Source organism: Balaenoptera borealis, assembly GCF_965194805.1.
Source record: "Balaenoptera borealis genome assembly, chromosome: 12".
Lineage (NCBI taxonomy): Eukaryota > Metazoa > Chordata > Mammalia > Artiodactyla > Balaenopteridae > Balaenoptera > Balaenoptera borealis.
The window spans coordinates 22,295,625-22,437,997 of record NC_138869.1 but is presented as its reverse complement, the minus strand read 5'-3'; the positions used below and the strand labels follow the sequence as shown (position 1 = coordinate 22,437,997).

Sequence of the window (142,373 nt, the reverse complement as noted above, 5' to 3'; positions counted from 1 at the left end):
GCGGAGAGCGGAGCCCCGGGGAGTGGGAGCCAGAAAGGGGAGTCAGGAAGAAAGGGAGGCTGACAGTAAGGTTTCCCTGGGGAGGAAAGACCAGAATGAAATGTTGGGGGGCAGGGCATGGGGTGTGCATGGGTGTGGCTTTCAGCACAGGTGAAGGCACCGCCCTGGGCCTTAGGAGTCGGACAGTCCTGGCTCTGCCGCTCACCACTGTGGCTTTGGGCAAATTACTCCAGCTCATGGAAACTCAGTTTCTCCTTCTGTAAAATGGGCACAGCAAAAGCACGGCCTTCATGGGGTTACTTTGCGAGTAAAATGTTGCCAGCCCATCCAGCAGTGCTGGGCACACAGGAAGCCCTCAGCGACTGGAACTGATGACAGGGCCCGCTGTGTGGTGTGTGGAACCAGGTTGAGAAGGACCATGGGAAGAATCTTCTAGGAGCCCCTTTGGCCTGGGCCGTCAGTTTGCCTGCTTGGAAAACATTAGTCCCAAGTCAGCAGGGACCTAATCCCTTTCCATGTTTTCTTAATTTCATCCCCACCCAGACCCTAGGAGGTAGTATCTGAGTCTCTGAAAACCAACTACTGTGCCCCGTGTTGTCACAAGCCGGTAAGTGGGCGAGCCCAGGTGCGAGAAGGGGTCCAGAGCCGCCCTGCCAGGGGGCAGGCTCCACCACAGCAGGAAGCAGCCTCAGTGCCTCCGAGGGGAACACTCCTCCCCTCAGGCTGAGGAATGCTGGCTGACGCCCCAGCTGGGCTGGAGCCAGCGTTTGCCCGGTAATGAGCACCGCTGCCAGGCTTCAGGGAAAGCCTGGGGCCAGCACAGGAATTCAGGGAGCGGGACACCACCCTCCCGGGCTTTTCCTTGTCACCCCTCTCCTCCAGGAGAGCTGGGAGGAGGAGGCGCTGCAGCAGGAAAAGCTGCATCCTGGCCCCGATGCTCATGCCAGGAGGGGGTCCCATAAGGGCATCGCTGGGCAGCAGAATCCATGAGAGCAGAAAGGGAGGGACGGGGCGCAGAGGGGGCCTGAGTGTCCTCCACCCCGGGCTGCTTGGAGGCAAGCAAAGGAGAGAGGTGTGTGTGTGTGTGTGTGTGTGTGTGTGTGTGTGTGTGTGTGTGTGTGTGTGTGTGTGTGTGTGTGTGTGTAGGGGAGGTGAGCGGCACTACGTCAAGGACAGGATCTGAAATGGGAGAGGGGAGGGCGTTGACCTGGGCAGAGCAGCTGGGAGGTGAGGATGGAGGAGGGAGGCACGAATAAGAGGTGGGGAGGGGCACGAGGAAAAGGAGGGTGCCAGGGGTTTCAGGGGCATCTCCTGCTCCCATTGTTCCCCGCCTCCTTCCTCTGGGAAGAGCACTGGGGTGGTCCCTGCTCTGAGAAAATCCGCAAGAGCACAGAGGTGGTGTGGGTAGAAACATGTCCTAGGGTGTCCTGCCCTTTCCCGGTGGCCTTCAGTATCTCTGGCTGACAAGTGGGTTCCACTGGAGTCCAAAGTCAGCTTACTTGCCCCTCACCCCCCTTCTTCCTGACAAATCAGGAACAGAGGCTGATTTGGGACCATTATTTCCGGACACTGTTGAAGGGGGTTAAGCCATGTTTGGGGTTTGATTTAGGATTTCTGTCAGGGGTTTGCTAGTGATTCACTTGGTTCTGTAAGAAGCCGGCCTGCACCTTGGTGTGGACGAGGTTAAGTGACTGACTGATGGTGGCCGGCTGACTGTGATTGGGATGGACCTGGCCTCAGACTGTGGGAGCCTGCAACGAACTACAGCTGACAGGGCGGCCCGAAACTGGGCTGATGGATGGAGCCCGACTGGCCGAGGGACGGGCTGGTCGGCACATTGACTCAAGGGCCTCATGACTGACTGGTCCCCGACAATGGGCTTGCTGGTGGCTAGCCGACGACTAGGGACTCACCGGGACCTTCTTTTCTGACCGCCTGAGTCCCGTGGCTGACTACTTCAGCGTGGCTGCTGGCTGACTCAGACTCACTAGGTGACTGGGTGACTATGATCCCCCTGCCCAACAGCCTTGATTGGTGACCTTGCCTGAACGACTCTGGCTGGGGGAGAAGTCATCGCTTTCAGACTGACCAGACGACTGGGTGTCCACCTGCGACCCCAGGGCCTTGGCTGGCACTCCTACGGGCACCACTGACTCTCTGAGACTGACCGACCGGCTGGCTGGTGTTTCCCTGTGGCTGGAAGTGACCTGGCCACGGGCGATGGCTGCCGGAGACTCACTGTTCAATGGATAGAAACTGTGCCCCACTGACTGCTCTGGCTGAGTGGACCCACTACCTGCCTAGGTCACTGAAAACTGACCATCCAGCCGCCTTGACGGCCGTGGGCTGCCCAAGACGGACCGGACAGACGGATGCCCGCCTGCCTGGCCGACTGTGCAGCTGAGTCTGGCTGTGAGACAACATCCTACCAGCTGACTGAGGGCAACGTGCTCGCTGGCTGACCGGCTTCGATGGGCTGTTGGAAGACAGAGGATGGGGTGACGCAGGTGATCGGCGGGCTGTCGGAGGTGGGCTGACCGACCTGGCCTTGACTGGCTGACTGGTTGGCAGGAGGCCCGCTGACCGCGGCTGTGACCCCCAGTGGGAGTGGCCGTGTCTGCCCGGGCAGCCCTGACTGTACAACGAGCAGCGACTGACCGGCCACCTGAGATTGGCTGGGTGAACGGCGGCGGCTGGGTGTAGCCAAGCCCGTGTGTGAGTCACTGCCCGCCGGGGGGGAGGCCAGCCAGGCGAGCGGCTGAGCACAGCTGTGCCTGGAGTCGTGAGGGGCCCTGCCTCCCTGTGTGGCCCTGGCTGTGTGGGAGACAGTGACAGACAGACCGCCTGCACACACAGTCCCGACTTGTCCCAGAACCACCAGGGGCCCTACAGGGAGCCGGCCCAGCCCAGGGGACCCAGCGGCTTCTGCGGAACAGCAGGAGGCGGAGGCAGGAGCCGCCAGAGGGAGAAGAGAACAGGCCCTGCCCAGGGCTGGGCCCAGGTGGAGAGCTCTCCACGTTACCCTCCTTCCTCACAGGGGCTGGGCCACAGGCACACGTGCTCTGAGCTGTGTTTCTGGCTCAAGTCTTACAGCTCCTTTATTAGGGGCAGGGGAGCTGGGGGGAACCTGTAAAAACGCTGAGCCGATAACCCACACAGAGGATGCCAATTATAGGAGCTCAGTGCAGGGAGGGGAAGGAGGAAAGCCAGGTGGGCCCCCGGGCTGCCGGTTACAGGGCTTGGCCGGGGGCCAGACACGGCCCTAGAAGACGCAGGCCTCATAGCACAGGGCTGGGGAAAGCTTAGGAAAGAGCGCGAGTCTGCCAGACGCACCTCTGTTACTGCTGCCGTTTTACAGCCGAGGAAACAGAGGCCCACAGGGCCCGGGGCATTTCCCGGAGCACAGCCCTCCCGGGGCCACCGGAGCCCAGGGAAACGGCAAGCCCCAGGCCCCTCTCACCCTCCCGCACGGCACTGGACGGCAGGTTTTCAGGGGCAAAGTTCATGACCTTGGCCAAGGCACTCTACCTTCCTGAGCCTCAGCCTCCTCATCTGTTAAACAGGTATTTCTAGTCGGAGGCCGTTTGGTAGAACCGAGATCGGGCTCACAGAGCCCTCTGCTACTTACTGAATATGTGGCTTCCTCACCCACCAAGCGAATAATATCAATCATGGCTCTTACTCCATAAGCTTGTCATGAGAGAAAAAAAAAAAAAAAGAATCCAGATAAAGACTGCAGCTCAGGGCCTGGCACCCGGTAAACAAGCGAGAAATGTGAGCTGTCAGGATTATGCGCATTCCTATCACAGGAGAGGTACTGCGATCAGTGAAGATCTTTGGACGGAAGCCGGGAAGCTCAGCCCCAAAGCGCTGGGAGCAGCCCCTCAGCCTGGCGACAGACCCTTGACTGAGCCCAGCCAGGCCCTCGCTGGCGGCCCTGAGATGCCCCCTGGGCCCCCAAAGGCTCCAACAGACTCTCTGGGGACACCGGATGCTGCTGACACCGCAGCCACTGGGCCTGGCCCCCGAGGGACAGGGAGGTAAAAACAGGAGGAAATTCTCAGGGGTTCCCCTGGGAAGAGCCAAGGGCCCGGGGGTTTTGAGTAGCCGTGGTAGGGCAGGGGGCTTCTTCCAGAAAGGCCCAGGGTCTCAGGCCCTCCAGGGCCAGGAGAAAAGGCCAGGCTCGCCTCGGAGCCAGGGCAGACCGAGGGGCGGGATTTCGCCAGGAGGCTGAGCACGGGGTGTGAACCCAGAAAGATCCACTCCCACCCCCATGCTGCTGCCCTGTTCTCAAAGTGCTGCCGAAGACGCGGCCCCACTGGATCTTCAGAGCCACCTGTAGCTGCGGATTCCAACACACCGGGATGAAACAGCCTCAAGGTCACAGCCAAGGAACTGAAGGTCCCCTCCTGACTCGTTCCTTCCTCATTCATTTCCTCCTGAGGCTTAAGACCTCAGACTCGGGAGCTGCGCAGACCTGCATGTGAATCTGGCAGCTCAGCCAGTTACTAGACCTGTGACCTTGGGCCAGCGACTTCTCCCCTGAGTCTCAATTTTCCCATCTTAAAATGGGGGTGACTATAGCATCCATCTCACTGAGTCATGGAGAGGACTGGACAAAATGCTCCATCAATATAATGCTCCGCTTTATAAATGTAAGGCTGAGGGAGCCGGGAGCCTGTCCCTTCTCCCCTCACCAGCTTCCTCGTCTGCACAAGGGGCTTAACCTCACCCTGCAGGTCACTGCGATGAGTAAGTGGTCGCTTAGCACAGTGGCCCCCACCTTGCACAGCTCCAGAAGGTGCTATTCACAGCCTACTCGACCAGCCACGGCCTCTGCAGCTCTTCGCAGCGACCCTGACTGCACGCAGTAAAGGCTGTTTGTCTTCCCCTTAGAGGGGAAAGCAAAGAAGGAAATAAGCCTTTAAATACCAAGGGCGTGCTAAGCGTTAAGTTAAGGAGGGTGAAAATGCCTCCATTTAACGGAGGAGGGAATGAGAAAGGACTAGAGGGTCACAGACATGTAGGGCTGACCCAAGGCACAGGCCTATGCCAGCTGGGGGGCTCCGGCAGAGGGGAAGCCCTGTGAAAGGCCTGGAGGCTGGAGAGAGCAGAACATCCGGGGCCACCCGGACCAGCCAGTGGAGCCGGAGCTGGAGTCCCAGGGGGACGGGGCAGGAAAAGAGGCCCTAGGTCTGTGGCTGGGGAGGGATACGGGCAGAAGGAAGGACCTCACTCCTGGCCCCCGGGAACACAAGGGGAGGGATCTTTTCGGCAGTGGCCAGGTCAACAGGCAATCTCTGAGCAGCTCTCCTGCCTGGGGCGGGGCTGCTGGGTTCCCCGCACCCCCTATTCTACGGCCCCTCAGGCAGGGGCTATCACTGTTCCATTTGACCAAAGAAGAAAGGAGCTACTTCTTAGATTCATTTCCTCTGGACGCTGTTAGAAATTGCCACAAACGTGACAGCTTAAAACAACACAAATGTATTCTCTTACAGTTCTGGAGGTCTGAGGTCGAAAGAAAATCAAGGTGTCCGCAGGACTGAGCTCCTTCTGAAGTCTTCAGTGGAGAAATTGGTTCTTTGTCTTTTCGCGTTTCTAGAGGCCAGCTACCTTCCCCAGTTTGTGGCCCTTCCTTTGATCACGTGAACCTCTTGCTTGCCTTTTCACGCTGCCTTCTATCCCTCCAATCTCCTGCCTCCCTCTTAATGACGACCCGCGTGATTACACTGGACTCACCTGGGGAATCTCCCATCTCAAAATCATTAAGTTAATCACATTTGAAAGACTCTCTTGACCTCAGGGCCTCTGCCCTTGCTTTTTTCATTGCGTGGCATGCTTTTCCCCCAGATAGCCATTTGGCTCATTCCTGCACCCGCTTCAAGTGCTCAAATGAAACGCCTCACCCACATCCTGGTACTCCTCATTCCTCTACCCTGCCTTGCTTTTCTCCATTCCACTCATCACCAACTGGTGTATTAGAAATTCACGTGTTTGTTTATCGTCTCCTCCAAGAAGAATGTAAACTGCACAAAGACTGGGATTTTGTCTGCCTTGTTCACTGCTATATCCTCAACACCTATAATAATAAACAAATGGGGCACCTGAAGTTCAGAGAGGTAAAGTGACTTGCCCAAAATCACACAGCTAACTAAGGGGCAAAGCTAGGGATCTGAACCTAGGTGGGTCTGGCTCCCATACCTTCACGGTTTGGCTCAAGGATGCCTGTCAGCCTCTTAAAATTCACTTACGTAGATACCAGGCCATCAGGCCCTGCCCTCTGCCTTCTCCTGGTTGATGATGGGGTAATTGTGGGCTGCTGGGTGATTCACCCTAGGAAATAACCAGAGGAATAAAAATAGTTTCTGTTGGCCCAGGGCATTAGATTTCACAACAGACTGAGGGTACTGTGAGAGCAGGGAGCATGCCTGTTTCACCCGGCACAGTGTAATCAGTGCCAGACAGTGCCCGGAACGTTGCTGGTGCTCGAGCCGTCTTTGTTGTTGAATGAATGGCTCTCACTTGATTGCATAGAGAAGTGCTCTATATCTAAGTACCTACGTGTCGATGTACCTATCTATCATCTAGCTACCTATCTTATCTATCTGTCTATTGCTCTATTCATCCATCTGTCGTCTCTCTCTCTCTCTCTCTGGGTTTGGGGACCACCCATTTTCCTGCCCTGACGTCCTGGCCACATTCCCTGCCTCTCTGTGCATTCTTCTCGCCTCTGCCTCTCTGAGTTTCACGACAGGGTCCCCCCCAGCAGTACCTCAGGAGGACCCCCGCCCTCCCCTGAAGTACCTGCTCTCCGATGTCAGTGCCCATGGTAATGACCCCCCAACAAGGGGAAACATGGTGGAAAAGGCCCCACATGAGCCTCCCTGTCTCTCCTGAACCGTTCCCCCGGATTGGCCAGAAGGAGAAGGTAAAGGGGCTCTCCCAGACTCTCCCAAACACTTTTCTGTCTTACCTCCCCCTTCCCCAGCCAGGATTTTCAAGAAAAACCGACCCTTACCTTTCTCCGTAGTTTCTTTCCAATCAAGCTGCCAGAAAGAGAAGTCTAGAAATCTCCCATGATGAGAGAGGGGAAAAAAAAGGCAAGGGAAGGTATAAACAAGGAGTATGTAATTAAACCCCATCTGCAGCCCAGAGGGGCAATGTAGTGGCAGCTGTGGCTACAAAGATATCTCCCCGAAGGGGGAAGAGAATGACAGGAGCTGGCCGTGGCAGGTGAGTGATGCCACACTGAGGAAAAGGGAGGAAAACATGCAAAAGGAATGTGGTCCCCACTGAAGAGGCTCTAATCTATGGCACTGCCAGGTTCATGCAATTCCATACGCAAGCATTCCAATCAGCCACTGAAGCACCACGAGGACCAGCAGGTGGTTAACGCTACTGACCCCATGCTTTCAAGCCTTTGCTTTACACATTCAACCACGCTGGTTCCATGCGGTAAGAGAGCAGCCGCTGGCGTGTGGCCACCGTGTGTCCAGCTCCAACCACGAGCCCGGGCTCTGCGCTCAGCCCTTTCTCTCCGTTAATACTCAGATATTTCACAAATGTTTCTTTAAGGTAAGGTGTGCCCATTCTACAGATGAGACAACTAAGGCTCGGGGAAGTTAAGTCACTTGCTCAGAGCCACAGTGCTCTTCTCATTTCCACGCTGGTCCCCCTGCAACAGGAATCAGCAAACCACTGCCTGCAGGCCAGTCCAGCTGTTGCCTGTTTTTTTTTTAATAAATTTATTATTTATTTATTTTTGGCTGCGTTGGGTCTTCATTGCTGCGCGCGGGCTTTCTCTAGTCGTGGCGAGCGGGGGCTACTCCTCGTTGTGGTGCACAGGCTCCTCATTGCGGTGGCTTTTCTTGTTGCGGAGCACGGGCTCTAGGCACATGGGCTTCAGTAGTTGTGGCTCGCAGGCTCAGTAGTTGTGGCTCACGGGCTCTAGAACGCAGGCTCAGTAGTTGTGGCTTATGGGCTTAGTTGCCCCGTAGCATGTGGGATCTTCCCGGACCAGGGCTCGAACCCGTGTCCCCCGCATTGGCAGGCGGATCCTTAACCACTGCACCACCAGGGAAGCCCTGCTGCCCGTTTCTATCAAGTTTTATTGGAACACAGCCACACCTGGTTGCTTACAAGTTGTTTCTGGCTGCTTTTGTGCTATACGACAGCAGAGCTGATAAGTCACGACAGAGGTTTGATGACCCCCAAAGTCCAAAATATTTACTCTCTGGACCTTTACAGAGAAAGGTTACCAACCCCTGCCCTGTTATCTATTCGCTGCCCGTTCCCCAGAGGGATCCTTCAGAAAGCTCACTCGTCACGACACAACCTGTTTAAAATCATTTGAATAAAATCCAAATTTCCTCCCACAGGCCACAGGCCACAGGCCCAGCAGGATTTGGCTCCTGCTAACCTCCTCCCCTCTCGCCCCCATAGGTTACATTGCAACCTACTGGACAGTTTTCCGTTTATCTAATGTGCCAGGCTCTTTCTAATCTCAGGACGTTTGCACATGCTGTCCCCTTGTCTGGAATGCTTTTTCCCAGCTTTAAGTCTTAGTTCAAATTCCATTTCCTCTGAAAGGCCTCCCCTCTAGTTATGCTCCATCCCCACACTCAGTCTGCTTCCTGGCTGGCAGGGATAAAAGTTTGTCATCGTTTTATCTGTAGGTTCACTTTTACTCTCTTTTTTGCCTGCTGCCAGCCCCGCGAGGGCTGCACTGTCTCTGTGTGGTTCAGTGTTCTCTCTCTCCACTGCCCGGCACCTAGTAGGTGACCTACAAATGTTTGCTGAGTGACAGCAGCACCGACGTGTTACGTCCAGGCCTGTGGGACTCCCGAGCCACATTCCTCACGCAGAGGATGCGCCCATCCTTTCTTCCTTCCCACAAGCATTCAGAAAGCCATATTCACAAACGTCTGCAGAGGGACTAGGCCACTCCAGAGAGGTGGATGGGCAGATCCCTGCCCTCAGTGAAGTCCCCGGGGACTAAATCCTCCCAGCCCAACTCCCTTCCTCCTCCTTCAAAACTGCCCGCCAGGGAAGAGGGGCCCCATGGTGGCCCCCCTCGGGTAGCCCCGCCCCAGGAAGGAGTCCGCTACTCCTCACTCAGACCCTACCAAATGTCCCCCAGATTGTCACCCGAGAGGCTCTGGGACGTAGCTGGGCTTCCCTGGAGAAGGTGACACTGCAGGACTGTGGTTGGTGCTCAACAGGGTCCAGACCCCAGGTGTCATAGGCTGAACAGTGGCCACCAAAACGATAGGTCCCAGTCCTCACCCCCGGAACCTCGGGGGAAACGGTGTTTGCAGACGTAATGAAGGAGCTCAAGATGGGATCACCCCAGATTACCAGGGTAGGTCCTAAATCCCACGGCAAGTATCCTTTTCAGAGACAGCAGAGAGGAAAACACGCACACACAGGAGAAGGCCCTGTGAGGACAGAGGCCGGGGTTGGAGCGCCGGGGCCACGCGCCCCAGAGCACCTGGAGCCACCAGAAGCGGAACGAGGTGAGGGAGGATCCTCCCCTGAACCTTCGAAGGGAGTGTGGCCCTGCCCACACCTTGATTTCAGATACCCAGCCCCCAGAACTGGGAGAAAATACATTTCGGTAGCTGTAAGCCAGCCAGGCTGTGGTTAATTGGTTAAGACAGCCACAGGAAACTAGTACATCTGGGAGAGGCAGGCTCACTTCTTGCTTCAGCCCACAGAGAATCACAGAGTATTTTGCTAGAAGGGACATGGGGTCTGAGTCACCCGGCATTGCTTCAATCCAGGCACCCGGTCTCCACCTGACCGCTGCTGCCACCTCCACACACACGCTGCTCACTCCGCATCCCTTAATATTTATCTTCAAACTGACCTAAGATTGTCCTACTCAAATGGATTTCCAGAGAGAACTTGAGCTCTGAGTGGGGAGAACCAGCACTGCTGGCCATGTATTCACTCCACCCTGTTATTCCCTGATTCAGTCAACAAAACATTTATGAAGCGCTGACTATGTCTTGGGCTGTATTCAAGGCTCTGGAAACACGGTAGGGATGAAGCAGACAGGAACCCCTCTCCTGTCGAACTGGCTTCCTCCTGTGGAAGGGGCAGGTGGGGATCATTACCCAACTAAATACAAAGCTGCTAAAATTAAACACCTTCACTGGCATGTGCCCTAAAACTGTCAGTGACCCCTGCGTGGGGAAGTGCTGACAAAGTCCCACACCTTCCCTCTCAGGGAAGGAGCTGAGGGTGGGGAGCAGGGTGGTGACGGAGAACAGGGTCCGGATTCTGGGTGTGCGCTTCCTGGCTCTAGAAGAGCCTTGAGAGCCTCCATCTTCCCTCCACCAAAGCAGGCCTTCCCAGGCCCCCTAGTTCCCCATCTCCAAGAGCCTGTGGTTCTGGAGAGGGAGAGGACTCCCCCCAGGCACAGAGCCAGGGCGGGTCTGTGGGGCTGGGACAGCAGCATTTCCACGATGCTAAGCCCTCTGGGCCAGGAGGACGGGCCGGGAGGACAGACTGGGAGGATGGGTCGGAAGGATGGGTTGGGAGGACAGACTGGGAGGATGGGTCGGAAGGATGGGTTGGGAGGACAGGCCAGGAGGACGGGCGAGAGGGAGGTTCTCGGAGAGAGGGTGCAGCTGCCAGAGCTCAGAGCCCATGCCAACCCCATCCTCCCACGGGCGACAGGAAGGGCTGTCGTGTGACTTGCGGGATCTGCGGACAAACAAACTGTGAGGCTGGACGCTGGCCCAGGGAGGACAGGAAGCCTACTTCTGAATCCTCTGGTTTTAATAACATTGACCATTCACTGAGTACCTACAACTTGCCAAACCCAGACAACCTGTTTTATATAGTTTAGCAGCACAACAATCATCAAACTGAGTATTACTATTCCCATTTTACAGATGAGGAGGCTGAGGCTCAACAAGGCCACGCAGCTCTCAGTGGCAAGGCTAGGATCTGAACCCAAGGCTGGTCTTAGCCATCTCACTCTACTACATTTAGCTCTAGTTCTGAACTAGTAAGGTGTTTTCAGTTGCAAGGGACAATGGTCCAATTCAAAATGGCTTAAGCCCACTTCCATTCCCCAAAAGAATTTATTGTGGAGTTTAGGGCTTTCAGGCACAGCTGTATCCAGATGCTCAAACAAGGTTCTCGCAATTCTGTCTCATCCTTTGGCCTTCTTTTCCTCGGTGTTAGCTTCACTTTACAGTACCAGAGGTACAAAGATGACTACTCAAGGCTTCAGTCTTCTACTCTACTTCACGGAATCTCTGGAAACATGACACTCTGTTCTAATTGTTCTGGCACAAGTCCTGAGTATTGGTTTCATTGACCCAGCTTGGGTCACATGACCAGCCCAGAACCAATCATTTGGTTAAGGGGATACAGTATTCCTACTGGCCAGAAATGGATCAGGTGTCCACCCCTGAAGTTAGCAGGTGAGGACAGTATCCCTACCCCCAAATCACAGAGACTGAGAATGAGGCAAGTGACTCACCAAAGGGAAATTGAGAACCACTTACTAGCAGAACGGATTCTTGACAAGTAGAACCAACAGACATCCACTATAGCCTCTCTGTTTCCTCCTTCAGTCTTTGGTAAATTTCCTTTGGGAAATCTCCAGCCTTATCCTCATAGAAAGAAGAGGCAAAGCCTTTGCCCACTGCAGCAAGGCAAGATGGCCTTGGTGTCAGTCGCCTTTGAATGGCAGATGGGATTGGTAGAAGAAGTGCATTGTACATCTCCCCACATTGATGGTGTGTGTGGCCATTTGACTGCCTTTGGTCAGCACAGTGTGAGTGTGTGCGAGTAGAGGTTTTAAATGTGTTTGCTTCATTTCACTTGGTCTTCTGTGCTTCTGCCATTTACCATGAGACATCCTCTGGGTAACAACTTATTCCAGAACAAAGAAACACCTGGAACATACCTGATCACAGACCCAAAGCCTAAAGCAGAGCTACCCCAGAAGGCCACAGACCCAAGAGCAAGACCCATGAGTGGCTATTGCTGTAAGCGCCTGAGATTTGAAGGGAGTTGTTTGTCATGCAGCATTATCATAGCAAAATCTGACCATCACACTTTGAAAGTTTAGGAGGCTTTATGTTGAGGGAGACCACTATTCTTTGAAGTAAACAGTGTTTCAGGGCCTTAGTACTCTGAGCTGTAGCCAGTCTGTATTCTGCCAAGATGCCCTGGGAACCCAGAAAGGCACAGCCACCAGATTTTAACACAACATCATATTTCAACTGGCACAAAGGCCAGAAAGAGTTTCAGCATCTTTTTTGGAGCCCTGCAGCTGCCCTACCCTCCCTCCAGGGTCTCTGCATGACCTTGGACAAGTCATTTGCCCTCTCTTAGCCTTAACTGTCTAATCTGTAAAAGGGAGTAAGACTAATCCTTAGCTTTGGAGGGGAGCTGATCAAGAGGATATATATAAAACACAGTTCCTGGTGCATTGAAATAGCTCAATAAATGTTAGCTTTCTATTTATTTTTAAATTACAACAGGAGTAAAGATGCGTTTGAAGGTTGAGTCTACTCCTCAGAGCCTTGGGAACATCATGCAATAAGCATGTCTGTGCCCCTAACAAGAAGCCCCCTGTGCCTGAACCTGGCAGAAGAAGAATCTAGAACATGACAAGGCAGGTTTTTCTCTTTTTGTTTTAGTTCCTTGAAATCACACAGTCTATTTATTTTGATCGTTCATCACACAAACAAAAATAAAACAGATACTTGGGAACAGCGATAGCATTTGCTGCAACTTTGATCCATGAGAAAGAGCCACGGCAGGAGGAGAAGTCACAATTCCTTTAAGTGGGAAAACATCGAACTCGCACGCTTCCTTTCCATTGGAAATTTCCCGTGAGGTGGGATTTTCATGCCAATTGACAGACCAGCCTTGGTCCAGCCCTCTTCAGGCTCTGCCTTTGGGGGCCTCCTGTCCCCGGCCCTGCAGTGTGAGCCTTGGATGAAGGTGGTGAAGCGGTGGTAGCTGAGCAGGAGCTAATTCAGGGCTTGCCGGGTGCCAGGCGCCATATTACATGCTCGGTGTGCAGGCTCACTTTGTTCTCACCACATCCTGCTGGGCTGCTGCACATTTTATCCCAGATGAGGAAACTGAGACTCAGAGATTTTAAGTCATGTGCCCACATCCCACAGAAAGCCAGGGGCAGTTCCAGGACTTGCACTCAGCCCTGATTCCGAAGCTTATGCCCCAAATCCCTATTTTAGGCTGCACTGCCTGGTCCTGGGTGTATGGTCCTGGTCCTCTCTGGGGAGGGATGTATCCAAAGCTGCAGCTCCTCCAAGCCCCTGGCTGGCCACATCCAGGAAGGGCATCCTCCAAGCTATAGTCTTGTGTCCTCAGAGCAAAATCCCCACCCTGGGCTTCTGTGGCAGTCGGCCTTCTCCACTGCAAAGAGCCCTGGAATAAGGGGCTGCATACCTGCTTCCCACTCTTGGAACGACCTCTTCCCAGCTGTGTCGCTCAGGCACTCACTAATCTCCCTGAGCCTCAGTTTCCCCATCTGTAAAAGTTTCCCCATCACACACTTGGCTCAGTGGTTTCCAAACTGTTTCAGGCAAGGACAGCACGAGTGAACGAGCACGCAGACCCCCACGTGAAAAACCGACGACAGGGCAGCTGTTGCAGATAATAGCGGCCTGGGTCTTGGCGCCCCTCAGTCTCCAGGGGAGCTGTCTGCACTCGACTATCCCAGCCCAGCTCTGCAGCCCCATCCAGCTCTGCCATTCTGTGTTTCTCAGATCCTGACACAGGCCCCCCCAGAAGGATTCTTCTTCCCAGATGTGTTCATCAAGACAGTTTGGCAAGTGACAAAAACAATTCAAACCAAGTTGGGCAAAACGAGAAACGTAGGGGCAGGGTCCCTAGAATTCCTCTTTGGCTTTCTTCAATTTGGCACTCTCTTGCTTCAAGGCTTCTTGGCTTTCCATAGCCCCAGGGAAATTATGAGTGCCTTCCTTTAGCCTGTAATTCCCTGAGCGACCTGGCCCCTGGTTTTCACTCCAACCTCATTTTGAGGCTTCCTCTCCCTCCTCCGGGCCTTTGCACATGCTGTGCCCACCAAGAACTTCCCCAGGTTCTTCCATAGCTGACTCATTCTCACCACGCAGGCTTCAGCTCAAATATCACCTCTTCAGAGAGGTCTTTCCTGTCCACTCCAACTTAGGTAGCCCCTAACCTCTCCCATCGCCTCGCCTGGCTGCATTTCCTTATCACAGTCTGGAAGGACCTTATCATCTACGTGCTCCCATGCTTGTTGTCTATCTCCCCATTAGAACGTCCACTGGATAAGGCTCTGCACTGTTTACTGCGGTATCCCTGACACCCAGCACTGTTCTTGCCGTGGACAAGCACTCCATAAATAGCTGTGGAATGAGCGAGCACACGGTCGACAATCACTTCATGCTTTATCGAGTCTAGACTCCTCTGCCTCAAATGCAACATCTCACCACCAACCAGACCCTCTTGCTTCTCTCAGAGGGAAGCCACCTCCGCCCCCCCAGCCGGCTCTGCAAGCCAGTCCATCCTTGGTTCCTCCCTCCCACGCCCACCCACCCATCCCCACGTCCTGCCCACTCTACCCCTCACCTCTCAGAGCCGACCGCCTCTCCCTGTCTCTACCACCACCCTCCAGGCCCAGCTCCCGTCTCTCCCCTCGGGGCGCCTGCTGCAGCTTGCCAGGACCTCTCCCGGAATCTCTGCTTGCCCCAGTCCTACCTGATCCCCTCAGCACAGCTTTGATTCTGTCAACCTCTGCTGAAAATCTACCAATAGCATCAGCCGGGACGCCAGGAGGAAGCTCGGCTGCCTCCCCGTGGGCCACAGGCTCTGCACGCCTGCCCTGGGAGCCCAGCTGTGCCTTCCTGCCCCTGTCTTTCTGCTCCAGCCCCAGGTTCCCTGGGACCCCCAGCTTAACAGAGCACTCACCAGCGTTGGTTCACACACTTCTCCTGGGGCCACTGGATCAAGTCTGCCCTCCTCTAAGCTCATCGGGGCAGGTACCTTACCTGGCTTTCCAGGCTCAGCCCAGCCCCATTTCTGGCCTTAGGGCTGCTTAATAAATATTGGTAAATGCATGGATGAATCAATGCGGTTGAGTACCTACTATGTGCCAGACATGAAGCTAAAAATGTAAATATGTTATTTCATTTTCTCAGGAATCTTTTTTTTTTTTTGGGTCACACCACATGGATTGTGGGATCTTAGCTCCCCGACCAGGGATCGAACCCAGGCCCTGGCTGTGAAATCGCCAAGTCCTAACCGGTGGACTGCCAGGGAATTCCCTCAGCAATCTTTCAAAGTAAGCACTGTTATGTTCGATTAAACACATGAATGAATGAATGAATGAATGAATGAACGAACTTCTAAATGAGGGCAGGGGCACAGTACCCGAAAGCGTACAGAAGCCAGGAGGGAATGTACTTAGTGAGCGGCAGCCAGTAAGAGGCACCAGTGGATAGACAGGATCACGGCAAATGAAGCACCATGGCATCCTTAGGAGTTGAATCGTGTCCGCTCAAAATTCATGTGTTGAATTGTACCCCCAGGACCTCAGAATGTGACCTTATTAGGAGACAGAGTCCTTGCAGATGATGAAGTTAAAATGAAGTTTGTTAGGGTGGTCCTAACCCAGTATGACTGGTGTCTTTAAAAAAAAATGGGAAATTTGGACACAGAGGGACTGACACACATTGAGGGAAGATGATACAAAGAGACACTGGGAGAAGACGGCCACCTGCAAGGCAAGGAGACAGGCCGGGAACAGGCCCTTCCCTCACAGACCTTGGAGGAAACGCTGTCAATACCTTGACATTGGTTTTGCAACCCCGAGGAACTGTGAGATTGCTGTTGTTAATCCACCCGGTCTGGGGTACTTTATTACGGCAGCCCTAGCAAGCTAATACGGCACAAATGGCATGCACGTGCAACAACACTTTCAACTCCTGGTGGCCAAATAAGACTTGTCCGGAGGCCACATTCTGCCCAGGAGGGCGCAGGTGGCAACTCCTACAGCCTGTCGGGTCCCCAGGGAATCGGCTCCGGGGGGTGGGGGGGGGCGGGAAACTGAGGTCAAACGGATCAAATGGGAGTTCAATTATGGCTTGGAGACAAGTCCACGAGGTCACAGATTAAATGAGGGCAGACACTGGAACCGGGGCCCCGGGCTCCAGAAGCTGTGCAGCCGTTCCCACACAGAGCCAGGCCAGGCCCAACCCGTTTGTCAAGTACAGGAGAAAACCCGAATTAAAGGAAAGAGATAGACTGGATCAGAGACATGCCTCTCGACCAGTACCCCCAGCATACGGTAATCAATACTCTATAAAGCACATTGGAACTGCTGTTTACAAGTACCTGTTAATTATTAAAATTGAATCTATTTTTTCTCCCCTCCATTTAGTTGAGAAATCTCACGTTACACAGAAAGGTTAATTACAAACCGACTTCCAAGAACCCTTTGTTGGAAGCTTCTGTTTCATTTTCTCCAAGATGAATCCTTGAACTCCACATTTGGGAATGCAGACGCAGGCCAGCTTAGTGAAATCGTTTCCTCATTCTAGCAGCCCCCAGCTGTAGCCAACCTCTCAGATGGCCTGATGCAGCTGGGATTAACCAGAAACCACTTCAAACCCCCCCCCCAAACCGTCTAAAATGTGGTTTTGTTGCTTTTTCCATTGAGACTGAAGACCACCATGTTTTCAACATGTTATCCTGGTTGCAAAAGGAAGAGGGTCTCCAGTCCTGGGACCACAGTGAGAGACATACAATATCCCAGTGGCTACATCAATTAGGTCTGTTTGCTCCTGGCCTTGGGGAAGGTAAATGGCCTGTTACTTGGCAGGTAATGCATACCACATGGCATTCCTCAGCCTCGAGGAAGCCGGAGAGGCCTCATTTTCCTAGCGAGAACTGGAACGGTGCAGTAGGGAGCAGGCCCCCAGCACCAAGGCTCAGCCCTTCCCCACCATTAGCTGTGCCAGTGAGCTTCCCTGCTCACCACGAGCCCTTTGCAGCCTTCCCAAATTCACTTCTCTCCAGCCATGCCTGGAAATCTCCTTGTAGCAGGTGGGGTAGTACCACCCACCGCCTAGACTCTCTGCCTGGCCAGTATTGAGTCTTATCAGGTTGAGGAAGTTGTCTTCCTTTCCTAGTTTGTTGAGTGTTTTCATCATGAAGGTAAAAGTTAGTTTTAAAAAGAGACCTTGAGGCTTTCGCATAAAGATGGAGCATTGTACACACATATCATTTTGTTCCCTCTTGGCGTACCATCTAAACTAGAGTCGAGGTTTTGGTTAGGGTTTGGGGGCGGGGGGTATTTTTTGTTTGGCCGGTTTTTTGTTTCAGCAAAAAAACAAAAACAAAAACCCGAAAAACAAAACAAACAAACACAAGTCTGGGAGAATGAAGAGGAGACAACAATAAGAAAAGATTTTAAGCTGGGAAATAGATGGGTAGATGGCCACTGCCTTAAGAAAGCCAAATCTTAAGCCAAGCTGTAAAAACCACCAATCAACCAAATCTTTCAGAAGGTCAGGAATTTGTTCCTCATGTAACTCTAGAAGTCGAGGTGAAGGGTAGGGCTGACTGAATAAGGAGAACTGGTTAAAGCTGTTAAAGAAGTGGGTGGTTTCCCAGATGGGCTCGCTGGGCCCACCTCTCACTCCTGGAGGCAGGGTGCCCGTTCCTCCCCGACTCCACCCTAGAATGAAGGTTTACTTCCCCAAGAAGGTGAAGCAGAAGATGCATGGCTTTACCTGATGGAGACTGAGGCCCCAGACTGTTGCCGGTCGGTCTTTACTTCCAGACAGGAGTTTGGAAGGGTCTGAGACTCCTGAGGTGGGCAGACCTAAAGACATTTACATTCAGCGTTTCCCAAAAAGCAGCCCCAGCACATCCCTCAACAGATAACAAGCTCTGCTCTCGGCTTGGTGTTTCAGCCTTTCAGCCCGCCCCTCTTCAACAGGAGACACCTGAGGAAAGCCTTTAACCCAGCATAAAACAAGGACCTTAACAATAGAGACTACTTCTGGGAAAAAAAACTTTAAATCGTCACTAATTTTCTCAGAGAGATGAGAGAATATACTACAGGCATGATATAAGAAGAGGAGGTGACAAAAAGAAAATATACAGAGAAAAACAACAACAACAAAAGGCTCTTGGAAATCAGAAACATGACAGAAGAAATGAGCTTAATAGAAGAAATGGAAGGCAAAGATGAGATGCACTAGTTTCTGGGAGCTGCTGTAATAAAGTACCACAAACTGGGTGGCTTAAAGCAACATAAACGTATTGTCTCACAGTTCTGGAGGCTGCAAGTCCAAAATGAAGACGTTGGCAAGGGTTGGGTGTTTCTGAGGACTGTCAAGGGAGAGTCTGTTTCTTGCCTTCCTCCTCGCTCCTGCTGGTTTGCTGGCAACCTTTGGCATTTCTTGGCTTGTAGAAGCATCACTCCAATCTCTGCCTTCATTTCCATGTGGCATTCTCCCTATGTGCATGTCTGTCTCTATGTCCAAATTTCCCCTTTTATAAAGACACCAGTCATATTGGATTATGGCCCATCCTACTGACCTCATTTTAACCCAATCCTCTGCAAAGACCTTATTTCCAGATAAGGCCACATTCACAGACACCGGGGTTATCCACATCTTTTGTGGGGACATAATTCAACCCATAGCATGAGGATGTTTCTTTCTAAGAAAAACAAGAACATAAAAAGATAGAACACAAAAGAGAAATCACAAGAAAATCACAGGAGGTGATTCTCTGAATATCTGAATAACAGGAGTTCCAGCAAGAAAACGGAGAGTAAATGAACGGAAGTCATAAGCAAAATATTTCAAGGAAATTTCTGAACACTGAATGACTTGAATTTGGGGATTGAGAGGGTCCACTGGGCATTTGGCAGAGTGGTGAAAAGAGACCCACACCAAAGAGCACAGCCATGAAATATCAGCGCACTGGGGACACAGAAAAGTTCTTTAAGTGTCTAGAGAGAAAAAATCGGTCCCACGCACAGGTCAGGAACCAGAGGGCTTTATTAGGCTTCTCATGAGCATCAGATCACCAGGCTGTGAGGAAGGAAAATGACTTCCAACCCAGCGATTGTGCCAGGCAGGTGTGAAGGAAGAATAAACATGTCATTGGTCTGGAAAGGACTCAAAGAATATGCCTCCTACACATACACTCTTTCTCAGGAGGCTACTGGAAGATGAGCTCTGCCAAAATGAGGGAGTAAAGCAAGAAAGAGGAGGACTGAGGTGATCTACACAATCAGCCCCCGAATTCTCAGGCCTTTAGACTCAGACTGAATCAAGTCACCAGTTTTTCTGTTTCTCCAGCTGGCAGATGGCAGATTGTGGGACTTCTTGGTCTCCATAACCACGTGAGCCAATTTCTATAAAAAATCGCTCTCTCTAGATAGGTAGATATATATAGATATACATATCCCTCATCTATCTATCTATCTATCTATCTATCTATCTATCTATCTATCTATCTATCTACAGTTGACCCTTGAACAACACGGTTTGAACTAGTCAGGTGCACTTATATGCGGATTTTTTTCAATAACTAGATACGACAACACTACACGATCTGCGATGGGTTGAATCTCTGGTCGGTTGAATCTGCAGATGCAGAACCACAGATACAGAGGACTGACTGTGAGTTATACTTGGATTTTTTACGGCATGGGGAGGAGGTCTGCATCCCTAATCCTCTCGTGTTGTTCAAGGGTCAACTGTACATCTCCTCTTGGTTCTTTTACTCTGGAGAACCCTAACTAATACAGAATGGCTTAAATAGAAGAGACGTTTATGTCTCACCTGTGAGAGGTCAGGAGCTGGGCAGGGCACCCAGGCTGCTATCCTTCAGCTCTTGTTATCCTTACTGTGTAGCTTCCATCCTTAAGGCGACCTCATAGGCCGAGATGACCGAGCTGCAGCCATCACGTTCAAGTTCCAAGCTGAAAGCTTGAGGAATCAGGCAAAGCATAAGGATGCTTGCCTCCCTTTCATCATTCAAGGACATTAAGGGTCTTTACTGCATAACTGGGAGATGTTATTGCTCTTATATTCACTTATGGCCCTTCTGATCAGACAGGCCTGGGCTCGGGCTGGCTGTGCCCTTTGTGACCCTGAGTGAGGGTTGTCAAGACGTAAGGACAGTTCTGTTTGTGTATGGTCCACAGCAGTGGTTTAGTGGGAGGCCAGATGAGACTGTCATTTCCAGGGTGGGCTGACATCTGACAAATAAAGAGAAAAGCAGCCAAGCCATCCAAACAAAACTCAGGAAATAAAATGTTAAGTCTTTCAACGTGACGGTGGGAGGCTGGCCACCATCCCGGCTCCTCCCACAGGGCCTGCTGCTTCTTGGGATGCAAGCTCCCGGCAGGACTGGTGGCCCTGGAGTGGGAGAGCCTGTTCTCCACGAGAATTGTAAGGCGAAGCCAGAACCTTCCTTGTGGGGAGGAGTGGGGAAGGGGGTGAGGATATCGGCTAGCCGCTGTCCTGGAACTATGTCCTTTACCACCAGACAGCAGCAGAGTCAGTGCTGGGCTTTGTGAGGGGGGATGGCTTCACAGCGGCAGAGACCGGCTAAGAACAGAGGGAAGTTACGGGCCGGCTTTCACGTGGTTGAGTGCCAGGCTTTTTAGAGGAACTCAGGCGGATGTGTGAGAGAAGGCCCTGGCTCTGTCTGCCGACTGCCAGAGACTAGAAAGCGCCCGTAGCAGGGCCTTGGAACCCACGCCTTGTCAAATATATATTTACCGCCTTCTCCATCCCCTCTTCAGACTAAGCTCTGTGCGGTTGGGAGCAGGAAAATAGCAGGCTTCCTCAAACTTTTCAACAGAAGCACCCGTCAAGGCAGCAGAGTATACGGAGAATGTGAAATTTCTTTGAGGTCCTGCGTTTTACTGTGAAAATTCACGCTGAAGTAGTATGTCACCACCCCCTAGGCTTCCGGAATCGATCTTGTCAATTTCGCTCCTCCTGCGTGCCAGGCGGCCTGCCCCCGCCCCCCACTCCCCTCCAGCAGCACCAGCCTTTCCCAGGCAGCGGTGCCCGGGAGCGGGGGGGGGGGGCCCGGCTCCGGCAGAGCGGGGCTCACGCTGGGCCCGCCAGCCCAGCACACCTCCCTCCAGTGGCAGCCGACTCTCTTAAGCAAAATCTTCAGATGTCTGGGTCGCCGGGCGGTGGGGATTTTCGCAGGCACTGAAGTGGATGGTCCCTGTCGAGAGGCTGCCAGCATCTCACCTGCTGTCAGGAAGAAAGGCTTCTGGTGTCCAGGGAGTCAAGAACGACTCACTTAAGCAGAAGTGTGACTAAGATGAGAGAGGATCCAAAAGCACGGCTGACAGCCGGAGCAGACTGTTAAATCCTCCCTGGTAAGTGACGGTGGACAACCCCACAGGGAGGGGAGCCGGCACCCCGCCAAGGCCACGGTGCTGGCACGCAGATGTTCCAGGAGGATTTCCCCATCTGCAATTACAGCGCCAGTACCTTCCCTCTTCTGTGGTGGCAGTTCCGGTTTACAGCTCTGAATGGTCCTATCTCTGCAACTAATTGGTACCTGAAGGTGACACGAGCAATCCCCTTGCAAAGCTACTGTGGTTCCAAATGTGGCCTCCATGGTGGGAAGTGGCAGATAGAGAGAAAGACAGACAGACAGACAGATAAAGGAAATATTCAAAAACAGGACAATCACAAAACAAAACAAACCCTTCTCATTCACTCCTGGTGTTAACATCAGTGAAGCATCAGAATGAACGTTCGAGAAAAGTTTTGCTCTCCATTATTAGAAACACAGCAAAATACAAGCAACGACGGGGCCACTGGCCCATGGCCCCTGGGAGCAGAGAACAGGGCAGGAGAAGTTTGCTTCAGAGGTGAGGAAAATGAGCCTGAGAAGGCTGACTTGCCCAAGGTCACCCAGTCAGGTGGAGGTGGGAGTCTCACCCAGTTCTGGCTCCAAAGGTGTATCCTGCTGTTTCCAGGAATCTGGCTCCAAAGGTGTATCCTGCTGTTTCCAGGAATCACACCCGTTTGGTGTTCTGCCCTGTCATCTGAGAGTCCCCGAGTTGGCAGAAGCGGTGTGACAGCCTGGGCAGGTCCTGGTCCAGCCTACATGGCGGGCTGCTGGTCTGGCACTCAAAGCTGCAGTGCTCAAGGTCTGCCTCCTCCTCTGGTCCCGTTGTGAACTGTGGTAAGAGCTGGTGTTGGGTATTTTGTTCTCTTCTTTCCTGACTCCTTCAAGCCTCTCAGCTGCCTACTGCTTGGAATCCCTATGGCTCCAGCAAGCGCTCCACAACCGAACGGTCGATTCAAAACTGCCTTGTAGGGTTCCCCGATTGCTTTGGGTGGGTTTGGTCCAGGGCAGGAAGGGCAAGTGAGTTTTGCCTCACAGGAACGTGGCGTAAGGATGGCTGGAGAGCTGTGTTGAGGTTTCAGAGGCTGAACTCAGCTGAAAAACAGTACTGCGATCGATCTGTGATGCCTGGCACAAGCTCGAGGTGGGGAGAACAGGGTCGGTGGTCCAGGTCAAAAGCACCTGCAGGAATGGGCCCATTGCAGCCCGTGCCCTTGTCTCCACACACTCTGCCCCATTCGCTGTTTTTCAGAACCACGGTGGATGTGTAACCGGGCACTGGATGCCTTACAGCTTGGCTTCCGCCCCAGCCTTGCGGTTTATGCCTGGAGAGAAGGCAGGTTGACCAGGCAGAACACAACAGATGGATGCCTACTTTCACTCTAGGGTCTACCCAGATCTGAGCCCCCTCCCTTCAATCTCTCCAGACATGGCCTACGATCTTTTCTAGAAAAATTAGGGCCTTCCCTGCAGTATTCAGTGGTTCATTTCCACTGAGCTTACAGAGCCCAGGCTGCCGGGATGAAGACTGTCCTTTCCTGACAAACGTCATTAAGGGCAGCCAGATTAGAACCTGGCTTCTCTTGATGATTAACAAACAAGACCTTGATCAAGAGTTTTTAAGCCTAACACGACAATGGCTCTGAAGCTTTCCTTGCTATGATGTTAAAATTTCAGAGGAGCTCTTCAGAACTGCTGGGAGGTCAAGGATGAAACAGATGCAGGGCCTCCCTGAGAGCCCTCTTCTTCTCCTCGCTGCCCTTGTTTCCATGTTACAGGACAAGGAAAGCAGAGCACGGCCTGGTTACTTCCCGGCTGAACACATCATCCTACCCTTGACCAAGATTAATTCAGCAAGAGCTTCTTACCTCGATGGTGTCACACCCCGGCCACGGTATTCCTCACTAGGGGTCTGGACATGTGGTATCAAGGCTGGGGTTTAGCTAAAGATATGAGGGAAGAAGCCTTCACCTCCCTTCTCATCTTCACAACCGCAAGGAATCCACTCTTCGTAAAAGACATCCTTGCACTTTCACTGTAGGGGCCAACATCTTGCTGTACACCTCCATCTGGTGTGGAAAGCAGCCTCCGTGCTCCTCAAAAGGTGGTGCCAGTGCCACTGGCAGCAGGGGCCCTCAAAAAGGACTCCTCAGGTATCAAGGAAAGCTGACGGGTCGGGGTACAGCCCATCACTTATCTGAGAGCCCTGGGAAACATCAGAGACACCACCTGCTCCCTGCTCTTCGATGCTTCCAGATCCTTTCCAAGACTCCCGAGGAGCCAGGAGCAAAGACAAAAAAGAATGAAGTTTGCTAAGTTTTCTTTTACCAGTACGAACCCATTTTCCAATTACAGTCCTGCACCATTTATACTCTCCTCCTCTCCGTGCTAGTTCAAGTGCAGACTCGGGCCAAAGAACAGTAATCACAGATGACTCTTACGAGTGCTGTTAAGTGACTTCCACATTCTTTGGAAGTGACTGTCTCGGCAGCAGTCTCCCTAGCACGGGGCAATAAGCCCGCTTTGTTTGTGGGGCTTTTAGGTTTGACACTGCATTTCCTTTACATCAGAGTCACAATTTACCTAACTGCAGTTGGCCAGAAAGGGGTTGTCTTCTGAGGGTTTTCAGTCATGCACTGAATTAATCATCGTTACCCATCATCTCCACTTCCTTCCTTAAATCACTGCAACCTACCTCAAAGGATGCATTTACAGACACTAGCTCGCTTTCTTCCAAAGTTCGGCCATTCTTTGGTTCCATTATATTTTCTGCTGCAGCTCTGAGCCGTGCACTGAGACACCCCAGTCAACTTCAGCATCTGATAAACTCAAGTTCTTGGCCTCCTGTTCTACTGGAAATATTACACAAGTGAAAAATCTGAGTACAAAAAGTTAACTGTTTTCCTACAGGCTAAAAGTCTACACAGACAAAAATAAAGATTTCAATGTAAATTTTACTATTTTATTTGTGAAAAAACTACAAGCAGAATTCATAAATAGACATTTCTATTTAAAGCAGGAAAACGATAAAGTGGCTTCTAATAACATAGTCGTGCACATGCCAGTAACAGGAATATATTAACATCTTTTATTTGCTAGACAAAGAGCAGTGTCCAATATAAATTTCCCCCAAACATTTAAGACCTGTGAATTTCTGACCAGTTCACAAAACCACCGACACTTTAGCATGAAGAAAAAAAACAAACCTAACAGACTGTCAGCTCTAAAGACATTACAGAGCAGGAACTTCCAAAAGCGTTATACAAGCTGTCTTTCTGGGCAAATGAAAAATAAAGCTCGTATAATACATTAACAAAAATTCACAAGGTAAGATTATGTTTTGACATACTTAACAAGCATTCTCTATTTGTCTCCAACAAACAAAGCTAAGGAAATAATGTAACCATCTTTACACAGTAAATTAAGGTTACAAGTCATACACAAGAACAGAACTGCTTGCGCATTAAAAACTGTTCAGCTCCATTGTCATACTCTAAATGTTGGCTCTTAAACCATTTTCGGTTACATACAAGCAAAGGTTATTATATATTCAGCAATTAATAAATTTTCAATAATTTAAGATACGGTAGCTTAAAAAAGTAGACTGAGAATGGTCTTGATAAGGCAGGTGAAACATCTTAGTGGAACTAAACTCACAGAAGCTTCTGCCAATGTTTTGAATATCCAGATTGAAACTGAAAGATTTTGATTAAAATTTTTTGTGGGTGTCAAGATGTCTTTACCTTATTATTACTACTATTATTTTTTGAACTGCATGACTCAAGCAGAGCAGGTCAGATAAGCTCTGCGCGCGCGCGCACGCACGAGTGTGAAGAATTGTGTGGTATTAAAACAAATGGAAACTTGCAAGCGTAACACTGTGCTTTTGTTTGTTTTGTTTTTATAACCTGCTTACTGTGCCGCTGAATACCAAGTATTTCTGGTCCTCTTTTAATATGTATCTTTATCATCTACACTAGTGTTTTCACACACTGCCTACTAATTGTAGGGCAGACTGCAAATGCAGAAAGTTACAGGAATTCCATTTCCAGAATACATGCCTGAGGGATGTCATCCATTTCGGAAATCAAAAGCCTGAAGTACCTACCACCGCACTACCGTAACAGAACACACAACAGCAGAAAGGATGGGCCCAAGAACATCTGATTGCTGAGACCAGTCCCACCGTGCGCTGCAGTTTCTACCAAAATGGCCATTTCATCCTCTCACCTGTTCTAAAGCAATCCTCCCTTCCTTCACCCCTCCCCATTCTTTAATTTATCACGGAGGCAAAACTGAAAAACCAAGACATTGGCAATGAATCAATTAGCAGCCTCTGAGTAGCTGGTGAACCAGCTTTTCCCACACATCTCGGGGTCCAATCACTTTACATGAAACTAATTTTGAAAAAGTACACAGTGTTTCTGAACAAAGTGCAAACCAACACTTACTGGTTCCAAAAGCAGTGCAACCCACATGAGTTTGGTGACGTTTAAATTTTTTTAAAAAGTTAATTAAAAAACTTAGCAATTCCTTACACCTCTGGAAAATAAATATGGCTGACTAATTCACCCTCCCTGAGACCCTTAATAAAAGGAATATTAAAACTTTAGAAGGAATGTCTTTGCAATACTCCACTAATATTAAAATGTGGATTTAAAATTCATAGTCAAATCACTATGTATTCTATATCCTGATGCTTATAGAAAGCATCTGATTTCCTTTGGTTCATTAATAAATACTTTAAAAATGTATTTAAAAAGGTAAGTATAGCTTGCATCCCAGATACAAGCAGTATTTTAAAAAGAGGGGGAACATTGTCCATGCATTTGAGAATAGGACCACAGCAACAAATGGCACTGCTTTATCATCTATACCTTTGAGAACAGAATTTAAATGATGGTACATTAGTGACTAAGGAATAGTTTTAATGTAAATGTGAAAGGAGCCTTCCTGTTGGCTACTCAAATCAAGCTGTTAATTTTTCTGTTTACTTGTTGCCTCCACAGACAGAAGTTACTTCTATTCTTAAGCAGACCAGGTTTTTCACACCAAAATGTGGTGTTTCATTACTAATCTGCTACCCTCCCGGAAGTACCATCAAATAAAGGAAGGTGACATCAAGTTCCCATGCTTGAAATGACTCTCAAGTCTATGAACTCTGCGGATATGAATGTAAGAGTCAAAGAGAAGACAGACCCTAAATCTAAACAAAGCAAAACAGAACATTTTTAAAATGAGGAGGGGTGGATTCATATTAGCGGTCTTTTTTTTTCCCCCTTTTTTTGTTTGTTTTTGCAAGACAGTTTTAAAAAAGAGAGAGTGAAAAGAATCTTTTTTAAAAGAGAGTTTACTCAAGCTATCTTTATCTTGAGGAAGAAAAAGATCACAGGCTCGCAGGAAGTAGGAGCTTTCCCTGCAACTCTGGCTGCCAGCACTTCAACCATTTATTCACCACTGAGTTCCTTCCCACAGCAGGGAATTGAGACACGTCTCCCAACAGTGAAAAGCTCCATGTGGGGACTGCATGTACTGGTTGATAACCTTTGTTCAGTAAAACAACAAGACTAGATTTCAGGAAAGAAAAAAGAATTCTCACAACTGAATGGGTAGGGTAAGGGAAACGAGGGGAAGTGAGGCAAACAAAGTTCGATTAAACAAAACACCACATGCAAAGTGGAGACAGGGATTTGCTTCTTGTATGGACCAAAAATACAGGTTAGACAGTTTGAATCCTAAAACTAAGAGACAATTTATCAATTTACCTCAGACATGAGTAGAGGTCTGGAAAATGGATGGAATTCGAGTTACAGAATACCACATTTTCATGAATGCTTATGTAAGAACAGCAATGTTAACATGTAACCGTAATTTACACGAATACTTGGCATTCTGGAGCTAGTTTCGTTACTTTTGACTGATCAAAGCCCTCCCAACTAAACCACTTGTGATTTGTCAGTTATTCCATCGCAAATGCAGGCTATCTGGAGCAGTCTTTAATTTGAGATCACATTGTTTAAAAAATATATATTTTTCTATCGTCCAGTACTCTTTAGACAGATGAGAGAGTCAAGTTCCCACGTGGGTTGGAACATACTTCACGTAAGACTGATTTTAACTTAATTTCAGCACTTTCATAGAAGGGACCGTCCCAGATCTGTAACTGTTCAATGTTGAATTCACTTCACAGTGTATCAAGCACCAGCGTTGCCATGGATTGGTTTCAAATAACCCTTTATATATAATTTTATATTTATATATATATAGTTATATCAAAACTGATAGTACATAGTATAACTGGAAGAAAGAACTAAACTTAAAAGGATATGCTGAAAGGATGGAGTCTGTGAACACAATAAATAAAAGCTCCCTCCCCCTCCCACCCCACTCCCCCCCAACAAAACAAAAACAAAAACCAGTTGTAATGTACATGGAAAATTGTGCACAGCAGATTTTTTTTTTTTATATAAAAAGTAGATTCAGGAGCACATCCAATTATAAATGATTGTTAGGAAAATCATATAAAACAATGGAATACATAAAAGTGTCAAGAGTAATCGTCAGGGTGCGAAATTCCTTGGGGGCCAGATGCCCATGGCAAGCAGAAATTATCCTGGCAGCATCACTAAGAGGTCGATGTCCACAGAAGATTCTCCAGGGGTGCGAGCGGCATGGGCAGGTGGAGGATGTGAATTTCATACCCTGATTCATAGTTTTCACAACTCCATGTGCAATTTCAGAAAGATTCATCATTCACTGCTGACATGTCGCCCTTTGGCGTGGAGGAGCGGGAGGAGCCCTTGTCTGTGCTCTCCGACCCCGAGCTGCTCTGGTTCTGCTGTTCTGACCCTGCACTGGAGGTCACTGTGGATGAGGAGGTCGAGGAGGAGCGAGTCTTTTCCTTAAAGTCTGTGATAATGACGGTGACGTTGCCCACAGTCACTGCCAGCTGCTGTGCGGTGCTCCTGTCCACGTTTTTCAGCCGGGGCCTGAAAGCAACACCACAGGGGGACAGCCCATGAAATCAGCTACGGATGCAAAGGACTTCGGGCCCAACGTCACCCCGCCACACACACAGACTGCATGTCGCTGTGGCAATGAATCTAAAACGCCAGCACAGATACCAGCGCTTACTACCAAATCTGCCGACTAAGCGTAGCAAGAAATGAAACCGCCATCAGTTAGCAAAGCTTCGGACCACTGCCAAATTATGATCAATTTATCTTTCTCCTGTTTTGGACTCAGTCATATAAAAGCAGCTCGTATCTATGTACATGTATTTTGAAAGTTAAAAGTCCCACCCCCCCAGATCTTCACCCCACCCCTTCTTAGCCTACAAACCCACAGGCACAAAAGCACCCCTGACTCTTGATTATGAGCAGGTGAATCAGGGCAGCGACGTGGTGTTTCACTCTAGTTTCAAATACCTTGAGGTGTGATTCGTTTCACTGGTCTTTGTTGTAGCATTTGCAGACTGTATGCTGTTCGCTTCGCTAGGAGGATCTTTCAGAATATCGGACTTTGGTCTAAATGGGGAGACAGAAAAAGAGGCATTTAAAAGACATCTTTCATTCACCTGCAAAATAATATAGTACTGTACTGAGTTACCCAAGAACTTACTTTGTTTTTTTGTTGGTATTTTTCTTGGTAACACTAGGGCTAATTTCTTTATCTTTCTCGGGTTTCTCTTTGTCTTGCTTTTCAACCTTCTCCTTCTTCTCCTTTTTAGGGGGTGGTGGAGTGGCATACTGTTGGGCCACTTGCTGTGCCACCAGCTGAGAATTGATCCGAGGTTTTCTAAAACATTCAAGAAAAGATGCCTCATCATTTGCTTTTTAACTGTTTCTTTAATTTTAAAATTTTGGTCTCATAATTTTTAGGTATTTTATTACTGGTATCTGGCAACTCAAAGTAAATTATATGGTGTTTATTATTTCCAGATAGTACGGTTAAGTCCATAAAACTTTTCCTCTTTCAAATCCACTCTCCGTACATCTACCTTTAATGACATAAACACACGTGCTCACACAAACATACACACCCCTGTGCAGTCAAGACTTTCAGCCAATACAACATGACGCTGCTTCTCAGAGTGCTGAGAACACTACTTCTTTTGAGCTGTCAAGATTATACTGACTGACAGCTTTCAAATACTCCTGCTGCAGAGGGTTAATCTCATTTTATTAAATGGACACTGGTAATCCTTTGAAAAGAGAATGAAATTAGAAGTGTGACATTCACTCCTCAATCTAATTACTCCGACTTGCTCTGCTCCCCTGCTGCTCTGCGACTGGCACAGACACACGTACAGAGCAATAGAAGGTAACCGTGGTTCATACGAGCTTCCAAGCGGGTGAAGACAAAGTCACTATAAAAAAATCTTAGACAAGTGATACATTCATTGTGCCATCAACCATTATGTCTGCACCAGTCTCCAACTGACAATGGCTGTTAACACTATTGTTTACAAGTTCTAAACGGTGCCAAACGCTTCTCACAATGCATAACCATTCGGACCCAAATGGTAAAGGGAGAAAGGAAAACCTAGGCACTATTTCTATACAATATTAATTTTCAAAGACATTAGCATCTAGATCGACGTTTACAATATAATAAATTCTCCAAGTACAAGGCAGAAAACACATATCTAAGTGGGTCATTAATGAGGTGAAGCAACCACCTGCCATGATGTAATGATCCCCTTCAGACCCTACATCCCCCTCTGTTCCCAACGATGGAGGCACTGGCCAGAGAAAAATAACTGGACAGACAAGGTCTGCCTCATCAATGAGGGAGCCAGTGGTGGAAGAACAGAAACGGAAAAAAAATAAAAAAAAAAGCCTACGAAAAACAAAACAAAAGTTTCTTTCTTAAATAATTCCACCATTTTTTTTTTTTTTCAAGAAAACAAACAAAAAGAGTTGCTAGATACAGGACACGCTGGCTCCTAAGTTAAGCACAGTTATTGAAGCACCTCTTGGGAGGAGGTGTGATGTGGCGAAGAAGAAATACAGGACAAGGAGGGGACAGACACCTACTCCTTGACTTCATCAAGGCCAGCCTGCTAGGGGAAGTCACTGGGTTTGTTCTGAGTGTCTCAGTGCTGGTTCCACAATAGTGTGGCTTTGCAGAAAGCACACCAACAAAGGAGCAATCCCAGAGCAAGTTTCCTAATGGTCTCCGGCAAACACAGGCCTTGGTTACGGCGGCATACGATGAAGCCCACAACAGGTACGGTCACCTCAGGCTGGACCACAAGCAGCCTCACATGCCACTTAGCAAGGGATTCAAAGATGTGAAGTGCCCCGAGACAAAGGGAGGAAGGTACTTAATACTCTAAACTGGGGCTTCCCTGGTGGCAGAGTGGTTGAGAATCTGCCTGCCAATGCAGGGGACACGGGTTCGAGCCCTGGTCTGGGAAGATCCCACATGCCGCGGAGCAACTGGGCCCGTGAGCCACAATTACTGAGCCTGCGCGTCTGGAGCCTGTGCTCCGCAACAAGAGAGGCCGCGATAGTGAGAGGCCCGCGCACCGCGATGAAGAGTGGCCCCTGCTTGCCGCAACTAGAGAAAGCCCTCGCACAGAAACGAAGACCCAACACAGCCAAAAATAAATTAAAACAAAACAAAACTCTAAACCCCCGCCCCTCAAGTGAAAGGTGAAAGGTAACATTCTTTCTTTACAGGTCTAACAAAGGCAGCAGCAGCCATTCTAACACATTCTACTCTTTCAAAGAGGATGTGTATCTGTTAATACTTACAGAGAAGATAATCACCACTACAAACTATTTCACAAGTACTCACAGGGGACACAAACAGACCAGCTGTCTACAGGGATTACCACGCAGTTTAAATCAGAGTTTAAACAAATTGTCATATACTAACCAATACTCAGGTGTCAAAATGAAATAACTCAGCCAAGTGAAAACTAACTAACTAACTGAATAAAACTTTATGAAAAACTACACCTTGAGGGAGACTTTCAATTAAGCCAGTATGTGTACTTCACTGCATGGAAGTCTGACAAGAGAGGACAACTGGACACCAGTCCAAGACTACCTTCAACAGCGAGAAGAACCAACGGCACGTGGCACACCAGACGCTTGCCCCAGAGAAACCACCCCCAGCCCCATCACCAAGCCCACCCAGTCTGAGTTAGGGGGGGCCTGTCTCACTCCAGCACATCCTACAGAGTTCTGTGATGTCAGTTAGCACGCCGCACTGTAACTGCCAATCAAATGTACACTCCGGAATGGAACGACCGTGTCTTAATCATCCTTCTCACTGTGGCATTCAGCACAGTACCAGGTACCCAATAAAATTACCTACTGGATGAATAAATAATAAACGAAAATTTCAGAGAAAGACAAAGTAGGATAAGGACTGAGACAAGGGCCCAAGCTTTGGTGATCAAGAAGTCAACTGCCGACTTTCAGGAGAGCAAGCCACACGCGATCAGGGCTGCAAAGATGAAGGGATTACAGGATGTCAGAGGAATAATCTAGAGGCGGCCAACAGGAACCCTTTTGAGAATTGTGGTGCTGAGGTCAAGGACAGCCCTGCCACTGCAGAAAGGGGTCAGCAGGGTTTGAGGAGATTTCCTTGGGAATGGGAAGCTTAAAAATCATGTTGTACACTGAAAAGGGAGAAAGACTGAAGGCAGGCAGAAGAGAGGGGTTAGCCATGGGGCAAAGGAGAGAAAGAATACAATCAAGAAAAGCGCTGGGGCTTCCCTGGTGGCGCAGTGGTTGAGAATCTGCCTGCCAATGCAGGGGACACGGGTTCGAGCCCTGGTCTGGGAAGATCCCACATGCCGCAGAGCAACTGGGCCCGTGAGCCACAATTACTGAGCCTGCGCGTCTGGAGCCTGTGCTCCGCAACAAGAGAGGCCGCGACAGTGAGAGGCCCGTGCACCGCGATGAAGAGTGGCCCCCGCTCGCCGCAACTAGAGAAAGCCCTCGCACAGAAATGAAGACCCAACACAGCCATAAATAAATTTAAAAATGGTCCACATCAAAAAAAAATCTTAAAAAAAAAAAAAAAGAAAAGCGCTGGGATTGGGATTGACATGTATACACTGATGTGTAAAAAACTGATGACTAATGAGAACCTGCTGTATAAAAAAATAAATAAAATTCAAAAATTTTAAAAAAAAGTGCTGGGAAAGGAACAGAGACACTTTCTTCTGAGACGGGAGGGATGCTAGGTACTGGGGGATTATTGGCAGAATATGGAAGTGAGAGATCGAAGGAGAGATCCTGAAACGATGGACATCAGAAGTGGCGCCTGGGTTGGTGAGCAGCTGGCACTACCAGCACAACAGAGAGCTAGGGAAGAGCAGAGAGTAGAGGAAGTCACCCTCGCCTCACAAACAGCCCCAACGGCAGGCGTGTGGTGCACCTGCAAGCAGCTCTCAACCACCCAGACGCCGTGCTGATCCAAGATGGATTATCCCCTCACGGGTGGCTCGCCGAGGCCATGGGCACAGCGTGGGCAACAGGCCAGGTGCCTGTCTCATACTCCTCCCGCGGACGACCACTCTGTAACATTTCAGCAAGGCAAGCAAACCCTCAGAATTCTTCAGTGCATGCACCACAATCCAGTATCTGTAGGACACACACACACACACACACACACACACACACACACACACACACACACACACGGTAACATAAGCGGCAACTCCTCAAATGCAGCACGTGTGCACAACCGCGCCGATGTCCTCACTTGTTCCTAAGAAAATGATGTCTGACTAGAATAGTGAAAGTGTTCCTCCTCTCTAATGGGCAACCGAACTGAAACTTCACAAATGAAAAGGACCCAAGGCTCACTGGGATCAGATTATTACCAAGAAATATGGGATGTCTGCTAAAAGCACCTGTGTTGTTTCACAAGTACCGCTGTGTTCTCAACGTTCTCAAATAACAACCTAGTAATTCTTCCATCATCACTTGCTCCTTCCCCACAAAAAACCCTCACCAACAGGTGGGAATTTATTATTTTAATTATTAGAGTGGTTTTTTCAAACTAGTTCCCCCAACAAATCCCACATTCCTTCTCAGACCAGGGAACGGGCTGAGATGGGGAAATGCACCTAATTCATTTTGAAATGGTGCAGTGCTGCTGAACAAAATGCATACTTTTTGGAGAAGGTGAAGAAATGAGAAGGGTCATCGGTGGGAGACCCTCCAAAGGTGCCACCCTGCCATAACTGCTGTGGCAGCTCCTGCCATCCGTCCCCTACTTACTTGCAGGCCGGCACTCTGACGGCATAAGGGTGGGAACGTGCCACCTCCACGGAGAGCCACGCGCACCCCACTCGACCCGGCCGCGCTCCCCAGGTTAGATGTTATGAACTGCCCGGAAGCAGCCGGGGCAGAGCCACCTCACAGCCAGCACAGGACAGGCACACTGCGAGGCCAGAGTCAGCACAACATCCTCTAGGGCAGAAGTGATTGTCTCTGTTTGACAAATTAAGGAGACTGAGAGCAGAAAGATCAAGAACCTTGTCTAAGGTTCACAGTAAGTGGCTAAACTGGGATTTTTTAACCCAGATCCACCTGAACTTTTCAAAGACTCCATTCATTCATTCATTTATTTATTTATGGCTGCGTTGGGTCTTTGTTGCTGCACGCAGGCTTTCCCTAGTTGCGGTGAGCGGGGGCTACTCTTTGTTGCGGTGCGCGGGCTTCTCATTGTGGTGGCTTCTCTTGTTGCGGAGCACGGGCTCTAGGCGCACGGTCTTCAGTAGTTGTGGCACGCGGGCTTAGTTGCTCCGTGGCATGTGAGGTCTTCCCGGACCAGGGATCGAACCTGTGACCCCTGCACTGGCAGGTGGATTCTTAACCACTGCGCCACCAGGGAAGTCCCCAAAGACTCCTCTTATGAAAGTAACTTCAAATGAGTCTCCCCACCGTGTGTGTGTGTCAGGGGGCGGGGAGGGGGCACAGGGTACTAGGGATGGAAGACCCAGGTCAACTCAGGCTACGGTTTCAACAGATACCTGCCCAAGAATTCCAGCACTCTCGTTAGCCCCACCATCCTCACTGGGGTAAGAAGAGGAGTACTTGGTTGTCCTTAAGGGGAGAGGAAGGGGCACGGGGAGAGGAGATGGCAAAGTATGTTTTCCAATGTCTTTTAACATTTCCTGTAAGGAATGAACCCGTATCACGACATTTAACACTGCTGATCAGTGAGAAATAGTTACTTCCCACAGATTTACATTGCTCAATGCAGTCTTTTAAGTGTCATACAACACACTGTATATAGCTCGCTTAATGGGCAGAATTTCCAGCATATTGCAGGACGTCAATTCTTCAATATGGAGCTGAGAGTCTGGGGTTCTCCAAAATTACCTAAGTTTCCCAACTAACAAATCTTAAATAAGCAATTAACAGCTTTCCCAATACAGGGGAAAACATCAGATCAAAGAACATGGCTTATTGCTTTTGGTGACTACACCTCAAAGCCCATTAACCACCAACAAAACAAACAAACAAACAAAAAGCCCTGTTTGACCAGAAATACTATATAGTATATAACATGGGGCCTGGTTTCCTTTATAAGTACGTTTGCCAACAAAAGTTTTTTCCAATCTTCTTCAAAACTGTATTTTTTTAATAAAAAATTTTTAGGCTTCTGAAAATTGTTTCATACCTTTATTGTTGCTTTTCCAATAGAGTTTACAAAGGAAAATCTGCTGTGACATTTCAGTAATAGACATCGTCAGGAAATCTTGTCTATTTATTTGCATTTGAACAGCTAATATTTCAGAGAAGAGCTGATTCCATAAAGTGAAGCAAATCTTTATCTAGGGACATCCTTAATTTTTGAAAAAGAAAAATTTCAGAGTTCGAGCACACATGAACACAAATGAGAGCAAAAAACAAGCTATCTTCCTGGATTGCTTTGGGGGAACATGGGCAAACCATGTTTCCCCCATACAACACTTTCCTTCTCCACTGTGTGCTCAGCGGAACCTGAGATCTGTGATCATTTCTCATGTGCTTTTCTGTATCTCAGCTCCCACAATGAGAAACAGGACAAAGCCATCTTCTCGTAGTTCAGGCAACAAAGAGCAATAACAAATCCTTTTTTTTTTTCCCTTGATTATATTCAGCTCTTCCTAAACTAACATTTATGTTTTGTCCACTTATAGAACTCCATTTTCAGTTAAAATACCCTAAGGGCTCTGAAATCAGACAATCAACTTATCCATTAAAAAAAAAAAGTACCCTGCAACTTACAAAACATCTTTGCCAAGTTAACTGACACTGCCCTTGAGTTCTCCTGCCATCGCCTTTACCTCCCCCACCAAGCCCTTCCTTGCCTTGGCAATCTGTCGGTTGAAAAATTAGCAATTTCCAGGACTGAACTACTCTGAAAATGCCTGTCCATTTAGCTCACTCTATCAGGAGCCCACGAGTCTTTATGAGAGATCACATCATGGCTCTGTAATTAAAAGGAGACTTCTCTACATGACCCATTTCCCTGTCCCTCCACTCAAAAGGTTATTCTACACGTGTGCACCAATGACTGAACTTCTGTATTACCGAGCCCACGATACACGCGCGCCCGCGCACGCACGCACGCACACACACACACACCAGCTGGGAACACAGCAGAGTACTCTGCACAGCCGTTACCGACTAAAATATTTTGAAAATGAAAGGGGAATAGTAAATACAACCTCAGGGAAGCGGGTGGGCCAAATGTGTAAAGTGCGTTATAAACTGCACACTTTTCTTTGCAGAAGTACCTGTTAAAGCCATAATGAGGGTAAATAAATCTGATCTTTGTCTGCATACAATATGTATTCCAAGTTAAAAGAAGCTGTGAACCCATTTTCATGCCGGCTAACGCCTGTATTTAGCTCCAAGGCCACGTAAGCATTAAGATTCAGGGTCTGTCCCAGCAACACTGCCGACCACACACTACTGGCTCCTGGCTTCGGTGAGCACAACAGAAAAGAGGCCCTACGAGAACAGCTCGCTTTCTGTTCGTTTTACCCACCCGCTGCGGACCCACTGTATGTTACAAACCAAAGATAAAGCAGAGGAGAAATGCTGTGAACAGAACACAGAAGTCAGGACTCTGGCTCCAACATCAATGACCATGAGATCTTAAAGGGTGATACAAGACTTCTTTTAAACTCTAGACATGCACAGGTAGAACAGATTTGAAGTAATTAGGCTACTTTAGGGCTCTTTCCCCTCCACCTATACTTATATTTTAACAACTACTGCCTCACTTTATCCTCAACAATTCTAAAAGGTATGTTACACAACCACTAGTATTCTCAGTTTAAAAAGAGAGAGAGGATTTACAACTACACCAGAGACAATTAGTCTGGTAGTCTTTCAGGTGTACCATGCTAGGCTGAGAGTTTTGTAACAAAGGGTTTTAATCTCATGAAAATTTCTGTACCTTTTCATATTTGATGCACGTTATAGTACAGTTATTACTAAGAATCACCCAGGTGAGTCAATCCAGCCCAATGAAGAATAATAGATGAGGAAATATGGCAGATAATCTAGTTTCGTAAATAAGTTCCCAGGGAGTTTCTAGGTAAGCACATTCTTTGCCACTATTTTAAAGGGCTGATTATCCTAAGAGACCAATGGACAAATATTCATCTGTTCAGTTATGGGATGAAACCACACAAGAGCTCCAGTCAAATTCTTCCCTGACGCAGGAAACATAAGACCTTGTACTAGCTGTCAGTCCCAGTGACTAGGGTGCTCTTTCAGCTTGCTGATTTAGGCTCAGTTCAACATTACGCAGACCTAGCTGGCTTTGCTTTGGAAAGGTGAATACTCATGGCCTTCCTTCCCCAGAGCTGCTGTTGCCACAGAGTCAGGCCACGCTACACCAGGGTAATACGAAACTTCTATGACCTTGTGACCTTCACTGCTACAATCATACACTGCGTGGCATTATTAAATTCTCTCTGCTCCCCAAATAGTATCTCTTCTTGCTGTTCTTTTCTCTCCTAAATAGTTCTTTCGCCTCTCATGTAAACACCTGTTTTCATGAAATTTCTCAAATCTTTTAGAATGAGCCACTGGGTGGCCCAAAGGGGTCTGAGTTCATCTTCTAGGTTACTCTTTCCCACCAATATACATCCTTGACTCAGGAGAACCACTCTGCCTTGTACCAGAAAACTAAAATTTCCCCCTTAATTCGGACTCCAGCTATCAAATTAAAAAAAAAAAAAAAGTCAAGCCATCCCCTTTATTCCACTTACCTCTCCATCCTCACCTTCACAGGTAATAGGGAGAGTACGGACTTTAGAGTTAGGACAGTCTTTGGACTTTATCCAGACTCCGCTATTGAGCTTGGGTAAATTACTCAAAATGGAAATGGGGCCACACCTAATATAACAGGGCTGAACTCAAGATTAAAGGAGGTAAAGTTCTCTTAGCTCGTCATAGTACACGTACACAGAACATGCAGATATTCCACAAAATAATCCCCCTTAAAAGTAATATCTACATTTCAAAGCACTAACTTTTCCAGCTGTAGATGCATCTACTACCCTTCCACAGACACTTGGAGGCCAATGGAAATATTTACAAATGAAAGAAGCTGGTAAGCTCTGCCCTACGGAAACGGTTCTAGAGACAGAAATCCGTCACGTAGCTTAGTGTCCTATGTTAATCATGCTGTCTGGTAGCAGAGGCAGCACTAAAGATCCTCACTGACTTAGCTGTCAGTTTTTCTGCGTTACTTCAGACAGAATTTTAGTTTTGCAGATATTCCTTTTAAAAGAGAATGCCTTTAGGGGAGGCTACCGGACTTCAATTTTACAATACTATACATGGTATTGCACAAACTCACCAGATGATACAACTTGGTTAGAAACAACTGGCTCCAAGAGAACTAACATAAGCATCCTTAACAGCAGAATCTGAAATGTTCTACTACAGATTCAAAATTATCATTGTATTCAAATGTCTTTTATGCTCCGAAAACACACTTACTTAAAAAGTACTTGAGCACCAGTCACCGTCGGCACTGTAACTTTTCTGCAACTCTGGAACAGATGTTCAGAAAGTAAACGGAGCTACAAGTGGTTGAGGCTCCTGAAAACAAAACCCTTATTTTATAAACGAAGCTGGCAGCAATGGAGAGATAGCCTAGTCCAGCTGGTTCTCAAAGCACTGTGGTCCAGCGACTCCTGGGGGCATTCAAGACCCTTTGAGGAGGGTCTACAAGGCGCAAACTATTTCTATAATAATTACCTCCACAGTAATACTTGCCTTTTCGTTTTCCAAAGACTAAATGACACGTGACATCGCTGCTCTGAGAGCTAATGAAATGTATGTTTGTATATTCCTGTGTTCTAAACATTGCTCAGTTTTAATTTCTGATGTGGAAAGTATCTACAGGTATAGCCAACATGAGCCAAAGCTACTTGGGGTCCATAATAATTTTAAACAGTGCAAGAGATCCTCTGACCAAAAAAGCTTGAGAGCTGCTACCCTAGGACCATGACAAATATTTTACTGTGCAAGTCTGCTGCTTCATCACAGGTAAAGAAAGAAGAGGTTTTCTTCAGAAGACAACTTCTAAAACAACTCAAGCTTAAATTCTTGCTCAGCAAAACTTCAAAAAAACAAACAAAAAACAACAAAAAACCCCCACCACCATGAAAAGCAGCATCACCTCCAAATGCAGGTTAAGAGAACATTTCAAAGATAAAGAAAAAATTTTAAACTTCCTAAACACAAGCACAACTTTCAAGAACAAGGCTTAAAGTATTTCAACCACAGACTATAAATCTGGCTTCCTTCCATTTCCTCTCCCCTGTGGTGCCTAAAATAACAGAATTTCATTGTGGTCATTCAAATATTTAAAGTAAATGTCCCATAATAAATATGCCCTTTAGATCTCTCACAGCATTTCTCCAGAAGTAAATCCACTGACAAAGAATGGACTAGTTGACATCATGTGAAGAAAAATGTTTCCTAAATTGTTTTCAAAATGGACCTTCTTTGAAGATGGCTAACTGCATTTCTTTTTGATACCTGCCATTCCAAATTTTCAATACAAATTTTATTCTACAGTAAAAGACGTTGGTGTTAAGAGTGGAAAGGTGTTTTTTGCTGGCTGAGGATTTCGTCTGAGCCGTGTTAGGATCGCTGCCACGCATGAGGCAGTGTGAGAATTACAGTAGCTGCGGTATTGTGACTACAGAAGTGGTGGAGACACACCTCCCCTCGCCCGCCTCGTTGAGGGGGAAAGCTCATGTAGGTTACCAAATCCCAACTCTCTGGGCCAGCGTCCCTACTTCGAAAGCCCATCTGAATAAAGGAGCAGAGAGAGATGCAACATTCCTCGTGCTGTCTCTTGTCCTGGTTTCACCTCCGGCATTCGGGCTTATGTTTCCAAATTCATCAAACAGACTTTTCCTGGTGTCTACTCTATGCCAAGGCAGGCGCTCTGCACTCTGAGTACGGGTATATGCTTCTTTTCCAAGAAGCTGATAAAATATGACGCTTTAGATTTCAACAGCCAAGATCTCTGTTGAGGGTCCTTTGTGTTTTCTGGGCTGCTCCCTGTCACACAAGTTGGATCATAGGACTTAGCAGGCTGAGGTGCCTCAGCTCTCTCCTCTGCTTTCTGTATTTATTTTAGAACCTAACTCCATGACCTTGGATGAATTACATACTCTCTCCAGACTGCAGTTTCCTCACTGATAAAAGAGATCAGAATAGAGTAACTAAGCAATCTCTATGGCTCCTTCAGCTCAGATACTTGTATTCGATATTTAATAAAAACAACCAAATAGAGTTATTTGTTCTTAACGTACAGGCAAGTTTGCATTAACTACATTCGACAAACTATACTGCTGGGTTAGTGACTTTGATATGACCTCTCCCAATCTCCCCAGAAGATACACAAAATTACCTTATAAATCATGCAAATGATTTTAAGAAAGATCACAAGACACTACAAATCTCTTCGTAAACTATATATCTTCAGATGCAAATAAACTTGATGATGTATCAAGTCTTTCTCCAAGAAACTATACTAAAGCAATCCAATCTGCTCTGAAAATTACTTTATAGCTCTCAGAGATCCCATTTAAAATGCACGTAACCATTTTGAAATTACAGTTCATGCCACAAAACTGGGCACCTACAAAGCACACAGAAGAATTTGTAATTCTTCAGAGGGAAACCCCCCCCGCAAAAAAAAACGTTATTTAGATAATTTAAAGAAATCCAAGATCTAACAAACCAGTTGCCCTCTTCAGGTCTTGGTTTTCTCACCGGTAAAATTAGAGGGTTGGACTAAATTAAGGTAATCTTAAGGATTCCCTCAAACCTAATCCTTAAAACAAAACAAAAACACATGTAGTAGAAAATAAGAGTTCTAACAAACAGGTTAGTTCACGGTCAAATTATAATGGGTTTCCTAAATCGCTGGTAGTCAAAACTTTCTAAAAGCCTATCATCACTTTGGAAGGACGTCTACTGCATGGTCTCTCAACCGCAGCACTGGTGACATGTTAGACCTCGTAATTCTTTGCTGTGGGGCTGTGCTTAATGCAGTGTGGGATGTTTAGCAGCATCCCTGGCCTCTACCCACCAGATGCCAGTGGCGCCCCCATCCCCAAGTTCCGACAGACACTGCCATATATTCCCTGGGTGGCAAAATCAGTCCCAGGTGAGAAACACTGGTCTACAGAAGAATATAATAAAAAGGAGTAGAAACATTTACAAACATGGGAAGGCAGCCCAGCAAAGAATAGCGCTTGACCCATCAGAATTTTATCCAAAGATATCTACCAAAAATATATATAATATATTCATCATTCTAACTGGTTGGGGTTATAAGAGAGTAGGATTCGGAAAGAAGAATCCTGAGACCTTTTACCCCAAGTGTATGCTCCTTCCACTAAGCCACATGGCCCAACCCAAAGAACCTTGAGAAGAAAGGGAATCCAACTGGAGCCAGTGAAAGTGAGGAAAACAAAGGAAAACACTAAAAAGAGAGTAGGAGAAAGTTTTCATGAAATAGTCAGTAATACTGAAAACTGCAGCAAATGAAAACTTGAAAACAGGTCTCTGAATCTGCCAGTCAAGGAGGTGCCCTTCCAAACGAAGTGTTTCTCTTCCATTTCTTCACTAGGTCACATATGTGCCCCTTAACCCTTCCACCTTTCCTCTTACCTCAAATATCTCAACTACTTCAACATATTCCACCTATACTCACAACCATACGGGTATGAAAAAAGCAGACTATGACATTCTGTACTGCAGTGCCTGTATTTTTAAATATCTAGGGCTAGGGAATTAGGACAAAATTCTTAGGAAGTCAAGTCTAAGTCCTTCAGGAATGCTCTTGGTCTTCTGTTTCTCTATCAAAGTAAAAAAGATCTATGGGTAGTAACTACTGACTTCACAGAGCATGACACAATTAATAAGTCTGCTTACTTAACCTTAGAGAAACCACATTATCACCAGAGTAAGTACTGTGGAATCAAGTGGGATTCTCACACTACCAGCAAGCTCTCCAGTTACACAGATTTATCTAAATCCTTAGCTTATAAAAAGGGACACTTAAACTGGGACGATGGTATACTGCACACACACACATATCTGCATCATTCTGGTACAGGTACTTTTTTTCAAGTTGGTATTCCACTCTGAAGCATCTCCCTTTGGCATCAAAGTAAGCGAATTTGCATGCCTTGTAATAAGTTTCCAACAAGGTAAGGCCTGTGTGTGCCAAAAATGACTTTGAAATGTCTTCGTCTGAAAGGGACTTTTTTCTTCTTAAACTACACTGCTGCAAGTGCACTGTCATCAAAGATCTGCTGAACATCTGATTGACTAATTTGCAGAAGTACAATGGAGATTTTGCAAGGTTTATGTTTTTTTAAGTCTAAAACAGAATTTTAAATGTTTCATCTTAAGCTAGAGTTGCAAAATGGCACAGAGTTCCCACATACCCCTCACTCAGCTTCTCCTAATGTTAACATCTTATATAAACAGGATAATTATCAAAACCAGAAAAGTTAACACTGATACAGTACTCTTAACTAAACCGGACACTCTTTTGGATTCGCACTCGTTTCCCCTCGGAAGTCCTTGTCCCCGGCAGCCTCCCATCTAGGCATCCACACTGCCGTTTGTTTTTCCTCACGTTCAGTCTCCTCCTATCTCTGACAGCTCCTCAGGTTCTTTGTCTCTGACGGCCTGGACCCTCCTGATGAGTACTAGTCAGTTGTTTTGGAGAAATGTCCCTCAATTTGGGTTTATTTCATGACCAGAATGAGGTTATACATTCTGACAATACCAAAGCAAAGATGTGCGTTCTCCTGACTGCATCACAGCAAGGGGTTCCGGATGTTTCCATGTCTTATCCCCGATGTTAACCATGACCAGGTGACTAAGGTAGTGTCTGTCAGGTTTCTCCACTTTAAAGTTATTATCTATTAAATAAAAGACTTTAAAAGACTTACCTTGAGACTCTATATACCAATATGATATGCCGTTTCTTCTCAAACTTTCACCCACTAACTTCAGCATTCAAATGTGGACTGTGCAAATATTGCTATTGTTTTGTTTTGGCCCCATGATGATTTGGTCTTCCACATTTATTAACTGGAATTCTTCTTTAAGTAAGAGCTGTCTCTTCAAATTCATTCATTCAATTATTTTTATCAGTATGAATTCATGGCTTTTTATCTTATCCTATGGGTTAAAACCCAATTCTATCGTTATTTATTTTGTTGCTTAAGTTGTTCCAGCTTTGGCCATTAGGAGCTCTTCCTTCAGGCTGAGTTCTTTTGACAAGCCCCCACCCTTTTTTGATCCCAAAAAGTCTAGAAGTTTTTAGGATCCAATGTTCCTTGGACTATTTTACATTCCTAAGCACTATACTCAAAGAAAACCCTTACAGTCAAGCTAGAGAAGGAACAAAACAAACAGTCATTCGAAGTGATGAATCATTACATATTATCACAATCAGCGTTATATTCCACACAGCATAACCACTAACAAAAGCTGGGTGATAGTTAAGCAAGTGAGAGCTCTGGATATCTTAAGGAGTACATTTTCTCAGAATGTAATCACTTATCTAATGCCTCTATTAACAGAAAACTTTTGTGTTCTAAAGACATACTTCATCATCAAACATTTTGTGGCGAGAGGTGAAAATTCCAGGTGGAATAAGATTCCAGTTAGTTAGACAAGTGTCCTCTAAGAACACACAATGTATTTTTCTGGCATTCTGCAGAGGGAAAGGGAAAAGATTTCAGACTCTGGAATGAGGAATAAGGGTACAAGAGCCAAGGCTGAGTGCATGTTCCAAAGAGTAAACAGCCTGTGGTGGAGGGAAGCAACGACGACACTGTTCCTTTTGACTTTATCGCGCCCTCTCCACGGCTCCAAAAGCACTAAAGAAGAGAGGGACCCCCAAAATTACTCCCTGCTTGCTTACAGGTGCCTGATCACCTGCCATCCAAACACCCCAAAAAAGGGTAGGGTTGGGGGGGGCTAGAAATAGCAACCGCTGCTGAGGTCTGCTGACTTGGACAATCTTTGCCTGGGACAAATCTTAAGGAGATACAATTTACACAACAAAACGCACGTGGTTTTAAGGGTACAGTTTGTTTTGACAAATATATAGAGCAGTGTAATCACCACCCCCAACCAAAGTTCTTTAGTGTCCTTTTCCAAACAATCCTCACTCCCAGCTCTAAGAGACCACGGATTTGTTTTCCCTCACTGTGAACTGAATGAGTCTTTCCTCGAGTTTCACATAAATGGAATTATACGGTATATATTCGTTGTTTCTTATGGCTACTTTCAGTGAGCAAAGTATTTTCTGACATTCATCCCTGTTGCTGTGTGTTTTGTTTACCCAGGCTCCTACTGATGGACATTTGGGCTGTATGCAGTTTTCAGCTCTCATGAATAAAACTGCCATGAACATTCACATACAAGTCTTAGTGTGGACCTGTTTTCATTTCCCTTGGCTAAAAAAACCTATGGCAAGTATATATTTAACTTGACAAGAAGAAACTTCCAAACTCTTTTTCAAAAGTGACTGCACCGTTTTACACTTCCTCCAGCAAAGTATGGGCATTCCAACTGCTCCGCACCCTCAACAGCACTTGCTACTGTCAGTCTCTTTGAGTCCCTCTAGTGCGTGTACAGTAGCATCTCAATGTGACTTTAACTTGCAATTCCCCAATGACTACAAATGTTGAGCCAACTTTTTGTCCAGGATGCAGTTTTACACAAATGCAGTTGATGGCTTCCCGGAAACAGTAAGCTTTTATAGTATTTGTGAAGATCGAGAAGCTTGCCAATACGATAACTGTTGAAGCTGAGTGATGGGCAGAGAGACCGATGTCTCTACTTCTGTGTTTAAATTGTGTCCACTGAAAAAAAGTTAAAAATAAACCAGAAGCCTGCTGGGTTGCCTGCCCAGAGAACATCTTATTGAGGTACAATAATTATTGAGGTACAATAATTCTCAATAATCTTATTGAGAATATCTTACTGAGGTACCTCAGTTAAGACCTCAGTTGAGGTCTTAACTGAGGTACAAGGATTCAGAAAGAAGAGAATTAAAGTAAAGACAACTACTTGTCTTATTTAGGTACAGAGTAATGGAATAAAAGCATTTTGACTCTGAGCTAAACAGCTTTTCAAGAACCTACTATCAACTAATTCTTAAAAATTACCCAGCTGCTCCAGACGAATAAGAGTGTATGTACGATATAAAGGTCTGTACAAATCAATGCATTAGATGTAGACACGTGGCAAGACTAGAAAGGTGAGCTGGAGGGATACCTGCCACCCTGGATGACAGAATGGCAATCTGAAGGGGTTCAGCGAACTGGAATAATAGATTTGATATCAGACAATAGGATGTCACAGGAAAGCAATATTTACGGAGGTAATCTGCTTGCTGTATTTCTTAATCTGAATGTAACTGGTCTAGTGAAAAGAGTCATAGATGTTAAGAAAATGGAATTTTACTGCTGGTTCTCTTACCAATTTGCAGAATGATTTATAAGAACCACAGCCTTCAGCCTCAGTTTTCCCAACCGTTAAAAGAGAGAAAATATTGGGTTGGCCAAAAAGTGCCTTTGGTTTTTAAGTAAAAACATAAGACACATTTTTCATTTTCACCGAGAACTTTATTGAATGTATTCACCCTTTTGTTCCACTACCTTCTGCCATTTTTCAGACTTCATAATTCCACCTTCCCAAAACTTTCTATCTTTTTGAGCAAAAACTGTTCCAAGGTGCCTTTTACAGTCTTCCAGGGAACTGACATTTTTTCCATTGAGAGGTAAAGACCAAAATCAATGGAAATCTGAAGGCGCAATGTCTGGTGAATACAGCAGATGAATCAGAACTTCCCAGCCAAGCTGTAACAGTTTTTGCCTGGTCATCAAAGAAACGTGCAGTCTTGCGTTATCCTGATGGAAGATTATGCGTTTTCTGTTGACTAATTCTGGATGCTTTTCACCCAGTGCCGCTTTCAGTTGGTCTAACTGGGAGCAGTACTTGTTGGAATTAATCTTTGGTTTTCTAGAAGGAGCTCGTAATAGAGGACTCCCTTCCAATCCCACCATAAACACAACATCACCTTCTTTGGCTGACAACCGGCCCTTGGCGTGGTTGCTGGTGGTTCATTCCGCTTGCCCCACGATCTCTCCCATTCCACATTATTGTACAGCAACCACTTTTCATCGCCCATCACAATTTGTTTTAAAAATGGAACATTTTTGTTATGTTTCAGTTGATTTCAGGGAATCACACGTGGTAATACGGTCAAGAAGGTTTTTTTCGCTTAACTTATGTGGAACCCAAACATCAAAGCGATTAACACAGCCAAGCTGCTGCAAATGATTTTCAGTATTTGATTTGGATATTTTGAGTATGTCGGCTATCTCCCACGTGGTATAATGAAGATTGCTCTCAATGAATGTCTCGATTTGATCGCTGTCAACTTCAGCTGGTCTACCCGACTGTGGAGCATCGCCCAGCAAAAAATCTCCAGCACGAAACTTCCCAAACCTCTTTTGACACGTTTGATCAGTCACAGCACCTTCTCCATACACCGCACAAATCTTTTTGTGCGTTTCAGTTGCGTTTTTACCTCTCTTGAAATAATAAAGCATAATATGCCGAAAAGGTTGCTTTTCTTCCATCTTCAATATTCAAATGGCTACACAAAAATTCACCGATTTTGATGTTTTTCTTTAATGCACTCTGATATGACAGCTGCCACAATTCAATCTAACAAAATTGTTTCGAACAAAGTTAAAGACAACTAAGCACTACTAGAGCCACCTTACAGAAAAAAACAAATGAACCTTTTGGCCAACCAATACCTGTCCTACCCTCTTCTCAGTACAGGCGAGATAAAATGTTGGAACCAGCAAAACATACACTTGGAGGGGGCAAGTATAGCAGAGCTATTTTGGTTTTCACATTCACACACACACACTTTTGTATGCATAGTCATAAAGCAAATGCAAGCTTCTAAAATTTTGGTTTTAGTAAAAACAGAAGAATGCTTCCCCAAGTTTCATACCAATATATGCCTCAGAGAGGTGATACTACATAAAAAAATCATTCAATAAGAAAAAAAGACAAGCCTTAATTGCCACACTACATTTACTGAGCACCACCAGTCATGAGCCAATTTGCCAAATAGTTCTTTTTTTAAAGGTTTTTAAAAACTGTATTCCTAATTCCTTGTATTATTAAAGACTACATGGAAAACAATTTAACCTTCTGGTTACTTTACGCTGCTATTAAACTGAAATTCCCTGGAGAAGTGCAGAGCTGCTCTAGCCCTGTACAGCCCATAAAGCTGTTTTCATGGTGTCGATCAATGATCGTGTCCTATACTCATGCCATCTCTGTTACCTAGCAGCTGTCCACTGTTCCTCCTGTTAAGATAAGAGCCATCCACACCCATAGCCAGACCTCGTTCTGGGAAACTGGAATGCACTTAAAATAGCATGCTAGAATTGAGAACACAATTCTTTCAGAAGCAGATTACAATGTATTCAATTTCTGACCACTAATTCAGGGTCTTGTCCAAGTGTCTTTTGAAGGAACTTGTCCTCTTACATGAGTTACTACCGCATCAAATGCATCAATCATAAAAAATACATTTAAAACTTCCTCCCATACCTAACAGTTCTTAACAAATAAGCCACAGCCACGTAATCTCAATATGCATGCACGTGCCAAACTTAAAATCTAGTAAGGAAAACTTCAGGAAGACACAAACTCATCAGTAGTCATACTCATTTTTTAAGTAGAAAATATTAACTCCTGGGAACAACAAACATAGCAAATCAAGACCAAAACCCTTCCCTTCAAACAGGAGCTAGGAAATAATACTCTTGATTGGCAGGGATACGGGTGAGGACATCAGGACTAACCATTAAAATCTTCATCAGAGTAGAGGTGTTTCCTACCCAACAAATGACTCCTAAAGAGCTAGCAAATTCAATTCAGAATTTTTAGAAAAGCACAAAACTCTAAATAATACTACCAATTTATCTTCTTTATTGTACTTCTAACAGAATTAGCTTCATTCAACCTTCTCAACTACTGAAGAATATGATGAACAGCTTGCTGACCATGTTTTGGCAAAACTAAACATACTCTCCCACAGAGTTAAGAAAAATATGAACATGTTTAAAATAGAAGAAGTGATAAGGAGAGCAAGAGGGTCAATCGTGGGGGGAGGCACAGCATACAGCGATACCTCCACTCAGTTTCTGAGTTGTGAAGAGTTAGTTACCCACAGTTCAAGATCCACAGGCTGCAGTGACTAGACCGGACAAGGGAGCTGAGAGCCACACTCTTCCTAAGTTCCTGAAAACCCCATCTCTTGGTCAACAGGATCTTGCCCGAAGCCCCAGCACTGCCTGTGCACAGCGAGCCGCCAAGAGAGGAAATCAATGGTGCTTAGAAAAAACCAGAAGCCTGTCTCTCACTTCTGTTCCTTATCAGGGAGGATGGGGTTCAAGCACGTACCTTAAGGGTCTAGTAAATGCAAAACTGGCCCCATACTAGATGATACAAGAAAATAACGGTGAACAAGCCAGGGAGACCATAATGAGATACAGCAGGATAAATACCCCAAAGGTACAAAGTGTATCAGAATTTTGTTCAAAGGGGAAAATACATCCAGTTGGTGTGATGAAAAATATGCTTAAGGGGGAGGAGGTTTCAAGTGAAATGTAGGAAATAAACAGGATTTTCAAGCTTCTGAAGACCTAGCTCAGACTCATGGTCATAATGTGACCTAGAGCAGTTGCTAAGTAGTGTTTGGTGAGGTATAAATAGGAGTTTCTTGAAGAAATAAATTTGAGAACTATACGTCCTAGTATCCCCTTTAAAGTTCACAACAGACGGTAAACACTGAAGACCAAAAAACTCTACACTGAATCTGCATAGCATTGTTTTTACCCAATGATCCCACATTGCTTTGATCAAAGAACCATCTTTGGTTTTGCTATTTTCCCTATTTATTACATTCATTGACTTTCTAACTTTCATACAGTGTCCTTTTCATGTTCCATCTGTCTTACCATCGAACTAAATTGAAGTATGAGGATTGCTGCTCTTTTTTTTTTTTTTTTGAGGAGAGCAGGATGGGGGTAGTATTTTCTGTTATCCTAAAGGAAAATGTGATTCACTGTTTTCCTTTTTTCTAGTAATAAAAGTTAATTCCCCAAAGTGCTATGTGTCTGTGATAAAAGTTTGAGTTAGCAACCAATAGGGTAATGAGTTTACGCATTTCACACATTACAATTCCCAGGGTAATCTTATTGTGGTTGCATGATCATAACTGCCATCCAAGAATGCAGACAGAGACTGGAGAACACCTGCAGAGGCTGCTGGAGTACACTGGCTACTCTCTCTCCTTTGCTTAGTTTCAAAGTAATTGTTTTTTAATAATAATGAAAAATTTCCTTTATTTTACAGATAAGCAATAGGCTTAGGGAAAGCTAGCAATCTTCTCAAGAATTTGGGTTTAATTTGCCTCTCCACACAGTGGTAAGTGCCTAACCAAGACTCCTAAAAAATTTTCCCAGTTTTTAGCAGAAGGGTCAGTGCATAACTAAAACTCTTATGCATCTACTCCAAGCCCCAACTGATGTCATGTTTTCTTAATCTTACCACATGTCAAAGGGAAATTTTTACACCTCTACTTTCCAACGCCAACTGAGATGTCAACAATATTAATATGTGCCACCATGCCAGAAAGGTTAAAATATGGGAATGTGACAGAGCAGGCAAAACACGGTGTGACGTGATTTACTCCTCTGGACCACTCTATGCCTGTCCACAGTCGCTGCTACTACCACTGCAGTAAAAAGACATCATGCTTAACAATAAAACTGGATTTAAAAAACTGAATCAATTTTTAAATACTCTTAGTATTCTCGTTTTGAGGTCTGCTTTGATTTCTTCCCCTCTACTCCCACTTAATCCAAAATATTTAACTTTCGTTAATACTTCTCCCCTAAAAGCTTCAGACCACGTCTATCTAGTGCCTTAAAAAATAAAAATTCTCCAAATGATCCAAGAGGAGTGCTCTCTTTAAAAGGTTCTGGGGCCCAAGAAGAAAAAGGAAGCAAAACATGGGTTAATAGAGGGAATCATGAGACATCTATAGTAATAAAATTTTCCCAGAAAAATACCAGCTTGTATCCCTGGGACATATTTAGTCACTGTGCTAAGTGCTGAGGAAACAAAGATAAAGAACACTACGAGTATCGCAAATAGATTCTTCAGTAGTTCTTAACCTGGGTGAGTACGTGGGTCCCTCTTGGAAACTTCTGTGAATATGCTATTAACCTACTCAGAAAAAAGCACAAACAAGTAAACGATGGCGTGCAATTTCAGATCTGTAGATCCCACAGTTACAACTGGTTCGGCAAATACCAGTTTGTATAAAAACAAACAAGAACAACAGGGATGACTAGCTAAGATTCCATCTGGGACTTTCAGAATCTCAGGATGTTACTGTTGAAGCTGTCTGACTTTTCCTTTATCAACTATGAGAACTGCAAATGCTGAATTTAAGTTGAATCAGTCCTTGAACAGTATCCAAAAACTTAGCTAAATGGAAATGACTGAACATGGCCACACACAAATGCCACCTTTTTTCTATAGATACAGTCACCGACATTATTCGCAGTACGGTGCAGACAGAACACACACATCCAAGAATCATTCCATCTTTCCCTCTCCACCCTGGTCCCATCATTACCATTTACTAGAGAAGAATTAACACAGAGTTTAAGTTTAAACTTGCTTATCTATTCTTAAAGTGAGCTTTTGCTTGTGTATTAATTTCCATAACTAATAAATTGTAAGCATTTTGTGACCCAAGAATAGTTTTTATTCTTTCTTGAAATATAAGCCTCCGTAAAATATTATCTTGAAGATTAAGGAAAATCACCAATGTCTAGTATTATAGGATGTTGTGTTTCTTTTCCCCTGTGACACCTTGGACAATAGCCCTGAATTCAAAACCTGCACTTTAAAGTCCTCTCAAAATCGAAATGTTTTGGAATATGTTTCAACGTGAGGGAATAAGACTTTGTATACAAAGATTTTTTCAATCTCCTTCATAACTGAATCCACTGGGCCCAGTTTGAAAATGTACTGGTGATACCTCAAACAGATCCCTGACTGAATTGACCGGGGCAGACTAAAATGGGGTAGCTTGGGTGAGGCAAATTCCACAGGCTTGTGTAGAAAAGCCATCCATATAAAAATCCATATATGTATATACATACATATATATATGTATGTGTGTAATGAAATAATCCCAGTTCACGGACGGCAAAGGCAGCTTCCAAAAGCAGAAACGTAGCCTCTCTTGGAGGCCTCCAAATGAAACCTCAACCCGCCTGGGAGAGTGAAGAGTCTACCTTTTCCCACCAGTCAGCCTTCCTTCCTGATAAAAACAGCATCCCAGTGTTACCTTGTCTCAATCTCATCTCAGACACACCATACCCCTCTTCAGACAGACACATACACATGCCCACCCACGCCCCTTGAGCAATCCCCCAAATCCACCCCACACAAGTTCCACACCCCCCAAAAGCACGTGGTCTTCAAACACACACACCATGACACCAACGAAATAGACACAAATACACCATCCAAATAAACCAGTGCTCCTAATTCCACCCAAAAGATACATACTCCTGTACCTTCCTTCTGTCACTTCACTTGATGACATGCATGTAACAAACAAAATATGACTTAAGTGATCTGAGCTGAGAATAAAAAGGGAGTGCAGCTTCCTCCTCATTCTCTCTTGGACCACTGTGAGAAGCCAGAAGTCATGTGTTGAGGACGCTTACAACGCCTTAAGGAGAGGTTCATGTGGTGAGCAGCTAAGACCTCCTGCCTTGCCTGCCAACAGCCAGCAGGGAACTGAGGTTTTCAGCCAAGTCACGTAAGGACTAGTTATCTTGAAAAGCAGATCCTTTCGCCCCAGTCAAGCCTTCAGCTGACTGCAGCCCCATCCAACGCCTTGATACCACCTCATTAGCCAGAATACCCAGCTAAGCCACCCCCAGATTCCTAATCCTTTTAAAAGGTGTGTGAATTTGGATAAAGGTGGTGACAAGGTACAAAATTCCTGTTATAAAATTAAATAAGTACTGAGTATGTAATATACAACATGATGCCTACAGTTAACACTGCTGCTGTATAGTAATTTGAAAGGTGCTAAAAGAGTAAATCTTAAAGTTCCCATCATAAGGAAAAAAATTTTTTTCTCCTTTTTTTTGGTATCTGAGGCGATGGATGCTAACAAAACTTATTGTGGTTATCATTTCACAATATATCTAAGTCAAGGGATGCTATACACCTTAAACTTATATACAGTGCTATATGTGTGTGTGTGTGTGTGTGTGTGTGTGTGTGTGTGTATACTCATATGTCAATTATATATCAATAAAACTGAAAGAAGAAGGTGTGAGATAACATTTGTTTTAAGTTGCTACTTTGGGGATAATTTGTTACACAGCAATAGATAGTTCACACACAGACACATGCTTCCCACATTTCTCAAAGAGACACCAGTTTAAAAGTAAAGAAAAATGCCTACGAAAGAGGATTCATGTTCCATGTTAAAATACATTGAGTTTCTACAAAACCTTTACGGTTTTACATTCTGATCAGATCTACTCTAGAGGAAATAATGGTTAATTCAAGGAAGCCAGAAGTGAATCTTAATTAATATAAGTAACTCAGCTCTGACCTCCTAGTCAACTCTTCAGATACCCAGTTAAATATTATCAATAATATTTATTGCATTCTTTTAGGCCAGGGGTCAAACTTTTCTGTAAGAGGCCGGACAGTAACTATTTTAGGTTTTACAGGCCAAGAGACAAAATCAAGAAGATTACGTAGACACTTAAACAACCACCATTTAAAAACGTAAAACCATTCTGAGCTCCCAGGCTCAGAATACAGGTGGTGGGCCAGTTTGCCGATTACAAGTCTAGACTACAAAGAGCATACGGTTTCTCACACTAAAGCAAATCCAAAGCTTTCAGTGTCTGTATGTCAAAGGACTTCCCCATAGGTTGCATATTATGCAAATCTTAATAAAAAAGCAACTGAAACTAGAATAGCTGCTTTTTCATAAGAGAACAAGACTTGCCATTCCAAAGTTAAAACAACATCAACACTGGAACTCTTAAGAACAAAGACACACACATTCTTGTCAAACTGGAAAAAATATAAATTTGTTTCAGTCAGGATATTAGGGGCAAGAGAACGATGGTGGTAATGTTTCCAGAAAATAAATTTATCATTAAACAAGTAAGGGGTCTGAGTAGTAAAAATGACATACTAGTTAACCAATACAACAAGGAATCATATAATTCACCTTCAACTATTGCCCTTATCACATCCTCTGGTTGTAAAATTCCTCAAGTGACAGGTTTCCTAATTTATTTTTTTAAAAAAGAGAGCGCAGTTCTGCAAACTCAACTTATTTGGGCCACTGGATGCCTAAAATGAGGTTAATCCTATTAAATTAGCCCTTGTAACAATATAATAGTCAGGAGACTCCCAAGTCTAGTCCTTATACTCTGTGACTAGCTGTTCAAACCTTTCCCAGTCATTTGCATTCTCTGAGATTCAGATTCTACATGATGCAGCTCAAGTTTATTACATCTGAATCCTCTGAATGACAAAAGACCATGATTCTAACATATATTTAAAACAAATATGAGAAAGCCTAAAATAATTTAATTCTGTCTACTTAACTGCTATTAGGCAGTAAGCAGGTGTTCTTATAGTTAAAAAAAAAAAAAAGGCAGAACAATGAAGAAAAATTAAGGGCTGGCAGATACATCATTTGCTTATGTTCTTGTATTATGAAAATTCTCTAAGAAGCCAGTGAAATCTTTTCTAAAGGGAATGCCAATTTCATTGTTTAATTTGCCTTAAGACAGTGTTTTGTCTCTGTCTCTAAAATTATAGACCCATTAATCTTCTCAGTAGAAATCTTTTTCCCCCAGTAAAGGTTTCCTGTTAAATGTCCTCTCTTAAGTGGAAATATCACTGACAGTGCTTGCAATCAGTCTGGTGGGCCAATCAATGACCCTGAAAATCCCCATAGGAAAAACAACAGGATCAAGCTCCATCTGCCACAAATGGGTAGCCAGGTACTCACTGGGAAATTATACATAAAGTCTTGCACTCACTTGGTTAACGCAGTTTTCTTGCTTGGTGGCTGAGAGCATTTAAGGAAGACCTCATTATCCTATCTTTGACATCTAGTGACAAGTAAGGATCCAGTTTGAATCCAAGTATGCTACGTATTGAGATATTGTTTAAAGTCTTCAATATTTTAGACATACTTAGCATAAAGCTGTGAATGTATTTAGAGTCCATACTGAAGTAAAATTCTTTAAAAATTGTAAAATATTAAGTACATTAGGGAAATCCAATGCTTTAAGAAAACTTACATTTTCTCAAAAATCTAACCATTATTCTACCTCCACTGTACACCACAAAGGAGGCAGTGGATTACAAATTTTCTTAATCACAGATTAAATATTTATATATTTAAAAAATCAATACTAATGAAAACCAGAGCAGAAAATTAGGACCAGGAAAAAGAATATACGGCACTGACACTGTCACTCTAGTTACTCAAAATGCAAATTTTGGCTGAGGTTCCCATGGCTCCCTGGTACTTTTAAAAACCAATGGGCAACAGTCTCCACTTAGGGCCCCTAGATCCTTAAGGGAAAGAATTTAGGGACAAATGGACTGTTGAGTCTCTCTAATCTTTTGTTATCAGTAATTTTTTTGGGGGGGGAGCAATTTTTGGGAGAAGCTGAACAAAATGAGCTGGAGGAGGAATTTTCTGATGAGGGCCTGGACACCAGCAACCAGATACCGAGGTGAGTCCTAAGGCATGACAACAATTACGGCACTTAAACCAGGCCAACGACCCCCTTTGTCAGGTGAACAAGCAGAGGCAGCTGCAGGCAGTCTCGTTTCTTGTTATTTAGAGAGCCCACCTCAGCACATGTACAGGTACTAAACTGACTCCCTAAAGTTCTACATGATAGGCGATGGAGGGTGATTTTTGCCTGGAAACTTTTCAGAAGAGCTGCCCACCAAGATCACAGAAAGGTCTTCGTTTTACTGCCATGAATACTGTGGCTTTGCTAATGCTTTCCAGTGAGCTTAATTAAGCCTTAGGCTTCCTGCAAGGCTGGTCATTAGCAAAAAAACAGTGGTGAATCCCCATGCATTTTATTCCCTGGACAATTAAAAACAGGAATTAATGGGGGGTGGGGAGCCATCTATGATTACCTTTTTTCCCTTGGTTTATGTATTACAATGCGTTTTCTTTTAAGCTGTGAGGTAAGTCCAGACAAAAAAGAGTAGTAGTTAACCATGTTCTCTTGGTTCTTCCCTGTGAGAAAATACTTAGCTCAATTTCTTCTGTTTTACAGATGACAAAAATGAAAGGCAGATACCTAGCGGTCTGCCAAAGGCTTTATTGTTATTTAGTGTCTTCTGACTCCTGGGTACAGTGGTCTTGATCCTTTTATCCCATAACACTGCCTTCCTTATAAAATTCGTGTAAATATTCTGAAAGTAATATTCATAGATATGTGAAAATATACTCCTAAGTATTAGACATGTGTCCTAAAACTCATCTGCTATTAATAAGCAGGTGATTTAATGAACAATTGGTTTGCTTGCCAATTTTAAACTTAAAAAAGTATGAATTATCCCCATTTCCTTAAAAAAAAAAAAAAAAAAAGGTGCCCAGAGAAGTCATAATTACTTATGTCCATAAATTTTGCCACCATTGAGTAACAATTTCTCTAAAAATAACCACTCTTTATAAACCACTATTTCTCCACAGTGACTCTTTAGCGTCCATCCTGCAAAGCCCTTGGAGGACAAATACCCAGCATAATTTCTCTCCCTTCCAAACCCAGAGCAAACATAGCAGAGCCCAAATGGGGCTCCAGAATCCTCAAAACAACACTCCTGAAGGCTTTAAGATAAAACCCGTACGCTGCTCAGTATCTGAAGCCTCAGAAGTCTCTTGAGTTCCTATCAACGCTCCTATTTATTTGGTTCTATAGACATATACAAGCTAATGGAATTTGTGTCCCGTTACCTTGCATTTTATTCATTCATTCAACACACGCTGTTATCTCAAGCACTGTGCTAGGTGCTAGAAATACCCCATGGTGAGTAAAAACAGCCTGATCCCTGCTCTTAAAGAGCTAGGTCTAAATAGTGAGTCAAACTAGCAAATAATCACACACATACGTAGGAAATTACAACTGAGGAAAGCATTCCAAAAGACAGGAACATGAAGGGCACATTCAAAGAAAGTGGCTTTGCGGGGGCGGTGAGGGAGTTAACCAGAATGGGGGGAGGGAAGAGTCAAGGACAGACAGTCTCAGGTAGGCAAAGTATGGAAAATGGCCCTGTGGTTGGAAGGAAAATAGTATGGTAATACGAAGACCAAGGTGGCAGATTTGCAGAGACTGGGCACCAGAAGATGAAGCCAGAAGGGCAGGCAGGGAGCCAGATAAACACTATTATTTAGGGAGCATGTACTCAGCTACTGTAAACCCTCTGTACTGTCTACTATAGTGCTACTTAACCAGAAAGGTAAAATTCACTAGCTGAATGAAAAGTTAAATTCAACAACAGGAATATGCTGAAGCATTAAGAGACACAAAAGTTGCTAAAGAAATGAACAGCTTGGTAGACAATCCTACCAGATTCATACCACTGATTGTCAACTATGTTTTACCGCTAGATCAGTGACTCTCAGAACTGACTGCACGTTAGAATCAACAGGGGAGGCTTTAAAGAAGAATGAGGCTCCGGTCCCACCAACAGAGACAATGACTGAATGGGTCCGAGATGGGCCCCCACCTATACAAAGGTTTTGTGCTCCCCAGGAGGCTAATGTGACGTCTGCATGGAGAACCATCTTTCTTAGGGATACTCTCCTAACAAGCCTCTCAGAAATAGCCTTGTGTTTCTCATAGCCCTTCCTTAACTGCTAGACACTGCCCCCGATTCCTCCTAGACTTAACCCAACTGCTGGGGTCCCCAGACATATCTGAAGAGCTAAGTCCCAGGAACCACACTCATTCTTTCCACACCCTTTCAAACAATCAAGTTGGTATAAAAAATGAGGTGGGGATGGAGTGAGGTGTTAAGCTGGAATTAAAAAAACCACCCTGAAAGTAAGTTCAGCCTTGAATACTCTAGTCAAAACTCCTGTCTGTGGGAAAGGAGTAAAATCCCTAAGGTGGCAGACAAAACAAGAAGGGTGACTTCTGTCCAAGAGAAGCTTCCCCCCAACCCCCAACACCAGCCAAAAAAAGGAAAAAGAACAGGGAAAGGGAAACCACTGGATTCGTGTCTGCTTGCTATCTCAGGCAAAAAGGTCTGAGAAACCAACAGAGAATATTAGACAGCAGGATGCCAAGAACAGGAGGAGGAGGGCATTCAAACCTGCTCCTGAAGCTGCAAGCATCGAACAGTCTTAGGAACTCAAACACAAGTCAATGTAGGTCAACTCTTAAGCTATTAAAATTGCCAGAGTTTAAGCAGAGAGACTTTGGCTATAAGCTTATGTTTGTTATATAAGAAAATTGCTAGTCGATGTTATCTGTAATAATAGGATTCTACCCCCGAATTCTGGTTATATACAAAGATCATGTTTATAATAATTCAAAATTAAATGCAACTTATGAGTAATTTCAGATTTCACTGGCAACTTTGGATTTTCTGTGCATATCTCCTGAGTATGAGGTTGACACACAAAGCATAAAGATTTTAAGTAGGCAGTTTTACAAAGGAAAAAAAAAAATCAGAATTTGTTGCTGAAAATTATCTCAAAAGATGCGATGCAATTTTCACCTTCTCTATTTTAAAAGTGAAGCCATTTTAAGAACAATTACAGGTGATACAATGAGAAAAATTAGCTCTCTCCAAGAACTTTCCATTCTAAGATGAACCTGGGCCAACTGTAAAGGACACCATCCTGGCACCATTATTTGAAGTCATTTTCCATTTAAAGAGTCTCACACATCAATGGCAGAAGTGCCTTTCACTGTCTAGCCCACTTAATGCCCCCAATTTCTCCCCAGTTCCACTGACCAGAATATACAGAGCTGATGTGAGTGAGAGTGGATTACTGGGATTCTTAATGCCTTTACTTTCGTTAGCTACAGGCTGAACCCTGGGCACTGTGCCTGAACTAACATGGAACTGTCAGCCTAACATCAAGTGTCTTGAGGAGAGTCCTGAAGGAATTAATGAAATAAAAAGCAATGTCTGCTCAGCAAAATGCCTCTCACCTCCAAACTTCTAAGTTTCAAACATACATGAAATGTTTATTCTTTAAATCCAGGAACAAGAATATTTCATTCCACCTTTTGATGACATAATAAAAAACACTTTTCGTTCAGATTTTTATTTCCTTCCTGAAAATTACACTTTGAAAAAAAGAGATGACTTAAAAATGCCATCCAATAGAAGTCCTTTTAACGATGGCTGCATTCTTGGAAATGTGTCCTATTTCATCATCACCACCACTAAGGCAACAGTATGTCTTTGTGTTTAAAACGTTAACTTAATATAAATCTTTGGACTGGCAGAAACAAGTCAAAATTATTTTATAATACATCAGGCATCTTTCACAAATACAATGCTTTTCGTGTGATACTTAAAAATTGTTTCTATAAACTTAGCAATTTCATATTCCTAAAATCATATTCTCTACCTTTACTATTTCATCCAATTGGTGTAGTTTAAAACACACAAAAAACACTAAATTTTTTTCTTACTAAAACCTTCTTTTTTTTTTTTGAAGAAATGAGCCTGTTCACACTGGACTAAGCTCAATGCCAAACAAATGAAAGACATTACAGTTCCCTTTTGGACATTATGGTCTAGACCTATAAATAAAAATATTCAGAACATACACAGTAAAAAAAAACAAAGTATCTTATCAAGCTAAACAGTGCATTCAGTAGACTGGTGAATAAATAGGCAAAGGAATACTAGCAGTATGCTGCAATAAATATTATGACTCCCTATAGAATAGCTGAACCTCCTGATATTATAGGAATCTACTTGACTCAAATCTCTGGGGTTACTGAGGGGAGGAAGCTGAGAAGCTGATATAAGGCATTTCAGAAAGAAATGCAATTAGAAAGGAGGCTTGCAGGCAGGAATAGAAAGCTTAAATGAAGTGGATTGCTGTGTATAAACCTGTAAGATCTATATAAGGCAAAGAAGTGTGAAGACATCAGAGGGGAAAACGTCATCTGTCCAAGGAAGGGGCTTCGGCATATAAAACAACAGAAACAGTGGACACAGCCAAATATTTGAATGATAAAAAATTTTACTTTCATTTCTTCTTTGGGTGGTTAATGTAGTTAAGTTACTCAAGTGGCAAGTTAGTTACCGGACAGAGCTCTTCGTTTTACTTTCAAACATATGTAGTAATGGTTATTTTTCTCCCCCAATTCAAAATTTTTACAATACAGTACCACCATTCATTCATCAAATGATCTCTTTAAAACAGGTAGTATGCATTTCCCAAGTGGTTAAAGATCCTTCCTCGCAGTAAGGCTAATGTTCAGTATAACAGAACAAACATATAAAGGTCTGACTTATTTAAATAATAATTAGTAAACAATTTGAACAAAAACAAGTAATGTTTCCAAAGAAATCAAAATGAGCTTCACCAAGCTACCAGCACCAGCTTGGGTGGTATTTCTCCACCAAATCTGTAAAGGCAACGCCTGAAGAGGCCCACACGTTAAGGGCCATATTTCACCCCACCCCAGCTGCCACCCCACCCGCACTTTTCTCTGCCGTGTAACGCCTTTCTCTGCAACTCGAGTTAGTACATCATACTAACACCACGTACGTTCCGGATGGGTTACGTCTATCCTCATCTTTAAAAAGGAAGTAATACCAGGTGTCTCCAGGGCTGCTGTAAAGATAAAAGTACATGCCTCATACCAGACCTGGCATATCATGGTCCCTCAATAAACGGTTATTATTCCACCTCCCACTGTGGATCAAAGTACAGCTCACCTGAGCTACTTCTACTACAAACCTCCGGGCCTCTAATATTGTCCTTTCTTTAGTTTACCACAAGAGTGTCAAAGTTCATTCTTTCTCTGTCACTGATTTACACCACTCCCTTCCTCAGAGTATCAGCACGAGTTCCCACGTGCAATGGGAGCCGGATCTAAAGTTCTTACCTTCACAATCCATTGCCAGGTAGCACTGACACTTCTAGACATTCTCCAGAGGATCCTTTTGTCTGGAACACTCTTCTGCACCCCAATCCAACCCACAGTGTCATTCTTGTTCATTATATCCCCAAGCCTCACTTGTTTCCTTGACTCAACAAATATTTACTGAACATCCACTGTATGCAAGACCTTATGTATTAACCTCTTTGACTGACAAAAGAGATGAGACCTAGAAACCTCTCAACAATTCAAACTTAGAATCTGTTCGGTTTCACTAACACTTCACACTTCTATTTTGCTGCTTTCTCACTTTCAACACACTTGCTCATACATCCTCCTCAAGCAATTCTCTCAAAACAACAATTTCACAAATGAGAAAACTATGAGAGAGGCCCAAGAATGGTACTGACCTTTTAAGACCGTCCATATAGTGACAATGTAGGCAATTTCATTTTAGGTTTCCTGGGTACGTACCTCCTTTGAAGCGCTGTTCTATTTATTTATTTTTTAAAGACATTGCTGGCTTGTTCTATGCCACTAATTACATATCTGTATTTGATGTATACAGTCTTTACATCACTTAAGCTGTTTTTTAATGTCTTTATGCTCCTGTCAGGCAGTAACAACATTTATGGGCTCAGGTGGTTTGAGTGTGGTGTTAACGAAGCCAAGATTGCATTTCTGTCTCCACGTAGACCAAGGTGTTTTGCTGTTTGGTACCCCCATACGCTGCTGCTGTTACTGCTGCAAAACCATACTATAAATGCCTATCATTACACTGAGCAAGAGAGTGTAAACGGATCATTCCATAGTCAACCAACACAGAGCAGGTGCTGACAAGTCTAGCAGTCCTTCTGGGGATGGGTAGGGACAGGGTTGGTGAGATGATTCCGCAAAATACGATTTTTCAAATGTGAAAGATGATGGTTATCAGGCCAGGTACTGGCGTACAAAAGAGGCAAAACCAACTTTGTCCTGGGAGATGAGTTCAACGGAAGCTGACTAGGGAGTCTTCAAGCAGTGAACCAGTGAACAAAGGGAATATTCCGAGGAGGGGGAAATAAATGCAAGGGGAGAGACAAACAAGTAAGTGCGGGGAACGCCAAATAATTTGGGCAGCCAAAGCACATGATCACCGGTAACAGAAAGGACTGTAGGTGTTCACTAAGTGTTTGGGTTGCTGGAAAACTAAAAGCATATGCCAGGTGGTGAAGTCTCAAGTACAAAGAACATCTCTGCTGTGGGTTTTGTTTTGCATTTGTAAATTCACATAAGAATTGATTATACCACATCACAGTGTCCACAGCCTTTTTCAACCTGAACCACAGAACACCAAAAAGTCATTCATTGATTATTTTCTCAAGTCTCCCAAGGATATAGATAGGAACGCATACATACACACACACACACACACACACACACACACACACACACACGTATGATTCTGAATGCATAGGAGAGAAGGTAATTCACTATCTCCAATGGAAGCCTTAGAGCAGTAGAGATTAATTCTCTTCAGAACCATTTAAGGAAGTCTGTTGGATTTAAGAACTCTGTGCAGGCATCCTAACACTGAATACAGAATGTATAGAAACTCAACCTGAGGCTTCTGCTCTTATCTGAAAGTTAGCAGACGGTAAGGAATTTCCATTGGTGTTATAGTTGTTTCTCAGAGGCGAAAGGGGGAAGGAAGGCAGCAAGATATGCTAGTTTCCACAGTCTGTAAAGTATTTGCAAATAATTTAATTGCTAAGCATATCAGATGATGTTTTTATTTAGAACAAAACTGGGTAAAAAAATTACAACCCATGAAATTTGAGGATCTGGAGCTGGAAAGCACTACAGAGATCTATTAAATATAAACCTTTTATCTGATAGGTTAGAAAACAAAAGCCAGGGAAAGTTTAGAGTCACACCCCGTGCTCAGGCAGAGGCTGCATGGAGCTCAGGCCTTTGCAGGCACTCTCCATTTGCGTTCACTACCCGTCCTCTTTACAGCTGACATACACCACTTCAAAATAAAGGATATATAATGGAGTGATAATTAGCAATTGCAACGACGGGGAAGAAGAAGCATTACTTTATAATGCTTCCCAAATTCACCGTTTATATTCACTTGAAACACACACTGTAGTAACTAAGCTTGTCCGGTTGCATTTCAATGTCAACTTTTTGAAGTGTGAAAATACTTTTAGATTTGTTTACTTATTGGTGACATTGCTGTTCTCATCAGTGAAAAACTGACTACTATCAGGAGAAATATGCTAAGACCATCTAACTTATAGATATCTAATTCTGTAGTAATTTTTGAAAATTAAAGTTAAAAATAAAATACAAATTCCCTCTTTAAGGCTTCTCTAAGAAAATATTTTACAAATTCAATTTTCATAACATCTCATGTCTCATTTATACCTTCAGAATGAGGAAAGTTTGAATTTACTTGGCTTAAGCCAAAGTCATTTATTTTCACAGTGCCATGGTTTTTTTTTTTTTTTTGGTCAGTAACTTGTATTTTATTTTATTTATTTATTTATTTTTAACATCTTTATTGGAGTATAATTGCTTTACAAGGTGCCATGGGTTTTAAAAGTGGTTATTACTTAACTTTTGACAAGATCTACTTAGAAACTTTAAAGTATATTCTAAACTATATAGACACCTCAGAACACAAACTTAAGTATAATTTATATATAAGAGAAATGAGCAATCAATCAACTTTAGCCCACATGACAAATCCTAGACCAATGAATAGCAAAAATTAAGATGATTCAGCCAATTTGTAAATCTGTGATGAGAAGCCACCTCAGTATTTACCTCTAGAACCTACTGTACAAAGAGGGTCCTCCACAGCCCACGAAATCATTTCACAGGTGACCAGGATGACATATGCACCTTGGCAGCTTTAAAGGCCAAGATCTGCAGGGAGGCGACAGTGAGGATGGGTCACTCTTACCACGCAAGAGATTCAGAAGGGTCCCCAGCGACCCTATGCAGCTATACTAATGGTGCAAATAAAGAACGACAAATATCTAACATTTTTTCTATATTGCAGCAAATGGGATTCCATTATTTGTTAGCACATTCACTTTCTTTATGCATATTCATGCTTAAGTGCAATAGAGCAGCCTAGACATCCACCAGTGCAAGTTTCCTGGCCAAATCAAAATTCTTTCCCCAAAAACCCTCCCTGGCATTTGTCTGACACTGACAAACAAGTGTATCAGAGAATATTCTTCAAAAACAGAAAACTGAAACTCATCATCAGCCCTAAATGCTGTGAAGAAAACCTTATTATATCATATAGTGAAAACACAGCCAGTCAGAGCAACACCATCACTTTGGGGAAGAGAATTAAAGACAGGAAGTTAAGTCCAGTCATCTTGTTAACTCTCCACATTTCCTCAACAGTCTGCAAAACATGCACCCTGGTTTGTAATTGAGGGAAGGCATACAAGCCAGGTTGGAGCGCCCTCAGTTTACTAGACGAGGTTGGTAAGGGTGAGACGGGCTGGGACCTGGGACCCTTTGCTGCAGGGCTGCAATGCTTGCACCTGGACACACCTCTCCTCCAGCAACAAAATACAGAGAAAACCGTATGGGACTAAAAATAACTGCGTGCCTGGCAGTTGGGGCAAATTCTGGACAAAAGATACAAAGAGACCAAAAAACCCAACTGCCACTTTTGAAGAGCCTGGAACAAAAGCAGGGCATCAGGAGCAAAAGCAGGGTACTGCACGCATGCCCCCTGCACACACCACCACCTAAGGGGTGGGCAAAACACCTAAGCCACCCCTCTGGCTGGACCCCTGGCCACACCCCTACCCTCACCCCATATAAGGAACAAGCTCACCACCCCCCGCCCCCCCGGGGAGCAAACAAGCAAGGGAACCTGCTCTTTGTTCCCACTGCCCCCCTGCTGCAGCAGGGGCCCCAATAAAGCCTTGCCTGAATTTCTTGTCTGGCCTCTGATCAATTTCTATTGATTAAGGAGGCCAAAAACCCTGGCAGGTAACAAGGGGACAGGATCAGATTGCCTGTATAGCTAACTGCTGCTTGGCTAACTGCAGCCTAACCAAAAGTTTGTGGTTAACTCAGCAGGACCCATCACCGTAGAAGGCTTGAAAACTATTACGTACTTGAAATACATTTCTGGCAAACTCCAAGAGAGTAGATGTTTAAAAGATTATATACAGCATGCTTATTAAAACACTTTCCTGTATTTTCACTTTTGTGCTATCAACTATGCTGGGAAAAACTGCACCAAGTTAATTGTTTGCACAAGCAGGTGCTCCATGTCTACAAGATGAACCTCCACGGCATGGTGTACAATGCAAAACAAAGGAGACGACTTCCAAAAAGGCACAGCTAATTCTCTGATGGGAATGAGCCTGCACAAGAGCTTAACAAGCTACTCTGCCAGCACTCCGCACGCCAGGCACATTCTCCCTCATCGAATTCTCTCATTTAAGAGGCACTCAGTGAAGCAACAACTAAACTCCTACTAACTTTTCCCCCATCTTATGACCAACTTTCGGTGTGTCATTTTACTTCTTAGCAAGAAAAATTCTAACTTCTAATGGCAAAAATATGCATATGAGGTAGGAAGTGTACACACAGTTCATACTAATGTGTCCTATCTGAAAGGTGATCTCAGTCCCCTCTAGTTTCTGATCTTCATTATCAGAGTCTCTTATATAGCTTGCTGTCCATACATGATGACACACTGCACCAAAGCTAGGACTGTTCTGCACAGGGAAAATTCATAAAAGATGGTTGATGCAAAGCAGTGGAAAAAGTACTCAAATAACCTTCAACTTGTACCCATCTTGAAATCCACCTGAGAAGTTCACTTTCAATTAAGTGTTATCATTCTGCTGCCCTCTGCATATGACTCTGCATATGAAGATGATGAGTGGCTAAGAAAATCCAACTCGAATGCCATAATTAGGTGTACAGTTTGCATTCCTTCCTTTATCAAGTTTTCTTTTTTAAAACAAAATTTACTCAAGATCTACCTTGCACTTTAGTAAGTTATTACTAGTGAGCCAACGTCAAACTAAGACAAAAGTGAGATATGCAGAGAAGAAAAAGGATGATAAAAACTTGACACTCTCAAGCCAGAATTACACTGTTGTGATTGATCTCCAGATGGCAATTTTTAAAAAGCTTGCTGCATCAATAAAATATACATTAAAAAGTTACAAAAGGAGAAACTAAAAAGCCATTTTATTTCTTCTGCTGAGTTCTAAACAGAATGAAGAAAAAGAGCTCAAACACAGACACCTGTTCCCCACTACCCTGAATTTCTAATAATCTGAGCCATTTGGTGTTAGTTTTAATATATATTGTGTATCTCAATGAAGCTTAATTACTTGTTCAAGAAACTGTCTTGAACAGGCCTAGGGTAGAATTATTTACTGCTTTTTCACTATAAAGTAAAATGATGAAAACCTAACTTTTCACACAAGATTTATAATACATTCAGAAGGTTCTGGGGCAAAAATATAGATAGATGTTATAAGCTGTTGTTTCATTGCTGGGTAAAAAAAGCTAAAAACCAAGAAAATAATCAAGTCAGGAACCCAGTATCATTTTAGAAACAGACTAACAAAGGTCAAAATATATCATTTTTCACTAGTAAGACTGCCTTCTTAAAAAATATTTTTCTATAAGAGGATGAAAATGATAAATTTAAAACTTCTGCTCTTCAAAAGACATCAATAAGGGGCTTCCCTGGTGGCGCAGTGGTTAAGAATCCGCCTGCCAATGCAGGGGACACGGGTTCGAGCCCTGGTCCCGGAAGATCCCACATGCCGCGGAGCAGCTGGGCCCGTGAGCCACAATTACTGAGCCTGCGCGTCTGGAGCCTGTGCTCCGCAACAAGAGAGGCCACGGTGGTGAGAGGCCCGCGCACCGCGATGAAGAGTGGCCCCCTCTTGCCGCAACTGGAGAAAGCCCTCGCACAGGAACTAAGACCCAACACAGCCATAAATAAATAAATAAAAATAAAATTTAAAAGAGATAAGCAAAAACATTCTCTCTATAAATTTGATCTTTAAAAAAAAAAAGACATCAATAAGAAAATGAAAAGGCACATATATTTGATAAAGGACATACATTCAGAACATAGAAAGAACTCTTACAATTCTAAAAACACAGACAACCCAATTTTTGAAAATGGACAAAAATATGTGAATAGACATTTGACCAAAGAAGATACACAAATGTCTAGTAAGCACAAGAAAAGATGCTCTTCGTTAGTGATTTCAGAATCACAAATTAAAATCACAATGAAGTTCCACAACACATTCACTAAAAAGGCTATAATAAAAAATACAATACAACCAAGTGCTGGTGAGGATGTGGAGAATATGGAACCCCTGCATGTTGTTGGTGGGAATATATAAAACGGTATAACCCCTTCGGAAAGCCCTTTGACAGTTTCGTTGGAGTTAAATATACAATTACAAGTCAGCAATCCACCCCTAGGTTACCTACTCAAGAGAAACAACAACAACATAATAATAATAATAATAATAACCAAACATTTATAGCAGCATTATTCATAACAACCACAATTGGAAACGATCCTAATCCATTAACTGGTGAATACAGAAAACGAAATACTTCAGAGCAATAATGAAACACGGTGGACAAACCTCAAAAACATTATACTAAGTGAAAGAAACCAGACACAAAAGACTATACAGTGAATGATTCCACTGCCATAACATCTATACAGAGACTATAAAAGTATCAATGGTTGCCTGGAGTGAGGCCTCACTGAAAACAGGCCCAAGGGAAGTTTCTGAAGTGCTGTGTTCTAAAACTGGACTTTAGTGATGGCTGTACAGCTGCATAAGTTCACTAAAACTCACTGAATTGTTTGATGGGTGAGCTGTAGAGTAAATAATGCAATAAAGCTGTTAACTTTAACCCAATCCTCCACATTTTTTAAATATAGAAGCTAATTTTCAAAATATTCTCACTCCTTATTCTTTATTTACCAATTAGACAATGGACTGTTTTCAAATATAAATTGTATTAGAATTAAAGGAAACTCGATAGTAGCAGTTTCCCATTTAAGACACGCTGTTTAGAAAATTCTAACATAGCATACATATTCCAGTCTTATCTGTAGTGTCAAAAAAAAAAAAAAAAAAGAAAAAAGTATTGCCCAGTAATTGTACTCTTGGGTGTTTATCCTAGAGAAACAAAAACTTATGTTCACATAAAAACCTGTACACAAACATTTAGACCAGTTTTATTTGTTCATAGCTCAAAACTGTAAATAACCCAAATGTCCTTCAATGGGTGAATGTTAAAACTGTGGTATATTCATACCATGGAATACCACTTAGCAATAAAAAGGAATGAACTATTGATGCACACAATCTGAATGGATCTCAAAGGAATTATGAGTGAAAAAAAAATCCAATTTCAAAAAATTACATATGTATGACTCCATTTATGTAACATTTTTGAAAAGACAAAATTATAGAGCTGGAGAACAGATCAGTCGTTGCCAGAGAGGCTGGGGGTGCCGGAGGTAACTGTGGCTGTAAAAGAGTAGCTGAGGGGCTCTTGCGATGGCAATTCTGCACCTTGACTTTGATGGTGGTCACACAAACCACGTGTGACAACATTACAAAGAAGCGAATATGCATGCTTTCACACCCACCACCATATGGGTCTGAGTAAAACTACAGAAATCTAAATAAAGTCTGTGGGTTGTATCAGCGTCAATTTTCTGGAAGTGGTATTAGTCATGCAAGATGTTACCACTAGGAGAAACAGGGTAAAAAGGATACATCAGATTTCTCTGTAGTATTTCTTAAAACTTCCTGTGAACCTGTAAGAATTTCAAGATAAAGGTTTTTTTTAAGTTTAAAAAAAAAAAATCAAGGCACTATATTTGCATTACTTCTTCTGTGGAATACCAATAAATCACATAATCTGAAGCTGCATTATGTTTAAGTCTTACGATGTATTATTCTTTTTTATGGGGCATAAACCTCCTCATCAGAAGAAAAGTTGTGATCAAAATCAATCATTAACTTTCGACCCCTAAACACCAGAGAAAAAAAGGTAGGAAAGAAATTCAGCACTTAAAACTTCTACACCAAGCAACATAAAACCACCTCTGGAAGTAGACTTAAAATTTTCACCAAAAACAAGAACAATCTTATCAATCAGAAAGGTATTTTCTACAGTGTGGTATAAGCCATGTCTTTAAAAAACTGTAAGACACACAAACAGGCACAGCTTTGGTTATGAATTCCAGGTTTACCAAGCAAGTTCAGATCACTAACCTGGGTGGGTTCCTTAGCACCCTGACATGTAACAAAGTGCAACTGATAAGGATATCTGAGCATTCTGGTTAGCGGAAAGAACTATCATCATAAACTGCCATTCTGCTTCTACCTGTCTTCTGTGTGCCTAATTTCATCTTCCTTCACCTACTATCCCCCACTGAAAGCCTGTGAAGCTCCGCCCCTGGAATCTGGTGACCTACTGATGGCACCATCAAGACTTCAAATGGAATGGACAGCTGCCAGGAAAAGGAGTGTTGGGTAGAGGTGGGGAAGCCTTCCTGCCCATTTCAAAGAAAAGGTGCAGCTGTAAAGTAGCCATTTGAAAAACCGTAACATTACCTGATAGTTATAACAATAGAAAGAAAAGCAAAATGGGCACATACTGTAGTCTTTTTGCACCCTGAACTAAACAGGTAACTAAAGACAAAAGGATAACAAAACATGGGAAGAGATGCTAAAGGAACTAAAAGGAATGCCAAAGTTCAAACTCAGGGAAGTACGTTCAGAAGATTAAACCCTCTCAACGTTCCAACACAGTTAACAAATACAGAAGGATTTCAAATAGCTAACAAACATGTGAAAAGATGTTTAACCTTCTTGATAAGGGAAATGTAAATTAAAACAATGAAAAACCCTTTCCCATCCTATAGATTCCATTCTCCCTTCTCAAATTTAAATCTGATAACCCTAAGTGTTGTAATTACAGGCATACCTTGGAGATATTCTGGGTTCAGTCCACAGCAATAAAGTGAGTCATGGGAACTTTTTGGTCTCCCAGTGCATATAAAAATTATGTTTACACTATACTGTAGTCTATTAAGTGTTAACATCTTTAAAAAAAATACACGCGTTAATTAGAAAGTATTGCTAAAAAATGCTAACTATCGTCTGAGTCTTCAGCGCGTTGTAAGCTTTTTGCAATAGTGACATCAAAGATCACTGATGACAGATCACCATCATCATGATATAATAATGATAAGGAAAAGTCTGAAATATCACAAGAATTACCAAAATGTGACACAGAAACACAAAGTGAGCAAATGCTTTGGGAAAAATAATGCCAACAGACTTGCTTGACACAGGATTGCCACAACATTCCATGTGTAAAATGCATCACCTGTGAAGCGCAAAGGAAAACTGGAATTCTGCTGCTGGCAAGAAGAGTCTGGAGGACAATTTAATAGACAGTCAGCCCTCTATCTGTAGGTTCTACATCCATGGATTCAACCAACTGCTGACCAAAACTATTAGAAAAAAAGGAAAAAATTTCTAGAAACTTCCAAGACCCAAAACTTTAATTTGTGGCATGACAGCAACTACGTACATAGCATTTACATTGTATTAGGTATTAAGTAACCTAGAGATGATCTGAAATGAAGTACATAGGAGGATGTTAGAAAGTACACGGGAGGATGTGCGTAGGTTATATGCAAATACTATGCCATTTTATTTAAGAGACCTGAGTATCCTCAGAGTTTAGTATCTGCAGGGGGTCCTAGAAACAATCCCGTGGTAATACCCAGGGATGACAGTGTTTCTTAATACTGAAGAAGCTCGTATCTTATGATCCATCAATTCCACTTAAAAATCTCTAATCTAAAGAAACTCACATACTTATCACAAAAAAAAATTTCAAAGATGCTTCCAACAGTGCTATCTATAATAAAGAAAAGGAAAAGAAATCTATCTAAGAATAGACAAGCTGTATTTTACCCAATAAAATACTACACAACAGTTAACATGTGCAAGTCAGATCTAGTATCAACATGGATGTATCACAAACAATGCTGAGTGAAAAAAACAAGATATAAGACAGGTACTGTACACTATTTAGGTTGATTGTCCAAACAAAGAAAAAAGGTTTATATTGATAATGAATTCATACAAACACGTACTAAAAACAGGAAAATATGCACATGAATGATATACATCTGCTTCAGTAACAGTGGTGTACTCACCATTTAAACCCCAACTAATGTGCACTATTTAAACATTTTAATTAAAACTGCCCAAAGCAGATGTAGGAAAAAATGCTAACATTTATTAACAACGGATAGAGAGTATGGAGGTACTTTTTCCTACTCTTTTGTACTTTTCTGTTAGCTTGCAGGGTTATGTTTTTTCTTAAGTTTTGAAAGGGGTTAGCATATTAGTCAAGGAAAAAAGAAGATAAAAATTCTCTGTATCAGGAATGAAAGAAGAGACATCACTACAACTCTTATGAACATTAAATACATACGGGAAAATTACAAGCAACTTTACGCTTAATGTTGACTGCTTAGATGAACTATGTGTCAAGGAACTTTTCCAACCAAAGCTCACTCAAGAAGAAAGAGAACATAAATAGACCTATATCTACTAAATAAACTGATTTGTACTTACAAACCTTCAGCAATTAAAATAACAAAACCAGAAGAACCTCTCCCTCCCTGGCCAAGAAGAACAGATTAAAAAACAAAACAAAACAAAACTGTATCTCAGGAATTTCCTGGCTGTCCACTGTTAGGACTCCTCTCTTTCACTGCAGAGGGCCTGTGTTCGATCTACTGGTCCAGGAACTAAGATCCCACAAGCTGAGAGGTGTGGCCAAAACAACAACAACAACACAACTGTATCTCAATAAATGCAGTAAAAAAGCATTAATAAAATTCAACATCCATTCATCATAATAATTTTCAAAAAGGCAGCAAACTAAGGGTTCTATTCAACATTGCCCATGGTCCTTGCCCATGGTCCTTGCCCATGGAATAAGGGGGAAAAATAAATACATAAAAAGCAAACAGACTTAAAAGGACAAAATAAAACTGTCTTTATTCATAGTTTGCATGACTGTGTATGCAGAAAATCCCAAGGAACATACCAAAAAAATTCTAAAAAAAAAAGTGAATACAAAAACCAATTTTATTTCTACATATTAGCAATGAACAACAAATGGAAATCTAAAGATGAAAAAGTACCATTTACAACAGCATCAAAATACTCAGAGATATATCTAATAAAATATGTGCAAGATCTGTATGCTGCAATCTGCAAAACACTGACAAGAGAATCAAAGACAACTAAATAGGGGATATACACCACATTCGTAGATTGGAAGACTGAGTATTTTTAAGAACTCAATTCTCCTCGAAATGATCTACAGTTGAGCTATCCCAATAAAGTAGCCACTAGTGACATGACTATTTACACTTCAATTTAATTAAAATCAAATGAAATTTAAAATTCATTTCCGGACTTCCCTGGTGGCGCAGTGGTTAAGAATCCGCCTGCCAATGCAGATCCCTGGTCCATAAAGATCCCACATGCCGCGGTACAACTAAGCCCATGCGCCACAACTACTGAAGCCCGTGCACCTAGAGCCCGTGCTCTGCACAAGAGAAGCCACCGCGATGAGAAGCCCATGCACCGCAACGAAGAGTAGCCCCCGCTCGCCGCAACTAGGGAAATCCCGCGCGCAGCAATGAAGACCCAACGCAGCCAAAAATAAAATAAAATTAAAAAAAATAAACTTCATTTCCTCAGTCTCAGTATCCACATTTCAAGAAGTCAATAGGCACATGTTGTTAGTGACTACCATGTATTCGACAGTGTAGATACAAAGCATGACTACCATTACAGAAAGTTCTATTGCTGTTGGGCGGTGCTGATCTCTAGATTCAATGCAATCCCATTAAAATCCCAGAAAGTTTCATAGAAATCGACAAGCTGATTCTAAAATTTAGACGACAAAACAATGGACCTAGTAAAGTCAAAACAATTTTGAAAAAGTAGAGCTGTCCCTTGGTGTCTGCGGGGGAGTGGTCCCAGAAACCCCCAAGGATACCAACATCTACAGATGCTCAAGTCCCTTGCATAAAGGGAGTAGTGTTTGCATACCTATGCACATCGTCTCAGATACTTTAAATCATCTCTAGGTTACTTACAGTATCTAATACAAAGTAAATGCTACTCAAATAGCTGCTGGCAAGGAGCAAACTCCAAGCTTTACTTTTTTGAAACTGTCTGGAATCGTGGTTTTTTAAAAAAATATTTTTTCAATCCATGTTTGGTTCTCTATGGATGCGGACCCTAAGGACACGGAAGGCCAACTGTACCAAGTTGAAGGTTACCTGATTTCACGATTTACGCTGACTACTTTGCAGTAGACAGCGTGGTACTGGCAAAAGGACAGACACGTAGAATCCATGGAAAAACAGAGTGCAGAAATATATCCACACATTTGATTTTTAACAAAGACACCGATGTAATTCGACAGAGAAGAGTCTTTCAACAAATGGTGCAGAAAAAAGAGACTCAATCCATACCATGCTCCATATGTAAGAATTAACTCAAAATGGATCATACACCTAATTGTAAAACCTCAAACGTATTATAAAGCTGCCAATAAAACATAAAAGAAAATCTTTACGATCCCAGTTTAAGCAAAGATTCTTTGCATAAAACATAAAAAGCATAAGCCATAAAAGAAAAAAATGGATATACTGGGTTTCATAAAAATTAAAAATGTCTGCTCTTTGAAAGACATTATTTTTTCCCCTTTTATTGAGAAATAATTCACATATATCACTGTATAAGTTTAAGGTGTACAGCATGATGGTTTAATTTACATATATTGTGAAATGGGTACCAAAATAGGTTTAGTTCACATCCACCATATAGATACAATAAAAAGATGAGAACTCTTAAGATCTACCCTCTTAACTTTCCTATAGAACAGAGTCCCCCTTTATCCACGGTTTCACTTTCCGCAGTCTCAGTCACCCGTGGCCTGAAAATATTACATGGCAAATTCCAGAAATAAACAATTTATAAGTTTTAAATTGTGGGCCCTTCTGAGTAATGTGATGAAATCTCGTGCTGTCCATTCCATCCCACCCAGCATGTTAATCTCCCCTTTGTCCAGTATATCTCACCCGTGAGTCACTTAGTAGCTGTCCTGGTTGTCCGATCGAATATCAAAGTAGTCCAGCGCTTACGTTCAAGTTAAGTCTTATTTTACTTAGTAACAAGCCCACAGCACAAGAGTAGTGCTGCTGGCAATTTGAATCTGTCAAAGAGAAGCCATAAAGTGCTTCCTTTAAGTAAACAAGTGAAAGTTCTTAACTTAATAAGAAAAAAAAAATTGTCTGCTGAGGTTGCTAAGATCTAGGGCAAGAATGCATAGTCTATCCATCAAAGTGTGAAAAGGGGTGGGGGGGAGAGAATCTATGCTAGTTTTGCTGTCACACCTCAAACTACACAAGTTATGGCCACCATGCATGCTAAGACAGGATGAAAAAGGCATTAAATATATACAATAAGGTATTCTGAGTGAGTGTGTGAGAGACACCACATTCAGGTACTTTTACTATAGTATATTGTTATAATTGTTCTTTTTTATTATTATTGTTGTTAATCTCTTACTGTGCCTAATCTATAAATTAAACTTTATCATGGGTATGTATGTATAGAAAAAAACATGGTGTATATATAGGGTTGAGTACTATCCACAGTTTTAGGACTCCCTTGGGGGGTCTTGGAAAGTATCTCCCATGGATAAGGGGGGACTACCGTGTACCATGCAGCAGTGATAACTAAAGTCATAATGTTGTACACTACATCCCTATTACTTACTTCTCTTAAAACTGGAAGTTCGTACATTTTAACCATCTCATTCCAATTCTCCCTCCCTGCTGAAGGACACTATTAGGAAAATATAAAGGCCACAGACCAGGAAAAAACATTTGCAAGACACATATCTGATAAAGAACTGCTATCCAGGATACATGAAAAACTTTAAAAGCTAAATAACAAAGAAACAAAACATTTTAAAATGGGCAAAAAAACCCTAAACTCATTTCACCGAAGATACATGGGTGAGTTACATAAGCAAATGGAAAGAGGCTTATCATTATTCATTAGGGAAATGAAGATAAAAACTACAATGTGGTACCACTACAACCTACTACACAAAACAGCAACTGGCAATACCAAGTACTGCGAAGGATAAGGATGCACAGAAATGGAATTCCTACACTGCTGACGTGAATGCCAAGTGGTACTTTTAGGATGAGGAAATATTCTTTTCCTTGTTTGTAATTAAAAGACCAAGTTCAGACCTAATACATGAAAAGGTTAGATACTACTATATACAAATACCACAATAAACCAGATTTTTAAAAAATTCTCATATATTTTCTTAAGTATTTTCTCTAAAATATTTTATCATTTCAGTTTTCCATTCAAAAACTCTTTTCATCATGTCCTTCTAGATGGCCTTCTGAGAGCCTCATATAACCAGCTTCATCAAACCTCAACTCTGCAAGACAAGATGACTGGCTGTTCCACATCACTAGACAGTATGTTTCTAATGCATAGAAATGTACAACCAATCAGATAAGCTTCAAAAAGACATGTAAAGCATTCTACCTCTGTCAAAGTATTCCAGCTGCTCCACAATTATCTATAAAGAAAGTCATCAAGACGAATAATCAATATGAAAGGATTCTAAAAACAAAGGACATCTTACAAAGGGAAAGGAAGTGCTATGGATGTGATACAGATGGCAACTTAAAAAAACACCAATCACTCTCACATACTTCCCACTGGGGGAAATTAGATGGGTTGAAGAACGGAAACATATGTCAAGAGAAAGAAAGTTCACGCCCCGAACCCCCTCATTTCAAATAAGAAGTCTACCTGTCAAGCACACCAAACCACAGACTTCCAAAGACAACATAAATGTTGGAAGTCGAAGATCGTAATAACTGTTTATGGACTATAACATGAATCAATCACCAGCAGACCTGCACTAACAAGAAATGTTAAAGGAAGTCCTTCAGGCAGAAGGCAAATATTACCACATGGAAATCTGGATCTACAGAAAGGAATGAACAGCACCAAAAATATATGTTGGGAAAATATAAAAGACTTCTCGTTATATTTTAAAATCTCTTTAAAAGGTAACTTGACACATTAAAGCAAAAGTTAATTGTGGGAGACTACGACATATGCAGAAGTAAATCTATGACAATAATAATGTGTAAAGGCTAGGTACAGGAAAGGGGCTACTACAATAAGGTTCTTATACTATATATAAAGAAGTGTAATATGACTTAAAGGTAAACTAAGTTAAAGATGTATATATACTAAAGCAACAACAGCTGAGGAGTAATAGCTGAGAAGGTAAGAAAGGACATACGTGAAATAAAAAAACAAAAACAAACAAGCAAATAAACAAAAAAACCTCAAGCCAAAAGAAGAGGGGGAACGAAGAATCCAGAATAGGTGGGAAGGGATTTCCCTGGTGACACAGTGGTTAAGAACCCGCCTGCCAATGCAGGGAGTGTCAATCCCTGGTCCAGGAGGATCCCACATGCCGCAGAGCAACTAAGCCCATGTGCCACAACTACTGAGCCTGCACTCTAGAGCCTGCGAACCACAACTACTGAGCCTGCGTGCTGCAACTACTCAAGCCTGTGCCTAGAGCCCGTGCTCCGCAACGAGAAGCCACTGCAATGAAAAGCCTATGTGCCAAGGAAAAGTAGCCCCCACTCAGTGCAACTACAGAAAGTCCGCGTGCAGCAATGAAGACCCAACACAGCCAAAAATAAATAATCAAAAAAAAAAAATAGGTGGGAAAAATAAAAAACAAATAGTAAGACAGTAGATTTAAAACCAATAATACCAACAATCACATTAAATGTAAATGGTCTTAACACAATTAAAAAGGCAACGTTGTGATATCTGATCAGAAAAACTAAACCCAACTACATACTGCCTATAAGAAACCCACGTCAAATAAAGATACAAATATGGGAAAGGGTATGCCACGCTAACCCTAGTTGAAAGAAAGCTGGAATTACTATATTAATATACGACAAAGTAGGTAACAGAGCAAAAAATTACCAGGGATAAATAAGGTTATTTCACAATGACAAAGAGCTCAATTCGTCAAAAAGACATTATTCTAAATGTTTAGACACTGTAATAACAAAATTGAGATAATTAAACCAGAAGTCAAAGAGAAGGATATCTGGAAAATCCTCACACACCTGGAAACTAAGTAACATAATTCTAAATAATGCATCAGTCAAAAAAGAAATTAAAGGGAAAAAAAAGTATTTTGGATTGATTGAAAAGGCAAACACATTATCAAATTTTATGGGTTGTAACTAAAATAGCACTTGAGAGGGAAATTTATAGCATCAAATGCCTGTATTTAAAAAAGAAGGCTCTCAAATCAATGACCTCAATTTATACCTTAAAAAACTAGAAAGGTATAATAATAGTAAAGACTGAAACAGAAATCAATGAAATACAAAAGAGAAACAAAGAAAAATCAGTGAAATCAAAACCTCATTGAGATCAATAAAATCCTGGTAAACCCAACTAGACACATAAGGAAAAAGGGAGAAAACACAAATTACCAATAAGGAATAAAAGAGGTGACATCTCTACAGATGCTACAGATATTAAAAGGATGATATGGGAATATTATAAGCCACTTTATTTCAGTGAAATGGACGAAGTTCCACATTCCTTGAAAGGCACAAACTGTCAGAGCTTGTGCAAGAAGAAAGAAGTAATCTCAATATTCCTATACCTTTTAAAGAAATATAATTTGTAGTTAAAAACTACCTATAAAGAAGATTCTAGGCCCAGATGGCTTCACTGGTGAATTCTACCAAACATTTAAGGAAGAAATAACATGAATTTCATACAAACTCTTACAAAAAATTAAAGAGAAGGAACATTTACCAACTCATTCTATGAGACTCACGTTAGCCTGAATGTAAAACCAAACAAATACAAGGTAAGAAAACTACAAACCAATGTCCTTTGTGAACACAGATGCAAATATCCTTAACAAAATAATCTAATATGGATTACTGCCCTGAGAATACATCATGACAAAATGAGATTATCCCAGAAATACAAGGTTGGTTTAAAATTCCAAAAATCAACCAATGTAATTCAGCATTACACATGAAAACCTGTATAACTGTTTTAATAAATCCAGGGGGAAGCTATATTTGACAAAGGCCAACATCTATTCCCCCAAAAAAACTCTCAGCAAACCAGAACAGAAACTTCCTCAACCTACCAAAAGAAAATCCAATACCATACCTAATGGTAAAAGATTGAATGCTTTACTTCCTTAAAAATCAGGAACAATACAAGGATTTTCACTCTTACAACTTCTATTCAACATTGTACTGGACAACTGACCAGTGCAATAAGCAAGTTAGAAAAAACAAACAAAAAAAATCAAGGCATCCAAATTGGAAAAGTAAAACTCTTAATTCATAGACAAGATCGTCGATGAAAAAAACTACAGAACCTGAAAAAAAACAAGAACCCTGTATTTTTATAAACTAGCTACAAACAACCAGAAGCTGAAAATTTTAAAGCACCAACATTCACAAAGCATCAAAAATGTGATAAATTTGATAAAAAATATGCAAGACATACACACTGAAAACCACAAAACACTGTTCAGAGAACATTTAAGTAAATGGATAGCTACACCATGTTCAAGGATTAGAATATGGAATCTAATGTTAAGATGTCCATTTTTTCCAAGTTCATCTATAGATTCAACGAATCCAAACAACAATCCCAGCAGGCTTTTTTGTAGAAATTGACAAGCTGATTCTAAAATTTATATGATAATGCAAGGGACCTAGAATAACAAAAACTACTTTGAAAGTAAAGTTAAAAGTCTTATCAGTCTGCCTCTGTATCCAAGGGCTCCACATTCACAGATGCAACCAAGCAAAAATATTTGGGGGGAAAAAAATTCCAAAAAAGCGAAACGTGAACTTAACATATGTCATCAACTATTTACATAGCATTTACATTGTGTTAAATAGTAAAACTACTATAGAAATGATTTAAAGTACACAAGAGAATGTACATAGGTTACATGCAAATACACCATATTATATAGGGGACTTGCGCTACTATGGATTTTGGTATCAAAAGGGGGTCCTACAACCAATCCCCATGGATAGTGAGGATCTACCATATGCCCTGATTCCAAGACATTATAAAGCTATACTAATTAAGACAGTAGTAAAGAAAGACAAATATATCAATGGAACAAAATAGAGTGACAAATATACAGTCCATTGACTTTCATCAAAGATGCCAATGCAATTCAATGAGGAAAGAATAATCTTTTCAGTAAATGGTGCTAGAACAACTGGATAGCCATATATGTAAAACAAACCAAAAAAACCCAACTTACTTCACCCTTACAAAATTTGTATACAAATGTTAACCCAAAATAGACTAAAGACCTAAATGTAGGCATTATAACTATAAAACTTCTAGAAGATGATCTGAGAAAATCTTAGTGATGTTTGGGAAAGATTTCTTAAATGACACAAAAAATTATAAAAGAAAAAAGAAATTAAAATTCATCAAAATTAGTATATCTGCTCTTCAATACACTTTCAAAACATGTATCTGAATCTAGAAGAACTCTCACAATTCATAAGTCAAGCAACCATATTTTAAAATGGAGGAAAGATATAAAAAAGATAATAAAAAGAAAATACACAGATGGCAACTAAGCACATGAAAACACGCTCAACATCATTAGTTATTAGGGAAACACAAATTAAAACCACAATGAGATACCATCAGAAGCCCTCTTAACATTAAAAAGACTGACCACATCAAGGTTGGCAAGATGTGGAGCAACTAGAACTCTCATACACTGCTTTGGAAATTTAAAATAATATAACCACTTTGAAAAAAAAGTCTGGCAGTTTATTAAACACACCCACTGATTCTACTCCTAGGTATGTACTCCAGAGAAGTGAAAGTATACATCTATACCAAGACTTGTTCAGGAAAGTACAAAGCACTTTTTGTTTTTAAGAGCCAGAAAATGGAAACTCAAAGGTCCATCAACAGATGAAAGAATAAACAAATAGCAGAATACGCATGCAATGGAATATTGCTCAGCAATCAGAAGTAATAAACATGGATGAATCTCAAAATAAGCATGCTGATTGAAAGAAAACAGACCCAAAGAAGTGCATACTGTATGATTACATTTGTGTAAAATTCAAGAAAATGCAAGCTAATCTATAGTGACAGAAAGCAGATTAGTGGTTGCCTGGAGACAGAAAGGAGCGAAAGCAATTACGAAGGGGCAAGAGGAAATTTTTAGGAGTGATAGATATGATCATTATCTTCTTTGTGGTGGTTTCCCAGTTTACTCTTTAAATGTGAAGTTTTTTATATGCCGATTATACCTTAATAAAACTGAGAAACGCAGATGACAAGATGTTGTGCTTTTTTTTCCTGACTGCAGTATAATACTTCTTGGTTTCTCTTAAATAATACAAAGGATTAAGTAACACAGAGTTAATACAGAAATTATACATTAGTGTACAAAATTTATACAGGTCTTACTGTTTATCATCTTTTAAAATCAGGAGATAAAAAATCTAGCTGTTTCGTACTATTTGACAACACATTGTAGAAATGCTACAAATAGATCCTCTTGTAGAGCAGAGTTATTTTCTTGCTAGCTTCTAAGTATTTTCAAAATACTCTATCTTCATTCCTAGTAATTTTAACTGGCAATAGAGCCTGACATTTTAGCTGTAAATTTAGTATCAATACCATCATTACCATTACACACACACACACACAAAACACACCCTATAAATTATAACATGCATCTCTTCAGAAACAATCCGCACTGCCAGAGTTTCACCAAGGCATAAAGTGGTTTTCCTGATGACTGGAAGAGATCACAAATCTAGCTTGTTTACAACTTCGTCTCGTGTATTTGGGGTCGCTATGCTATTTCTCACATTCCCTACAGTAGAGTAATCCTACTCTTCTTATCTCCATACCAGTATCTGATCCAAACAATTTCATGTCCAGCACAAGAAAAGATATGAAAGGGACGAAACACAGCCAGGCTGAATTTACTGAATGGTCAGTTATCTAGTTAGCTCTTCCCTGCTTCACGTCACCTAAAACTTCTCATGGGGCTGGACACGGAGAGTTGGGACTTCTTTCCCTACTTTTGAATCCATGGGTCTTGAAAAGCCAGAGGTAAGCAAAGAAAAGTATGTATCAATTTCCACTTGCCAGAAGCCTCGTGTGGTCTAACTCCAGTGTCTCCTGTTTGGTGTTTTGTTTGGGGATTTTTCTTGTGGGGTGGGGGGCGGGGAAATGATAAAAAGGATGAAGCTAAAATGAATTTGGGGGTTAGATGAGGAAATTCTAAATCATATAAGACAACTGAAACTGGCTCTAATGCTCTGCATTCATTGCTCTTTGCTTTATCTCATAAAGCAGAAGCAGGGGAGGCCAACTAAACTGGTTTCTCTGATTCTAAATACAGCCAATGGAAAGAATTAAAAATGTGTTCATTCACAGGTAATAAAATGTATTCCACAAATATTTGCTAAACTGAACGTCAAACTGTATCCTCAAGAACAGAACTATAGAAAAAGTCTGATTTACCTGCACACTACAAATATTCTGACCCTAAAGAACAATCAGTAAGTCCAAAAGCCTATTCTTTAAAGGAAAATATAAAGAACACAAGAAGACCACATACTATACCTTACTTTCTACAATCCGGATAGGTTTACTCAATTACATAAAGGTAAAAGAGTTTTAAAATGAAATTCACAGTAGCAGACACCACCATAAAGTCAAAGTTAGAAGTTAGCTCTGACCTATCGAAACTCTCATTCATTAGCACGAGGGTTAGAAAAGTTAAAATGACACAAAAATATCCAAAATATATATGTCATTATGTCAGACTTTGAAAGGTGTTCCACTTGACCACACTGCCTATTACTAAGAAGCTGGAGAATAAAAACTATTGTAAATTTGAATTTTACTTTATAGACATTTGAACAAGAGTTACAAAAATTTCTAAAGCAGTATTTCATACAAAACTATAGAGCCTGGATAAAGGAAAGGGGAATAGGAAAAGATAATCAGGACCTGTTTACTTGACAAAATCACTGAACTGGAAATAAAACAAACTTCCAGTGACAGGAAAACAAAACTAAAAAGGACACTTTAAAGATTCTATTGGTCACTGAGAAACACAAAGCAATATCCTTATACCACTTTTCTGTGAGCATGTTACGAACAAAATTAATTCTGAAAATACACCTCTCAAAACCACAAGAGGATCACAATGACTCGTCAAGTTAGCATAAATTGATTAAGTATTAGGATTAACTCTAATACTAAGTTTAGCAAAAGTTTCCCAATCTACTGATCAGCCTGGTTGCTGTGTACTACATTTATTCAATTTTGTAAAGACATTTCCTGCTTGTAAATATTCTTTAAAACTAGGTATTGACTTTACAGAAGTTTCTACATTAACATCTATTTAGAAACCTTAGTCTCTATTTTCACTGATAATTTGTTTATTCTTAAAATTCACACTCCAGTTATTAAGTGCTTATTAATAGCTAATAGTTTTATTTAAAATGCAACAAATTCACTTTTTTACCAAAACATCCCAATTAATCAGGGAAAATATCTTCTCACATGAAATTCATTATTACATCAAAGATTTCTGAAAATACTAACAATTCAGAGGCTTTGTTTATAAAACAGTACCGGCTGAAAGGGAACGATCTGGGACTTCACTCCTGAAAAATAACAGGTAAAATTCCAACATGTCTAAATTATTAAACAATTCAAAAAATTCTCTAGCCCATCTCTTGAACATCCTTTTGCTAAGAGAATTACAATCATTCTGAGTCCTATGTAGCTGCAAAATTTCTAAGAAAAATAAAGACTTCACGATCTTGTCAATTTTAATCCACCTTTTCCTCCTTAAGCCATACTCTTGAGTCTAGTAGACCCTCTAGTCACTGTTTTACAAACCTTTAAAGATAGCTCTGTTTCTAAAACCTTAAGCCAGCAAGCAGAATGGAATTTAAGAGGAGGTCATTCTTTAGGAGTTCTCCTGAGAAGGATCACCTTTTTAAAAGATACTGCTTCAGAAGAATTCTATTTTGCAATCAATTGTCGTCTCAGCTGTGAGCAGAAAAGCAGGTATCAACTTGAAAGGGAGATAATCAAGGGACCTATCTAAACAGTAACAACAGAACAGTAACAACAGACTATGCAAAGAGTAATGTAAAATTAGAAACTAAAGAGAGGACGTAAACTAGGGTTAGCAGTATTTCCAAGTCATTTACCAAGGTGTTCTTTTTTTAAATGGACATACCCATTTGCAGAGAGGGCTAACCAATATACAGCACAATTATTTTAAAAAGGAAACAAGATTTTTAAGAGATTAGGAGAATGGATTACACTCTAAAGGGTACCATGAAGAATACAACAGCAGCACAGAAGACCCTGCCTCTGAAGACATAACGGTATGTCACTGTGCCTGCCCATGAGGGCTTCAAATGTAAACTTGGGGCAACAAATGCAAACAAGAAGTTTCGGTACAAAAATGATGCTATGCTATGCTAGAGATGCATATAAAGTGCTTCAATGATCACAGAAAAAAAGAATGAAGAAGGAGTTCCCAAAAGAGCTGACATGAGCTATGTCTAGAAGCAGAAGGTGGCATTTCCTAGGCAACAGTAAGAGGTAAGAATATAGTTCCCTGTGCTATACAGTAGGACCTTGTTGTTCATCCATTCTACAGTCTTTCTTTTAATTAAACAATATAATAAAGACCAAGTAAGCATACCCCTAGGGCTGCAGTACACCTGTCTGTACTTAAAAAAAAACCATTCATCTTCCACACCAGGTGTTCTGTCGCAAAGCCCTTATCTTAAAGATCCTTAATAGGATATGAAATGAATCTAGTGTTTTGGTCAGTCTGCAATGAGCTTAATTTATTTGGGAAAATCAGGGACAAGGATTTATTAACCCATAAATGAAGAATTTAAAAATAAAAAGATTAACTATAACTTAAATAGGAAACTATTTAGTTACACATAAAGTTGACAATGCCAAAAAGCTTTAACAAATAAAGTTTTCCTATTCGAGATTCTGAAATGTGTATCTACTGATGTATCTTGGGGGTGGAGGGTAAGACATTACAAATACATTATTTTCTATATATTTTAAGACAAGTTATTTGGCATCATGATACTCAGGAGTCATTATATTAAAAGCTAACAAAATTGACATAAATCACAGTATTTCAAAACTGGAGGAAACAGAGACATCATCTCATTCTGTGAATTTCAGGGAATTTCAAGTGTTAACTGCAACCCACAGTTTTACATTCCAACCTAGCACACAAATCTGTACATATATATTTTACAATATATTATTTAAAATATATATATAATTGTAGTAGCAGACATTGTGTATAGTGAAACTTTTAAGAAATCCTAGGCATTAAGATTGCCCCTGCCAAAATAGTAGAAATCTTTGAAACATGATAACATCAAACTTCATCCCCAAAGTCAATCAGGATGGCTACATTCCACAAACCTCACAACTCTTCAACAAAGAAAAAAAAAATACCAAAGCAGAATTTCATGTTGTAAGAATCACCAAGATCAGAAATGATGAGTCTTTCGTAGGAGTTCTGATGGGTTCTTCGTGTAAGATTTACAGCCCTGAACTATATAAGGGTAAAGGCTACACAGACAGGAAGAGAGACACTGTCAGGCAAATCGTGCTGAGCCAAAGTAAAACTATCCGAAAAGGCAGAGGGAAAACCAAGGGGCAAAGAACATTCCACCTACCTCCCCCTGTCATCACTCGGTCCTGAGCACCAAAACATAACTTCCCTTCTTATAAATATGCTTCAACGATACACACCAAAAGTACTTGTGTCAAGATGACTTGATAGTTTACTGTCACACATTCTGTCCCAGGGTACCCAGCAACAAATTGGATGTCCTGTGACTTCCTCAATTTTCTTAATTGAAGAAGAAACCAGAAAAAAGGTCAGCAATGCATACACTGAAAGAAGAATCTACATATTAGAACACAAAGAATGAATACCTGATGATATATGCTGCACCTGACTCTGCCCAGGAGATGTCTGCCTTCTATTGCACCACCGCACTGGGAGAGTCAATCATTCACAAACTGCCTCTCACCACTGACTTTTAATGGTGGCATGCAATGTTCTTTCAAAGAATTCTTTAATTTTCTGAGTAAGTCAAGCAATGAACAGCACTTCAGACGAATAGCACTTCAAATAATCTGTTTTTAAGGCAGTCAGCATATATAGCAGATTCTTAGCCCATTTTTATGAGTATATTTAACCAAGAAACAGAATGATAAACACTCAACTTTATAAAGGGAAACATCACAACAAGCAAAATACACCACCTAATCTACGCAGGCTTGTATTAACTTTTTACATCACAGGTGACCTGATTAGGCTAATAATAATGACGGAACAATTCTGAATCAAAAGAATACAGTTCAAACACTTCCGTACCATATTAATTTGTCCATTTAATTATAGTCATTTTTCTATTTCTTCTATTCTACTAACTGGGTAGGAAATCAAATAAGTTACTTCACTTTTCTGAGCCTCAGCTTCTTCAACTGTGAAAGCTAGAATAACAACTACCTCTCAGGATTGCTCTGAGTACTGCACTGGGAAAACAAGACAAAAAACTGGTATGCAAAATGTAAAGTACTATGCAAATACACTGTATTTGAGGATATCATCTTATGACTTACAGTCTAAATGTTCAAGTGCCTCATGCAATATTTTGCACATAAGTGCTCAAATATTTGTCCATTCATTCAGTCATAACTTTAAAGTTAGGCCCCAAAACTTTAACTCTGGAAAACAAAGGTTATCTCATATACTTCTTACATATTTATTCACTAGTAATATTATTAAGAAATCAGTTGTGCCTTTAGAATGATTAATCGTTCAATCAATACACAATCTATTGGAATAATAACATTACCATCAGTTATATATTGTTTACAGTATGTATTCTGTGCCAGGTCCTGTGCCAGCTATGCTATATACATTCACTCATTTAATCCTTAGAATACTCCTACAGAGAAGTTATTATCCAAAACTGAAAAACTAAAGCACAAGTTAAAGTAACATATCCAAGGTTACAAGGTTAGCAAATGACAGAGCTGGTGTTACTCAAACTTAGGTTTGACAACCAAAGCCCTGACTTTCCACTACTACTGCTACTACTCTCCAATATGGGAGCCATGAGGCACCTGTGGCTATTGAGCATTTGCAGCATGGCTAGTCTGAATTGACTCATGCTGTTAACTGTGAAATGCACGCCGTATTTTGAACACCTAATATGAAAAAAGAATGTAAAATATCTCACTGCAATTTAATATTGATTACAAGTTGAAATGACAGTGATTTGGATATAATGGATTAAATAAAATATATTCTAAAAATAACTTCACCTGCTTTTTACTTTCTTACTGTCGCTAGTAGAAAGTTTAAAATTACATGTGGCTTATAATGCATATACTTCTCCTGGGCAACACTGATTTAGAATATTATACAGGATTTTGTAAATCAAAGAGCACAAAACATTTTTTTTCCTTAAATGTTTTAATATTTTTTTCATTAATATGTATTGGAGTATAGTTGCTTTACAATGTTTTGATAGTTCCTGCTGTACAGCAAAGTTAATGAGCTATATATATATACACATATATCCCCCCCCCCCTTTTTGGATTTCTTTCCCATTTAGGTCACCACAGAGCACTGAGTAGAGATCCCTGTGCTATACAGTAGGTTCTAATTAGTTATCTATTTTATACATAGTAGTGTATATATGTCAATCCCAATCTCCCAATTCATCCCACCCCCATTTCCCCCTTGGTATCCATACATTTGTTCTCTACATCACTGTCTCTATTTCTGCTTTGCAAATAAGTTCATCTGTATTATTTTTCTGGATTCCACATATAAGCGATATTATACAAGAGCACAAAACAATTTTAAATTTACAAACACATTTTAGACTATACAGATATGTTCCAATATTAACAGCTGTTTTAATACTAAGTTAGTGTAACCAATATAAACAAAACTTTAAATTCCCTTAATCTAAAATTTGATTTTGCTTATTTAAATTTCAATATTCTAGAATTAGATTTTTAAAAATTTCCTATTATGAAAACTGGTTTTTCCAACTGCAAAACTGATACCAACTCATCCACACTACAGAAATCACAGAAAAGCACAAATACAAAAAAACCCCATCATCCCACCAAGCAGAATTAGTATTTTGATCAGTCATTACTTCTAGGTATGTATATTAGATGAAATGGTATGAAATATTATTTCAAGTGGGATTATATTGTTTATCATTTTGTAACTTGCTTTCTTTTAATATATTAAGAGCATTTTCTTATATTACGTATTATTTCTAAATGTGTTCTTAAATTTTTATTTGGAAATAATTATAGATTCACAGGAAGTGGCAAAAATAGTACAAGGCTCCAAATAACCCTTACCCAATTTCCCCAAAATTGCATCTTCTTGATTATAGTACAGTATCAAAACCAGGAAATTTACATTGGTATACTGTATGTAAACAGTTCTATGCCATCTAATCACACATGTAGATAGATGAAAGCATCACTACCATCAAGATTCAGATCTGTTCCATCACCACAAAGACCTCCCTCTTGCTACCCCTTTCCAGACACACGCATCTCCCTCCTTTTCCCACCATCCCTGACCCCTGACAGCCACTAATCTGTTCTCTCTGTAATTTTGTCATTTCAGGAATGTTAATGGCATCCTACAATAGGTGACCTTTAGAGACTGACTTTTTTCCCTCAGCATAAGGGCCCTTTGAGATCCATGCCAGTTGTATGCGTTGATGGTTTCTTCCTTTTTAATTGCTAAGTAGCAGTCCATGGTATGGATGTACCATTCACATACTGAAGGACATTTTTGTTTCCAGTTTCAGGCTATTGCAAGTAAAGCTGCCATGGATACTTATGAACAGATTTTGTGTGAATATCAGTTTTCATTTACCTGGAATAAATGCCCAGGAGTGAAATTCCTAGGTCATATGGTAAGTTTTATAAAAAACTGCCCAAACTATTTTCCAGAGTAGTTGTACCATTCTACATTCCCACCACCACTTGATAGAGATCTCAAACCATTTTTAAGAGGTGCAAAATATTTATGGCTATTCGATAGTTTCTAACAATTCCTTGTTGATTCCTATGTAGGTAATTTCATCTTTTGTTAAAATAACGATGCTATTAATATACATACACAGAATTTTCACATGCAGATCACACATATTCCTGTAAATTAAATTGTTGGGGAACAGGATACAAATATTTTAAAGGCATTTGCTACCAACTGCCGTGATGGCCTTTGGAAAATTTAAATCAACTTACACACCACCCACCCAAGGGTCTGTGAAAATGCCCACTTCCTAGCCTCACTAAAAACGTTTTTTTAATCTTTAATTTTTTACTTGCAAAAAATGTTACCTTGTTTTGTATTTATTCGAATAATGGGAAGGTTGTATACATTTCCCACACTTCTTAACTTAATTTGCAGTTCTTTCATAAATTACCTGTTCATGTTCTTTGCCAACATTTTACTGGAATGTTGGTTCACTAATTTTAAGACCTGGTTCTGTCTCTCTAACTTATGTTGCAAAAATATAGGTTTTTAAAATAAACGTCTGAAATTCAAGCCAAGTGTTAGTAATGCGAGATAACTGCTGATTTTAGGATGTAAAAATTAAACTAGTTTAGTTGATATGGTCCCCCAATTTATCAATTCCTATACTTCACACAACGTATTTATTAATTAAGGAATCACCTCTAATGCCATCTCTGGATTAAAAACTTGGTTCCTAGAACGTTGATCACTTACTTCTCTTAAGCTCACTTCAAAATACCAAGACATAATTTTTCCAAAACAGACATCAAAAACGATCTTCAGCTTCATGAGGAAGCGTGGCTGGCTTCTCTTTAAAGGAGAATTTAAGGTCATCTAAACCAGTCTTCAAAGTGTGCTCCCCACACCAGCAGCATCAACATCACCTTGGACTTGAACTTGTAAGAAATGCAAATTCTCAGGATACCCCAGACCTACTTAATCAAAACCTCATAGCCTACATATGAAATCTGATCTGTTGTTAGAAAACAGTCACCAGGTTTGTTTTCTCCCTCTGAGAAACCACCATGCACTTTTGTGTTTTAAGACCCAATAAGCTGATGAAACTGACATCCTATATCACCCTTAATTTCTTGTCCCTCCCAAAGGCTATCAAAAAGTTTCCTCTTCAATTGTATTGCTTACAATCTGAAATTACAGAGAAAATGTTTTGAACAAGTTTTAAGATGTTTCTTTTACATCCCCCCTTCCTAGTTTCTTTTCCCAGTCAAATGATAATTTAAATAGATTTTCTAAATTGACAAAGAGAGGAAAGGAGAGGAGGAATAAAGATCTAATCATACTTAAAAATAGAAATTTCATCTGTTTACCTTGTGATTTCAACTACAGATGGTCCCTGACTTATGATGGCTTTTTCAACTTTACAATGGGGCAAAAGTGGTACACAGTCAGTAGAAACCGCACTTCAAATTTTGAATTTTGATCTTTCCCTGGGCTAGAGATCTGTGGTACAGTACTCTCTGGCGATGCTGGGCAGAGGCGGGGGCCGCAGCTCCCAGTCAGCCACGTGATCAGCAGGGCAAACAACTGATGTACTTACAACCATTCTGTACCCAGACAACCAATCTGTTTTTCACTTTCAGTACAGTATTAATACATTATATGAAATATTCAGCACTTTGTTAAAAATAGGCTTCCCTGGTGGCGCAGTGGTTAAGAGTCCGCCTGCCAATGCAGGGGACATGGCTTCGAGCCCTGGTCTGGGAAGATCCCACATGCCGCGGAGCAACTAAGCCCGTGCTCCACAACTACTGAGCCTGCGCTCTAGTGCCCACGAGCGACAACTACTGAAGCCCGTGTGCCTGGGGCCTGCGCTCCGCAGCAGTGGAGGCCAGCACAATGAGAAGCCCGTGCGCCACAACTAGAGAAAGCCTGAGCGCAGCAACGAAGACCCAATGCAGCCAAAAATAAATTTAAAAAATTAAAAAAAAAAAAGCTTTGTGTTAGGTGATTTTGCCCAAATATAGGGTACTGTAAATGTTCTCAGCACGTTTAAGGTAGGCTAGGCTAAGCTGTGATGTTTGGCAAGTTAGGTGTACGTATTAAATGCATTTTTGACTTACGGTATTTTCAACTTATGACAACTTATTACAGGTTATCTTGACGCAACCCCATTTAAAGTCAAGAAAAACCTGTATTTATGATTTCTGAGTAACACGGGAGTTTATCTGCAATGCCTTTACGGAGAATTCATCTTTGGCACCACAGTCTGTGTCAATCACTGCACAGAAATGAAAAAATAGCCACATAAATTAATGAGTCAAGATTTAACAGCAGTAATTAATCCAAATAACAGTAATGTATACCACGTACAAGGTACAACTATCAAGTTATGGGTATGTTAACACAACAGAACTTAACACAATGAACAGCGTAGCAAAACATTTCCAAGAACACCCAAAATGTTCCGTAGCCATTTTTAAACTCCCTTTAGGTGCCAGCTTACAAGCGCACCCACCTAGTTCCTTATCACACCTCAAAACTGGTTTTCCACAACGTGACTGATCCTCTGCTTTATTAGCACACTTTTCGACATGACTTTCGGCAGCTTAAATCACTAAATGGGCAACAAAAAAGGAAAAAGAATCATCACAGTTATTGTTATTTAGTTAAGTGTGCTAAAGCTCTGAAGCCCAAAACCACTCCAGGAAGCACTTTAAATGCATGGCCCAAGGTCTCCAAGGTTGTAAAGTCTGTGTTTAATTTCTAGAACATGTTTAGAAAACAAAATCAGAAAAATGAGAACACTACTTCTTAAGGACATACTTTATAAAGACAAATTTCCCGTAATCCAATAACTTTACAGACAAGACACAAGCCCCAAAGTGCAAGAATATGTATCAGAACTCTTAACTGCAACAGTTTTAAAGGCGACTCCAAACTTCCACTCTTCATCTATTCTACATACATTGAGTGAACCCCTACCAAGTGCCTGGCACTGCAACAGACACAGGAAAAGATACGAAAAGAAAGATTGTGCCCTCAAAAAGAAGGTGAAAACATAACAAAGGTGATCAAACAAAAATACAGTTCAAATGTTATGAAGAGGTATACATGATTGTAGGGCGCTGGAAAAGGCTTCCAGAGACACGTAGAAAGACAAGTAAGAGTCAGCCAGGCTACAAGGAAGGAGGGGCATTTTAGAAGAAATCCAGAGGAAAAGAATGTGTGAAAGTATGGAAATGAGACATCACGGTCCATGCTAGGAAAACACCAAGCAGTTTGGTATGAAACACACACATGCTATGTGTGGAGGGCAGATGGGGTGGTGGCAGGCTGCTTCCAGAAATTCTAAAGAAACAGTAGAGGACCAAATCAGGAGCCCCTTGCGATGCTCAGGATTTGGACTTTACCCTAAAAGCAATGAGAACCAGGAGATAATTTAAGCTGTCCAAATGGAGAGGCCCAAGAACCAGTCGGATCTGTCTGTCACGTGTATGTGTACATGGGGGTGGTGACAGGTGGTTAATAAATAGTATCTGGGAATTACCAGCCTGTGAACAGAAGTGGAAAGGTATGGGTGACATCTAAGGAGAGCGAACAGTTAAAAAGGAGGTAGGAGGCAAAGAACTAACTAACTTGTATCAACCTGTACAACAAACCCTACATCCAAGAACGAAAAAGGCCTAGTTCAAACCTCAGATTCAGTGAGGCCTTCCGCAACATACCCCATATACTGTCTCTACCTCCTCTAAAAAGCACTTAGGGTCTCTACCAGGTACCCATTCACTCCATGCCTACCACTGCATTCACACCACTGGCTATCTTTTTATGGTCTTATCTTTTCAACAAGTTTGTTAGGTTCCTTGTTTATTCAACCAGTGCCTTGAAATATAAATGACTGATGAACAATATTACTCATGAGAGCCAGAAGTTTACTCCATTTGCATACTCCAGAAAGTTCCACACACCAGGTTTTATTCCTTTCACCTAATGATGTGTGGATTTCATGCTGCTGCTGGGAGGAGATGGCTGTGTTCAACTGTGCAGGTAATGAACAGAAGGTGCAGAGAGATCCCATCTCTCCAATGTGTTACGGGTCTGTATGTAGAGTTGAGCTCTAAGATATTCTTAGGATAAAACAGCAGTGACTGACTACACAAGAACCACACACAACATGGATATTCACAAACATAAGAATGAGTGAAAAAAGCCAGACCCAGAAGTGCACATACTGTATGACTCCACTTAAATAAAGTTCAAAACCAAGCAGAACTCATCTCCAGTGGCAGAAGTTAGGATAGGGGTTGGGTAGGGGGAAGTGACTGCAGAGTGAACAAGGGGCTTCTGGGATCCTGGTAATGTTCTGTTTCTTAATCTGGGTACTGGTTACACAGGTACGCTCACATTGTGAAAGTTCATCAAGCCTTACAATTATGATTTGTGCACTTCTCTGTACGTATGCTACAGTTCAAAAAGTTTACTTAAAAATAAACAGGCAAAAAGAAAAAAAAAGAAAAAACAGGAGGAGAGATAGTGATAGGAAGTATAAAGGAAGATGTCACAAAGAGAAAAGGCCCTGGCAATGGGACAAGAGGGCAAATGAGAACCACAATGATTGTAGAATGTTTTACTTCAAGTTGTAAAGGAGACTTTTGGAGACCCACTATTCCCTAAAGTAGTAAGGAACCGAATTAGTGCTGATAACTATTTTCGTAAACCACAGCCACTTGGAATTTCTTCAGCATCTACGGAAGCACACAATAAATACATGATGCATGAAAAAATAATACATACTGAATCCATTCAAAACCTCCCATCCTAGTAACAGCTGACCCTTGAACAACATGGGTTTGAACTGCGCAGGTCCACGTATACACTAATTTTTTTCAATAAACACATACTACAGTCCGTGGTTGGTTGAATCCACAGATGCAGACCTGCAGATATGGAGACCAACTATGGGACTTGAGCAGCCGGGGAAATCCGTGGCAGGTCCTGGAACGAATGCCCCTCAGATACCAAAAGACAAGTGTTACGTGGATTTTCAACTATGCACAGGGGGGTAGCTATCAGCACCCCTCACCTTCCAGTTGTTCAAGTGTCAACTGCAACAGGATATACTAGCACGTTAGCTGGCCAGACTTTAGTCTACAATGTGTAGCTAAAAGTTCAGTAGCCTATGCAGAAAGGCTCGAACTCTATAAACTGTCCCCCACCAAATGAGCTAACTGGCACAGGTAAACCTCCAGAAATAACTATCCCCTTGCTCCAAAAGAAAGCAGCTTTAGTGTTTCCTAAAAAGGCAAATGTGTATCTCGACACTGTCTACAAAGCAGTCGCTCTGCCCAGTTCTCACCACTCAGTAGTTCCCTATTCTGCTCTAATTTCTTCGGAGCACTGGTCTCTAGCTGAAATGATCTTATTCTTCTGTTCACTTGTTTATTTTCTTGTCCTCGCCATAGTACTTTAAGCTCCACAGGAACAAAGATCTCATCTGTCTGTACACCACTGTACACCCAAAGCCCAGATGTCTGTGTGCTCAATGAAAACTTGTCAACTACCCAGGTAATTTACTTTAAGGTCACCAAGTATACATAAGATCAAGTCAGTACTAATAAATCAGTTAAGTCCAGTGTAATAGCAAACACAAAATAAATTATCACTCCGTTTCTGGGTAAGAGTGATCTCTAAACCTGTACCTGCTTTTGTATCAGCTTCGAGGCCAAAAGGTTTGACAAGGTTTGATGATTTGGAGGACCGGTAATTTTTCTATGTATTTTAATGGAGAAATTTTACAAAAGACAAACACTACAATAAAGCCAATGTTGGCCTAAGGAGCAGAACCACTGTGGCGAATGACCCAGAACTGCGGCGAAGGGCCCGGCTCCTCTCTAGGTCAAGCACCCCTCTGCTTTCTGGGAGGCTTCCTATCCGAAAAGTACCACAGGATGATGCTCTTCTGAAGCTTCCAGCAAAGATCAAAACTGTCACGTTTCACTAAATATGTGTGTTTTCCCCTAAAACTTCTAAAGTACTTCATGACTAGTCAAGAGACTTTCAACTGTCAGGGTATCTGAATTTAAGAGGAGAAAAAGTCCAAAGTTACAACTGCAAAGAATCAGGGAGTTCCTGGACAAGGAAAATATTTTACACACAAACAACTGAGTACTACCAACTTCCCATTCAATATCCTTAGTACCAGAGTTTTGGTTTTTTTTTTAAGCCACACAATCTTATTACACATCTAAAGCAAATTCCTCACTTTTACTTGTCTGTAAAAACTCTAAATACAGTACATTTTTCAGGGGAATAGTATTCAGTGCAGCACTATTATCAAAGAACCACTAATCAAGAAGAACTGCAGCAATATTTTAGTAATTTTAATTTTACAATAGCAATCATTGCATTCAGAGAAATAACAAAACCAAAAGTAAAATATATTTCATTTATCACCATGTCTAGGAAGTTACTCTGCCCAATACTCAAAAACTTCAACTTAGCAGAACAACGGTTAGGTAAATTTGTGAGTTTGTGGTTTTGTTGGTTTTCTTCCTTTTAAAAGCTGATATCCTCTTTCATGAGACAGGCAAAGTGGGCTGGGAAATACTACTTTGGCTATTACCTAGGGAAGGGGGTAGTGTTTCTTTCCCACTCACCACCACCTTCCACAGACACTCCTTTATTTACTACCTTGAAAGGCTCAGAGTACATCAGCACGGTGGGGAGGCGAACTTCTCAGCTGCAGGTGCCTCCTCCACGCTCTAGTGTTAAAGACTTAGTAAAAGTGTTATCACAGAAGAGGCATGAGGAAGCCATTCAATGTGATAGAAATGTACTAAAACTGGTTTGTGGTGATGGCTGTACAACTTTTTAAAATTACCAAAAATCACTGAATTGTACACTTACTCAGTTGGTGCATCGTATGGTATATAAATTATGTCTGGATAAAGCTATTAAAAAAAAACAGCAGGGTAGAGAGTGGAACAGTATAAGTGGAAAAAGGAGTGTATTTAAGAACTAAACAGACCCAAAACAAAATTGGTAATACATCCAAAATAAAGCTCTCCACTGCCCCCTGAACCTCCAAGTAGCCTATTAAGTGTTGTCTCCTTCTTCCCTTAACACGTTCCTTTCGAACTTCTGACCCTCTGCTCTAAGCTGCTACAAAAAGAAGAAAAGATCTTCTGAATCACTTTCATGACTCCACCCACAGAATTAAATTTATCTGGTACACATGGCAATAATAGTGAAAGATGGCAGCTAATTCTGTAGAAATCAATTCTTCTTATCCAGAAGAATTGAGGGGAGGGGGAATTCTTCTAATTGATGCCCAAGCCAGACTGCTCAGACCTCCTCGTAGCACGTTATTTATACCTCTCTTAGAGCCTTTATAACTTGGATTACGGCCATTTCTATACATGTCTTACCAACCTTTCAACACCCGCCTCCCGTCCCCAATGTCTTGAGCAGACTCTTTCACACCCTAGTAATTTAATAAATGTTTTTTGGATGAGTGGCAATATTTTCCTAATGAAACTGAGGATATCAATTCTATTCTCAAAGAGTAAATACAGCTCTACGTCCTAGTGGACTATCACTAATTCAAAGCTGACTTCCTTGCTTGACTGGTAGACAGATGATGGCAACGACAGTGACAAGAATGATGAACAAACTCCAGAATTACCACTGGCTACCCAACCAGCGAGCCTGCTATAATACAAAACATCAGCTCAGAGCAATAACACCCAATTTCTAGGCCAGTCAACAGGTTAGAAGTCCTTTTATTACTTAAAAATTATTCTAAAAATCACTAATTTTTGCCTATTACCCAGCATCCAAAACCCAACAAGTTTTCTACTGCCATCAATACCAAGTCTGATTAAAACTATACAAGGCAACAAACGTCAAATCTTTGTTGTATCAAGAAAATTACACACACACACAAAAGGCCCAGGAAAAAAACAAAGCAGTAGTAACTAGTGTCACAGAAAAATTAACCAACAGTTAATACGCTGGACAACACAGGAGGGAAACCTGTGAAATTCACCCTTCCACATGAAACCCATTCACAGCATAAGAAAGCCAAATGTTATTTGCCTTTTGATCAATGACTTCTAGAACAAAATCTTTTATAAAGACTTCCAGATCTAACACACAAAAATATTGACAATAACCAAGATGAAATTAAGTTATGTAAAAGTATCATGAGTTGGTAAGAATTTAAATCCTCAGATCTCTAAAATCTGTCTTCAAATCCTACACAACCACAGACCTAAAAAAGTCACAGACTTTTAAAGATAGTAGGTGAGTATCCTGTTCCTGAAACATTTTCATTATTAGTAATTTAATATATTTGTTAAAAAAACAATTCCAATGTTGTCATCTGTGACTCTGAAAAAATTTTCAACATCTATATTGTTTTTAAAATCAAAACCTTCCACGTGCTTCCAAAGAGCTGATGAGTCAGATTTTTTTTATATGTGTAGAAACTGAAATGCACTTTATTATGAGATAATTGTTCCCAGCAATACACTGGATGTAAACTTTTGAATCTGCTTTAAGTTTCTCTTCACCAGTAAAGTTTTCAAGTTCTTAGGAGTTTCCTAGTCATTTACTTTAACATCATCTACGGTAACACTCAAAGCAAAACCACAATAAAGAGGTTTGGCCTCTGAGGGATTCTACATATAAAAAAACATTACTCAAATAAAATACAATCACTATTGCTTTAAATAACAAATACATTTCTAAACTTTCATGCCATTTGACGGAATTCCTTGTTTTAGATAGCAAAACAAAATCTACTAAGCTCCCAATGAGTGTTGCTTATTTTAACTAAATCTGCTCTATGATAATACAAAATATTGATATGAATTTACTTTAAAAAGTACCCATGGGGGGGGGGAAGTACCTATGGGGAAATATTTTTAGTTCTGGAATATTTTTATTCAAAAGTCTCAGTATTTAGAGTTAGTGGAATTCACAGAACTGTTCCACCAGTAATTGGACAAAGTTGCCCAATACCCTATTTATTCCCAGGTATAAATAAAGCAATGAAATCCTAACAGGACACATTCATTTAATCAAAGAACAATAACCAGTTAGAACTGTGCAGTGTTACTACACGGTCATGTTGGAATGCCACCAGTTCAGAAACAAGTACCTGATGAAATGAGACTTTTGGCAATCAACTTTAAAGATCCCCAAGGAACTCACTCATTCTGTCTTGCTTTCTCTCTCTCTCTCTCTCTCTCACACACACACAAACACACACACACACACACGAACACACACAGCCCCCCCCAATGTCTGCCCATTAAATGACACAAAGAATAGTTTTTAACTTCAAACTCTAATCACTGAAACAAATTCCAGTTACAAGTTAAAAGATGACAGAAGACTACAAAATCAGCTTCTACATTTCATTCAAGTATATCTAAATGTTAAATCTGGAGTAGTTCAACTCGTTTTGATACCACACAGTTAACCACCTTCACTAAAATGAGGAATTCCTTCAACATTCTTTTCATTTTAATAAAGCTTTAAACACAAACTTCAGTATAATCACACTATTCATTCTACATTTTGCAAAAATCGTCCTCCATCACCATTCCTCATAAGCTAATCAGAAACACACACACACACACACACACTGACAGTTCAGTCTTCCAAAAAATGCACTTTATCAAACCCCAGCATTTATCTTCAAGTGCAAGGAAAACAAAAAAAAGACATTTGCAGTTCAAGACAGGAAAAGCACAACCACCGCGTTACTGTACAACCACCACCAAATTTCTCAGGGAAGAGAAGAGTAATTCAGGACAGGCAAATTAAAAACATTCTGCACATGGCAAAAATAAAAGGTCCAATGTCCTACAATCCATAGCAAAGCTTCCTCTCTTTTGGAGCCAATACCAATAAGCCAATGGATACAAGTGTCAAATAAACCCAGCGTCTGTTTGAAACAAGACGAAACCTGGAAAAATTCCCTCCCATAAATCAGTGAACATGAGGCTTTGCACCCAACATGAAATATACACAACCCAAACCGACATCATCCCCCCCACCCCACCCCGCACGTACAGAAAATGCCGTAATCAACAAGTTGGAAAGAAGGCAGAAAGTAGAGCTCACAACCCTCTCCCCCCACCTTAAAAAAAAAAAAAAGTCCTATAACAAAAGGTAACACAGAGCTTCAAGTACCTGGTGGAGGTGCCTTTCCTCACATCGCAGATACTGCATTTAAAGGCTTCGGCGCTGTTTCTGAAGGTGCAGACGCTACAATCCCAAAAGCCTTCGTCTGCAGCAGGTTTTGCTTGTCTTTTTGGCCTTCAGAGGAGAGAGGAGTGAGGAGTGGGGGAAAGGGGAGGGAAGAGTCAGGGAGCAGGAAAAAGGGGGAGAGACAGCAAAACACAGGCGCTGGTGAGCCGTCGTAATTTCGCAGGAATCCGGCGCTGGAAACTTCGCCCTGGCGACCACCCACCCACCCTTTTCGGGGCCGAGAGGAGGAACTGGGGGAGGGAACGGGGCGCCCCCACCGGCACCATGCAGCCTCCGGGCCCGGGCCGTGCTGCCTCGCACAGTAGGCGGCGGCGGCGCCCCGGGAAGGGCCGCGGCGGGCGCAGGAAGCGGGCGGACTTGTGGACTTGAGCGTGGGGCTGGGGGGGCCGGGAGGGGAGCCGCGGGCCGGATCTGGAGGGGGCGCGCAGGGGCAGCCCGAGGCCGGCGGCGGGGAGTGGGCCGGCTCCTTCCCTCTCCCCTCCCATGCTCGCGTCCTCCCTCCCTCCCCACCTGGTTAAATCTCCCTTTGTCTGGGAGGAGTGGCGGCGGCGGCGGCGGCGGCGGCGGCGGAGGGCGGCTGAGGAGGAGCCGCCATGGCTGCGGCGCGCACGGCCGCCGGCCCCGAGCGGGAGCGACACCGCCTCCCGCCGCCGCCGCCGCCGCCGCCGCCACCGCCCGCCGCCGCCGCCGCCTCCCCCCGCCCCCGGATCTCCATCTTAGCAGCGCCTCCCCCCGCCCCGGGTGGCTCCGGGGCCTAGTCGTCGCCGGCCCCCGCCCGCCCCCAGCCCTCCCTCCCCTTCCGCCCCCTCGGCTCGGAGCAGGTACCTGGTCGGGCTCTTCTTGTCGCCCATGGTCATGGATGGGCTGTACCCCCGCCCCCCCCAAAGCCGAAACCGGCGCTGCTCGGAGGAGAAACGCCGTCCGGGGAGTCGTCGCGGACCGGCCCCCCTCCCTCCCCCGCGCCCGCCCTCAGCCGCTGGGGCTCGAGCTCCGGCCGCCGCCGACGCCGCCGCTGCCAGTCTCCGGACGAGACTAGTCCCCACCAGCGCCGCCTCCGCCGAGTGACTGACGAGGGGCGGGGCCGGGCGCCGCGCGTCACGCGCCGGGCGGCCAATGGGAAGGCGGCGGCCGGCGCCGCGAGGGCGGGGGCGGGGCGCGGGGGAGGGCGGGGCGTGGCGGACGTGGGCCGGGCCGTCGGTGTGCGTGCCCGGGAGTGTGTGCGCGCTGGGGGCGCGCGTGCCTGCCGGTGGCCCCGCGGCCCGGCGCGGTGGAGCGTGCGAGGCCGGCGGGGCGCACGTGGCCGCGCCTGGGTGCCGGGTCTGGGCTTCGGGCCTCGCGCGGCCGACCCCTGGGACTATCGCCGGGCCCCGGGCCCCGAAGCCGCCCCGGGGAAGTAGTTGGGCGCAGTTTGCGCGCGCCGCTGGGGCTTGCAACAGCCGCTACGCTCGCAACGCCTCGAGGCTTGCGGTGCCCCGGGAGCCGGCAGGGCCTCTTTTGGTCCGGGTTCCCCTGCGCCCTTCTGCTCCTCTGCCACGCGGAGCTTTGTATCTGCCTCTCGTGAAGTCCCTGTTTCCAGCCGATACACCGCCCCGAAGCCCCTTCCCAGGCCCCTGACGCCGGAGGGAACTGTGCGTAAAGGGTGTGGCACAACTGAATGTCCCCCAAGGCCCGACACTCAGCTCCTGCTTGAACCCCCCAGAGCCTAAATAGGGCGTTTCCCTAGGGAAGCTGCTGTTCAGATCCGGGCAGCCACATGCCAACAGTTTAAGCCTTATGTCTCAGCGCCTTCATCTCCTAAATGAGGCTAATAATCATCCTCCTTAAGTTCTTTGGAAAATTCAGAGACGTAATGCACGAAAAGCAGGCAGGTCAGTGCCTGGCACTTAGGAAGGACCAACACAAAGTAGTGGGTTGAGAACTATTATAACTGGGCCTGGGTTGTGCACCATTTCCCCTGCTTTAGAAACTTCTTAGAGGCGGGGAACAAGTAGTACCCTTTACTTTCTGCCCTGCTCCAAGGACGCTTGCCAAATTGACTTGAACGTGACTCAGGCCCCTCTGGCCTTAGGCAATAGGGAATCGTGGTAGGGGGAAAACCACAGATGATAAGATAAAAGGCTTGGCTGGGCTGAAGCCCTGGGTGGGGTAGGGACAGGCTCAAGGGATAATGCTAGAAGTTGGGGGGTGGGTGGGGAAGATAAGATGGGCCCTTAGCTTCCACTGAGACAGCCCCCCTCCCCCCAGTTTATATGCAAACACAAAGTGGGTTGCTGTCAAGACTGCCCCATAAAAGGGAAGCATTCCAGGGCAGGAGACCAGGGAAGCTCACTTCCCTGAGACAGAGTGCCCAGGGAGCAAGAAGTCCTAGGATCAGTCCAGGGATCAGAAGGGAGAGAATTAAAGAGGGAGGGAATGTGTCAACAATAAGCTTGATAAGCACACGCTGTCCTTTCTAGGCAGGCACACCCTGGAGGGCCAGCACGGACAACACTGTTCAGCCAGGGTCAGCCACCTCCCGCTACCCTCCTGGGAGGAAAGGAGGAAGAGGAGGAGGAAGGCACGGGGCTGAGGGCCAAAGAGGCCAGAGAAAGGCAAGGGGCATGCACACAAGCCATGGCACAGTGCCCGCAGCCTTGGCCTCTGATGTCTGCCTGGCATGCTCCCAGCATTCTGCCCCTAGCGTGAAGGTACTGCGAGAAAAGGGGCATTAAGAAATCCCGGCTGGAGGAGTGGCCTTGTGGGAGGGAAACTGGGTAGCTGGGAGCCACAGGTAGTGGGAAGGAGATGGACTTTATTACTATTTACCAAGAGTAAAATGCACGAATTGTTTTGCAGCTCCGTGAATTTTTATGTGTATCCACTGCACCTTTGCATGCACCATCTGGATCAAGATACAGAATCTTTTCATCTTTCAGGCGAGTTACTCCTCTCCCTGCAGATTAGCTTTGCCTGAACATCATACACATGGGTCACACGGTATGTACTGAAGTGTCTGGCTGGCACCTTTTGCTCAAAAAAATATTTGTGATAATCATCCATACTGTTGCCTATCTCAGTAATTCATTTTTGTTTGCTTAAGGGTGTGAAATTCCATTGCCAATACACGGTCATTTAGTTATCCATAGGAGACTGACTTTTTTAGTGTATTTGTGTGTGTGTGTGTTTGACCTGTCTTATCTTTTCAAAAAAAAGAAAAAGTTTAAAAACTGGTTTGAAGAAAAAAGAAGTTCCAGAATAGAGAACTAGTTTCTAGGAACATATCAGACCCACACATCACCATGTGGTTGTAACTGTAGAAGCTCTAAGTTCGTTCACATGTTGGACGTAAATATCTACTCAAAGTCTCCTTATAGTTACAGGAGCCAGGCAAGACTACTTCATGATGGAGAACAGCATGACTCTAGGCAGAGCATCAGACTATGATTCTAGAGCGGTGGTTTCGACCTGAGCTGGGTGGGGAACAAATCTTCCGCCACAGCGTAACCTTGAACCAGTGTGGGGTGAAGGGATGAGTGGGAGTTGACAGAGAGCTGCCTTCCTGCTCCTCTGTTTCCTATCTTGAACTTCCACTTCATATTTCATTGGAAGGAAGGGTTCTACTGCTTTCAAAACTATTAGAAGCCCGTGGTTTTAGAAAAGACGCTGGTTAGAAGCACTTCCCAAGAAATGTCTGGTGTAAATGATTCCATGGATACACAGGGCAAATTAAAAGACCACATTTGGACATTTTGCCTCCTTCCCTCTCATTCACTCCACTTCAGTCACAAGGGATCTTCCAGGAACAAGTCGTGCTCCCACCACAGGGCCTTTGCACTTGCTGTTCCCTGTGCTTAGAATGCTCTTTTCCCAGATAACCACATTTTCAGCTGCCTTACCTCCTTCAGGTCTTTGCTCAAAAGTCACATTCTCCATGAGGTTTTTCCTGGTCACCAAATCTAAAAGTATCATCCACCAGCTCCCTGTGTGTCCCTTAACTGCCTTTCTTTTTTCTCCTTTGCACTTATCACCATCTGACATACCATGCTGTTTGCTTATCTTGTTTTAGCAGATCTTTACCCAGTAGGATAGAAGCTCTGTAATGGCAAGGAATTTTTTTTTCTTTTTCTCCTCACCACACCCCCCCACCCCCTCCAAAACACACACACTGTGATATATAAATGCCTAGAACAGTGCCTGGTAAACATGCATTGAAGAGGATTTCTTTCATTTAACAGTAATTTATTGCACAGCAACTCCATGCCTTGCCCCATGCCAGGGATGGGAAGATCAGATAAGCAAGACAGACTTAATTCCTGATCTTTTGGAGTTTACATTCTACTTGAGCAGGCAGACTTCATCAGAGTAATTAATTATGATTGTGACAAATGCTACAAAGTACAGGAAGCAAGGCAAGATTGCCTAGGAGAAGAGAAAGGAAGAGCATTCAGGGATGTGGGGCTTTGGAGGAGACAGAGGTGAGCAGCTGTGCCAGGCGCCCTGTGAGAGAGGAGAGATGGGGCCAGAGAGGTAGCCCCTGGCTACGTCCTGTACGGCAGGGTGGGCTGAGATGGGAGCGGGGTCTTTATCCTGAGTGCCATGGAAACCACTGATGAGTTTACCAAGACTCTCTGTCTGCCTGGGACTGTCTTTGGTCTGCCTTCATGAATGAGGAACTGGGAGAGGCAGACCCCTTAGAGCAGGGAGGCAGGGGGAGGACCTTTAGATTAGCTTGGGAGTTGGACAAGGAAGGGCAGTTCTAAAAGAGCTTCCCCCCTTTCTTATGCTCCAGAAAGAAGCAAAACCTACTGGTGCCTGTCAAAGGAAGGGTCTGGAATGTTATCAACTCAGCTTCCTCCTGCCTTTACATTTGCAAGTGCTACTCCAGGCAGAAAACCTAAACACTAAGACTGGGGCTCTGAACTTTAGCAACACCCAATAAAGGTATTACGCACAAGTGAGAGAAAAAAAAGCCTTTCTCCAGATACCTTAGGGCTTACTCCGCCCCACCCATGTTACACCTTCCTATGGTCTGAGTCCAAACTGTGGTTTGGGGTGAGGTTTTCCCCAACCAGCAGTGAAATGAGAAAACTAAAGGGGAAATGTATGAATACTTTCCTACACCCAAGTAAATTACCAATTAGTTGGTTCTCAGCAAAGACTATTTTTTATTCTGAGATTATGTCCTTCCAAGTTTTTTCTTTTCTTGGAGGGTTGGGTAACTTAAATCCTCCTTTTTAAATGGAGTGTTGGCAATAGTAGACAGTACTTGCCTTGCTTAAAATGTCCTCAGTTGACCAAATCACAAGTGGACAATTCTCTATTGGCTTCCTAACTCTCCTCATCAATTTTATTCTTGATGTTTTAAGTGTACCAAGATCTAAATAATTTTAATGAAACTTCTCAAGATGGTGTTACTGAGGGGAACAGTAAGGAAAAAACAGTATCACTTAGTGACTGAAAAAGTCACCCACGAAGGACGGAAGCTAGGAAGGTTAAGATTTTGATCGTAATTGCAAAGATTTAATGCCCTACTTTGCACTGAATGTTCCTTCAGTGGTTTAAGAGAGAACATTGTTTCTTGAAGCATCTAACTACCTGGAGTATCTTAGGAACTGGGGAAAACCTAGCTCATTTCACTGAAAAACTCAGGCCTGCACGTGCTGATATCACTGGCGACATCTGTGGAGCTGTTACGGAAGACAGGATTAACTTCTGAAGAAGCAGCCCCTGAGTCAGAAAGAGGTGGAGCTTCCCTGACCGTCTGTGTTTGAACCTTAACCAGATTTTGCAACGAGCCACACTGTCACCTGTGCATGTGCTCATCAGAGATAGGAAGTTTTATTGATCTGCTTCTTGCACAAGTAGGAAATATCACAAGTCACATTTGCCCTGGGTTATGCCTCACACCATTTACAAAAATTAATTCAAAATAGATCAGAGGGCTTCCCTGGTGGCGCAGTGATTAAGAATCCACCTGCCAATGCAGGGGACACGGGTTCGAGCCCTGGTCCGGGAAGATCCCACATGCCGCAGTGCAACTAAGCCTGTGCGCCACAACTACTGAGGCTGCGCTCTAGAACCTGTGAGCCACAACTATTGAACCCGCATGCCACGACTACTAAAGCCCACACGCCTAAAGGCTGTGCTCCGAAACAGGAGAAGCCACCGCAATGAGAAGCCCACACACTGCATCCAAGAGTAGCCCCCGCTTGCCGCAACTAGAGAAAGCCCGTGCGCAGCAACGAAGACCCAACACAGCCGTTGATAAATAAATAAACAAACAAAATAGATCAGAGACCTAAGTGTAAAACCTAAAACTATGAAAGTTCCAGAAGAAAATATAGAACAAACCTTTGTGGCTTTGGATAGAGCAAGATTTCTTAGATATGATACCAAAAAAACCACATGACCCATAAAAGAAAAAGTTGGTAGCTTGGACTTCATCAAAATTAAAAAGTTCTGCTCTTTGAAAGACACTTTAGAAAATGAAAAACAAGTCAAAGACTGGGAGAAAATATTTGCAAAACACATAGTTGATAAAGGAATTGTATCCAGGATACATGAAGAACTTTTAGGATACAATTAAAAAACAAGCAACCTAATGAAACATGAGGAAAAGATCTGAATGGACATTTTGTCAAAAAAGAGGTATGAATGGTTAATAAGCACACGAAGAGACACTCCACATCATTATTCATTAGGGAAATGCAAATTAAACCACAGTGAGGTACCACTGCACATTCGAATGGCTTAAATCAAAAAATCCTGACATTCCCAAGTGCCGGGGAAGACATGGAGCCGCCTTCAAACACCACCAGTGGGAGTGCAATATGGTATGATTCCTCTGCAACAACGGTTTGACAGCTTCTTACAAAGTTAAACATACACTTACCATATGAGCCAGCAATCCCACTTCTAGAAATTTACAAAGAGAAATAAAGACATATGTTTACACAAAAACCAGTACTCAGATATTTATTCATCATCACCAAAATCTGGAAACAACCCAAATGTCTTTCAGCTGGTGGATGGGAAACAAAGAGTGGTAGGTACCTCCACACCATGGAATACCACTCAGCCGGGAAAAGGAATAAACTACTGACACATCTGTGCAGCCCAGGTGAATCTCAAATGCATTAAACTAAGTGAAAGAAGCCGCCTCCAAAGGTCCCACAGGGTGTGATTGAATTCATGTGACATTCTAGAAAAGGCAAAACGACAGGGATGGAGAACAGATCAGTGGTTGCCAGGGGTTAGGGGTGGAAGGAGGATGTGACTGCAAAGGGAGGAGCAGCAAAAGGGAATTGGGGGAGTGATGGAAGCAGTTTACATCTTGACTGTGCAGGTGGTGACAAGACAAAATGAATTTGTCAAAATTCAGACCTAGTGACACCAAAGAGCAAATTTCACTGTATATAAATTATGCCTCAATAAATCTGACTCTTGATCGTTTTGGATTGAAAAGGTCCCAAAGCCTCTACATTCTACATTGCCTGCTCCCTTCATAGTACTAACCACAGAGCTAGCATTTTGTAGTTCTGCTGTGCACCTAGCACTGTGGGTAACCCTGTGCTTTCCTGGGTGTTCTTTTCAGTAATTCACCCAGTTACTCAGGCCGTAATCCCTGGAGTCATCCGTGACTCTTCACTTTCCCTTATACCCTACCTCCCGTCCGTCAGCAAATCCTTTGTACTTAAGCTTCAGTATATCCTGAACCTGACCACTCCTCATCCTCTGTTGCTTTCACTCCAGTCCGAGCTGGGATCACCTTCCAGCCTCCTAACTGGCTCCCTACTTCCCCTCTTGCTCCTGGTACCTGTTAGGATAGGTTAGGTTAGGTTATGGTTACAGCTCCCAAATCTTCATGATTTATCCTGACAAAGGTTGATTTCTTGCTGAAGTGATGTGCCCATTGCAGGCCAGCTGCAGCTCTTTTCCCTGTCTCCTCCCCCTGCAACCCAGGCTTCACCTCCAACATTACTGGTTGCTGACACAGAGGGAAAAGGAACTCCGGAGGGTCTTGTACTGGCAACTGACTGCTTGCCCTGGAAATGACACTCGTGGACTTCTGCCCCCAGCTCACTGGTCACTTGGCAACAGAAAGTGCAGCCCACCATGTGCCCGAGAGGTGCAGGAAATATTTGGCGATCAGCTTGGTGATTACCATGATTCCTTAAAGTCTCTTCTCCAAACAGCAATCAGAGGATGCTTCTAAAATGTAGATGACAAAGTCACTCCCCTTGCTGAAAATCCTCTAATGACTTCCCATGACACTTTGGTTAAAATTCAGAATCTTTTATTTTTTTCCTCTAACATTTTCCTTCTGTCTTTACATTTAATATTCTTTATTATGTCAATATAAAATGTATCAAGGATGTTGATCTTTTCTTCTTAATCAATTTTGAGATGACAAAGTAAATGTTCTGTTTTTATTCCAACCTCACAGTACATAAAAAATTAATAAATCATACATTTTCCTGAGAGAGTCATGAGCTAAATGGAATTAATAGCTAAACATTACATATAATGCTTAGAGGTTATAAAATCCAGAATCTTTTTTTATTTTCAGCTGCGCCACATGGCTTGTGGGATCTTAGTTCCCTGACCAGGGATCAAACCTGCGCCCTCAGTAGTGAAAGTGCAGAGTCCTAACCACTGGACCACCAGGGAACGCCCTAAAATCCAGAATCTTGACCCTAGTCTTGAAGGCCCGCTGACTTCATGCACTCCCAATTCAGCTCCAGGCACACGGGCCTCTTGCAGTTTCCTGCCAAGTGCAGCCACCTCTTAGGGCCTTTCTACCTGTTCTTCCCCCAGATGTTCCCATGGCTCCATCTCTCTCATGGTTCAGCTGGCTGCTAAATGCCCCCTCCTCAGAGAGGACCTCTCGGACTAAGCCATCTTACGTGGCATCACCCCCAGTCAGTGCCATCCCCTCATCCTGCTTCATTTTTCTTTACATCCTTATCATGATCTGGCATCGCACGGTGCACTGTTTTTGCCTGACTCTTCCACTAGAATTTAACTTCTCTCAGGACAATGGCTTTGCTTCGTTTCATTCTGTATCCTTAGTGCCTAGAACAGTGTGGGAAATGTTCCTACACGTAGCAGGAGCTCAAAAATTATTGGTGGAATGAATGAAGCACTTTTACATCTGTTACCCCATTGAAATTTCAAATGATCCAGTGAGGCAAGAACTATTATGACCCTATTTGATAGATGAAGAAACTGAGTCAGTGATGTGCGCAGAGCCAGGGACAGGGTTTGAATTCAAACTCGGCATCTGACTCTCCGACTCCATCCCTTCATCTCTCCTTCTAGAGCACACCTTGCATTGAAAAAGAACCAGCCAGTTTTGGAGGGAGCCTGAGGAAAGTGGACAGATGTGGAAGTTCAAGTGGTCTTTTTTGACAGAGCATCCCGGGGTCCTCTTAAAGACAAGTAGGCTTTCTGCCCCTTGCACGCCTAGTTAATGGGCCCACGTTACTGTGAGTTCTTGCCAAAGCAGACAAGCCACATGTGCCAGAACCCAGGGACTGAATGATACACATCGGCACTGCTGCAGTTTGGGCCTTGGGAATATGCAGAGTGGGAGCCTCCCTAAGATGGGTGTGATTTCCTTCATTGATTCAACAATATCTGCTGATGCCTTGGGCCCAGAAACTGCTTCCCCAGCAGCTTGTTCTTGATGCTTGAATTTCCACCCTTAGAATCACAGTCATAGAATTTTGAGGATGCAAAGGAGAATCAAGACAATCCATCTAGTTCTGTCTTTTTAGGTCAGAGGCAAAAACCTGGGGATGTGGAGATTGTGGAGGGTTTCACCCCCACTGCACCCTTGGTCCTCACAGCCACCCTCATGTGAGTTACCATCCTCCTCCTCAGGATGAAGACGCTCGCTGAGGGTCAGGCAGGCCACAGACCCACGAGCAGCTTTTAAATTGGAGCTTCAAAACCTGCTTCTCTGAGTGCGGGTCCTCTCTACTAAACCACAAAAGAAATCCCCTAAACCCAAACACCCTGGGATTCATTAATCAAGAATTAGGTTAAGAAAGAGGCTCCCCCAAAGAACGTCTGATGGTGGGGTTTCTTTACACGCTGTCATGGACTCAATTGTGTCCACCGCTCAAATTCATATGTTAAGCCCTAACCCCCAGTTCCTCAGAATGTGACTATTTGGAGAGAGGGCTTTTAAAGCAGTGATTAAGCTAAAATGAGCCCGTTAGTGTGGGAACTCATCCAATCTGACCGGTGTCCTTATAAGAAGAGGATGAGACACTGGGGAAGCACATGCACTGAGGAAGGATCACGTGAGGACACAGCAGGAGGCGGCCGTCTGCAAGCCACGGAGAGAGGCCTCAGGAGAAGCCAAACCGGCAGACACCTTGATCTTGGACTTCTAGCCTCCAGCACTGTGAGACAATAAATTTCTGTTGTTTTAAGCCACCCTGTCTGTCGTATTTTGTTACAGCAGCCCAAGCAGACTAATAAAGTGTCATGAGTTTGTAGGTAGCTAAAGAGAGGCCACCGCAGGATCATGATAACCAACATACATGGAGCACTTACAGGCGAGGTGCTAAACAATTTAGGTTTGTTAACTCAGTGAACGCTAACAATAATCCTGTGAGACGGGTTCTATGACGATGCCTCTTTTATAGACAGGAAATGAAGACAAAAGTCACTTGCCCTGAGCTGCATATTTGGAAAGCGGCAGGGCTGGGATGTGAACCCAGGCAGCCTGAGTCTAGTTACCATCATTCCCATCTTCCGGATGAGGAAACTGAGACTCAGAAACCTGTCCAACTTCCCACAGCCAGGGCATGGCAGAACCAGAATTCCAAGTTCTCTGCATTTTATCACAAACTGAATCCCTGGAACACAAGAATCCTGAAAGTCACTCGCTGGAGGGAGAGTAGGGACCCACCTGGAAGGGTCAGGGCAAAAACGTTTGGTCTCACCAAATGCATCTGCGAAGGAGAGGCGTCTGATATAGAAGTTTGGGCTACACGAAGGGTGAGGGGGAGATGATAAAATTGAGCCAGGATCTGGGCAGGCGAGGAAGAGGGGGTGTACAAACGCCAGGGCTTTAAGGAGCACTGTCTCTCACCTCCTCTTCGAGTCCTCGCCTCCCTGTGGCTACTGCCCACAGACAGAGCTGTGGAAACTGGCCCCAGGTCACACCCCCGGGAAGGCAGCTGGCAGGATTCATTCAGCTCTCCCTGGCTCCAATGTCTACTCTCGTCTTAACTTTTAGCTTTAGATTTGACAACTGTTTACGAGGCATCTACCATGTGCCAGCTTCCAGGTGCTGACAACCCCTGGGAGGGGGAGGCCACGGCGGGCCTGGGCTGCTGGAACACACGGGCTGGGAGAAATGGGCCATAAGCAAATAATGACAGCAGGGTGGGGAGGGCAGCAGTGGCCAGGTGATTGTAATGGTCCCTCTGTGTTCTTCTGTCTCCTGGCATTTTCCTCTTTCCCAAGCAGTTAATTCTCTGTCTGAAGGAAGCAACGTGACACAGTACAAGCAAATAAGGCCTGTCAGTGTCTGCCTCTCACGTTCCCTAATTCTAAACTCTCCACATTCCCACAGGGGAGTTTAGGGGAAGTAAGGAATAAGCAAATGTTCGGAAGAAGAAAGCAGATGGATGTGCTTTCTTGAGACAAGAAAACGTCCCAGGTGCTGAAGGAGGGAGAGATGGCAAGGAGGTAACGAGATGGAGAGGGCAAGGGCCAGAGAGCAGGGGTGTCTGTCCACAAACCCCCAGGAAGGTGGCAAGACCTCAGAGCAGGCAGAGGGGTGCCTACGCGGGCACAGCAAAAGCCACCTTATAGAGATTCCAGGGACCCAGCATGGAGTGGGCATTGCCAAGATGACTCCTGGACTGGAAGGGGCCATGAACAGAAAACCAGGGATGTCTCTATGGCAACCTGTGATGAACAGATGCCCTGAGACCAGGCAGACACGTCCCTCAGCACCCTGACACTTGGATACAACGCCGGAGAGTCTAGAACTTGGATACAATGCCAGAGAAAGGGTAAGAACCAAATGGACCAAGACTGAGTTGGGATGGGGGTTCAAAATAAAAATCAAGGGGAGAGAGATGAAAATAAGGGAAGCTATTTCTGGCATGCCTGAAATTCACACCTGCTATGTTGTATGAGTGGCAAGCCAAGGTGCATAAGAATCTACTGGCCAACCAGGATTGTCCAGGGAGACAAGTCAGGGAGGACATCCCAGGTCCATGGAACCACACATGCAGTGACACTTGGCTCGTGGACCATAAAAATCAGTGGGCTAGAACTTAGAGCATGTGTGGAGCGGTGGAAGTGAGAGTTCAGAGAGGTAAGTGCCGTCTTGAAGCATCTTAGTAACCATGTGGATTGGATGGATTTCATCTTGAAGACAAGGGGACTGTCGACACATTTTAATCAAGGAAGTTGCTGGATTGGTACTGAGTTTTAAAAATCTCGTTGGGAGCAATACAGATGGTGGTGGCTTGAGTCAAACTGAGAAAGGGGGCAGAAAACCAGTAAAATGGCAAAGAACTGAAAAGAACGAGGAGAGGGTAAATGGAAAGAAAAAACGAGAGATTTTCAATAGTAGAATCTCCTGGACATAATTCATGATTGCACTTTTGGGGGTGAGGCAGAGTGACGAGTCAAGGATGATGTCCAGGTTTCGGACATGGGTGACTGAGTCAATCATGGTGCTATTAACAGAGATAGAGTCATAGGAGGGGAGGCTGTTTGGAGGAGGACATAATGAGTTGAGTTGTAGATATGATGAATTTGATGTGTCACTTAGGATGCTTTTGGCTGCAAATAACAACAATAAAACAAAACCAAATACCCATACAAACAATGAGAAAATGTGTTATTTAACATAGCTGGAAGCCCCTGTCCCAGTAAGATACAATCAGCTGGTCATTAAGGACCCAGATTCCCTCCATCTCTTGTTGGATTCAACCTACCCCTCATGGTTGCTGATGGTTGTCACCACTGCAGTATTACAAGGCACAACATCATCTAGAAGAAGAAAAGGAACCGTTTTTCATGTGTCTATTTAAGAGGGAGAATAACCCCTTATTGCTAGACATTCCCAGCAATCTCTCCTGGCAGAATCAGGTCATGCGGCCACTCCTTAAGCAATCACGGACTTTGGTAAAATATCAGGAATGGAATGGTCGTGAGTCCACCATCACCACCTCTACTAGGTGACTGTGGCACATGCAAATGGAGAAACCTTGGGAACAGCTGGCAACTTGGAGCACAGGACAGATTTTGGCTATATTTTGAAGCTATCATAGAGGGGCTATGAGAGGAAGGCTGTAGATGAACCTCTACAGGGACGGGGCAGACAGAAGAAACAGGGGCCAAACACAGAGCTCTGGGGAACACGCCTATTTAGGGGGCTACCTGGGGAAGATAAATGGCAGTGTGGTCGTTGAGAATTTGACTCTGGATTCAAACAAACCTAGATGGGAATTCCAGTCCAGCTACTTATCAGCTATGTGACCTGGGGTGAGGATTGCTTCATCGCTCAGAGCCTTACTTTCCTTGTCTGTAAAGTGGAACCACTAAGTCCTACCTCCCAGGGTTGCTGTGAGGAGCTGACAAGAAAATGCACACAGAGCCTGCATGACCTCAGCCCATGGCAGCTGCTGGTAGCCGTTGGTGGAAAAGAAAACAGCCTAGAGAGGGTCTGAGAGGGAGTGACGGGGAAATCTGGAGTATAACCAGGATGGGATGGTGTCATTGAAGGCTCAGGGTGAGAGGATTTCAAGGAGGAAAGAGTGGGCAATTATGTCATCTGCTGAAGAGAGGTCGGGTCAGAAGTGGACTGAAAAATGCCCTTTGGATTTAGCAATTAGAAGGTCACTCGTACCCTTGACAAGAGCACTTCGAATGGAGTGCTGGGGGTGGAAGCCAGGAAGCAGGGGGTCAGCAGTCAAGACCAGAATTCAAGTTGTCTGACTGCCAACATCAGCACCCTTTCCGCTATGCCAGGAGCTGCTTCGTTCTGAAAATTCCCGTTTTTTAAGTCTTGCCTCAAAAATACTCATTCAGAGAGCAGTAAACGGTAGGATTCCACAATCTGCGAATGAAACGGCCTCTCTTCATCTTTTTTTATTCTTTTGTGGATGAAGCGAAGGTGGTTGTTTCCTTTCATTAGAAATATGTTGCATCCTTTTGGAGGGTTTGTGTTTACATTAACATTTTATTGCTATATGGTTCTTTTTTATAAAACATATTTTGCAACTGTAAAAACAAACAAACAAACAAACAAACCCCAAACAACATATGTGCTTTGCATTAAATTCAGAAAGTTCAAACCCCTCTCACTCGGCACATTTTTGAGGCAAAGTGTGGGACTTGGAAAACTCTAGAAGAACCATGCGATTTGGCAAGTCCTCCATTAATAAATGATAGCAGTTGCTTTTGAGACTGATTTGGTCACACGGATCATGTTTGTCAGGGCTGTCATTTAAAGCCTAATATTTTTCCCGTTGCAGAATGGCTCCAAGTAATCCAAACGAGGGCAGCGGCTAAGCACGGTCAATTTCATGACCTCCTTCCTGCTACCCACCTCCCCCTCCTGGCTATTTCAACTCCCCAGTGGATGATCCCTCATCCCTAGCAACAACTGCAGCTGCTACTGTTTCTTGACTCTAGCGAGGAAAATGGGCTCGGGGCCAAGTCTACTGTCCAGGGCTCCCCGTGGAAGATGCTAGAAGAACACTCCACACTCTCTCATCATCAGTGACCCAAGTTCATCACCTCTGCTGAACATCTGGATTGCTACACAGTGAGTTCAAAGGTCCAGCGTGTGGGTCTGCACCTGGCCTGGCTGTTTAAACGGAGCTGACCTCAAACCAAACACCGGGCCTCCGTGCTGTTATTTATGCGGAGGATTGGGTGCCAAATATAAATATTAACTTCGGCATCTTCTCCCTACAGGCCTTTGCGACTAAAAAATGCATATTAACCGTCTACTGTGCAGAAAAAGCCACCCAACTCTTCTCTGACTCCTGATCTCTTTTCCCAAGCAGGCTGCTCTCCTTCTTGACCACCGCTTTGTTCACTTGAATAATACAAGGCTCGTTTCCACCGTGGAGCCCACTGTGGCCTCTTGCATTTCAAGTCATCAGGGATGGGCATGCTGCAGAGGTGGTCTTTCCCATCCCATCTCCCAGCGGGAGAGGCTGTGAGCGACCACCATGTTATTAAGACCTCTCAGAATTCATTGCCAGGGCTGGGAGCACAGTCAGGGGAGAGCAGGGCAAAAAGGGGCCTTGAAGTGGAAGTCGGTTCTTAATTCTCAGCAGCTCTGAGACCGTCCTCCTCTTTGAAGTCAGCTGAGGAGGATGGATGAGGTGTGTATGGAGGGGTATGGAGGGTGCATGGAGGGTGTGGCTGAGAGCAGCTGGGGCCAGAACAGGTGTAGCAGTTTAAGGAAAAGGGAGACCATGCGATCCCTGGGAACAGGAATGGACCTAGTTTTCCTGTCTCTAGAAAAAGGCCTGAAGAGAGAGAGCACGCTTTAATTTCTACCAACATTTCTTAACAAGTTGGTTGTAATTATCATTCAGTGGAATAAGTGCTGGAGGACAGGGGCATGCACAAAATATTACAGGGTAAAGAGAAGAAAAGATTCTAACGTTCACTCGGATACTTAAAAGTTTCACAGGGGAACGAGTGTTTGAATGGGATCCTTCGGTCATTCCTTCACTCAGCAGATATTTATGAGCCCTACTGTGTGCTAGCACCATACGGGGCACTAGGCAGAGGACAAGCAAGGTTGCTCCCATCATGGAGCCGTCTCTTTCATGAAGCTACACTGCATGCCTATTGGGTGCCAGGCCCTGGGAGATGCCCTCTTGGAGATAACAGTCGGTTGAAACAGATGAGACAGTCAGACGAGTCATTTTAAAAATGCAGGGCTTCCCTGGTGGCGCAGTGGTTGAGAATCTGCCTGCCAATGCAGGGGACACGGGTTCGAGCCCTGGTCTGGGAAGATCCCACATGCCACGGAGCAACTGGGCCCGTGAGCCACAATTACTGAGCCTGCGCGTCTGGAGCCTGTGCTCCGCAACAAGAGAGGCCGCGATGGTGAGAGGCCCGCGCACCGCGATGAAGAGTGGTCCCCACTTGCCGCAACTAGAGAAAGCCCTCGCACAGAAACGAAGACTCAACACAGTCATAAATAAATAAATAAAAGAACGTGAATTTCTAAAAAAAAAAAAAAAAAAAAAATGCACCATGGGTGTTATGATTGGGGAAGAACAGGGAGCTATGGGGTGATAAGAAGGGAACTCAGTCTAGCTCAGTGGTTCTCAACGGGGGTGGTGGGACGATTTTGTCCCCCAGAGAATATTTTGTAGTCTCTGGCCATGTTTTCCTTGCCGCAGCTGTGGGGGAAGGGAGCTCCTGGCACCTAGCAGGCAGAGGCCAGGGATGCTGTTAAACATCCTGCAATGCCCAGGAGAGCCCCACAGCAAAGAGCGATCCAACCCTAAATGTTAACAGTGCCGAGGATGAGAAACTCTGGTTTAGTCCTAGGCTCAGGGGATGCTTTGGGAAGAAGTGCAGTTTGATGTGAGAACCAGAGGATGCTAGGCGTCCAGGATGCTGGGGAATGGGGGTGTGGCACCTAATCAGAGGACACAGCAGAGGGAAAGAGGAGTCCCCGGGAGGTCGAGCTGAGGGTGTAGGGAAGGTGGAGGGGAGACGGTAGGAGACGAAACACAAAATCCAGTCTGTTCCCAGAGTGACTAGAGGTCTTCTATGCCATGTTTTAAAGTGTGAACTTTATTTGGAGGGCATGATGGGCTGATACAGTCTCCCCACCCATCCACCTCTCACACACACATTTATCCGCTTGGAAAATTTCAAATCCAACAATCTGATTCAATTTGCTTTTAGAAAATCCACTCTAACAGCAATGCAGATGATTGGGAAGGGAAGAGATGCGAGGTGCATGAGAGGCTTTTGCGATACAGAGATGACGAACAGAGGCCATGGCCGTGAACACGAGGAAGCTGCCACAGACTCCTGAGAATAGAGACATTCTTATACTTGGTGGTGATTAACTGGATGTTGGGAGAGAAGGAAATGCTGAGGATGACTCTGAGGTTTCCAGCTGAGGGCTAGTGTGAGTGGCGAGGTGTGTCATAGAGGACAAGTAATTTGTAGGGGACATAGTTCAGTTTAGAAATAATGGTGTCTACAGTCCTGAGGGGACGTCCAAGTGGGCACGTTCTGTGCACAGAGAGATAGGGGGATCTGATGCTGAGGAAAGACCTGCACGGGAGACACAGATGTGGGGATCACTCGGGCCCGTGGAGGCTTAGAAGTGGAGAAAGCATTCAGGGAAAGCTCCTAGTGAGAGATGAGAAGGAAAAGGCAAAGGGCAGAGTGTCGGGGTTCATCCATGGTTGAAGGGCAGAAAGAGAAGGGAAAATAGAGGGACCAGAGAAGTAGAAAGAACAGTGACATCTGCCAAGGAAGGGGCCCACTTTAAGAATAAGAAAGTGGTCAAGCTGTCCAATGGATCAGGGGTTCAGCAAGATGTGAAATTAGATGAAGCTGTTGGACACATCAATCAAGAGGTCGTTGGTGACCTTTTCAAGAGCAGTTTCACTATAATGGTGAGTGTGGAATTTATTTAAAGACACTTGATTATCCAAATATAGAGGAAGAAAATGGGAATTGAATGTCTTTATATCTGGGCAGAATTTATATAGCAGTCATTTTCCAGACTTGGCAAACAGAAAAGGAGGGTATCAATTAAGCAGCAGAAAATCAGATTCACAATAGGCCAAATCATAAGAACAGTTATTGTATACTAAAATAGAAATTTGGAGGCAAGCATCCCCAGAGTCAGCCTGGCAGCTTAGCAATGTCATTAAGAAGCTGGCCTCTTTCTATTTTTCTGCTCTGTCATCCTCATGCTTATAACCACGTGGTTACAAAATGGCAGCTGTAGCTCCAAGCATCACATTCTCACCTGACAGTACCTAAAGCAGGAAGGAAGACAGCAGGGGCCAAAATGAGGCTCACCCCACACTGCTCTCTCCTTTTATTGGGAGACTTTCCCTTATATCTCATTGGAAACTCAATCCCATGCCTTCTCCTAGACCGATTAAGATAAAGGCAAAGGGGACAGCCATAAATGGCTTACACCAATTATGATTTCTCTCCTGGGGCCAGGCACATGGTACATGGCTGCCTGAACAGATTGGTGTTCTATACACAAGAAAGAAGGGGGACTGACAGTTGGGGGGGTAACCAGCAGTGTCTGCCATAGGCAAGCATCCTTTCATAGGGTGAGCATGGGCCATGGGGAAGCAACCCAGAGAGCTTACAGAATGGGACAAGCGCTTAGAGAGCTTTGAAAAGAATGATTAAATTTCATAGTTGATATTCACAACAGAGATATGACATCCATCCACCATCTATTTACCAACTTTGGACAGAAGGCTGATTGCTTTGCAGATCATATACTGAGTATCACCAAGATGTAGGTAATAATTACGATGATGCTGGCCATAAAGTACACCTACTGAGTGCTTACTGTGTGCCAGACACTTTACATTCATTATCCCAATTAATCCTCAAAACATAAGTGAGATAGATAGATGCTATTAATATTTCCATGCTATAGAGGAGAAAACTGGGCTATATAGCGGTTCAATAACTTGCCAGAGGTTCCTAGTAGCAGCTAACCAAGGGCTGCCTCATCCCGGCATCCACTGACTGCCTCCTTAGATTAAAAAGAAGCCACTGGGAAGTTCTGTTTTATCCCAGACAGAGAAGCAGTTGTGCATAAGAATGGAAAATTTGCTGCCACGAGCTCTGTCTCTCCACCAGTGCCCTGAGTTTTCACTATTTCATTTTTCCACACAACTTTGCAACTGAAGTACGTCCAATGGACAGCCCATTCCTTCCAGCTTTGCACCCTTGTTGACAAGCTCCCTGGCCTAACATTGCACTTCTGGGGCCTGGAGACTGAGACAGAGAGGCATGCTGACGGCTAAGTGCATGTCATGGTAACCAGAACGTCTTCCTGGTGGAAGTAATGACGCAGACAAGGTTTTGGGCACTAGGATCAAATTCTGAAAGCGTTCACGTGGAGTACAGGGGGACCTCCAACAAAAGACGACAAAAACTGTCTCACGTGTTCAAGTTCTCAACCAGAATTTAGCTTCCCACCTCGAGACGTGAGAAGAACTGGCATTTATGGGTGCTATGTTCTCGGCCCTGTCCTCACTGTTTTACATGCATTATCTCATGGAACCTCACAATGAGGTTATGGAGAAGAAACTTATTATCTCTGTTTTAGAGGAGGAAAAATGAGGCCTAGAGTGTTGAAGCAGTTTGCTTAAGGTTATACAGCTAGTAAGTGGCAGACGTAAGATCTGAACCCACCCAGATCTGTCCCTTCAGATTGATTGTTTTTTCACCACTATGCGTTACTACCAAGGTAATGCCACGTTTTAAATATCTCCAGGTATTGAATGAGCCTGGTGGAGGGGCAGGAGGAAGGGGATCTTGAAACTCATAATCTCTCTGTTTCTTTAAAATCCTATCTCTGTTCCAAATATATTCCAGTGTGTATATTTCAGGATAAGCACACATGCCTAATTTAAATCATGGCAGCATGTTGGAAAGGCATCTTAACAGTATCTAGAAACAGAAGTAAAGAGGGCATAAATACTATGTAACCCTTTAGCTGTGCCTGTAGTGTCCTGGGGGTTGGGTGGAAGGACTTTGAGATTCCTCAGAAAGAAAGAGCTCTAAGGCAAGCCAGCCTCTCTCGGGGTTAACACTGGCCTGCTCTAAGGCTGGGACCAGTTGTTTTGCTAACTGAGTTTTCAGTTTCTTTCCCCACCATTCCCAAGACCGCTAAGATTACCCACTGTGGCTTGGATTAGGGTTGTGGGTGGAGAGACCAGCTGGAAAGTGTCAAGGAGATGACCCCGCCTTCCCACCAGCATGTGAAAACTCAGTTCTAGGCACCAATGTCAACCCCTCTCTCCCTTGAGAAAGAATCTGGATTCCTCTTACCAATACAGAGATTAGAGGTATTATCCAGAAATGGCATCATCACAAATCATAATCCAAACCTAAAGCAGGGGGGATCTGAAACAATGTTAAATCCATTCAGGGCTGCCTCTGGACCACAGTGCACCCACACGGTGCCCTAGCATGTGAATTAGAGTAGGGCACCTCTCCCTCCAAGCAATACAGCCAGCCTGGTGCCAGGGTACATGACTTGATGAGTGGAGAGCAGCCTGGATTTTAGCCCTCACTATGCAAAGCACAATAAAAAATGACGGCCCTGATCCAGGTCTTGTCTCGGATTCCCTGGAATGTTTTCCAGTGGTTAAAAGCAGAAAGCTGGGGGACACCTTCTCACCCAGCTTAAAGGGGAAGGAAGAGAATTCTGAGGACTCTTTTCTTGTTGTTGAATTACTTAAATCCTGCAGCTCAGCCTGGAAAGACTCAATTAAGAAGAGTTGTAGGAAAACCTCAGAACCATGAAAAGTGCAAGGCCATGTTCAAAAAGCTTTCAAAACCTGTTAGCACAGAACACCTTTGTTTAGTTCACAAAATTGGCATTGATTCAGCCAACACCTCTCCTTTTAGCTTCATCTCTCAGCCTCATTCACAACTCCTCCTGTCCCAGGAGGAAGGCAAAGACAGTGTTTAAGAGGACAGTGCTATAGATTTAGGTTTAGAATTGACCATACTTCTTTGGAGCTATGTGACCTTGGGCAAGTTACTGAACTTCTCTGAACTCCACTTTCCTTATAGGGTTATCATAGCAAATAAATGGGATAATGATGTATAAAGCACTTTGCATTACATTAGGCTCTTGGAAAATGGACAATACATAATAGTTATTATTAACCTAAGCAGTGCTAGAAGAAAGAATGCAGGAGTGCTCAGCCCATCTGACCCTGCTTTTCTTGGCTAAACACCCAGATAGGTTAAGACCAGCATGGTAAGGACTATGAGAAGTACATATGACTGGAAGTTGGCATTAAAAACTTTTTTTTTTTAACTTACTGAGCATCCTTATATAAGGCACTGAGCTAAGTATGGTGGTGAAGACAAAGATGAGAAAACCCCTCTACCCTTAAAGAGTTTGCAGATTGGGTAAGAAAAGAAGTAGCAAAGAGGCATCTGCTATTACCAGCTCAGAAAAAATTCTGGAGGCATCATTTTCTCCCTGCCCTATCCACCACCTGGAGGAGCCAGGCCTTCATGCCTTGTGACCCCGACTCATCCTGGGTACAGCTGATTGGACCAGAACTAGACACCTGACCACACCAAGCCAATCAAATTCTCTCCTGGGAATTTAAAATTGAGTGGATCGGAATTCAGACTCAGGATGAAGTTCATCATGATGGTTATGGGTACAGAACTCACAGTGATGTAAACTCAAGGCTAAGAGAATTCTCAGCCTTGCGCACACCAACTAGTAAGCAGAGAATTCCAGAGTAAAGCAATGATGGGAGGCCAGGCGGCTCCAGAAAGAGACAGAGGCAGTAGCCCTTTTGGATTCTTAATGGCTTTTCAGTGCCTTTGAGGCTCAGCTATCCTTTCTTCAATAGGGTTTTGTGAGTCTTCTCTTTCGATAAACCCCTTTTCACCTGAGCAATCAACACCCCCTGGTTCCACAGAAGGGCTAAATGTGTGGGACCCACTGATTAGATATAAAAAGCTGCCAAAGGTCATTCAGATATAGCTCCTTTAATCAAAATAACTGCCTCTTGAAAGCCTGATTAGATTAACTATTTGGATTTAATCCAAACAACTGTTTGGCAATTGATCCCATTTGGATAGATCCAGGAAAACAGGAGGAGAGGGGTCTTACTCAGAGCGCCACAGTGTTATGTGACGGCAGACCATTCGGAAGAGCTCCTTGAAAAACACATACTTCTGGGGAAATAAAATTCCAAAAGCTGTAGATAACAGAAAAGTGCAGTTAAAGCTCTTTCAGGCTCTTTTAGGCCTGCCTTGTGATTTCTAGAGGGGGGCAACTGCTTGCTTTCAGGTCTTGGGCTTGTAGGTATGTACTTATTTTCACGGCTGACTTAAGAGACAGTTTATGCCAGCACCACCCAGCTGTGTAGGAGACAGGAACAGCTGGCCATCAGTCCAAATGCAGTGTCCATCCCAAACATCTTTTTAGAAAGCATAAACACAATTACTTTCATCCAAGCACACTTTCTAAATATTCGGGGCTTGCTAGTACATTAGCAACATTATTTTGCCATGGCTAAAGCCTCTAAAATTTAATTCAGGGAAGTCTATGAAAGGGATATTGCATTTGAGGAATATGTATATTGCCTGTACATCAATTGGCATCTTGGGACGGCTCTGGGGCACAGAGGTCAAAGCTTAGTGATGCATGGAGTTGTCGTCCTAATGGTAAGTATTGATTAGTAGCCTCAGAAACAACCAGCAGGCACTCAGTCTTCCTCCAGCCAGACGCCAGGCTCCCAAAGAAGGAGTGTCTTTCCCAGAGAGCCTTGAAAAACAATGCATGGAACACTCAAGCCTGCAGTACAGAGAGGCACTGAGTTAGTGAATGAGTGCTTCAGTGGGATAAGTGGAAAATGATAAATAGCATCGTGAAACATCTGCATAGCTATGATACCTGATAGGAAAGTACTCAAAACCAATAAATATCATATCCATATAATTACATTAGTTTTCTATCGCTGCCCAAATTACCCCAAACTAAGTAACTGAAAATAACACAAATTTATTATCCCACACCTCTGTAAATCCAAAGTCCCAGTTGGCTGGACTGGTTTCTCCGTTCTGGGTTTCACAAGGCCAAAATGAAGGTTTCAGCAGGGCTGCATTCCCTCCTGGAGACATTCTGGATAAACTGCTTCCAAGCTCGTTCAGGTTTTTGGCTGAATTCAGTTCCTGACAGATGTAGGGCTGAGGTACCGCTTCCTTGCTGGCTGTCAGCTGGGAGCTGGTCTTTGCCCCTAGAGGCTGCCCACATTCATTCTCATGCTGGTCACGTTGTCCCCTCCAGCAATGGCGGGGTCCCTCTCACACTTCAAATCTCTCCAACTTCGACTTCTGCCAAATCTCTCCTACCTGCAGCCAGAGGAAGGTCTCTGCTTTTAAGGGTTCATGTGATTCGACTGGGCCCACTGGATCATCCAGGATAATTTCTCTATTTTAAAGTCTGTAACCTTAATTACATCTGCAATGGTCTTTTGCCATGTGTCCTAACATATTCACAGGTTCCAGGGATTAGAATGTGGACATTTCGGGGGTCCTACTATTTGACCTACCACTATATATATATATATAAAAATATGTGTGTGTGTGTATATATATATATATATATATATATATATATTCTTTCATATCCTGAAAAGCAGAGTTACAGCTGGAGCAACACGGTGGGGTCTGCACTGCAATCTAACTGAGCAAAATGCATTGGATGGTGTATTAGTCACCTATTGCTGCATAACAAATTACCCCCAAATTCAGCAGCTTAAAACAACAAGACTTCATTATCCCACAAATCACATGCAGCTCAGCTGAGTGTCCCTCGGTCTCTCATGAGGTTGCAGTCAAGCTGTTTGCCGGGGCTGCAGTTTCATATGAAGACCTGACTTGGGGGTTAAAGATCCACTTCCAAGTTTATTCACAAGTTGGCAGGCCTCAGAAGATTGACCTCCAAGTTCACCCAGATGGTTGTTGGCAGGCCTCTACTCCCCACCACATGGGTCTCTCCATAGGCTGTCTGAGTGTCTTCCCAACATGGCAGCTGATGATCTGAATGAGAGCCAGAGCCAGAGAGTGAGCACACCAAGAGGGAGTGAGAGAGCCTGAAATGGAAGCTGCAATCTATTTTTTTTTAAAACCCATCTTAACCATGTCTAAGGGTGCAGTTCAGTAGTGTCAAGTATATTCACATTGTTGTGCATCAGATCTCCAAAACTTTTTCATCTTGCAAAACTGACACTCTATCCTCATTGAACAGCTCCCCATTTCCTACTCCCCTCAGCCCGTGGCAGCCACCGTTCTACTTGAATTTGACTGCTCTAAGGACCTCATAGAAGTAGAACTGACAGTTATTTGGTTTTTGTGACTAGATTATTTCACTTAATCTAGGAGGTCTTCAAGTTCATCCGTGTTGTAGCATGTGATAGGATTTCCTTCTTTTTTAAGGCTGAATAATATTCCAATGTATGTACATACGCCATTTTCTTTATCCATTCGTCCATCAATAGGCATTTGGGTTGCTTCTACCCCTTGGCTATTCTGAATAGTGCAGTTGTGAACATGAGTGTGCAAATATCTCTTCAAGACTCTGCTTCCAATTCTTTTGGATATATACCTAGAAGTGGGATTGCTGGATCAGATAGTACTTCTAGTTTTCATTTTTGAGGACCCTCCATACTGTTTTCCACAGCAGCTACACCAGTGAATATTCCCAACAAAAGTGCATATGGGTTCCAATTTCTCCACATCCTCACCATCACATGTTATTTTCTCTGTGTGTGTGTGTTGTGTGTGTCTGTTTATAGTGACCATCCTAATAGGTGTGAGGTGATATCTCATTGTGGTTTTGATTTGCATTTCTCTAATGATGCTGCATTTCTCTAGTGATGTTGAGTATCTTTTCATATGCTTATTGGTCATTTGTATATCTTCTTTGGATGGAAGCTACATTCTTTTAGAAACCTAAAATCAGAAACAACATCCCATCAATTCTGTTGTATTCTATTTCTTGGAAGAGAGTAAATAAGCCCAGTTCACACTCAAGGGGATCAGAACACCAAAAGCAGGGACCACGGGGGCCATGTTAGAGGCTGCTAACCACAGATGGAGTCTCCAGGGTCCATGAGGAAGGGCAGCTCAGGCTTGAGCACCAAGGAGCTCTTCCTAAACTTCAATTTTGATAAGAATCATTTGGGGAGTTTATTAAAAAACAGATTCCTAGGTTCCTACCCTGGAGGTACTAAATCAGTGGATTTTGGGTAGGGCCTATGAATCTGTTTTTTTTTTTTTTTTAATAGATTTCCTCTTTCTTTTTTTTTTTTAAATTTATTTATTTATGGCTGTGTTGGGTCTTCGTTTCTGTGTGAGGGCTTTCTCTAGTTGCGGCAAGTGGGGGCCACTCTTCATCGCGGTGCGCGGGCCTCTCACTATCGCGGCCTCTCTTGTTGCGGGGCACAGGCTCCAGACGCGCAGGCTCAGTAATTGTGGCTCACGGGCCCAGTTGCTCCGCGGCATGTGGGATCTTCCCAGACCAGGGTTCGAACCCGTGTCCCCTGCATTGGCAGGCAGATTCTCAACCACTGCGCCACCAGGGAAGCCCGGAATCTGGTTTTTTAAGCAAATTTCCAGGGAATTTTTTTTAAGATATAATTCACATGCCATAAAATTCACCCTTTTAAAGTACACAATTCAGTGGTTTTTAATATAGTCACAAATATGTGCAACCATCACCGAGAACATTTCATCACCCGATAAAGAAACCCCTACTCATCAGCAGTCCCACTGCATTCCTCTCTCCCTCCAAACCCCTGACAACCACTGATCAACCTTCTGTCTCTATGTATTTGCCTATTCTGGAAAGTTCACATAAACGAATTATACAGTATATCGCCTTTTGCATCTGGCTTTTTTCACTTTGCATAATGTTTTCAAGGTTCATCCATGTTGTAGCAGGTAGCCATATGCCATTTATTTTTATGGCTGAATAATATTCTATTGTATGGATACACCACATTTTATTGATCCATTCATTCCTTGAAGGACCCAAGAGATGCTTATCAGAAGGGAAGTTTGAGAAAGGCTGCCAACTAAGTTTTACAGGGAGATCAAAAGCAGTTTGGATGTCTCAGATGCTCATAAAAATGCAGATTTCTAGACCCCCTGTAGACCCCGCCCTCTGGCCAGGCCTCAACCGCAGACCAGTTTCCTCTGATATAAGAAGTTAACTGAATAGGTGTCATGTCATAGATTCTTAGAGCCGAGAACTTAGGAGCTTATCTTGTTCAATGGCTCCAAACACAGGTGATCGTTCAGTCAGCTTTCAGGATTCTTTTAAAACTCCTTCTTTACAACACTTCTCTCCCCGCCCCAAGCTGTCTAGATTCGGTAACTCTAGGATCTTGAAATCTGTGGCTTTACAAAGCTCTCCAGATGTATCTGATGGTCAGCCAGCTTCGATCACCACTGGTCCAACACCCTCATTTTTCAGAGCAGGAAACTGACTCAGTATCAGACAACTGCAGGAAAGAACATTCCCTCGAATTTAGGCCTCCTAAATCCTCATCAATGTTCTTTCAAACCTGCATCGTCAAAATGTCTAATCGTTGGAGTAAGACCACATGGAATTTGAGAATTTGTTTGTTGATGCTGGGGTACAAGTCTGCACACAAACAGACTGTCAGGATTTCACTCAGTCCTTGATGTTGTTATGTTAGCTGGTCGAGGACATGAAATTGTGAAAGAATGAATGATGGATGAAATAAATGGTCACTACCAACTTAATACCCTTTGGAATCAGCAGCCATTAGTATTTCAGTTCCGGCTATACCTCCTGGTGGTTTGATTATCACTAAGATGTAGAAATTAGAAAACCTGAACTTCAGCCATATCATCAATATGGATAAAATGCTCGCTCACATATATTTACCGTAAACCTGGAAATAACAACTTTCCAGCTCAGTGGTTCTCCAATCTCACTGTGTATTAGAATCACCTGGGAGAGTTTAAAAATAGACCCTTGCCCAGTCCCACCCTCAAGACCTCAAGAAATAGAATCTAGGTCCAGAGCCCAGGGCCATATATTTTTAAATAAAGCTCCCCAAATTATTCCGATGCATGGCCAGGGTTGATAACCACAAGTCTAGCTCCTTGGATGTCTAATAAAATGAAAATAATTTAAAAACTTTAAAGTTTCACATCATATTCCTGAAAAACATTTTCACCCTGAATGGGCTCATGAAGGATCTCATTCTGTGCTCCTACAGCCGAGGAATTATAATCAGTAACATTTGTGCGCTGCTTTATAATTTACTAAGTACTTTCACATACATTTCACCACCCAGTTATGATTATTAAGTGTCTATCATACCTTTTCTGCTAGAAATTTAAGACGGTAGATTCTCCTGCCCATTCTAAAAAGGACCCCATTAATGAGGCTTTTCTTTTTAGAATTTTAAATAAGGCAAAGGAAACAATGTCAGAAACAGAGTAGAAATCTTTTCCACTGGAAAACTGCACTGTATGTAATTACACTGGGACTCGAACATTATGTGTTGAGATTGTGCTAAATTCAGCCTCGGAGGTTCACAGACCCTTGGAGTTAAAGTAATAATGAGAAAGGAACCAGGGGGGAAAAGTGAGTTCTGGACCAGGGCTTTTCAAAGTCTAAATGCATATGAATCAACTGCGGATCTTGTTAAAATGCAGATTCTGTTTCGATAGGTCTCAGGTTGGATTTGAGATTCTCCATTGTTAAAAGGCTCCCAGGTGACACCAATGCTGCTGGTCTACAGATCTCAGTTTGAGTGTAAAGATTCTATCATTAGGGACAGGCAGTTGGAAAGGGGTCAGGAGATCTGTACCCGCACCCCTACCCCCCGTTCTGCCACAAAGTTACCAAGAGACTTTGGGGAGGTCACTTCACCCCTCAAATTCTTAGATTTCTCATCCATAAAATGGGGCTGGGACACTGGTCTCGATCAAAGATGACAAATACTTAACACTTGTGACTGCTTTCCCAGATGCTGTGGAAAGACGGAAGACCCTGGGGGCGGGATGGACACGATTTCCAGTCCTCCCGCCCAGAGAATTCAGGTGGGATCTGCAGGAAGACCCTAGTTAACTGTAAGTTGTCACACCTTGCAAACTGTGACCCAGTAACTTTTTCACATGGATCTGATTGTCAAAGCAATTAGGTTTAGCAAGTCATACTTGGTAGGGGTAAGTTGTGATGGGGAGAGAAGAAACCACAGTGAGAGAGCCTGAAGCACCCAGAGTCCCTTCGACAGGAAATATGCCCAAAGAGAGGGAAGAAGTCCAGAGGCAGGGGAGCCACAGGGCACTTCCTAATGTCCTGGTTCTGGGATTACCATCTGAAACCTTGGTCTTCAGCTTCAGCCCGCAAACCTGGATTTCTGCTAGAGAAGGGACCTCTCCAACCCAACCCAAGCAGAAAAAAGGAGATCCCTATAGGCAGAGCCTGCTCATTTTCTCCTTCAGCCCTGACTGGTCCTGACTGGTGCTGAGAGTGGGCTTCCAGGACTTCCGGGAGGGCCACTCAGTCTCACTGCCTGGAGCTGTGCTCCAGCATCTCCTAATCTCACGAGGAGATGGTTCTATGTCCATGAATAGAGATGCAGTTTAGTGGGAGCTGTGCAGGGGCAAAACTGATCAATGCACTCCTCATGCAAAAGCTTCAGGAGTCATGTAGGTGGCACTGCTTTCAGATTTTCAAGGTTAAAGGAGATCTTCCCAGAGGGAAAAGTATATATACTCAGACACAGACAGTTTGCCAAGGCACTACGCCAGCAACTCTCACTTTTTTCTCACTGAAGTAGCTCAGCACTGAAAATTTAGTGCTGTTGTTCCCATTTCACAGATGAGGAAACTGAGGCTCAGAGAGGTCAACAAAACTCCCTCAACTCACACAACTGAAATGTAGATGACACGGCATTTGATTCCTAGGTCATCTGACTCCAAGTCTGCTGCTCATAACGCTGCTTCTCACTACCTCCTAGATGCTGTACTTGGAGGATGGAATCTCCAGAAGCTGAGACTGACTCCATTTCATCAGTCTCACTCCATTTTATTCCACCTCTCTAGCTGAGGACAGACAGGTGCATAATACATTGGAACACTTCTTACAGTTCTTCAAAGAAAAAATGTAGGCCTGCCTCTTCTGTCTCCAGGTGGTGGCCATCTGACTTTGGTGGGTCTGTGTCACAAATAGATGACATAGAGAAGGTGCCTGGGACACTGACTGCCCCCCTTGAGCAGGATCTAGTTCCTAGTAGATACGAATTGTGAATGCCCTTGGCAACTCTCTTGTGTATACCCCCAAACCCTGCAGTCAATTCAGACATGTTTTGAGTACGACAACCTGCCAGACAGAGCGGCAGGTGCTGGGAGGTAGGTACAGGTGAACAAGGCAGATGAGGCACCCTCCTGGGGGCTTGACCTTCTGGTTGGGGGAGGGGCAAGGGAGCGGGTCACAAATAAGACATTTTAAGTGTAAGGAACACGATGAAAGGGGGCCTTGCGGTGCCCTGGGAGCACGTAGGGCCCCAACCTCTCAGCGGGCAGCGTAGAAGGCCAAATGGATGGAATTAAACTGAAACAACCTTCTCCTGCCTGGAGGAACTTGAACCAAACCAGAGGGTGAGCCACTTTGCCGCCCGGAGCCATGGCTGCCCTGCCTCTAGCTTGAAGAAACACTCTCTGCTAAGGTTGTAATAAATCCCCCACCAACTTGGCTAAGTGTTGGTGTGCCAAACCTCCCTGGCCTGGACAGAGAAGTACCAGGCGTGTACACACGTGTGCACAAGCGCGCTCGAGCACGCGCGCACACACACACACACACACACACACACACACACACACACAGCCCACCGCGCTCAAGAGGTCATATTTCACATCCTTCCTCTCCTCAGGCAAAGCCAAGTGGATGGGGTTTCCTTCAGCGTCCGCCCTGGAGATGCCTAGTAAATGTAATGCATTTTAAAACTGTTTCCTTTGTTCTTAGGGGAATACACTAAGATGTTAACAGTGCTAGATCTGGGTGGTATTATTATGGGGGAATGTCTTTTCTTCCTTCCTTTTCTAAAGAATCATTTTTTATTTTGTAGCCTTTCCAAATGAGCATGGATCAGCTGTGTAATAAAAAAAATTAAAAATAAAAAGATTTCCTTCACTCCACTACAACTGCTCTCCAGTTCACATTTGTCCTGGAAGATAGGGACACATGTGGTGTCTTTGAGGCTTGGGGGCAGCTGTGTGGTATGATGGCAAGGGCAATGGATTAGGAGCTACAACACACAAGTTCAGTTCCCAGGCTTCTAGAACCTTCTAACTTTGGGACACTGGGCAAGTCACTTTACTTCCATGAGGCTTCATTTTCTCATCTGCAGCATGGAGCAGAAATAGCTCTCAGAAGATGAAATGATGCACAAATGTCAAGTAGGATTATCATTTTCATGTAACTGAAAATTGGCTAATTTCGCATTCATGTAGAAAGAAACAACAAGTGTATCTGTGAATGGTAGCTTAGTCAGTTTCAGTTGGTACCTGGGAGTGGTAGCCAGCCCTGGATGGCCTCGGTGATTCTCACTTACTGGCATTTATGCCCTTGGATTCTCCCCCATTGAGTAGGGCTGACCCGTGTAACCAATAGAATACTGCAGAAATGACAGAGTGTGACTTCTGAGGCTAGGTCATAAAAGACACTGTGACTCTGCCTTCCTCTCTCTTGGATCACTCACTCTGGGGGAAGCCAGCCGCCACATCATGAGGACACACAAGTGTGCTCAGGGGGAGGGCCTTGGAGCAAGGAACTGAGGCCAACTGGCAGCACCAACTTGCCACCCATGTAAGCGAGCCACCTTGGAAGCAGATTCTCCTGCCCCAAACCTTCCGATGATTCCAGCCCAGGGTAACATCCTGACGGCAAACTCTTGAGCAACCCCAAGCCACCACCACCCAGCTAAGCCACTCCCTATTTCCTGACCCACAGGAACTGTGTGAGAGAATTAAGGGTTTATTGTTACTCTAAGCTACTGAATTGTGGGGTGATCTGTAATCACAGCAGCAAGAGATAATCATCCCTTCAGCTGGCAGCCATCTAGGAAGGTTAGGGACCCGCATGGCTCTGGGAAGAGCAATTCATTCCAGGCCAATTTCATTTCCTTTCGTGATGGAGTGACCTGGCATGTGAATAGGGGAGGGGTGGGAGAGAGCAGTAAGTGTATTTCTCTGACCTCAGGAGGGCTTTTAATTTGATACCACAAGCCATGCTCATCAGCATGCCTGGAGGCAGGGTCTTGGTGGTTCATTGATTTGGCCCCAGGAGAACGGATGCAGGAGCTAATCGAGGACGTGAGGGAGGCAAAGGAATAAAAGATACTGATGCCAATACCAATATCAATACTAATAGTAATACTCTTCACTACTACTCATACGAGCACTGCTAATACTTGTCACCCGGACATCTCCCCCTTGGAGAGCCCCAGGTTCTTTGGAATTCAGTAATCACCCTTTCCTTTAATAAACTGGGAAAACAGTTTCAACCTCCATAGTAGTGCTTTGACAAGTCTCCTTCAAAACCTCCACAGATTTCCAGAAAGATCTACCTTCTCAGGTCAGTGAGGGCTGCAGCCTTGGTCACTTCTGTTCCCTGGTCCTTAACCATCATCCATTGCTCTTGAGGCTGCCGCCCCCTGTCCCCCTCTCTGTTACCCCTGGACCACCTCACTTCCTTCACGCCTCCCAAAGCACCACGAACACAAGGCTGGTTCCCAAAAGCTTGTGGATGATGGGAGGGGAGTGACAGTCCTGCAAAGCGCCATCGGTTAAAAGGGCATCTCCAGCAGCCTGGTCCTTGAGTTCCTCGGCTGTCGGGGTTTCTCTTGCTCTGCATATGCCCTTGCTGATCACTGCTCTCCCGAGATGCTTTTTATATCGCTCTGGACCCTCTCCTCTCAATCTCTCCCTTCCTCCCTCCCCAGATCCCCTCACTTCCTTTTCACTGGCTCGCAACCCCCAACTCCAAATTCCCATCACCTTTTTTGCAGACAGGCTACCTCTGCTATGTGTCACTTTTCCCACCAGGGTAATAGAGACATGATAAAACACATGGGCTCTGAGGCCGGAAGAGACGCCCCCCTCCTCCCCCCCCCCCCCCCCATTTAACATCTAACTCCCGGCTCTGCCTTATCTTCTCGAATCCTTCCTATCCCTGCTATACAGTTGTCAAAATGGACTTCCAGGGGAACTAAGTTTTGTGCAAGGACCCACGGTGAGCAGGAAGGACCTGGGCCAACTCGCAGGCCTCTCCCAGGCAGGAGAACTGGGTTGGAGACCGCTAGTTGGGGGCACCTGCAGAGGATAAATCAAGCCTGCCTGAAGCTTAGGAGGAAGGTAATGTATGTAGAGTTAGTTCCTAGAGGGCTTATAAATAGGACCATTGCTCATCTGTCCTGAAAAGTTGCAGGGCCGGCTTTCCCAAGGTGAGGGGAGGGGGCAGGGTCACATGTCCTCCTGAGGTCATTTCTAGCTCGATGATTCACGAGACAAAATCCCAGCGTGGGTTCAGCCCCGCTGAATGTACTTTCATTTTGCATTATGATTTGCCACTCGAGCTGATGTGAACCCAAATTGATGTCATTTCCCTCCTAATAAGCTCTTGACCAGAAAACATCTATTTCTCCATCTAACTTGGGAATTTTTTTTTTCACCCAGTTCCTACAAAATCATGTTGCAGTTTATTTCTATATTTTTCTTCTCTTTTAAAGACAGCATTTGTCAGCGCTTCTCCTCTGGTCATAAAAGTAATGTACATGCTCATTGCCAAAGAATCTGGAAAGCACAGAAAGCTGAAGGAAGAAAATAAAAATTATATATAATGTTACACCCAGAGACAAACATTAAAATGGTAGTATGTTTTCTTTGTCTTTTCCCCATGTATATGATAATTTTTTTTAACCATAATTGGATCAAAAGCCTTTTTTAAGACTTCTATTTAAGAGTGGGAGGGAAGGATTACACATGCTGGTTTTAGTGAAAAATGTGTTTTAATAATAGCTACACTTATAGAGTACTGACACCATTCCAAGCACTTTATATGCATTGCCTTAAGGAACATAAATCCTTTTATGCATGGCCTTGTTCAGTGCTTATAACAAACCATTGAGGAAGATGCTAATACCATCTGTGCCCATTTTACAGATGAGGAAACTGAGGCTCTGAGACCATAACTTGCCCAAGGACAGCTAGTTCACAGCACAGTTGGGATGGACTTGGATGAAAATCTTTTTGCCTCCACAGGCTAGGCTGGGCTTTATAGTGTATACAGTGTTTGCTTCTTTTTAGCAGTAATTGCCACAACTGGAAATGCCACAGTGGAAATACTAGCGTGCTACTCATTTGTTTTTTTATTTTATTGATTTATTGATTGATTGGCTGCATTGGATTTTCATTGTGGTGCACAGGCTTCTCATTGCAGTGGCTTCTCTTGTGGAGTGCGGGCTCTAGGTGCGCAGGCTTCAGTAGTTGTGGCACACAGGCTCAGTAGTTGTGGCTCACGGGCTTAGTTGCTCTGAGGCATGTGGGATCTTCCCAGATCAGGGCTCGAACCCGTGTCTCCTGCATTGGCAGGAGGATTCTTAACCACTGCTGGCGTGCTACTCATTTAAATGGGAATATTTTAATCGAACCACCACATATTCATGGAACAAAGACCTCACTCCATTCTGATATTCTGTAGCTCTTTGCTTGTAAAAAATACAGGGAGAAAGAAAATCCAAGGGAAAGGTCAGAAGTTTATTAGCTAGTGCTGCTGCAAGCTTGCACACGCTTTCCTACAAGCTGTTGCTATTTTAGTGCTTGATGGCCATCTAACATGTCCCCAGGCACAGGGGCAGCTGACAGATGCCAGGGGTCAGCACAGATGCTGTGAAGTGACTGCTCATTCTTTCCATGTCCATTCATTGAGCACCTACTGCATTTCTCTCAGGCACAGTACTAAGCATGGACTCCAAATGTAAGCTGTATAAAGGCAGCACCCATGGGTTCAGCCTAAGTGATGAAGTGGTCTTCTAATTAACACACACACACACACACACACATACACAGACTCAGGAAATGAAATGTTATTTCAAAATAATAACTCAAACTGTTATACTGGTTAAGTAGTATATCTGTTAGGTGCTTTGATTGCAAGCAACAGAAACGGACTCTGGCTGATCTAGGCAAAAAAGAGAATTTCTTGGAAGGATACTGGAGAGTACACTAGAGCAAAGGGAAGGCTAAAGACTCAGGCTTGCAGCCATCAGGCACCCAGCAACTCCAGAAGGCTCTTGGCAGCAGAAAATGCTCAAAAATCTCACTTAGCTGCCTCGGCTGGAATGAGAATACTCCAACTGTTCTCTGTTTTGGACCTGAATCCATGATTCAGATTTCCGAGCAGGAGCCCCCACTGGCCTCGCTGGCGGTCGTGTGCTGGGAAGGGACGGTACCTGGCTCACCATTCAATCAGAGGACATTGGAGAGCTATCAGCTGAGGAACAGAGGCAGCTGACAAACAACAAATGTCCTTGCATTTCTTGAGAATGAAGAGAGCTAAATACAGAGGCTGTGATAACGCTTATTAAAAAAAAAACAAAAAAAACCAAAAAACCCTTCCTCTTCTATCCCTTTCTCTCACATGCAGAAGCTGCTCCACAGAATTTCTCTCTCCAGTGCGGTGCAAACCTCCCAGCTATCCACTCCTTTACACCCTTGCTGTGCATGTGGTCTGAACACCAGCAGCATCTGTTTCACCTGGAAGCTTGTCAGAGATGCAGAGTCTCAGGCTCCGGCCCAGACCAACTGAATCAGAGTCTGCAGTTTAACCAAATCCCCAGGTGGTTCCAACGCAGATGGTTTGAGAATCACTCACTGATATACGTTCCTCTCCCCTCCTCTCTCACTTTCTTTATTAGATGGATCAATCTAGTCTCTCACCACCCTTCAGCGAGAGGGAGGAGATGAGATGCGTTGTCAACTACAAGGTTGCGACTGGAGGGGTGAGAGAGAAGACATAAGAACATTGGCACGCTAATAATTTCTGTCCTGTAAACAAGGACTAAGCAGACACAGCTTGTGACCTTGGAGAGCTCATGTTCTAGAGGGAGGAGCTGGCCAGCCAGTCCAAATCCTACTGAGGGCTTCCGAGGGGCATGGCACGGTTCTCAGAGCTGAGCTGGCTCTGGCACGTCGGATCTGGTGAGGATCCAAGGGACAAAGGGACAGAATGGGCAATTAAGTGTTATTGGGCTGCTCAGCTACATCTGGAGGGCCAGCGGTCTTTTAGGTGCCCTCCCCAATGCCACGCTGAGGTATAAAACAGTGCCAGGTACTCAAGCTGGCCTGTCTTCCACTCAAAGAGAACAAACAGGGCCCAGAGGAGGGCGCAGAGGGAAGCGCAGAGCCTAGAAAGTGGAAAGTTGCAAATGCAGACTTTTGAAAGCTTTAGAGTTCAGGTACACCACTCTGTTGGCCTCTCATCATACTGGTCTTTGCAACATCCAAATAAAGCTGGCACGAGATTTCCCCCAGAGTGACAGTCTCCTGTGACTCATTTCTCAGGAACTTGGTGGCAGCCACTTGGCTGAAGGCAGCTGTGAGGAGGAATGCCCAGGCCGGTGGTTTCAGCCCTGGGCGGTGGCAGTGGGCGTGACTGGAGCCGGAGGACAGACCGTGGGCGTGGTCACAGCCAGGGGCGTGGCTATAGTGGAGGAGGGGTCAGGCTGTGGGCGTGGCTGTCAGCCTCAGTGGCGTCCTTACCTACTGGCTGACTGGCCTCAGCTCAGGGACCGCATGGCAGAACTCGGAATGGTGCCCTTGGTCCCCCAAACAGGTAGAGCTTTAGACAGAGTCCGGGCAGAAACTGAGCCAAAGGTGAGAACAGGCCCTAGGGGCCCTGGGGAAAGATCAGAAAAGAGGTCCCAGTCACACACTTTGGTGTTTTCTGTTGCTGCTGACGGCAGTGAGGTCCGGCATGAGGGTGACCTGAAACGCCTTGAACCCCTTCTGTCTGGAAGGCATCTGGGTTCAGGGAGCCCCAGCTGGCCGCGTCTGAGGCAGAGGGGCATGCGGTGAGGATGCCCCTTCCCAGCTCCGCTCACCCCGCTCTCATCATTCAGATCCCTCAAGGCCACGTGAAAGGCCCAACACCATCCCACTTCTTCCTCATCTTCTGTCCCTCAGGCCTCAGTCCACCAAATGTTGTCCTCCCTTCCATCAGCCAGAAATAAGCAAAGACACACCCCACGCCAACCCCAATCCCTCAGACCAACGCTGTGAGTTCCCACAGCCCAGCCCTTCCACAAACAGAAACGATCGGAATTCAGTTCGGGCTCAGCCAGAATACTCTGTGATGGAGTCCAACGAGTTAATGGTTGCGAAACGTCTTAGGAAAAGACAGACACTCATGCTCCTGGAAGAGTATGATTTACATTTCTTTGACATTCTCCAGTTTCAAAAGCCACTGACCAATGCCAGTCCTTCTGAGTTTTATTTCTGATACTTGTAGAAAGGCACCTTTCATAAAAAAATAAAAAAGCCTTTTAAACCACGCACTTCGGACGGGAGAACGGAAGATGCAAAAAGGAATAAGGATGAAATAAATATACAAGCAGACTGGCTTGTGAAGTAGCCCCAGCCATAAGTCCACGCCTTTCCAGGACCTTCTCATCAGCACTGATGGCTAAGGGTCACCCAGCACTTACTTGGCAGCCCTTACTTCCAAGTGCTTTACCTGTATTATTATCTCACGTGATACTTACAGTAACTCTAAACAAGTGCTTTTCAAGCAGGGATTATTTGGCAATATCTGGAGACATTTTTGCTGGTCACAGCTGTGGGGAGGGAAGGGTGCTGACTGGCATCTAGTAGGTAGAGGCCAGGGATGCTGCTTAAACATCCTATGACGCTCAAGACAGCCCCTACAGCAAAGAGTTCCTGGCCCAAAATGTCAATCAATAGTGCTGAAGTTGAAAAACCCTGATCTAAGAGATAAGAACGACCCTTCACGCCATTTTACAGGTGAGGAAACAGAAGTTCAGAGAGGTACTTCAAGAATCTTAGGTTTACGATCAAACATACTTAGCAAAAATGAGTGCAAACAAGAGATGGAGAAAAGTTTGCCAATATTTGAAACGAGCTAAGAGTAAAAGGGACACGGAAACCGTTAGCTTTGTGTCTGCCCTGTGATTTTCTGTGTTAGGATAACGTGAATCCGTGGCACCTACTGAACTGACTGGTTCATGGTTGGAATGGTTCATGTGTGGCTTGCGCTGCCCAAGACAGCACAGTGAGGGTAGTGACACAGCTTTCCAAACTCCTCGCTCGCTTCCCCGATTTGCCAACACTCTGTTTTCCGATCTCACAGCCACACTTCTCATCCTCTTCTCAGTTTGCAGTCTGTGCTTCCACCCTGCTAGGTCCGTTTGTGAGAGCTCAGTCCGGCGGGGATGGACGGAGGCACGTGCTCTGCAGACCCAGCGCCTTCTCACTTTAGACAGACAGCCCGCCTCTACCTGGGGGTGGACAGGGCAGGTGGCCAGCTGTCTGCAGTCTCTCCTTTCTCTCCTGGGCAAAACCTTCTCAGAATCGTCGCAAATGTCAGCTGATGGCTACACAAGGAATGAGGCCAGAAGGAATTAAAAAGAGGCTAAGACTCTTTCTCACAGACTATCATAAAAAAAATGCTCAGGGTATCTGGAATGAAACAGCCAAGTACAAAATTGAATGTACATCGATGATGACTTTTTTAAAACTTTGCACTTTTGCATGTTCCATTTTCTAAATGAGCATGTATGACTTTTATCAGAAACAAATTATTTTAATAAGAATGTTTTTCAAAAAATCCCACATAAGGAATGAAATGAGTGAGGTCCACAAAGGGGCATGAACAAAAATGCTCAGAGCAGCCTTTTTGTGTGTGAGAGCTAAAACGATACAAATGAAGTGGAGAAGGGCTAAATAAACCGAGGGTATTTTGCTACAACAGAATACTACATAGCAAGGGAAAAAGAGCAGATTGATGCCACCCGTAGCCACATGGATGGGTGTCAGAGACATAATGTTAAGGAAACTCGACAGAACACAAAAACGTACATGCTGTAGTACTGTATTTAGGTGAAGCTCCAGAACAGAAAAATTCATATGTGGGCATGAGTACTGACCGGGAAGGGGCAGAGAGTGTGGGAGGGGCGGGGAGTAGGGCGGCTCCCTCCCCTTGCTCACCCAGAGCCACCGGGCTGGCCCCTCATCTGTATAAACCACTCAGCAGAACAAAAGCCCTGGAGGTAACAGGAATCTGCTCCTTTAGAAGACAGTCTAGCCACAAGGTAATGGGACTTTAGGGTGCTGCTACCTTGAGGTCTCACCCACCAACTCCAAACCCCTGCTCCCCCATCCACTACCAGAGAAGGTCCCATCAATACCACCGTATCAGGGATCCTATTTCACCAACGTTATGCCTATATATTTTAGTTTCCCACTAGAAACTATTTTCTCTCTTTTTTTTTTTATAAATTTATTTATTTATTTTTTGGCTGCGGTGGGTCTTCGTTGCTGCGTGCAGGGGCTACTCGTCATTGCGGTGGCTTCTCTTGTTGTGGAGCACGGGCTCTAGGCATGTAGTCTCAGTAATTGTGGCTGGCGGGCTCTAGAGCGCAGACTCAGTAGTTGTGGCGCACGGGCTTAGTTGCTCCGCGGCATGTGGGATCTTCCCGGACCAGAGCTCGAACCCATGTCTCCTGCATTGGCAGGCGGATTCTTAACCACTGTGCCACCAGGGAAGTCCCTTTCTCTTCATTTTTTAAAAAAATTTAAAAAAAAAATTTTAATTGCAGTATAGTCGATTTATGATGTTGTGTTAATTTCTGCTGTATGGCAAAGTGATTCAGTTATAAATATATATACACATTCTTTTCTTTTTATATTCTTTTCTATTATGGTTTATCATAGGATATTGAATATAGTTCTCTGTGCTATACAGTGGGACCTCGTTGTTTATCCTGGAAACTATTTTCTTGCTGCTGCCCAGCACTAGGGCTGAGCCAGGAGGCTTACTGCCCCAGGGAAGGAGAAAGATCTTTTCGAATAAAGAGGCCATTGATCAGCATTAGTCTCTAAGCTGAGGTTCTTGACCTCTGTAGGGGGACAATGGCCTTGAAAGTCAGGCTCTTGGGAGGGGGGCAGGTATTTCTCAATTACTCAGTTCCCTTCTCACCAAAGTCAGGCTGACGGCTCTAAGAAGGGCTTTTCAACCAGAGTGCCTCTGAATGCCCCAGGAGACTTGGTCCCCTCTGCTCTCAGAACAGCCTGGCAGGATATGGGTGGCTGGGGACCCCATTAGTCCTCCAGAGCAGCCCTCTGGGGTTCCAGATCCTCTCCAGGACCCGATGGGCTCCACACATTATTTCCTATATGATGTGTGCTAGCACATGAAAAAGCCGGTGAGGTATGGCTCTTAATCACTGTGTTTTGTCACTCCCAGTAATACCCCAAACCTGTTCATGTTACCCTGGGAGGGCAGCGGAAGGAAGAAAAATCTGCAGACCATTGATAAAATCAGATATCTCTAGGGAGAGGAGATTTAGAAACACCCAGAAAATGAGATGGGAGAAGTGTGAGAACAGCAGGGTAAGTGGGTCACATCCAGGCACTGTGCAAGGAAGTCTGCAGGACCTGGGGGTGGGGACCTGTCTCTAGCTTAAAGCCACGTGTCCGTGGGGCCAGCAGCAGTGGTGTGCAGGTGGTGTCAGGAGCGTGTAGAGGAGTCTAAGGAAGACGCCCTGACCCTGTGTGGCCTGTGCAGGGCATGGAGGTGACCTAAGCTCTGCCACGGGCCCGACGTGGGGTCAGGGAGGTGCCACAAGAACTTGGAATCAGCTCTGGCCTGCGATCAGGACCAACAAGCTGCCACAAGCAAAGAATGTAAAGCCCAGGGCAAATAACCTGGACTCTGGGTGCTGGCCAGGGTCTGTCCCGGCCCAGGGAATGCCGTTGTGCAAACTGGAAAAAGCCTCCTTCTGACACACACAGCCCCTGGGCTCATGGCTCATTGGCTAGATTTCAGCCCCTCTGTGGGCACACCTGGGCAAGGCATAAGGCCCACACCTGTGAGAGATGGCTCCAGTGCCAGAACACTGCTACAGAAAGCTAGGAGGACAAAGAGCCCCTCGGAGGTCCCCGGTGCAGGTAGTGGCTCAGACCAATCATCCTTTAAAGGAGACCCTGATGCTCTGTGACTTCCTACTCATCCCCCATATGCCCAAGTTTTCACCTTAAGAGGTGAGGTGGGAGGGGAGTTTGCAGTGATGGGGGTGGGGAGATGGGGCTAGGAATTCTGGCTGTACACTCCCTCTGCTCAGCCATGTCATGACTGAAGGTCTCAGAGACTTTAAATTACCAGGCTGGTATAAAATCATATTCCTCCCCTTCACTATCTAGCTGGGTGGAGATACGCAGGGGGAAACATCTATTATATAGAAGTAAACAAGCTTTTTTGGGGGGAGGGGTACATCCAAGCATTGGGCAAGTAAAACTGCAACTCTGCTAAATAATTTTTTCTCTCTCGTATTTCTGGGGAGGTGTCGGCACCTCTTACAGATGTGGTCACCAAATGTTGTTATTTGCCCTAGAACTGTCCTGGATTTTGCTGATTCCCAGGATCATTATTAATAGCACCCCCTTTCACTGTCAGAAGTGTCTCGGTATAGATGATACACTAGATGATTAATATGCCCCGTCGGTAGATGATTATGTGGTCATCTACTAACAAAGACACAACAGATGTCAGGCTTGGCTTTGGCTGTCTTTCCTTCTAGCTCTGGTTAATGCCAAATAAGGAAGACAGGCATGGTGATGGGGCACAGAGAAGGGAGAGACTCCTCTGGGCTGGAGAATCCAGGCAGGAAGAGGAATTTCACCTCAGCCTTGAGGGAGAGAGAATTTGGAAAGGAAAGGAGTAAGCCTTCTAGACAGGAGGGTGAATGTATTAATTACCTTTTGCAGCAGAACACATTACTGTAAAACCCAGCAGCTTAAAACAAAAATAAGTGTTATCTCACACAGTTTCTGTGGGTCAGGAATTTGTGAGTGGCTTAGCTGGAGGTCCTGGCTCAGGATGAGTGTAGTAAAGATATCTGCTGGGGATGTTGTCATCTGAAGACTTGACTGGGGCTGGAAGATGTTTCCACAATGGCTCACTCACATGCCACTGACAGGAGTTCCTCACTACATGGACCTCACTACAGGGCTGCTTGAGCGTTCTCCCGACATGGCAGCTGGCTTCCCTCAGAGCAAGTGATCCAAGAGAGAGCAGAGGAGAAACTGCCAGGACTTTTATGACTTAGCTTCGGAAGTCAGGCTCCATCATTTCTACAATATCCTATTGATTACATCAGCCAGCCCTATACAGACATGTGAATACCAAGAGGTGGGGATCAGTGTTGGTCATCTTGGAGGCTGGCTACCACCCAGAGTGTGCACTAAGGCACGGAGGCAGAAACAGGGAGTGTGTGCTCGGAAAACTAGTGACTGGGCAGTTGTCTGGAACATTTACTGACTTCCCACTACACTCAACACCAAACAGTCCTCTCCAGCCAAAGTCCAGCCATGCAGTACTGGAGGATATTGATTGCCCAAGTATGTTTGAAGACATGGGGAACTGCAAGCCCTTATCCATTGCTGAACTCTAGAGCAAAGTGCTAAGAAACATTTTACTTTTGCTAGCCTGAAAAATGCACTGTATAGAAAGCACATTGCTGCCTTATATAGGAGTTGAAGATAACCCCTTTTTAAAAGCATATTCCAGGAAAAAAACCACATCATTAAAAAAGAATCTTTGGGGGGCTTCCCTGGTGGCGCAGTGGTTGAGAATCTGCCTGCCAATGCAGGGGACACGGGTTCGAGCCCTGGTCTGGGAAGATCCCACATGCCGTGGAGCAACTAAGCCCGCGAGCCACAACTACTGAGCCTGCGCGTCTGGAGCCTGTGCTCCGCAACAAGAGAGGCCGCGATAGTGAGAGGCCCGCGCACCGCGATGAAGAGTGGCCCCCACTTGCCGCAACTAGAGAAAGCCCTCACACGGAAACGAAGACCCAACACAGCCAAAAATAAAAATTAAAAAAATTAAAAAAAAAAGAATCTTTGAAAATTCATTTTTCTTTTTACTGATGGGCATTTTTCTCATTAAAAAAATGATGTACTGCTTGTGTAATTTTTAAAAGATTAAAAAGCATTAAAAAATATACTCTGCACAGAGCTATCATTCTCTTCTAATACCTGACTCCTGTGAAATAAAAGAGAACGAGTTTCCAGGAGTCTGTGCTAAAGAATGAAACATAGCTAAGGTCGGGCCAAGGGGGGATGGCCCTGGTTACTGGCTGCCTGGCTTCCAGCGAGGTCAGCATTTTAGCAGGTTAGGGGAAGGTTTGCGCATTTGGGTTTTGAAGTCACAACTGATATATGTTTTACTCTGTGATCCTGTAATACTAGCCCACTTCTAGATTTTTCTCCATCCTTAGCTAATGTTACGCACCTTATAACCTTGTTTTAAAGTGTTACTGCTTGAAACTGGTCTGAATGTCCTTTTGGAGAACAGTCCTCCCTCACTCCACATATGTTTATTTAACAATTATTTCTTGGTACCTCCCTAGGGACACCATGACGTACACACAGACACAGCCCTGCCCACATGGACCTTCCACTCTGATGGGCAAGGGAAGGGAATACTGCCTTGAAATTTTACTTACAGAGGATCCACCTCAAGGGAAAGCCTATGTCTCTTAGATGGCTTTAGAGTTAACTTGAAACAATACTGGATGGAGATATTAGATTAACATATAAATACTGGAATTCCCTGGCTGTCCAGTGGTTCGGACTCCGAGCTTCCACTGCAGGGGGCAAGGGTTCGATCCCTGGTCGGGGAACTAAGATGCTGCATGCCTCGTGGCACGGCCAAAACAAAAACAAAAACAAATACCTGTATAAGTACCATATAAGCCTACCAAGTAGCCAAAGAACCCCAAGAGTCATTTATGTCTTATATCTCTCTGTGATTGCCCTCTCTTTTTCTTTTCTCCAGTTCTGTAACAAATATATGATGCCAACTATTTGAGCTATTAGGAATACATCATTTTCTGTGATATATCATAGATCAATGGAATATTACTCAGCCATAAAAAAAGAATGAAATAATGCCATTTGCAGCAACATGCATGGACCTAGAGATTATCATACTAAGTGAAGTAACCCGGACAAGACAAATATCATACGATATCACTTATATGTGGAATCTAAAAAATGATACAAATAAAGTTATTTACAAAACAGAAACAGACTCACAGACACAGAGAACAAACTTATGGTTACCAAAGGGGAAAGGGAGGGGGAGGGATAAATTAGAAGTTTGAGGTTAGCAGATACAAACTACTATAAAATAGATAAACACCTAGGTCCTACTGTATACCACGGGTAACTATACTCAAGAGCTTGTAATAACCTACCTTGGAAAAGAATCTGAAAAAGTGTATATATATGTATGTATATACATGTATAACTGAATCACTTTGCTGTACACCAGAAACTAACACAACATTGTAAACCAACTATACTTCAATGAAAATAAAAAGAATACATCATTTTCCAAGCCCACGTAAGTAGTGAACATTTACTATGTCTCACACACAAGGCTGATGGCCTCACTTCTATTATCTCAATTAAATCACACAACAACCCTACCCATGAGGTAGGTCCTCTTTTTCTTCCCACTTCACTGATGAGGAAACTGCAGCTCTGAGGCAGCGCACACGTTCAAGGTCCCCAAGCTGGTCAATGGTAGAACAGGGACGCAAACCCCTGCAAGTCTGACACTCTCAGCCACCACTGTGCTGCTGCCGGTCCTAACTCTCGGCTTTTAGTTCCTACGGAGTCTATTTTGACATTAGCCAGAACTGAAATTTAGTGGTAGCTCCTATGAACTGAAACAGCGAACTGAGAGGGAAGAAAACAGTTTGAAACCTGTTTCAGACCCTGCAGGACGCAAGAAACGGAGTCAGCGGAAACGAGATGCCAGCTGGATTCAGCAAGTCCTCAAATAAGGGGGGGCCGTGTGAACCAACTTAATTGGACGATTATTTCAATTATCTAATTAAGAAAGATTACAGCTGAACAAAGCCAGAGCGGGCCTCCAAGGTGGTAGGAAAAAAAAAAAGTTGATTAGCCGGGTTGGCCCTTGGTGGCATTGGGAGGTAGAAGGGACTCCCCATTGTAGGCCCCGGCCCTTGGGACAATCAGCCCTATGCCCCTCCCCCTCCCCCCCACCCCCGTTTGAAAGCTGTCTTCCACCTTATTACTTGAGACTCAAGTTGTCAAGGAGCCAAATTTTCTCCTCCCTCCCTTCTTTCCTTCCCTTCCTTCTTCCCTCCATTTCTTTTTTTGTTTGTTTGTTTTTGTTTTAAATTTATTTATTTTATTTATTTATTTTCGGCTGCGTTGAGTCTTTGTTGCTGTGCGTGGGCTTTCTCTAGTTGCAGCGAGTGGGGGCTGCTCTTCGTTGCGGTGCACAGGCTTCTCACTGCAGTGGCTTCTCTTGTTGCACGGGCTCTAGGCATGCAGGCTTCAGTAGTTGTGGCACATGGGCTCAGTAGTTGTGGTTCGTGGGCTCTAGAGCACAGGCTCAGTAGTTGTGGTGCATGGGCTTACTTGCTCCGCGGCATGT

At 43.8% G+C, this 142,373-nt stretch overlaps 1 protein-coding gene and 1 long non-coding RNA gene across 3 annotated transcripts; one reads left to right on the top strand and one right to left on the bottom strand.

The window, feature by feature from the left end:
• Window positions 1–24,335: 24,335 nt before the first annotated feature.
• RYBP (RING1 and YY1 binding protein) lies at window positions 24,336–98,831 on the bottom strand. The gene is made up of 5 exons (XM_082346223.1): window positions 98,687–98,831; window positions 97,784–97,909; window positions 29,008–29,184; window positions 28,815–28,913; window positions 24,336–28,376 (listed from the first exon to the last, which is right to left on the bottom strand). The coding sequence occupies exons 1-5, from the start codon at window positions 98,716–98,718 to the stop codon at window positions 28,124–28,126; spliced, it is 687 nt and encodes a 228-aa protein (XP_082202349.1). The 5' UTR covers window positions 98,719–98,831; the 3' UTR covers window positions 24,336–28,123.
• A 231-nt stretch (window positions 98,832–99,062) lies between these two features.
• LOC309607564 lies at window positions 99,063–114,070 on the top strand. Of its 2 annotated transcripts, none has more exons than XR_014232448.1 (2): window positions 99,063–100,837; window positions 107,162–114,070. It is a non-coding gene; the product is annotated as an uncharacterized lncRNA (long non-coding RNA). The 2 variants fall into 2 exon arrangements; XR_014232449.1 differs by having other exon boundaries at window positions 102,630–114,070.
• The last annotated feature ends 28,303 nt before the right edge of the window (window positions 114,071–142,373 follow it).

Bases quoted from the DNA above. Each gene is read 5' to 3' on its own strand.
- RYBP (XM_082346223.1), bottom strand. From the start codon at position 98,718: ATGACCATGGGCGACAAGAAGAGCCCGACCAG. The intron at 97,910-98,686 runs GTACCTGCTCCG...TCTCCTCTGAAG, and splicing joins GACAAGAAGAGCCCGACCAG to GCCAAAAAGACAAGCAAAAC. The intron at 28,914-29,007 runs GTAAGTTCTTGG...CTCCCCATTTAG, and splicing joins AATACCAACAAAAAAACAAA to ACCAAAGTCCGATATTCTGA.